We start from the raw sequence: 128,402 nt of genomic DNA, 5'->3' as shown, positions 1-128,402 counted from the left end.
GAGGGAGTCACAGGTGGGTGAATAATTGTTGACTGCTGATGGCGGCTTTTGTGCTGGAGCAGCTACTTACCTTACAATCTCCTTGCCTCTTCTGCTTCTGTGTAATTAGTATTATTGTATCAATTCAATAACAACTGCTGACAGTCAAATGGTTTCTGTGTGATGCCATACTATATATGTAGTTCCAAATTTATTTTTGTAGTCCTTTAAAATAGGTAATAATAATTTTGTTTCACACGTTTGACAAAAGGTTGTACCACTATAATATAAGCCCGCTGAGCACCGGCACCATGTTGTCATGTCTGCCACTACACCTCAGTGCCTCGCACAATGATAAATATTAATAAATTAAAAACTAATATGTTTTCAATAAAGGAACTCAAGTCTCTTTGACCCCATAGGCCATACTCTTAATGTACTATGCAGTATAATTGTTAATAAATGTTTTAATTTTTTTAATAAAAACACTTAAAAATACCACATGCAAGTCTGACTTTAAAGGACTTTCAATCACATAATGTTGTAGAAAGGGGTTGATATTGATCTAAAGAAGACAGCTCAATAGACTGCTCAACTTCTGGCAGGAAACTACTGAAGGATGGAAGAGCTAAAGGTTTAGAAACCTTGGATTTGAAACTTGTGCTCACCATTTGGCAGGAATGAAATTTCAAGCAAGTTTTTCATCCCTTTCAGCCTGTTTCTGCATCAGTAAAACAGAGATGTTGATACCACAGGCACAAGAATGTTGTGAGAAATAAATGAAGCAATATATATACTTAGTTCCTCTGAGTCTATTTATTATGAACATCTCCCCACACTGAATGTGCTTCTGATGTTTAAAAACAGGGATTTTTCATGAAATGTAGCCCCTAAATGCTAGCCAACTGCTCACAATTGCCTGTTTTAATGCTGGAGAATTAACTTTTGGCTTTACCATGAGACATGCCCACCTCTACTCGAGGTCCTTCTTATGGAGTGAAGGTCTTAGTTTTTCAATAGTAGTTTCGACTATATTATAATTTGACAGACATATTTCTGAAAACCCTTGCTTCCTGTAGAATTTTGTGCTAGAGATAACAGAAGTTTTGGGGAGAGATGGGATTAGGGACAGATCAATAAAAACCTGTATAACTTTGAAACCAGGCACTAACAAAACTGGTAATGACCTCAATTAGAATGTTAGTGCAAATTTTACAGCACTTTATGTTTCTAATACACCAAAATAAGAGGCCTTTACCTTAATGAACAAAAAAGGTGAAGGTAGATTGATGGACAGAGAAGGCAGTGATAAAGGATTGAGCATGCTGAGCTATGGAAAAAGAGCAAAATACAGAAGGATCAGGGAGAACTGTGCACTGAGCACTTCCAGACAAAGCTGGAGGCTCCTCTAAGCCAGAAAGAAGAACATGGGCTGATGGGCATTGAGTGTTTGTGATTTTGCATTTAGGTGCTGCTACTTAGTTACATAAACCAAAAAGACTTCTAGGTTATACAAACGACATTAACCCATTTACCAATTTTATTTAAGCTAATTGTTACAGAAACATGAGCTGTAGCAGAGCAGACTGAACTTGCTATTTATCTTGCTCATAACCATTAGAAACGAATTACCACCATACATAGAAGCCCTTTGTAAACCACCGTGTAAAAGTCAAAGGCCTGTAGAGGTCAGGCAAGCAATAGAAGTGAGTGAGCAGGAAGCCACACGGACTTCTCTGAAGAGGCTACCCCACCTACAGGGGAAAGGCGTGCTTTGTTTCAGCCAGCTGTTGCCACGTGGGGTGGAGGACTTGGGTACAGCCAGAGCACTGGATTTTTCCCCAGAGAATTCAGATATCTGGATTTTTTGGTAAAATCACCCAATTCTTAAAACCCTGACCAAAGAAGGTAGGATAGGAGGTTGGGATTCACTTTGGGCTCCCAGTTGTGACCTTCGGAAAATAACAGACTGTACAAACGTATAGATACCTGTTAAATCCCCAGGGAGCTTTAAAATATGAGCATTATGATGGTTGTAGGTGGCATGGCCTCAAGGGCTGGGATTGTATGGGAGGCTACTTAATGTGTATCTAGATATTGAAAATAGAGTTAAATTCAGTTGTCTGCCAAGTAGGTTACCCAACGTTTTTTGTTGCTTCCCTATATTTGGGCTGTTTCAGTTGTGCTTTCTCCCAAAGAGTCAAAAAAACTAGTTTCCTTTTGCGTTTGCAGAGTTGGTTTGTCCAGGATACATGCAAACACTTGGTGGAAAATTAGAACCTAATGCAATCGCTTCAAACTCTTCCTCTAATTTCCCCTTATCACTATGTTATTTAACATGAAAACAACATGTAGAAAAATGTTCAAATGTTTCTAATAAACATAGCTAATTGGATTCTCAAGTCTCTTCTGTGACATAAAAACTGAAATAGTTTTGAAGCTGAAGCACCAATTAATAGGACTAGTCATGGAAAGAACACTTACAGGAGCAAAACTTAATACCACATCTTTAGATTTGCGTAATGGTTTGTTGGCAAGCCAAGTCTTTTCCCCCTGTTTCTTTTGCTTATGTTAAATGCTCTAAAAGGGTGGAAGCAAGTATTCTTGTCAGCAGAGACTTGGCAACTAATGTCTCCTTCCTGGTCCCCTGTGCCTTGCTTCAGCCTCAAGACAGTGAGACAGCCAGCCACCCAGGCAATGTTTTATGAAACTGATGCTATGGAAAGGAGGGCAGTAAATTAGGGAAGCTGGAATTCGCCTCTCTGCTTCAGAACACCCCATTTGGGGTATATGAAATGTGTGCTGCCAGCAGGAGTTTCTGAGACAAGATGATGAAGTGGCAGTTTGTTATATGATTTTATTTTTTCAGCTGACTTGGCCCCAGTAGATATATAGGAGGTGAGAGGGGGAAAAAATGATTAAATTACCTAGTAGTAAAAACACACTTTCCCCCTGCTTTTAAGTAGGAAAGTAGGGAATGGTCGACGAATATTTCCATGAAGTAATAATTGATCCCTGAATAGGCTTCCATTAGTTAAAAAAAATCAGTTTATGCCATATGCAAGTGAATATGGATGAAATCATGGTAGAAAGGAGAGATACATTCAATATGAGATCAGAGAAATGAACTGGATTGTCTGTTTCCGTGGTTCCTGCAGGAATCTACTCTATCATATTGTATCTGCCATACTGTATGTGTATATTTATAGTCATCCCTCAGTATTTGTGGGATATGGGTTCCAGGATTCCCCATGGAACCAAAATCCACTGCCTCATTATTCCATGGCCTTCCAGAGGGCAGAGGAATTGTGTGAATTTTGGAGTATAGCTGTATTACCTGAGGTGGCCTTTAAAAACTCAGCTCCCATACTAGGGAAGTTCTCAGAGATACAAGGTAGAAAATGTCCTTTCTCCAAAAGAAAAGTGAAACGTCAAACGCATTTAAGAACCCTTATCTTAGAGACCAAAGGATGCCTGCTGAGATTTGCCTTCTGAGTTACAGAGAGACAGACAACTTCTGGCCTCCCAGCTTCTCCCCTTTCTCTTCTCTTATCATAAATCTGGGATTGGTTAAGTTAGGAAGAATGGATTTCTTTAGCTTTAGTGACTGAACACTGTTCACCCTGTCACTAGAGGGCACAAGCTGCGCATCAAATGTCTAATATGTAGGCGTCAGTGCCCACAAACATTCTTCAAATACAGCAAAATGTCAAATGGAAATGGTTTGTAATAAGGTGGTTCCGCTAGTGTCCCTGTTCTTATTTACCCCATTTCTGCTGCTGAAAGGAGCATTCTAAATTTGACTTTCTAGTGCTTTCAGAATTTTCATTCAATTCAGAGCTCTAATTAAAGTTGCAGATAGGTAGAATAAATCTTGTTTTTCACAAGATTACATGATGGCACTAACTTTGCTACCATTTATCTGGCTCTTGCCCTGTGCTGAGTAATATGTGAAACCTTATAGGAATTTTTTCACATGGTTTTATTTCAGATCCTGCAACAAATGAAAATGGTTATTATCAACAGGAAGTCTTCCCCCATAAGCTAAAATATCCCATTCAATGTAGAGTATAGGTATGTCTCTAGAAAACCTACAAGTTGAGTTTTTCTCTTGAAATTTTACAAAGAAAACCTGCCCGGGAATTTAGTTTATGTTACTCTTCTCTTCATGGGATTGCACAAAGTGTTATAAGGAAGCTGCCAACAGTCTGGTTTCTACTGATTGCCTCAGGGGACTGACCCACTGTGCCAGCCCTTGCTTGGGTTTACACCGGGAAGACCGGGCTCATTGTTTCTCATCTGTGATGCTTCCCCTCCACCCATAGTTATGTTTTGGCAAAGGAAAAAAAGGAGGAAGTGAACATTCACCCCAGACCATTTGATTCTGTTGATTGCTGACAGGTGCTATGTTCTGAATAGAATTAGAGACTCTGTCCACCTCAGACATACCCAATCAGGTCAGGTATAATTTGTCCCTGTTGAGAGGTCACAACGTTTTGGCCTTGGGAAAAAAGCACATTCCTGACTGTGTGGCGGCAGTTGCTGTGTGTTGTCCAGTAAGACCTTCAGTCATAGTGGGCTTTGCAATGTACACCCTAAAAATGGAAATGAACCCAACGTCTCCTTACAAACTATGTGAGTCCTGATGGATGAGCTTCCTGACCCCAGGCGAAAGGAATCGGCCCAAATAGAAGGTCAAAGGACGATTAAGAAGTATAAATTCCAATTGCTCTTGGAGTCTGTGCATCTTCTCCAGAACTGAGGCAAGTGAGTCGGAGGGGCACTCCCCGTGTGAGGTGGGGCTGGCTGGAGGAAAACAACTCAGCATCCCATATTGAAAAGCCCCTATATGTCTTGCCCCATCATCTCAACAATCTGATGTAGAACCCTTATTTCTGTCCTGTAGAGGAAGAAATGAAGGCTATTCTAGATTTTAAAATTTTCCCAAGGCTATACTGCTTATTATAAGAGGTAACAGGATAACAAATATCAGTCACTACTGATTATGCACATATCCTGTACCAAGAACCATCATTATCTCTGATGCAACACCACAAGGGAGGCATCACCATACCCAGTTTGTCCTGAGGCTGGCAGGGGTTAAATCAGCTACCCAAGTGCACCACCATCCTCCCTCCCCTCTCTCAGCATTGTCACCACCCTCTGGTGACAACCCTTCCCTGCCACACGGTGTCCCCAGATCTTCTGCTTCCTTCTAGAATAGGAAAAAAAAAGTCTGATAAACTAATTCACTTGCATACCCTGGAAAAATTGTGACTGCCAAGGCCGGCATCTCCCAGAGGATGTATGGGAGAACAATGACCCTCTGCTTCTATCCAAACAAAGGATCCCTTCATCAAACACATCTAGAAAATTTAGAGTGCATAGGAAAAGGCTCTGAGAAATTCTGGAATACAGAAGAGACTTTCTGAATCAAGGACAGCCCCTTTAATTTGCATTGTTGAGGCACAGAAAACAATACCACAAAATATGGTAAGTTTGCATGCTGACTGCTTTGAAGGAAAGAAAATGGAAAGGTCTCGGAAGTAGGCCTCAGAACCAAGGTCTCTCTTTGTCCTTCCCCCTCGCACCTGTTTCTCTTATCCTCTCTTTTCCCAAGCACTGTAAGGGACTCTGTCCCAAATTTCCTTATCTGGCTAAGGAAGCTTTTTTTCCAAAAGAAATGCAATTGTCTTAAGACTCTGTCCTTAGGAGTCCCATCAAATAACCAGGAAAGATTAACAACAAGAGAAGAGACTGGGAGTTGTCACCACACCCAGACAGACTTTTCATCTATTCTTCTGAAGGCAGCTACTAAGATTACCTGGGAGGCTTTATCTGCATAATAAGACAAGCTTTGTTCATAATGAAGGTCCACCTTCCTGCCACCTCCCCAGAGCCCAGAGTCCAGAGCCCAGAGGAACATGGGCTCAGACCATTTTTCTTTGGCCTCATTCACTTCCATGGAAAATCGGTTACTCCTTCATCACTATCTCCCCTTCCCCTTTGAAGAAGGGTATGAAAGCATCTGGGCCTCATTGAGTTATTGGGTAATCACTCTACTGTGATTTCCCCTGGACACTTTAAATACATTTTGTATGCCTTTTTCTTGTATTAATCTGCCTTTCATCCATTCATTTTTAGTAATCCCTCAGTGGGCAAAGAGGAAGATTTCTCTCCACCCAACAGCATGAAACACCTGTGTTATGAGTATTTGACTTTGAGCCCCATTTTCATCTGTAAAATGAGTTAATATATGTAAAAGCATTTAGAATAGTGTATGACAGTTTAATTCAGTATAAGCAGTAACTATGGGGCCCTAATAAATCAATAAGTTAAAAGGAACCGGGAAGGAGCCAGGCTGGTAGAACACGGACTGGACCTAACCCAGGACCTAACCCCACTTGCAACCCTTTTGTGTGAAAAACCACAGCCAATATCTTGCAACTCCAGAAACGGAAGGCATACAGGTTGCAAAATGGCTAAGAACATCACAGCATTTCCTTGGGCACCTGAAGAGGAAAGGGCTGACAGTTAAAAATTACCCCAACATAGTCTTAGCATATAGCATAGCACAAGCTTACTTGCACACAGCCCTCTCCAGCATGACCTTACAAAACTTCCCTCTAGCCCCTGCATCTTTGCAGATAGCCCCTTCTCTGCTGTGCTGCTTGTTGCATCCTTGCAACATATCTGCATACTTTCTCTAATAAATCTGCCTTTCTTTACCTATGACTGTTTTGTAAATTAGCCCAAAGAAAAATGGCCCGAGACCATGATCTTCTGGGCTCTAGGGGAGGTGGCGGGAAGGTGAACTTTCATTATGAACACCACCAGCCAGCCGTCACATCTCCGACAGCAACAACTATTATTACTATCATCACCACCTGTAAACAAGGCACTACGGAGCCCTTGTGGGGCTGAATTCAAGGATGGGGGACACGTGTGTGCAGATGTTTATTGACAGAGCAACCTTTCGGAGTCCGCTCGGCACATGTGAAAAGTGTGGCTTAAGGGAAAGATATGGATTTTTGATCAGATAGATATGGGCCATGCTCTAGCTCCACTGTTTACCATCAGTGCAACCTTAAAGAGTTATATAACCTCTCTATGCTTCCTTACCATAAAATGAGGATAAAATAGTACCTTCCCCTTATTTTTTGTGAAGATTAAGGGGCAAATAATTCAACAGTTGTGGATTGTTACTACCATTAAAAAGCCAGTGGAGAACACTTGTTGAGCAAGAGGGTGTGACGCCTCCCAGCCGAATGTTAATTTCCCCAACTGCATCTTAGAAGCTATTTTGGCAAAGAGTAAAACTGTCTTCACTTTAAAGTTTATTTGGCCGAAAGCGTATTTGAAGCTTAGTCTTCTCAATATGATAAAAAAGTGGAAGAAAGTATGATAAAGCAATAGAGAAAGAGATTGACAGGTATGAAAAAGCATATGGAGAAGAGTGAGTAAAATCTCTGGAAAAGAATGCAGACCTCTCCCTCTGCTTTGGATCAGTAAGTCTGTGTAGCCACATCAGATCTCACCCATTGGAAGACCATAAGCTGCCCATGGGCATGAGGCAATGAAGGGCAGGGGTGTCATCGTGGATGGGTATGACATAAGAGAAAGAGAAAGTGGAAGAAGAGGGGAAGGAGGAGGAGAGAGAGACACACACAGGACAACCAATAAAACCTTGCATACACATCACAGAACCAAAAGAAAGAGTAGGTTTTTTGTGTGTTTTTATATCAAAGACAAATTGTATGCTCTCTAGATCACACAGGTAGGGCAGCTGTCTATACATTGAGTATGTTAAGGACTTGGACATCTTAAAACAATACACTTAATCAACTGCCTTTGCTACTTTAAAAAGACAAATCTCAATTGAAAATGGATTGATTGGAAACATGACAGAATATTTCAGATTAATCCAATGGTTGCTGTACTGATGAATAAAATAATACTTGGAAACCACTTACCACCAAAGTGGGTGCTCAATAGATCTCTTTCGTCCCCCTTCTGTCATAAAAAAGGCAGGAAAAAAAAAAACAAAAACAAAAACAAAGGTATACAGGAGGGAGGAAAAAAATGAGGGAAAGGAAGAAAGTCGAAAGAAAAGAAGTTAAAAAAAAAGAAGGAAGAAAATTTCCTCCAAAAGACTCTATGCCAGCCAAGACATGAGAGAAGTTTGTCAATTTAAATGTTGATGATATTTGTGGACATTGCAAGAAGTTCTCCATGCAATGTCTTAGGAGTGAGTAAAATCCCGTAGTATAAGAGGCTTTTTTTGATTAGATGTAACAGTCAATTCACTAGATAATACAAATTATATATCTTAAAGAGATACCACCACCAATCAGATTTGACATTTTCTCTTATGCTTGTTTCGTATCTCTAAGGGTTGATTTTAAAGGAGAGAATAACTCTTTTGACAATAGTTATGCAATGTACCTTTAAAAACTAACCTGTGAAATCAGGCTGTGATCAACTAGTTGACCTTGGTTGGACCATATGGTTCTCTTGGAGTCCAAAGATGTGAATAGATCTCTTTGTGTGCTCATCCCTCATCCAAGCCAAGCCAGCCTGGGTTTTGTTTTGTCATGTCCACAAGAACACCACAGACAAGCAGGTTTTGATTTACAGATACATGTAAATAGATGTGATTTCCTTCTCAGGAAAAGGGCGCAATGAGCTAATGCAGTTTAATTTATACACATGAGGCTGTTTTAGAAGCTTGCATCGTAGTTAGGGCTTGGTTAAAGTCAGTCCTTCAGCAGGATGCACTGCTCCCAAATGTTTGCTGGTAGACAGTAAATCTGGGAAAATATCAAGGCCAGGAGGTGACAGGGGAAGACCAGGACAGGAGAATTTTCAGAGCTGAAACATCTCACTTTAAAGGTTTAATAAATTTCACATGCATCCCCTTATTTTTCCATATTTTGTTTTTATTTTTGTTTTAACTGTTTCCTGGGTTTCAGGCACTGGTGATCCTTTTACCTAGAAACACTAACTACTATATTTTTTCTGATGTGGTTTTCTGTTGGATAAGATTTCCGTAATAAATAAGGTTGATTTGGTTCAGTCAGCTTCATGTCAATTTTCTAGTTGTACAGGTGGTTCTCTTTAATCATAAACAAAAGCTATAACTTAGCCATTTCCAAAGCTCAACCACATTTATAGGAGCCCCGGAATAATAACTTTTTGGTTAAGGCAACTTTAGTAAGTTTAATAAGGACAAACAGGTAGTACCCTTTCAAGTGGTAAGGAGGTCAAGGCTGCTTCAGTTCCCACCAGCTGGCTTTGAACAGAGAAAACTCATTGCACGGCCACAGGTTGAACCCTTAGACATTTCCAAGTCTAAGGAAATGACTGTTGCTTAGAGGAGATATTAATAAAAAGCATCCTTTGCACTTTTTTAAGCCCTATTCTACACATTTGTCCTTTGTTCCTTCACAACCCAAAGAGACAAAGAATGCTTCTGTCCTTTGTTGAGATGGCCTCTCCTTTGCAGAGCTTTCTGTTCCCTTCCATTTCCTATAGTACATTAAGACCGTTCCTATGACCGGAAGGCAATAAAAGAAATACATTTCAAGTACTAAAAACAAGCATCCAGGAAGAAGCTTTCCATCAGGTTAAAACAAATGAAAAAGCCTGGCATCCTGTTTCTCAATCTAGATCGGGAACAGACAAGAGAGAATATTAGAAACACCTGACGCTGCAGGGGTGTGAGGACACATTTCCAGAGCAGCTGCCCTGTCCACTATTTGGACAGCTCTTGCTTCCCATTGTCTCACTTCAGTTTTTTTTTGTTTTTGTTTTTTTTTTTTGCTTTTCAAATTTTTTTAACTCACTTTCTCACTCTTTCTGTACTTTTCATTTTGTTTCCCTCTGCTCAAAACTTTTGACTCCCTCTGTCACCTCCCATCCACCCAGCAAATCCCCTCAGCTCCTGCTCTATAGTGAGTTCCTCTCTGTATGTCATGGCAGTCATAATAATAATAACCTCTAAGTTATTGAGGGCTTTTCATGAGCTTTTTATCTCTTTTAAGTGTTTTAGCAATCTTAGAGGTGGTACGTTAATCAGGACAGGCTAATTGTTATAATAAGTATCATCACTATTGCTATGAGACCATATATTTGTTTTTCTCATGCAGAATCTGATGTGCTTGCTCCTGGCTGGGTAGCTGTCTTGGGCAGATCATCTCCAAGCAGTTGGGCACTCCTTTTATGATGTGGCTAAATTATCCTGGAGTCTTTTGCAGAGAGGGGAGAGAGTATGTGAAGGATTACATGGATGTTTTAGGCGCCAAGTCTCTGAGTGACATCTCGCCGTCTCCCCCACATTCTATTGACCGTAAGTCTGATACATGGTCCTTCCTAGTTGCAAGGTAACCAGGAAACGTATTTTTCTCTTGTGTGCAGGATGAAAATGAAACTACATGGTGTATGCAGCATTGCCTCTACCATGGTGGGTGGGGTGGGAGTGGGATGGGCTTTCAACACCTCCAGGTGAGGGAATTGAGGCACAAAGATTTGAAGTCATTAGCTAATACGTGGCAGAACAAGATTTCAACCCTATGACTAGAATTATACTCTTGACATTGTGTCCTGCTTTCTGTCTTTAAATAAAAATAGCTCTTCCCTCTTGTACTCATGGCTTTCCTTTTTCACAAGTCTACTTCAGTGCTTATCACACTGTTGCACCTGTTACACCAGACTGTGATACACAAGGGAGAAGAAAAACCCCTTTATATCCATATGAGCAGCAAGTGCCTGGGACACAGTGGGGCTCAATAAAAGTTTGATGACTGAAGAACAGCTGTGATCTGTGTGGTGGTTCACGAAAAGGCAACTTGAGGCACTGCATCGTGATTATATCACTGAACAGCTTTCCTAGATTAAAGTCAAGGGTGTCTAAATTACTATAACCATCATCTCCATGTAGCTGTTTTCAACCCATCCACAAGATGGAGCCTTTACAAATATAAGAAATGATGTCAACAAGGTGGTAGAATAGAAACATTCCACCATCATTCCCCTACAGAAAAATCCATTCTGACAAATACCCACAGTTAAGAGTACCTTTGTTGGAGTCTAGGAGTGCAACTGAGAAGTTCCATTACACCACTGAAGCAAAAATCCAAGAATAAGTGCATTGAAGAATGTGAAGAACAGTTTCATGTTATCTGCCTCACTCCTTTCACAAGGTAGCACAGCTCAGTGCCAAGAGAGACCTTATCGGACCATGATTTCTCCCATGAGGAAAAATGAAACTCTGGTGAGGGGGTACCTGGCTCCCCTGGTCACATCGGATGCTGCCCAAGAGGACTGCTTCTTTCTTAACCCACCCAGAACACTGGGATGATTGGAATAAATAAGTGGTTGGAAGATGCTGGGAGCAGGGAAGACAGGCTGTCATGGACCTTACTAACTGCTCTGCCTACTCCATCAGGAAGCAGACCCATAAACCACTTGAAGCACCTCAGCTATGGACCCCATACCCACTGCCCCATGGGCACTCCAAATTTTCTATGTGCCTCACCTTCTCACCACCACAAGGCTGGCTCTCTGAGTGCATGCCTGCTGACAGCAATAGCAAGCACAAAAATCTCATGGGGACAGCTGGCTTGACTCTGCAGAATTGGAAGAAGGCATACAAATTCAAGCTATTCAAGGTGCCATCATAGTAAAAACAAACAGGAGGCTCTTAGCACCCAGTTTGGGTTCATGGGGTCATGATAAGCCATACAATCTTAAGAATTCTTCCCCCACCAAGAGGAAATAAGGCGGACAGAGTGGGCACATTGATAGAAAAGGTCTGAGAGAGCCTCAGAATCCCTAACTGGGCTGTTTGGTTAAAGTATTTTTCTCTTAAAGCCGGTTAGTAAAGAGGGGAGGAAATGATTACTTCTTCAAGTGAAAACACAATGACACAAAACTTTAAGGAACATGAAAAATCAAGAAAACATGACACCACCAAAGGAATAAAATATTCCACTAACCAACTCAAAAAATTTAGAGATCTATAGATTGCCTGAAAAAAAAATTGAAATTATGTATATATATAATAAAAAATATATATAAAATAAAAATACATACATATATAGATTTTATTTTTCAGAGACAGGATCTTGCTCTGTTACCCAGGTTGGAGTGCAGTGGCATGATCATAATGCACCACATCCTTGGACTCCTGGGCTCCAGAAATCCTCTTGCCTCAGCATCCTGAGTAGCTAGGACTATAGGCATGTCCCACCCTTCACAGATAATTTTAAAAAATTGTAGGGATAGCATCTCACTATATTGCCCAGGCTGGTCTTTAAATCCTGGCCTCAAGCAATCCCCCCATCTCAACCTCTCAAAATGCTAGAATTACAGACAAGAAGCACTGCATCCAGCCAAAAATGATTATTTTAAGGAAGCTCAGTGAGCTATAAGACAGCACAGACAGACAATTCAGTGAAATCAGAAAAACAATGCATGAACAAAATTAGAAGTTCAATAAAGACACAAAAATCATAAAGCTGTGTATGGTGGCACATTCCTGTAGTCCTAGCTACACAGGAGGTTGAGGTGAGACCACTTGAGCTCAGGAGTTCAAGACAAACCCGGGCAACATAGCAAGACCCTATCTCTTAAAAATTTATTTTAAAAGAGATACAAATCATAAAAAACTAAACATACATTATGAAGCTGAAGAATACAGTGAATGAAATGAAAAATGCAATAAAAACATCAGCAGCAGACTGAGTCAAGGAGAAGAGCCTATAAATACAAAGACAGGTCATCTGAAAATATCCAGTCAGAGAAAAAACATAAAATGAATGAAGAGGAATGATGAAAGTCTACAAAATTTATGTGGCACAGTTAAGAGTGCTAACAGTTGCATTATAGGAATTTAAGAAGGTGAAAAGAGAAAGAGGCAGGAAGATTGTTTTTTTAAAAACTGCTGAAAGCTCCCCAAATCTGGGGAAACATACAGACATCCAGGTATGTGGCATTTAAACGTCTCTGATAAGTTTTAACCTGAAAAAGAGATAACCAAGACACACTATAATCAACTGTCAAAAATCAAAATCAAGTAGTTTTAAAAGCAGCAGAAAGAGGCTTATCTCATACAAAGTAATCCACATAAGGCTATCAGATTGCTCATAAGGCTATCAGAGTATTTCTCAGCAGAAACCTTATAGGCTAGGAGAGAGTAGAAGGGTATATTCAAAGCACTGAGAAGAAAAGAAGAAAAAAAAGCCAAGGATATGTAAACCTGACAAAGTCACTTTCATAAATGAAAGAGAAAGAGTTTCCCAGACAAATAAAAGCTGAGGGAGTTCATCACCACGAGACTTGTCTTATAAGAAATGCTTAAGGGAGTTCTTCAAACTGAAATAAAAGCATGCTAATTAATAACATGAGAACATATGAAAGTGTAAAACTAATTGGTAAATCTAAGTACACAGTCATATTTAGAGTAAAATTATAGTAGTGATGTGTAAATCATTTATAACTCCGGTATAGAGGTTAAAAGATAAAATATTAAAAATAACTACAACTACAATAATTTGTTGCTGAACACACAATATTGTAAGATATAACTAGGATATCAAAAACAAATTATGGGGATGGGGTAAAAGTGTAGAGTTTTTGTATGAAATTGAAGGTAAGATGTTCTCCACTTAAAACAGACTGTTATAACTGTAAGACGTCTTATGGTAGCCACAAAGCAAAACCCTATGTAGATACACAGAAGATAATGAGGAAAAATCAAAACACACCACTGCAGAAAATAATCGAATCACAAAGAAAGACAGCAAGAGAAGAAAGGAACAAAGGATTTACAAAACAGCCAACAGACAATTAACAAGATGGCAATAGTAAGTCCTTACCTTGCAATAATTACTTTAATATAAATGGATTATATTCTCCAATCAGAAAACATAGAGTGAGTAAATGTGTAAAAACGCATGACCCAACTGTATGTCATGTACAAGAAACTCACTTTAGCTTTAAAGACACACATAGAAAGTGAAGGAATGGAAAAAGGTATCCATGCAAGTGGAAACTAAAAACAAGCAGGAGTAATTTTACTTATATCAGACGAAAGAGACTTTAAGTCAAAAACTGTAATAAAATACAAAGCAGATCATTATATAATGACAATTCATCAGGAGGATATACCAATTATAAATATATATGCACTAAACATTGGAAAAACTAAATATATAAAGCAAGTATTAACAGAACTGAATCGAGAAATAGATAGCAATCTAATAGTAGATTCAATACTCCACTTTTACAATGGATAGATAATCCAGACAGAAAATCAATAAGGAAACATCAGTGTTAAACTGGGCTTTAAGCCAAAAGGATCAAACAGACATATAGAGAATGTTCTATCCAACAGCAGCTGGCCATACATTTTTCTCAAGTATACACAGAACACTTTCCAAGATGGGTCATATGTTAGGCCACAAAGTAAGTCTTAAAAAATTTGACATGACTGAAATCATGTCACACAACTTTTCTAAACAAAATAGTATGAAACTAGAAATTAACAACAGAAGAAATACTGGAAAATTCACAAATATGTGGAAATTAAACAATATGTTCCTGAACAATGAATGAGTCAAAGAAGAAATCAAAAGAGAAGTTAAAAAATATCTTGAGACAAACAAAAATAGAAACACAACAGACCAAAACTTATGGGGTGCAGCAGAAGCTACTCCTAAGAGGAAAGTTTAGAGTAATGCATACCTACATGAAAAAGGAAGATCTCAAATAAACCAGCCAATCTTACACTTCAAATAACTAGAAAGGAAGAAAAACTAAACCTAAAGTTAGTAGGAGGAAGGAAATAATAAAAATCAGGAATAAAACAAATAGAATAGAGGCTAGAAAAACAAAGCAAAGAACTATGAAATGAAGAGCTGATTTTTTTTAAAAAGATAAGTAAAATTGACAAACTTTCAGCTAGAATAAGAAGAAAAGAGAGATGACTCAATTAAAAATGAAAGAAAATCAGAAATGAAAGAGACCTTACATCTAATACCACAGAAATACAAAGGACTATTAAATTGCTATGAAAAATTATAAGCCATCAAACAGGATGATCTAGAGGAAACATATATTTGTAGAAACATACAACCTATCAAGACTAACTCATGAAAAAATCTAAGCAGAATAATAACAGCTGAGGAGACTGAATCAGCAATCAAAAATCTCCCATCAAACAGCCCACGTCCTTATTGCTTCCCTGGTGAATTCTATCCAAACTTTACAGAAGAACTAATACCAATTCTCAATTCTTGAAAAAAATAGAAGAGGAGGGAACATTTCCAAATTCATTTTGTAAGGCCAGCTTTCCCCTGATACCAAACTCAAACAAGAACACTGTAAGAAGAGAAAACTATAGGAGAGTATCACTGATAAACGTAGATGCACAAATCCAAAATAAAATACTAGCAAACTGAATTAAGTGTTAAAAGGATAATACACCATGATCATGTGGGATTTATTCCTGGGATGCAAGGATAGTTCAATATATGTCAATCAGCAAATGTTACACATTACATTAACAGAGTGAAGGACAAAAAACATATGATAATCTCAATATATGCAGAAAAGGCATTCAACAAAATTAAACACCCTTTCATGATATGATAAAAAAAAATGTGGTATAGAAGGAATGTACCTCAACACAATAAAGGCCATATATGACAAGCTCCTAAGTAACATTATACTCAATGATGAAAAGTTGAAGGACTTTATGTAAGATCTGGAACAAGACAAGTTTGCTCACTCTCATCACTTCTCTTCAACATAATAATGAAAGTTCTAGAGTAATTAGGCAAGAAATAGAAATAAAAGGTATCCAGATGTGAAAGAAGAAGTAAAATTGCCTCTGTTTACAGATGATACGATCTTATACACAGAAAATCCTAAACACTCCACCAAAAACTGTTAGAACTAATGATGAATTGGGCAGGCACAGTGGCTCATGCCTATAATCCCAGCACTTTGGGAGGCCTCGAGATCAGCCTGGCCAATATGGGGAAACCCTTTCTCTACTAAAACACAAAAATTAGCTGGGGCATTGTTGTGCATACCTGTAGTTTCAGCTACTGTGGAGGATGAGGTGGGAGGATCACTTGAACCTGGGAAGCGAAGCAGAGTTTGCAGTGAGCCAAGATCACATCACCGCTCTCCAGCCTGGGTGACAGAGTGAGACTCTGTGAAAAAAAAAAAAAAAAAGAACAACCAACTAATGATGAATTCAGTAAAGTTGCAAGACACAGAATCAATGTACAAAAATTGCTTGTTTCTCTATAAACTAACAATAAACTATCTGAAAAAAGAAAGAAAACAATCGCATTTATAATGGCATCAAAAAGAATTGAATATTTAGGAATAAATGTAATAAGGCAGTGAAAGACATCTGCAATAAAAACTATAAAACATTGACAAAAGAAATGAAAGAAGACACAAAGAAACAGAAAGGTGTTCTGTATTCATGGACCAAAGAATCAATATTGTCAAATGTCTATGCCAAAGTGTTCTGCAGAGTCAATGCAATTCCTATCAAAATCCCACTGGCACTTTTCACAGAAAGAAAAAAACTATCCTGAAATTCATATCGAGCGACAAAAGACCCCGAATAGCCAAAGCCATCTTGAGTAACAACAAAGCTGGAAGCGTCATACTTCTTGATTTAAAATTATATACAAAGGTATAGTAATCAAAACCATATAGTGCTTGAGGCCAGGAGTTTGAGACCAGCCTGGGCAACATAGTGAGACTTTGTCTCTCCAAAAAGAAAAAAAAAAAAAAAACAAAAAAACAAACAAAAAAACCCCCAACACCTGAAAAGCTAAACTAGCCGTGATGGTGTATGCCTGTAGTCTCCAGCTACCTGGGAGGCCAAGGTGAGAAGGTTGCATGAGCCCGGGAGTTTGAAGTTGCAGTGAGTGAGCTAGGATTATACCACTACACTGGATGACAGAGTGAGACTCTGTCTCTTAAAAACACAACAACTATAAACTATGTGGTACTGGCATAAAAACAGGCACATACAGCAATGGAACAGATTAAAAAGTTCAAAAAGAAACCCACACATATAAGGTCAATTAATCATTGATAAAGCTGCCAATAATGTGCAATGGGGAAAGGATAGTCTCTTGAATAAATCATGTTGGTAAAACTGGATATCCACATGTGGAAGAATGAAAGTATATTTTATCTCATACCATATACAAAAATAAGTTCAAAGTGGATTAAAAACTTAAATGTCCATCGAAGAAAGCATAAAGGAAAAGCTCCATGACATTAATTTGGCAATGAGTTTTTGGATGTGACACCGAGAGCACAGGCAAACACAAATAAACAAGAGAGACTACATCAAACTAAAACCTTTCTGCAGAGCAGACTAAACAATCAACAAAATGACAAGGCAGCTTATGGAATGAAAGAAAATATTTCCATGATTGGTGAGGACATAAAGAAAAAGGAAGTCTTATACATTGCTGGTAGGACTGTAAGTTGGTATAGCTGTTATGAAAACAGTATGGAATTTCCCCAAAAAAACAAAAACAGAAGTACCATATGATTCAGCAATTCCATTTCCAGATATACAGTGCGAGAAAATTAAGTTACTATCTTGAAGAGATGTCCGCACTCTCATGTTCATTGCGGTATTCTTCACAATAGCCAAGATAAGGAATCAACCTAAGCGTATGTTAACAGATAAATGGATAAAGAAAATGTGACACGCACACACAGAGGAATATTATTCAACCTTAAACAACAAATAAATTCTGGCATTGGTGACAACATGAATAATGTACCTGGAGGACATTATGCTAGATGAACTAAGCCAGACACACAAAGACAAATATTGCATGATCTCATTTACAATTGGAATCTTTAAAAGATAAACTCATAGAAACAGAGAACAGAAAGATGGTTACCAGAGGTGAGAGGGTGGGGAAATGAGGAGGTGTTGGTGAAAGGGTACAAACTTTCAGTTATAAGGTGAATAAGTTCAGTATCGTGTATAGTATAGTGTCTGTAGTTAATATAATATATACGTGAAATTTGCTAAGAGAGTAGATCTTAAATCTTATCACAAAGAAGAAAGGTAACTGTGTGAGGTAATGTATAATGCTAATTAGCTTCATTGTGGTAATCATCTCACAGTGTATACATAAAACATCTTGTTGCACACCTTAAATATATGCACTTTTATTTGTCAATTATACCGCGGCAGGGGAAAAAGGAATGAAGTACTGATTCATACTATAATAATATAGATAAGCCTGGAAAACAATATGTTAAGTGAAAAAAGCCAATCAAGTTATGTACTATATAATTCAATTTATATAAAATGTCCAGAATTAAACAAGGCCACAAAAAAAGAGTACAGATCAGTAATTGCCAAGACATAAGGAAAGATAAATGAAGAATGATTGCTAATTTTTTTTAGGGTGATGAATATGTTCTGGAATTTACAAGAAAACCATTGGTCTGCACACTCTAAAAAAGTGAATTGCATAGTATGTGAATTTCATCTCAAAGAGCACAAAATCAAAAAAAGTCAAACAAAGTAAGTGGAAACAACTCAAATGTCCATTAACTGATAAATGTGGTACACATTTATTATGGGTGATGAAAACGTTCTAAATTGATTATGGTGATGTTTGCAAAACTCTGTGAATATACTAGAAACCACTGAATTCCACTTCAAATGAACAAATTTTATGGTATGCAAATATACCTCAATAAATCTGCAATGCATAAAAAAAAAAATCTCAAAAACCCAAGTTGGAGTGTTTCTCTCTTTTGCTCAAATCTTTTCAATGACCTGCACTCAGATCTCCTTCCCTTCCCTTCCCTTCCTTTCTCTTTTTTCTTTTCTTTTTTTTTTTTCTTTCTTTTTGGGACAGGGTCTCACTCTGTCACCCAGGCTGGAGTACAGTGGTGTGATCATAGATTACTGTACCCTCTACCTCTCCAGGCTCAATTGATCCTCTTACCTCAGCCTCCTGAGTAGGTGGGACTCCCAAGTAGCTGGGACTATGGGTGCACAGCACCATGCCCAGCTAATTTTTTTTTTTTTTTTTTTTTTTTTTTTTTTTTTTTGCTAGAGACATGATTTTGTCAAGTTGCCCTGGCTGGTCTTACACTCCTGGGCTCAAATGATCTGCCCATGTCAGCCTCCCAAAGTGCTAGGACTGCAGGTGTGAACCACCACACCAGGCCTCCAGATCTTGGTTCCCTGATACCACGTTCCAATAAAATGAACCAGGGCTCCTTGGAGAAATGGCTGAATCCAAGGTGAGGGCAGGGAACACAGAGGATGAGCCTGGGGCATCTTATAGTACCAGGAGATGGAGCATACATTAAAAACAAGATTTAACAAAATGTTCATCTCAAATGGATGCAGGAGCTAATCTGAAATAATCCCCAATATCCAAAACCAGAACAAATGGGGAAAAAAACAAGTAATGATAATATTAGAGTGTAACTCAAAAAATAATTATCTATGAGTCTATACTGATATAAATCAACAAATAAGGGGGAAGGTGTAAATCTTCCTTAGAAATATTAAACATAGAAGGAATGAAGGAAATAAAAAATCACCAGTATAACACCACTGGCTACAGTTGGGATCCTTTGATGGATACTAAAATTAGTGAGAACAATTTTAAGGGGAAGCAGGACATTTTCATAGCCTCAAGGTACCTCTTCTAAAAATACTCATTAATTACTGTGGTAATTTTAATCTATGTTCACAAATTATTTGATACTCTTCTCTCTAAAAGATAAAGTTTAATTATCTTCCTTTTGAGTGTGGGCTGGATTCCTAGAAGTGAGTCCTACTTCTATGTACAAAGCATGGAAAAGAAAAAATAGTAACTACCTGTGGAGAAACCTGGCAAGATGTCATCTTAACCTAGTGGTGAAAGCCAACATCACCAGTGGTAAGCCATGGTGATATCATGTACCCCACGACAAGATGTAATGAGAAGGGCACTTCCTCAGTGTAATTGTGAGAAAACATCAACCACATTGACATTAAGGGATATTCTACAAATACTTGCTCAGTCCTCTTCAAAAGTGTCAAGGTCATCAAAAGCAGAAGAACGAGGAACTGTCACAGATTGGAGGAGAGTAAAGAGACATGACAACTAAGTGCAGCGTGATCTCCTGGATTGGATCCTGAGACAGGGAAAGGACATCAGTGGAAAAACCAGTGGCATCTGAATAAAGTCTGTATCGTTTTATACCAGTGTTTATTTCTTACTTTTGATAAACGCGCCATGGTTACATAAGACGTCAGCATTAGAAGAAGCTGGGTAAAAGGGAATGGGAACTCTAGGTTATTGCAACTCTTCCAAAATCACTTTAAAGTAAAGTTTCTAAAAATACTGAGAAGAAAAACCCCTCAATCTCATGCTGAGTAAAATCCAAAGTCATTCTTCATTGCCTTCTAAGCCTGATGCGATGCTCACCATTCCCTCTCTGCCCTTGTCTTGTCTCATTCCTTCCCTCCTGCAGATGACTTTGGCTACCTGTCTCCTTCCTGTTCTTTCATTACTCCTGGCATGATTTTTTCTGGGCTCTTGGCAGTTACTGTTCCTTTTGCCTGGAAAACTCTGCATGAAGAAAGTTTCATGGCTAGTTCCCTTACCTTTTAGAGATCTTTACTCTGATGTCCCTTAATCATGAGGCTTTCTCTGACCGACCCGTATAAAACCACACATAGTATGTCCCGTCAAGCCTGGCTTGCTTTATTTCTTCATTGCTCTTTTCACCACCTGTCATTCATTGTATTTTGCTTATTTTTTCCTTATCTATTTCCCTTGTGGAAGGCAGCATAATGGCCCCCAAAGATATTCATGTCCTAATGCCTAGCATTGGTGACTATGTTATACACGGCAAAGGGGAATTAATGTGGTTAATCAGCTGACCTTGAGATGGAGAGATTATACTGGATTATGTGGTATGCCCAGTGAAATCATAGGGGACCTGAAACGTAGAGAGAAAGCAGAAAATACAGTGGAGTGATTCCATGTGAGAATGACTCAACTTCCCATTGCTGGCTTTGGAGATGGAAGGGAACCATGAGCCAAAGGCTATGGGCCACCTCTAGCAGCTGAAAAACATGAAACAGATTCTTCCCTAGAGCCTCCAAAAGAAACACAGCCCAACTGACACCTTAATTTTAGCGCAGCGAGACCTGTGTCAGACTTCTTTACATAAATGTAAGAAGATACATTTATGTTGTTTAAGCCAAACAACACAAGACAGCGTTCTTTTCCTGCTTTTCCTGTAATAAATTTGTGATAATTTGTTACAGCAGCAGTAGAAAACTCATTCATATCATGAACAAAATCCCATTGCTAATGTCCCTGTGGGATCTCAGGTCTGACGGGTATGGGAACTCATATGTAACACAAGGACTATTTTTTCATAAATTTCTCCAGTGGTGATGAACAAGTCTGTGAGAACAGTGAGTGTCTCAGGGTATGTGTGAGCACGTGTGAGTGAGGGATTGTGTCTGTTGTGTAAAGTGTTCCTGCCATATACATAGGCACTGTTCCTATCCTTGGGTTAAATGCTAAGAGGTAAGGCTGTTATCATTTCCACTGTTTTTTAAATTTTATTTTTTGTTTTTGTAGAGACAGGGTCCCTCTCTGTCACCCAGGCTGGAGTGCAGTGGTATAATCACAGCTAACTGCAGCCTCAAACTCCAGGGCTCAAGCAATCCTCCTGCTTTAGCCTCTCAAGTAGCTAGGACAACAGGTATAAGCCACCATGCTCGTCTCTCCCATTTCTAGTGTTTAAGATTGAGAATCTTTACATGGACTTGAAAGACATTTCTGAATACTTTGTCTAAGAACCCTGTACTACCCTGTCTGTTCTAGACGGGAGATAAAACAGTGGCCTCAGCATTCTGGAGTTTTATGTTTAAAGCTGACTCTCAGACATTAAATAAATCTTACTAGAAGAAATTGATTTATGAAGGCAGTGCAAATGCGTCTTTTGTTTTTATTTGGGAACTTCTCATCTAGATTCAGATGAGAATCTTTGAATCTTTGAATCTTTGAGGGGTTATAGATTGATGGGTGAATTTATTTGTGTTCATTATGTAAAGTAGCAGAAGAGCCAGAAGCAATATAACCAAAATACAAGAGAGCTTTATAAACAAAATAGAAGTAATAGATACTTGAAAGATAATGTCCACAAGCACTTTAGAATGTCTAAAGTATCTTAGAAATTTTTAGATGAATGGCTCTAAATTCATTTTGGAATGGGCTTTAGTTGTTAAATTTTCTTTTCTAAATAACCCAGAAAAGTTTTCACTAGATATAAAATACAAATTGAACACTGAGAGCTTTTGCCATAAAATGTTCATTGATGTATTTAATATAGCTGTAATCATGATGTGTTAGTAGAAGACTGTGGTTTGTACATGACAAAAAACCCCTGACACAATCTGGCTTAAACAAGAATGGGAATTTACTGGCTTACATAACCATAAAACCCCAAGAGAAGGTGGGTTTCTGCAAAATTGATTCAGATGTTTAGAATGCATCGACAAAGTTGATTCAAATGTTTACAATACAATTCAAATGTTTTCTGCAGTTCTCTCACTCCTACTCTCCGAAGTTTGTTGGCTTTTTCCTTGGACTGGCTTCTCTCACCTCTTCTGGCTCCCAGCGGGGTCAGCTTGCTCACATTTGACAAACAGGGCCACCTGGGCAATGCTATTCTAATCATCGCATGGCTAGGAAAGTCAGGGTTGATAATAATAGAGCAGCAGTCTGCAAACCAGGGCCTGCAGGTGAAATCCAGCAAGCTTCCTGTTTTTGTAAATAAAGTATTATTGAACCTCAGTCGTGTCCATTCATTTGCATATTGCTTATGGCTGCTTTTGCACTATAATGGCAAAGTTGAGCAGTCACAATATGAACCTTACATCATGCAAAGCCCAAAATATTTACTATCTGGCCCTTGACAGAAAAAGTTTGCTGAACTCTGTAGTAGATTAATAGAGAATAACTCTTTGAGGTAACACTCAGCCCAGAAGCCATTGTCTTCTCACCAAAAGCAGTTAGTTAATTCATACTATGGCTCTTTTTTCTTTTTTCCAGCAAAGCACAGAAAGATTTTTCTTAGGCAATTACAACAAGCAGTTTTTAAAAGTCAAGAGTCAGGCTTCCGATGTTTTAGGATTTACATGGGTCTTCTAAATGGCTAATAGTTATAGCTAAGGAAATAGAATGGAGGGCTGTACTGCAAATTCATACAAACAGCACACACTAGAGGCCAGATTCTGCGTAAACACTTTATATGTATTAATCTCTCACAAAATCATGTGAGAGGTGTTCCGTGATTATTCCTACTTTATAGATGAGGCACCAAGAGCTTAAGAAATTTCTTCAGTTTACACAGCTGGTAAGTGGAGCATCTGTAATTGAAAGCCAGATTGTGGGACTCCAGCATCCACGCTGTTAATCAGTAACAAGACGTTGCCTGAGCAAATGCAAAAAGAGGCTAAGAATTATCTGCAGTTTGTGATGTGGCTCAAAACTGAAGATGAAAAAATGTGAGACATGCAATGAAAGAGCAGAGGACTTTCACACAGCCAGGAGACAAGACATAGATCAAATTAGAAGCAGAAAATAAACATTTATCACTGGGGACTCCAAAAGAGTGTGGGAAGCGTTGAAAAATTGCCTTTTGAGTACAATGTTCACTATCTGGGTAGCGGGTACATTAGAAGCCCAAACCCCACCAGTATACAATATACCCATGTAACAAACAAGTATATATACCCCCTGTATCTAAAAAAAAAAATTAAGTAAATAAATAGAAAGAAAATAAACCTTCCCTCCAGCTGCCCCTTGCTAAGGAGCTGGAGCACGACCCTGATGAGGAGGGTGCTGGAAGATAACACCTTACCTATACCAGTGTCAGCCAGATTGAGCTCCTTAGAACATGAGTACTGGAAATTTCTGTGTAGAAAATTGGTCCTGTGGTCAGCTTAGTTGGAGAAACAGTGCACACACTAACCCACTCAGGAGTATTCCCAGTGCAAATGTCAGAGACTCTGAGAAACGCTAGACTGGAGAAACTGGTTTGTTTCTCTAGTATTTACTGAATTTATAAGACCACTGAACATTCTTTGTGAATGTGTATGACATCTATAAATGTCCCAAAGAACAAAATTTCCATGAATTTTATTGTATAATTTAAATGCATCATTTGAATGCCTAGTAGTATAATTTAGTTCATAGCCCGTAGTGTGAAACCATTGCTTCTTAAGTTATCTATCTTGGTTGTCTTTTTACTTTTTTTTATTGTTGTCTTTTTACAATCTTAATAAGAGCCCTTCCAAGGTAATTAAACTGGAATTCTGAAGCAGATGGATCTCTGGAAGCCAGATGGACTGGCCATTTGAACCAGGTAAGCTTCCTTGCCAAAGGGTGCTGGCAAGGCCCCCTCCTGGGAGGACCTGCCACCTAAGTTTACCCATTACAATGGCAGCATCAAAATAGTATTGTCATACTGATATACTAAAGGACTAAATTGTGTGGAACAACTATGAAGTGTATCAGAGCACAGATAAATAGCTGCAAATAGTGTAAGCAATAAATTCACAGGAATTAAAGATTGTAGTTATGGGCATGGTATGGACTATTGCCAACAGGAAAGGGTGCACGGGAGGAGGAGATGCCTGAGCTGGACCTTCTGAGGTCAAGTGGATGTGGGCAGTGGAGAGAAGTTTCAGGGGGTAGGGTGGAGGGTTTCAGACCAACAGGAACAGATAGGGCCTGAATGTGCACAGGGCTGAGAGCAGTCTCTGTGGTAGGGCAGGGGGTAACATTGGGCCTGGATTAGGCAGTGGTGTCAACTGTGGTTGGTGAGTTCTGAGAGGTGAAGTGGGCTAGTTTATGGACCATCTTGATAATGTGGCCGAGGAGTGTGGTTTTAATTCAGCTGATAACAAGGAAATATTGCAGGTTTGTGAGCATGGTCAAAGTGTGTGTTGTTTGACATAGATCTAGAGAATGGCAGTATGAAAATGGATCTGCAGGGAGAAAGCTAGAAGGGTAAATAGAATTCCTTTGTTACGGGGAATACAGAAGCACCAGGAAGAACAAGTGATTACAGAGTTGGAATTTTCATCCCCACTCACAGACCTCCAGGATGAGAAGGGAAGGAAGAGAAATGTATAGACTATTTAACAGTTTCATGCTACCAAGAAAGCTGACTTCCAAATTACCAAAGTCAAAGTCATGGATTTTTCTAAGAAACGTCCAGCGAGATTGATTGTATAAGCAACTGTAAGTGGTCAGACCCGTTGTTTACCACTATTATAATTAAGAAGATGATTTGCTTTCTTTCTTTTAAAGTAACACATGTGTATGTCAAGGGACTGTAACCATTGGGAAAATACACTCTGTTTTTCTACATCCTCGCACAACACTTCTGACACCAGATGTGCAAGGGTTTTCCATACCAAGCAATTCTTCAACTCTCCAAACACCAGTTGGGTATTCCACAACTTAATTAGATTCTGACACTATCTGGATCAGCTCAATCTCACAAGACTGCCTCCACTTGCCAATCACAAGTCCAGGTCTCTAATATTTCTGACTGACCAACTATAAATCTGAGGTACCCACAACCCCCTCCTCATGTTCAATAATTTGCCACAATGTCTCACAGAACTTAGGGAAACGTTTTACTTATGTTTACCGGTTTATTACAAAGAATACAACTTAGGAACAACCAAATCAACAGATGCATTGGGCAAGATATGGAGGTGAGACTCAGAGCTTCCAGCCCTTTCAGAGCACCCCTCCCACCCAGCACTTTCACGTGCTCAGCCACCCAGAAACTCATCAAATCTCTTTGTTCAAGAGTTATTATAGAGCTTAATCTCCAGCCACTCCCAATTCCCCAGCATCCTGCAGGTCTGTGAATGGGGATGAAAATTCCAACTCTGTAATCACTTGATATTTCTGGTGACCAGACCCATGGGAGACTATCTAGGGGCCCACCCAAAGTTATCTCACTAGCATAAACTCTGGGGTGATCCAAAGGGATGCACCATGAACAACAAAAGATACAGCTATGACTCAAGAAATTCCAAGGGTTTTAGGTGCTCTGTGCAAGGAACTGGGGATGAAAAACCAATTTTTAAAAATTGCACCAAAACCATATATGATTTGCTTAACACAGCATATTTGGAAAATATAGAAAAAAATTTAAGGAAGAAAACGAATCATGCACAATTTCAGAGACAGTCATACATATTTGGGGGTATTTCTTCCCGAGAGCAGTATAGTGGGGTCTGTGTGAGGTTGTGAAGCCTTGGAGAGGTGGATGGCAGACATGGCAGTGCTCTTTGGTCACTGCAGTGATGCCTGGCTGGAGCCTCAGCATCCACCTGAGGTGCTGAGGAGTGAGGAGCAGACTTGAGCAGCACTCAGGTGAAAGTCCATCAGCCATGCTTATAAGCACATGCGGGTTGGGGTTAAATGCACTTGCCAAGTTTTGTGCCATTTCAGTCACTTTTCATGCAAGAGAGCAGAGCCTTAAATGCCAGCACTGCTGTATGTGACCTTTCTGTCCACCACTCCAATAATTTGGGCTATCAGACTCCTGTTTTGTGAACCAGGCCAAGACAATAACACATAAGAAAAGAACACTTCTGCTTTGTTCCACAAGCCTTGAAACATAATCTGAGTCTTTACTGAAGTCGTTTGAAGGGGGTTACATCATATAACATAGAATGGAACAGCCTGGAAACCCCATTGCGATTCAGCTCTTTGAAGACCCGCACTGCCAGCACCGGCTCTGGCTCCTCCAGTTCCTCCCAAGACCCACTGGCTTTCTCTTAAATGCTCCAGGACCCCCTGGCTTTCTCTTAAAAGCTCCCGATTCTCTGGCTTGCTTTGTCCTCTCCTTGCTGTTGCTTTGGGAGTTTTCCTTTTTGGAGAACTCAAGCCTTTTCTTATGTAAATAAATACAGTATCTCCAAGTTTTTTTCGGCTTCTTTACTCTACCCACTACTTCATCCATAAGACAAGGGCTGAGGAATCTAGCAGTTCAGCTAGACTTCCAATCTTTCTTAGAAAGCTGGGGAGGGGAGAAGTTAGAGAATCACTCTGTTTTTCTAATATTGCACCTGTCACACAAACAAGTGGGGGTGAGCCTTATTAAGAGGCTGGAACTCCTTAATCCAGATTATCTACAGATTAACTCTAGGCAAAAATGATCTCTGGAAAGTAGAAAGCTGATTATTGCTAGTAAATAAATGGGCTCTAAACCATAGTAGGTGCCCACATAAAACTCTTACTTTAAATGAGCTTCTTTGTTGATGTTTCCTGCCACTTCAAAGCAAGTGTTTGTACATGCTGATTGAGAAGCTAAAAAGACTGTTGAGCAGAAACGCATTTCTTCACTTGGCTGCACTTTTATATAAGACATTTCAGAAACTTTTGGGTGTTATCTCAGAGTTAAAATGATGGCTTTCCAGCCTCATGTTTTCTTAGTTATTATTATCAATCCCAAAGTACTTACTATATCAGGGGCACGGTCTAGGTCCCTGCGCTAATGTCATGACAAAGATGGCTGGCTGTGAGTTTCACTATTAATAATGTCTATGGGTCTTGGAGTCTCCAGGCATTGGTAAGAATGTCTTTCTCTCCTACTGCTGCTTGGGTCTGTGGATCTGATCTCATTTATGCCCTTCCTTGTCTTTGTCCCTCCAGTAGTTGTATATAATCCTGGCTGAATGCACTGGTGTCGTCTACTGTTAGCTTTGCCTAACCTCATCTCTGTGGTTTCTTCAGGGATTCCTCGAGCACAGAATAGAGCGCTGCTTTTCTGCCAGAGAGAGATGGACCGTAAAGTCTGGCAATGTAACTCTGCAGAAGGGATTTAACAGCTTGTGATAAAATATTTAAGGAAAAATAACCAATTCATGGGAAGAGATTAATTGGATATTAAAATTATTTCCAGACAACAAGGAGACTAGGCTAAGAATATATATTGCAATTGGTGACCAATTACATAATGGGGACCATAACGGGAACCAATAACTACATGCTCCCTCAGTGGGGACCAATAACTATAATGGGGGCCAATTATAATCGGTCCATAGTGGAGATCAATAACTATATGCCCCATTCCTACTTTCATCAATAATTTTAATTTATTAAGGTAAATTGAAATATTAAATATATTTAATATCATAATATTGATTGTATTCATATTATTTATAAAATATAAAATATATACATACTTTAATACATTTAAGTATATTAAATCTATAAATGTAAATATATTAAATTTGTGACAAAGGCAAAATATACAAACATTAATATTTAATATTAGTGTAAGGATATGAATACTTTGAAGAGATTTTACAGTCAGAAGGGACTTTAACAATGACCTAGAAGTGCCTTGATTCTGTGGATGAAAACCCAAGGCCTAGGTGGGCAACTTATTCAAACTTCCTCTGGTTACTGGCCAGAACTTCATTTATGGAGTGCCTACTGTGTGCCAGACCTTAGTCTAGGTCGTGATATGCAGCCGCAAATGATAACAAGATCCCTGTTTTCTGGGAGTTTAAACATCTGTTGGGGAGGCAGACAATAAACAAGTGAACAAAGAAAAGATGAACAAGATCATTTCACACAGTGATAAATCCCTTGGTGGCTATGAAGAGGGGAATGTGATTGAGAGGTGCAGTGGGGGTTCTGAAGAGAAGACCTTGCCACTGAGGACTCGGTGGTGAGAAGTACCAGTCCTGCAAAGATAGTTTAAGCTTGAATGTGTGTGGCTGGCCATGGCACTCCAAACTGCCTCCAGAGACAACACCTGTGGCATCTTCATCAGTTCCGTGGAGGTTCTACCATCTTCCTAGCATGATTTCAGAAAGAGAAATGAACACATAGTAGTGATATTTTGCAAAGAAGCATCATGTATCAAAAACTGTAATATGCACATATTAGTGATATTTTACAAATGAGAATCATGTATCAAAAGCTGGAATATGCATCATGTATCAAAAACTAGAATAGCATGCTATTCTAGGGCCTGTTAAAAGGAAGTTTATGTAGTAGGCAGCCCTGCCCTGGATGAGCTTACAACTTTATGAACAGCTTCTTCCTCAGGAAGGCAACCTCCTCAACCTTCACAATTGCTCTGTGATCTATACCAGTAGAAGTAAGGGAGGCAGCAAATTTGACTTAAACAGGATTCTAATCAAGAGCCTGCTGTCTTCTAGAAAGAGCTCGTAGACATGTATATCCAGGTCTTTGGCTTTATAATTTATCTACCACAAATAATGGTGTTTATATTATATTACACAGTTAAAAAAAAGTCTATGTGTATATTCACAACATTGACTCTCAGGCTAATATTAATTCTTAATAGTAGGGATGAATGAGAAGAGTCACTGAAATTTCATCAAGCAGTTGGCAACACGCGAAGCATTTTTTTTTTTTTTAATAAAATTTAACTGGGCACTGTGGCTCACGCCTGTAATCCCTGCAGTTTGGGAGGCAGATACTGGTGGATCACCTGAGGTTGGGAGTTCGAGACCAGCCTGACAAACATGGAGAAACTCTGTCTCTACCAAAAATACAAAATTAGCCAGGCGTGGTGGTGCGTGCCTGTAATCCCAGCTACTCCAGAGGCTAAGGCAGGAGAATCACTTGAACTATGGAGGCGGAGGTTGTGGTGAGCTGAGATTGCGCCATTGCACTCCAGCCTGGGCAACAACAGTGAAACGCTGTCTCAAAAATAAATAAATAAATAAATAAATAAATAAATAAATAAATAAATAACAAAATAAAATAAAATTTAGCTAAATTTAGTTGAGACTGAATGACAAGAATTCAAGCTACAACTTGATCATTATTCTTTATCCTATCATCGTTTCAGGAACCACTGTAAGATGGATCAATATATATTTATTGTTGATAATGGAAAAACACATGTTGTTGAAAATATTATCTTCATATCTGTTCTCATAGAAAATTCATCCCAGATTATATGGGCTTCACATTGTCTTTTATTTTTTATTTTTTAAATTTTATTTTCGAGACGGAATCTCACTCTGTTGCCCAGGCTGGAGTGCAGTGGTGTGATCTCAGCTCACTGCAACCTCTGCCTCCCAGGCTCAGGTGATTCTCATGGCTCAGCCTCCTGAGCAGCTGGAACTACAGGCACTCACCACCACACCAGGCTAATTTTTGTATTTTTAGTAGAGACGTGGTTTCAGGCTAATTTTTGTATTTTTAGTAGAGACACAGTTTCACCATGTTGGCCAGGCTGGTCTCAAATTCCTGATCTCAAGTGATCCATCCACCTCAGCCTCCCAAAGTGCTGGGATTACAGATGTGAGCCACTGTGCCCAGCCCACATTATCTCTGAAGAGAGAAAAAGAAAAGTCTTAGATAGTTATAGTTACAGTTTGGAGAAGACGGCTGGACAAGGACAGAGGATTTTTTAAAAACAGGTTTAATGGAGATCCTGGGTTCTTCAAGACATTTTCAAAGGACTTTAAAACAATTATAGAATTGTTTCCAGTCCCACTGTATAATGTTCTGGAAATTGTTAAGGTGGAAGGGAGATGGGATAACTATTAAAAACCTTAAAAAGTTTCATAGCCTCAAAACTGAAAATCTGTGTGGCTTAGTCTTTGTCCAGGGAGCAGGGATTTGCACCCAGTCATGATACCTGAGAGCCAGAGTGGGGTGTGCTGTTTGCTACAAAAGAGCCAAACAACACGAGAAACTTTGATTCTCAGAAAGCACAGCATTTCTCAGAAGGTATGAATGGTGGAATAAAAAGGTGGCAGTATGAATGTGTATCCTCAATGGAGCATAACAGGAATTCAAAAGACTCTCTGCTGTCTCGCTTGAGCCCAAGCCCGAGAGTAAAAGACAAGGTGCCAAAGATGTTAGACCCCCATCTGCAGGGCAGGCTAAGGAGATGGCATAGTTCTGTGAAACTGATGAAGAGTTTTTAGACATTTTCTTTGGAGGCAGTTTGGAATGCTGTGGTGTTTCTCTTCTCCCTGTTTCCCTCACTCCATGTCTTGCTATGGGGTAGTGGAGACCGTTACCCCATGAGTCAAGTGAGAGGAGCTTCAAGGAACCACTCAGGCAGCATGACCTTGTGCCTGCACACCCCATCCTAGCCTAGAAACTGTGACTAAATCAGCGTTGTGTTGACAGAGCAAAAGGAGAGAGCATTTCCTTGGAAGGCAACAAGATAGCAGGGGAAAGACGCTTGTTTTGACTTCGAATGAATTTGAAGTTTTGTTTCTCTAGCAGAACAGACAAACTCTGTAACTTCTGGCCGAACTGAGCTCAATACTGTTTGAAGGTGACTACAGCTTTTGTTATTTATGCATGATTAGTAACCACAGAACTCCTAGGCTGGGCTTTGTGGCTCACACCTATAATCCTAGCACTTTAGGAGGCCAAGGCAGGCGGATCACCTGAAGTTGGGAGTTCCAGACCAGCCTGAACAACATGGAGTAAACTCCATCTCTACTAAAAATACAAAGTTAGCTGGGCATGTTGGTGAATGCCTGTAATCCCAGTTACTTGGGAGGCTGAGGCAGGAGGATCATTTGAACCTGGGAGGCGGAGTTTGCAGTGAGCCGAGATCATGCCATTGCACTCCAGCCTGGGCAAAAAGACCAAAACTCCATCTCAAAAGAAAAAAAAAAGAGAGAGAGAGAAACCAAAGAACTCCTTAGGATGAATTGAAAGCATTTAATAGAGAAAAATAATTTTTAAAAAACTGGTTTCTAGGTTAATTGATAAACTGGTTCTGTGACCTGAACACACATTTAGATTGTGTGGCTTTGGGTTCTAAGGAAGAGGTTGAATACCAGTGACCAATGATGGTTTCTGTTTAACTTGCATTCTATCTGAGACAATGTCTGTAAAGTGCTTTGCATAGAGTCTGGTATAGCAGAAGCCCTCGAGAAATAATAGTGTTATTATGTTAGTTATCTTTAATATTATTGCGAGGCATCTGATTTAAAACATATCCAGTTAGACCCTCAGCAGTTCTCATCCAGTCCCAGGCCTCTGTAGAGTGAACCCTGAGACCATCCCTCCCCAGTCTAAGAGGTGGTGGCCTCTCTATGAGCTGCAGCTTCCTTGGGAAAACTCAACGTAAGTGACAGGCGGGACTCCAGGGAGGTACCACGGCAGACCAGTGAGACCGTCCTGACTTTGAATGTTGTCTCCACAGTCAATGGAGATTTAAAAATCCAATTTAAAAATCCAAAAATAATATGTGCTTATTGTGGGGGTTTAATACCTACTTAATTGGCTTCTTGTGCTACATAATGGAAATTCAATTCATTTACTTTCTTCTTCACAGCTTACCTGGCAGTGTTTCTTTTCTTTTACTTCTTAAAACCCCCCTGTGGGAGCCTAGCATTCTTAAACTTCCCTGTTCTGTGACCTGTTTGCTTTACTTACTTGGGAAGGTAATCTACTAAACCAATTTCTAATAAGATATGAATAAATGATAATTGCTTAGACGGAAGATTCCCTTTTACCAGAGGATTTGGAAGCTGGAAAGCAGAGGAGAAATCTCAGACTCTGAACATCCCCATTGTGTTGACCTGGGAAAGGTCCAGGGCTGCAGAGCCACATTAAGCACCTGCACTAGGCTGGGTCTCCACAGAAGACAAAACTACCTTTTCTCCAATGTGGGCATCCAACTCTGACAGCCGGTGAGCAGACAGTGAGCTGACATCTGCCACCTTGACTGGCCACCTGCTCCGAGCTCCTCTGTGCCCAGCTCTAAACTGGGAGCTTTACAACAGAATCGCATTGTGTCTTTGTAACATCTTGAAAGGAAGGGTATTGTTAGCTGAGAGACCCAAACCAGGCAAACTTCAAAGCAGTTCATCATCCCAGACGCACCCCTATGAGAAGAGACCATTGAAGATGTTCAAGAAACACAAATGTGGGAGAAAAGTAAAAGATGAAAAAGTAAAAGATGAACACTTTGAAAAGAGAAGCAGTGAGAGGTAAAAGATGAAAGGAAAAGTCACCAACTTTAAAAGCTTGAGGTTGTCCTTGAACTCTATTTTCCTTCCTTGCTAGTTAATACCTGTTTCTGTTAGATCAGCACACAAAGCTACTTTTCACAAATCTGCCAGGTACTCAACTGGTAACAAGAGGTCAAACAGAAATGCGCATTCACACTCTGTAATCTGGAGTTGGCATTTGGCAGAGTTTGTGGAGACTTAACTTTAATTAATTGAGTCCTTAGGAATAGAGCTGACAGTTTCCCTTTCACGGATTTTAGAAAGTTGAAATATTTTCCTCCAAGAACTTGATTGTTCTCTAAATCCTCCTTGCCTGTGGAGGAGGCTATCATAAAACAGATGACTTGATTTCTTAGAGAGTCTTTCTCGTCATACAACAAACACGATGTTATTCGTCCTTGCAGGAAAATGTCGGTCCTAAAAGGTAAGCAAAGGGGTATTCAGTGGTAAAACTGGAGAAAAATAGAAATGTTATAATTGAGCTGTGATCCCTAAACACTCCTCCTCCTCTTCCTCAAAAAACTTCCTGGTGGCTTCCCATCTCACCCCACTGAAATTTAATCCATGATTTAGTCCTGCTGAAGAAATCTCAGCACACACTTGGACAGAACCCGCCTGACCTCAACCTCTCTCCAGAGGTCTGAGCCAACAGCCATCAGCCATCTCTTAATCCATAAAGTAAATGGGGCCTAATGCTGGCAGCAGAGGTCGCAGCAGGAGGCTGGGCTGCACTTGCCCAAGATACAGGCTTGTATAAGCATGCCTGGGGGACAAGTAGGTGAGCCTGCCAGGTGCAGTTTCCATGATGACCAGGGCATCTGCTAGGCAAGAAGATGCTCTAAAAGCAGAGTGAGTTATGCTGCATGGATTGCACAAAGTGAGTTCTGAGGAAGCACTGTGTGGATCCATAATTGCCCCCAGAGGTGTTGGGTTGTGTCCACGGGAGGGAGCTGAAGTGAGATGACGGATGAAGCTTAAGAGTTCCTGAAGATGAAATGCCAGCGATCCAGGCTTCTGGAGTTGATTTTGATGGATGGCCACTCCTTCAGTGTGGACAGTACTTGCCTTGATGTGACTTTGCTGAAAACTGCCAGCGGCCTTGTCATATGTTAGTGCCCTGGCCAGGTAGGCGCTGCAGGGGCAGCGTTCTGGTGTGTGCCCACAGTGCTGTGCCTCTAGTGAACATTGTCAATGATGGCTGACAATGGGTTACAATTGCCTTTGAAGATCACTGTGACAAGAGACAACTCTACAGTGAGCAGCATTAATAGCTGTAAACACAGAGAAGGACTTCACAAAACATGGGCACGACCTTTCTGAGAATTCCCATTATTAACAAGCTGCATTCCGAAGGGAGATGTGCTAGAGTTTCTCCTGACCCAATGGAGAATCAGAGAAATCCTATGTAATGACGTTATTTTATAACTTCTGCTACCCCTGGTTGCTACCCCTACACGCTATAGGAAATCAAACATATGTGTGTTTGGAGGGTGGGTCTCTGCTTTGATTGTTGATGGCAAGCTATGAGATGAGACAGGAAGAGTGCTCACTGAGAACCATTCTGGGTCAGGACATCAAGGGGCCCTGAGGCTGGAAGTTGAAGAGATCCAGTGTGGTTATTGACTTTCCCTCAAAGCCAAGTGAAAGTCAATAGCTACACGGTATCTCTTCAACTTCCTGCTGGGAAAGGAAGTTGGAGTGATTCAGTCAACAGAAAGAGGAAAGGTCAATAACCACTTTGGATCTCTTCTTACTGACAGCCAGGCCAGGCTGTCAGCAGCAGCACTATTCTCTAGATGTGGCCTATCCCCTTGACACTAGTGGAGTCATTTTCCAAGGAGAGTGCCCTAATTTAGCCATGGCAGTACGTGGTGTTTCGGCAGAGGGATGACATGCTAGGCAAAACATGTGTTGGATGCTTGGACACCTCTGACCTAGCCACTTTAGCATCACAAGTAGTCTGGGATGGTGACTGAGTTTGTGTGTAGGGTGGGGAGCTATGTCTCTAGAGAGCTGTATGGCCCACAGCAATCTTAGATGAACAAAATACCACTGCTGTTCACCCCTGAGCGGGGAGCAACTCCTGTCAGGTTAGCACTGGTGGACTGCTGTGGTCTGCTCAGCAGGGAGGGCTACCTTAACACAGTAGCGATAACAGCCACTACCACTGATGAGCATAAACTACTTAACTGATCAGGGAAGATGTCCCACTTTCTCTCCTGAATGGGCTGCTATCAAAACTGACCCCTTTGACAAAGTAAATACCTCTGGGTCTTAGAACTTCTTTTGGGAAGGAAGGCCCCAGGAATGGAAGAAACACTTTCTTCCATGGGTGGATTGATAGCTTCATTTAATTTGAATATTTTAAAAAATAGTGCCTTATTTTGCTTCCCAAGCTGGTAAGGAAGGACAGAACGATTCCATATGACACTGTGCAGATTACTGAGACGCCAGAAAGCATGTGTTCCTGTTCACTTTCCAATTATCTTTAGTGCTGTCTTTAGTGTCTTGATAGGACTTTGAAAATTTTGAGAAATCAGTAGTTCCTGGTGGTGGCTGTGGTCATGTGAAGATATGGAAGAGCGTGTAAGCACAGGATAAACAAGTGAGAGAAAAAAGTTTGAAACTTGTCTTTATGAATTAATTATAAAGTGCCTGAAGTAGAAGATAGGACTTGGTTTGAAAAATAAGAATGTCCTGTGGTTTAAATCACTGAGCTGTCTCCATACCATCAGCCTCTAGCAATGATCTCTGAACCCTGTCTTTCTTTTAAGTCCTTGTGAAATAATGAATCCTTCTGGAAGATGACTGGTAGATAAAATATGAAATAAAACATTCACTTCCAGGAAAAATGGAACTAGGCACTGTCAAGTCTCATGAGCTTTGTTTTAAAAGTTTTCTTCTTTAGATAATTACAACAGATATCTTCTTAAATTCTGCCACATATGCAAGACCAAGATTTAGAAATAAGTTGTAGTCTTGCTTTGAGTGTCTGATTGCTAATGCAGATCCATTTAAAAAATGGTTTTATTTTTAACGTACTCTCTTTTGAAACATTGCATAGTCAGGCCTTCCCAAGGTCAAAATAGGTTTTGGTCAGGCAAAGTAGATCATGTCCAGCAAGTGTAAGAATAAGCAAAAAAATGCTGTAAAGACTGTTAAGGAAACCGTCTTAGTCTACAGATGCTAATCAGTTGGTTGGAAGCTTTGTTCATAGCATCAATGTATCTTTCAATATTATTGCTGCTTACTGGAAAACCAGAGACTTAGAGAATCTCTTAGCCTGACTTTATGATTTTTTTCTATTGGCAGTTAACTTTGGTTTGTGGCCTGTCTTAGTTCCAGTTATCTGGAAACTGCCTTTGAAATGGAGATTTGTGTGCGGGAGGTTATTGAGGCCCACTCTCAAGAACAACACCTGTAAGGGAGCAAGTGAAGCAAGACTGAGTAGAGGAAGAAGTTGTGTGTGACACAGTTGCAGTTGAGGTTTGAGCTTATCCCTCCCACAAGGGGCTCTGGAGCTGTGATGACCTTTCTGTGTTGCCTGCATTAAGGCAAGGAGGCTGGGTCTTGGACTCCTCTATCAACCAGTCATTGGAAGAGGGCTCTCCTAAGGGAGGGTTGTACCTTGGCAAGGCAGCTCCTTTGGCTGAAGGCAACCCCTGGAAAGGGAGACAGCTGTGAGCCCTTAAGAGTCCACATTCCTCTCACCTGGTAGAATGAGTTCTGTAGTTCTGACTGGAATGAAGAGAAGTGGAGGGGGCATTACGGCAGTACACTAAAGATCTACAGCAAGTCCCCTTAGTAAAGGTACCTTAATTAATTAAGGTAGACAGTGAAAGTTTGTTACTGTTATCTAATATTGTGTAACATCTCACCTTAAAACATAGTGGCTTAAAACAACTAAAATAATTACTGACCCACTGGTTTCCCTGGGTCAGAAATTCATAAATGTCTTGGCGAGAAGGTTCTGTTTGTACTGCCTTGTGTGAGTGCAGTCAGGTGGTGGCTGAAGCAGCTGGGGACTGGCCAGGCAGCTCTCTCTGCTCATGCAGTCTTGGGGCCTCTCCATTTGGTCTCCTGTGTGGCCTAGTTTGGTCTTTCTCACAGTATGGCAGCCTGGCACTTCTTACATGGAGGCTTAGGGCTCCACTGGTGAGGGTCCCCAGAGAGACTGGAAGAAACTACACAGCATTTTCTAATCTAGCTTCAGAAGTCATATGGCATTACATCTTCCACATTCTACTTGTGTTGGGGCCACAAGGAGTTTCAAGGAGAAGGGACATAGATTCCACTTCTTGATGAGAAGTAGCAAGATCTATAAGAACATGGGCATTTTTGACAGTAGAAAGGCTGTAAAGCTTATATTTTCTGATAGTAACAAATCCCATGAAAAAGAACTAAAAAACAATGGTATAACTAAAATCATTGGCTTCTTTTTAGTGATACCATTGTATATATGTGTATCATATATAAGAATACCATGTATAATACATATGTGTACCATATACCCACACATACAAACATACACACACACTCAGTGTTTAAGTTCAGCTCAGACTATTTCATCAATTGTAAGAAACTAGACCTAGTTACCAAACTCAGCATTACTAGCTTCTAATAAGTATGCTATATGAGAGTTTAAGAGACACTAGGTAAACAAAAGTTATTCCTGTTAGAAAAGTCAGTTGAATGAATTCTACACTAGTGTTGGTTCATTCTCAGCCTATATTTTTCATATCATAATGCACAGAGCCAATAGTAAATCCTTTTTTTTTGCAGCAGTATTAGGAAAGGATGCTTTGAACTTCAATTTTAGGCCACAGAAATACTTTCCCTACTCTTACTTACCTGAAGAAATATGGTCACCACCATCGGAATTTTGTACCTTAAGTTCAGTTTCAAAACTGACAATAATTCGGTAGGCAAATTATGTTAGCTCTGGATTCATTTGGTCAGTGCTAATAGGTTTGTCTTTCTGAAGTTTATTTGATGACTCCCAGGAGGAAAACACAACTACCTCTGTGTAATGAAATGTGGGAAACATAAACCAGCCATGATGCCTCAGTGATTTGCTACACTTTTAGCATCCTTGTCATTCAGCCTAATCTCTCTCAATGCCATGCTAAGTGACCAACTTTATCAAACTGGTGGATGAAGCTATGAAGGCAAGCACACCATTAGTATTTGCTTGGGGGAACAAGAAGATTAGTTTTAGATTAGAAATCTATCAAATTATGCTTTCCAAAAAGTCTTCTGGATTGTTTTATTACAATATCTCTTGGTTTAAATAGGAAAGGCTGTTTAGTTTATGTATGTTGCTATGGAGTGTACAATATACAATTTAGATTATAAAAAATGGGACTCCAAATGCTTTTATGATACAGAACATTTTTTAGCAGTGCTTGGCAGTATAATCAATGTTGTTTTCACAATGTAAAGAAGAAAGCATTTGATGGAAAACTGTTGTTACAGAATGACATTTTAATGTGCTTTCATCAAAAGTGAACATCTTTAAAAATAACTTTTAAAAGAAGTGATTAAAACCTCAAAGATGTAAAGTTATCTTAAAGTAAATGATGAATATCTGCATATTTTAAGCTATGTGCCAAGTTTGGAGATATTAAAAGCATTTTCATTGTTGAACAAATACTGCATATTTTAATCTCTAAAGGGAAGCTTTTCAACTCTTTATCTCATTGAGGCTAGAGGAACTAGTCAGAAGATAGGTTTGCATATTTATTTGAGCACCTTCAGAACTATTCTCAGTTCAGCCTCCATATGACCGCAAGTTTGGAGCTCTCTGACTAGAGTTGCATTGTTTCTCACAATGCTTAAAACACTGTAACGGGTAAGTCTTGGGAACCTTTTAAATCACTGAATATTATCAGCAGTGCTAATACATGTTTTAGATACTCCCCCTAGTACCCGTAAAGCCAAGATTAGGAGGGAAAATGGAAAAGGAAAAATGAAGGAGGGAGAAAGAAAGAGGAGAGAAAGGGATCTCTACCAGTGATGCCCAGTGATACCCAGGTTCCATTATAAAGTCACACTCAACTGATCCCAGCATCCCTGGTTATCACCAAAGTGTAAGTCCCTCCAAGGACTGTTCTTCCTCCATCCATTACTTGGCTCATGGCTCTTCCGGGGATCTTATAAGAACACATGATATCTATGGAAAACTTCTAAACCTATATACCTAAATCTCTAGACCCAACCTTTTCCCTGAAGTTCAGAACCCCATAGCTGAAAGTTTGCTGGACATCTCCATGAGTGCCACACAGGCAACTCAAATTGAACACATCCAGAAATAAATTCTCCCTGCTGCCCACCTCTTCTTGTCCCTGACATGTTATCTCCAGGATTCCTTATCTCAACAAATTGACTTTGTCATTGTAACTAGAAATCTGGGAATCATCCTAAAGTATTCCATCTTACCCTACCCCCATCTAATCACCAAGTCCTAATGTTGCCATTTCTTGAACATATCTCAAGTCTGTCCTCACTGCATTGCTGCAGCCCACATCCGCGATATCTCATACGTGGACTCTGACAACAGCCTCTCCTTGAGCTTCCCGCATCCACTCTTGCTCTGCAATTACTACTGAATGAGTAGCCACCAGGGTGCTCATCTGGAGTAACACTTGAGCCTATCCCTGCTCCCCTAAACCTTCATGACTTTCACTCCTTAGACCTGTGCTGTCCCTAAAGAAACCATTAGCTCTATGTGGTCACTGGGCACTTGAAATGTGGCCAGCGGAATTGAGATGTAGTGTAAGTGTCCATAAAATATACACCACATTTTGACAATTACATGTTGAAATGATTTTTTTGATATATTGGGTTAAATAAGATGTATTCTTACTATTAATTTCACCTAGTGCTCAATGTAGCTGCTCAAAAATTTAAAATGAACTATACGTCTTGCATGATCTATCATCAGTGCTAAAGTAGAGTCTCAGATTCACAGGCTGTGGGCCCCCGGGCACCCCTGTGTCCCAGGGGTAAAGGTCCCCATGATCCCCAGGCTCAGGAAGAACTAAAAGTCTCTATATGTACGTTGTCAAATTGACACCAACTGGGAAGTAGCTTAAGAACTCTGTGTGTGCGTGTGTGTGTGCGTGTGTGTGTGTCTATATCCGTGCCTGTAATGTGTGAATTTAAGCTTGGTCACTATCATGCAGGAGATCATTATGAGACTGGTTGGCACGACACTTTTATGCATTTTTATTTTTAATCCTGAAGAAAAAAAAAACCCTCAAGGAGCTTGGGTGATGAAGTTAGGGCCATGGGCTGCCAGTTCAGACGACCCAGATCTCCATCCTCCCAGCTCCACCTTGTTTCTGGAGGCACCTTTCCCCAGTTAGCAACAATCTGAGGCCAACATTTCCCCTTTTATATCTGGGGGAGAATTCCTAAGGATTCCTGGGAAATGACCTTGAGTGGTCTCTCAAAAAAAGAAGGCAGGTGGCTCTAGTCTATGTTTTTCAACTCCCATCCTTTGTTCTCCTCTGACTCTCTGAAATTTGTCACTTCTGTCACTTTCCTTTTCAGACAGTGACAGTTCCCTAAAGATTTTTCACTCCACATCCTCTCTTGACCTTTCCCTGAGAGGTTGTTTCTCATTTCGCTGCCAGCTTGCTGTGTGGCCCTTTTTTATTTGCAAGTTTTTAGGGTGAGCACTTTCTTGTGTGAACTCTTTGTACCTCAGGCTGTATTTTACTCTGGGGCTCAGTCTCACTTGTAAAAGAGTAACTTACAGCCAAGATAAGATGAAGTAATAACATCCTAGGTTTTCCTGCAAGCTCTTGAATTCTAGGATTCAAATTTTCCCATTTCAAGTCTTATGCAAATTTGACTTTTCAGGAGCTCTCTTTATGTTTTGTAAGCACTTTCACTGAACCTGAAGAAATATACCTGCTTCCTAGATTATTGCAGAAAGTCAAACTGCAGAGAATATGACTTTTACTTTCCTTCTTAATAGTTTTTTATTGTTGTTGTTGTTATATGAAAGTACAATGTTAATAGAAGGTCAAAATGAAGGGACATTCGTATTTTACCCTTCCTACTTTGAAGGATTACTGACATGAGTGGATGCGAGTCTAACAAGGAGTCCTTTATTTACTGATAAGTTCTAAAATAAGAAAAAAAAAGAAAGTTTGGAGAATAAATTTTGTTTGACTACACAGATTTGTTCTTGAAGTTTTAATGATAGAGAAAATACCAAGTTTCAATTTAAAATAAAATAACTAAATTACCATATTGCTGAAATGAGATTGATTTGAACTTCAGTTAAGTCACCTGATCTAGTCCAAAGTAAATGGTAAAACATATATCCAATGTGAAAAATTACCTGGTAATAAAATAGTGGTAAAAATAGGAACAGAGATAAGCAAAATAAATGCCCCTCTCTCTTATTTTTTTCTGTTTTAGAAACTTCTGCACAAACCAAGGAAGTGAAAATGAGTATGAGGAGTTCTGGAAATTAAGATAGCATTCATAGAAGCCTGATTTATTTATAAAGCTTCCATATTTTACATATGTTTTAGTAAGCATACTATCTGTATTTATTTAGCTAGTTATATATTCTGATTCTTACCTCTTTAACAGTGTATTCTGAGGAGTTATGTCAAAGAATTTTTCCATCATATAATTTTTCATGTTATTTGGGAGAGTAAGGCAATTTGCTGACTTCCATTTTTCACCGTTGAATAAGTGGAATCAGATGAATATGATGAGGAGAAAGTGCTCAGGCGAAAGCCAGTTTTAGGTTGGATGAGGATGAGACCCTGAGGCTATTCTAAGAATCAAACACACTTGCCTCAAAGTAAAAGTGAGACAAAAGGCTTCATCCTTTTTCCTCTTTTAAAAAGAGTTTAATAAGTGTATTCATTTCCTACTGATGCTGTAATAAATTACGACAAACACAGGGGCTAAAACAACACAAATTTATTCTCGCGCTCTTCGAAAGATGGGAAATTGGAAATCAGTCTCACTGGGCTAGCCTCAGGGTGCTGGCTGTGTCATTTCCTACTGAAGCCTCTGAAGGGAGAATCGGTTTCCTGCCTTTCCCAGCCTCTGATGGCTGCCTGCATTCCTTACTCAATGGCTCATGTTCCCTTTCATCATCTTCAGAACCAGTAGTGTAACATTTTCCATCTTCTCTAACCCCGGCTTTGACTTCTACATCTTCTCTTTCTGACTTCAACTCCTGCAACCCTCCTGTAAGGACCATGGTGATTACTTGGGTCTGCCCAGGTAATTTAGCATAATTTCCGCATCTCAATGTCCTTAATGACATCTGCGAATTCTTTTTGATCTGTGAGGAAACGTATTCACAGGTTCTGGAGGTTAGTATGTGTGCATATCTTTGGGGAAGTATTGTTCTGTATACCATAGTAAGCAAATGCTCTGTAGTTCTTAAAACTTTTCCAGTTGGGCTTTCTTTTCAACAACATATCCACAGGATGCCCTAGAGTTGGCAGACTATTTTCATATATTAGGAAAGAGGCATGAGAAGATAGTGTAACAGTTTAAGCTGGAACTACTGGTACAATTCTAATATTTATACCACTTTGTCTTATAGGGGTCTCTGGTAAAAGTTTATTCATGGAGTTTGGACTTAGGAACTTAGCTTTTAAACTTATCCCACTGTTTGCAAGAGAAAACGAGGACAGAAAGATCTAGATGGTGTGATATAAATTTTAGAAGTGCTTTACTTTTTTGGATTTCTTCCCAGCAAAAACATTTTCCATTTATAGTCTGCGTCTTTTTAAAATGACTTGTGAAGGTTTCTAGAGGCTGGTCAATGAATTTCAAATATTCTTATGGATGGACTAGATTAATTTTTACAGCACATCTTTTTCAAAAGCATTAAATCAAGATGCAGATGCTTTTGTCAACTGTTCAGTTCTTACTCAGATGCCACATTCTGTGCTGATCCTCTCTATATATAAAAAAGCGGGGGGGCATTCAACAAAGGAGTTCTTGGGAGTGAGATAAGCACAAATGAATTCTTAAAACTCCAGCAGAGAACGTTGAATGGTACACTAATTCTCAGAGGGCTAAACAGACTGACTGGTTGCAGTCAGGCCGCTCACCATCGCAGAATGGCACAAGCGATGACCCTCCATATGCAAGTTTGTTTCAGAAGCCTGGAGTCATCTCAGTGGGTCTCAAGGAGCACTCTCGGCCATCACTGCCCCCAGAGTACCTATGGGCAAATCCGCATATGCAACTTCTTAGATTTTCCATTCAGTCCCCGAGCAGCCCCCATGCTAGAATCTTACTCTGCAGGTGTGGGCTTCCACAGAACTTCTGTGCTGCTCTCCCTCCACAGTCTGACTCTGCAGAATTTTCACACAGGCAGCCACTGAAGGTTCCGGAACAAGGGTTGAGACCAGGGCAGCCTCCATCAACCACCCGTCTTTGACATCACTCGTTAAGATGCCAGAGATGTCATTCCCCTCACCAGTGGCTCAGCAAGGTTGTTGTCGTAATGAAGTAAGCCCTGAAAAGGCCTCTTGTAAGATTTTAAAATCCTAATAAATATGTCTACATTTCATTTTAACAAAAATCTTTCAAATTAGTCATCCAAATGCCACCAAAGCACAGTCATCTTAAGTCCTAGTTTAAAAGTTCATTTAAGGTAACTAAGAGTTTTTGTGTATGTGTTTGCTTGGTTTTACTCCTCAGCTTATAAAGTGAGTTAGGGATTTGATTTCAAGAAGTCAGGAGAATTTTCTTTGTAGTCAAGTACATATTTTTCTTGATAAACATAAACGTTTTTGGACACATATCTTGAAATTAGTTCACATGTATAGTGATGTTTCTTTTTTTGTTAATCTAAGAATTGGATTTTATCTGTTACAATGGGTACCTGCTAATTGCTTGTGAAAGTACAAATATTAAATCAGTGATTTTCCTGCTTTTTTTTTACTGTTATCATATTAAGAAGTACATTTTATAGTGCATCCTAACACATATGCATATTATAGATACATATTTACATACTTTTGAAACCAAAGTTTTATGAAAAATACTTTCCATCCTATAGCTATACTCTAATATTTTCTATTGTATTCTATTTCATTAAGAAAATGCTTGTTATGACCCACTAAATTGATTTCATGACCAATAGTGTGAAAAATACTGTTATTAAGTGATACAAAAACCCATTTTATTTTGAGTAAGAAAAACACAAGTACAATCCAAGTTAATTGCCTGAACATCTTCAATTATAAAGGGATTAAAAGTTCAATCCTTGAATCACGAAGAATATGGTTCAAATTTTTGTGAAACTTATTATTGGTAGATGTATAACAACTTTTGGAATAATGATATTGGGTAATCCAGCTATCAATAAGAATAATACTTTTATAAGATGCTAAGGCCCTACACTGTCATAATTTCTCTGTAACCCATTGTGTTGCTTATAAACACCAGGGGTTAAATTTTAGCACATAGAGAATGACATCAAGGGTGTCAACATAAACTAAATGCAGGTATCCAAGGAAGTAAAATATTAATATTTTTCTGTCATTTGTGACTCAGAAGGAAAAGAAAGAAGTTACAAGGACTGAAGTTTTTACCTTGGAGTAATATCAAGATTACGTCCAGCTGGTGGTAGCTTCATGTGGTTCTAAAGGTAGTTCACTGGGTCACAGGAAAAGGCATTACTGAGAAAGGCGAAGTTTTGACCAAAGAAAGGTGAAGTGTACATTTGCAGGTGAGCGGAATGTGATCTAACAAAGGGCCAAATGAACACCTTTCGAAGTGTCAGTCCAGAAAAGATTAAGATGCTTCTTTATTCTGTGATGCAAATTTAAACCAAAACTAATCTGTAGAGTAAGCATAAAAATGAGCTCATCGAATTCCTTTTTTCCCATTGGCTCTCACTTTGAGGTAGTGTACCTATATACTTGTTTCAAGTTTTTTCCTCAGTCACTTTGGTGCTTCTGCTTTGGAAGCACTTTAGGCACATCCTTATCATCCTTCATCCGCCCCTTACCTGGCTCAGAAGCTTCTGGAATAAAGTGAGTTTGTAATCTTGCTTAGTGGTTTGTGGCTCATGGGTTTTCCTTAACTGTGTATATAAAGCATTCCTGCTGTGGAGACACATTTTTCTTACCTTACTCCTCCAACAGATTTTTACTGAATATAAATAACTTCAATTCATCTTCACTTTTATATCACCTTAGTTGCTGCTTCTAAATGCATTTTCTCATGGACTGAAGAGTTGGCTAAGTGGGTGACCTTCATATCCTTGTACAGGAGAAAATACAAAATGAGGCCTGGGATTACCATTTTAAATGGAAGAGCTTTGACTGGAAGAAAAATAGCTCCTCAAGGCCCTTGAAGCAGAGCTGATTAGTTACAGAGTGCTAGAGGCAAAGCAACCTCCCTTTGCACTATTTTGCTGAATTTCTTGACTGGTTTTCAGGTTCTAGGCCCTTTATGCAAAGATGAGTGGGTGAAGAATGGGAAGTAACACTTGCAGAGGGTCCGGGGCTTTGCATCTGCACTGACTCAACTGGCACAACCAATATCTTTTCTTCCTTCATCAAATGATGATTGAGTACTAAATATGTGACATGCTAACACACACACACATATGGTACACAGATGTATCTATACATTTTCTAGTCGGTTTTGGTGTAAACAACAATATAGCAGAGTAAGAGAAAAAAGGAGTTTGGTAGGCAGGCAAGATCTCTCAATTGTGGTGACCTCTGACCGGAATCCTAAAGACGTGAAGAGGAAGAGCCTTATCAGTCTGCGCAAAGCCCCCGAGGCGGGGACTGCTTGGCACCTCCGAGAAACAGGAAAGTTCATGTGGTGGGAGCTGAGTGACAAATACCAGATGAGGCCACAGAGGTAGGGAGGAGATGGGGTGTTGGGTGGCAACAAGTTGCAGGTGACACACTTATATTTAAAATTTTGTGTTACTTATTTAAAATTCAAATTTAACTAAGTGTGTTGTTTTTTGTCTTTTTCAAAAAAAATTCTTGCTCTATCTGCCAACCGTGTTCCTCCCTTCGTTCCTCTCTTCTTTTTTTTTCTGTGTGGCTGTGGTATTCACATGACATAGTCAGGTTCACTTGTTTGGTTTGCTTTGTTTTGCTTTTTGCCCCTTGTCTTTATTGATATAATTTTATTTTTGAATGTGTAGATATTATCATGCTTTTAAAAGTCAAAATTCTCTGAGTATATAATTTGCAATACTACTCTTGTATTGTAGCATCACTACCTTTTCTAGCCAATGTCACCATTTTCTAGGTTTACTGTTCTTGTGGGTTTTCTTTCGTTTGATTTTTTGTAATGATAGAAAACAGATGCTTATTTTCTTATTCTCTCTTATTATGCAAATTTTGCCATTCTAAATATCTCCTGAAAATTATTCCACATCAATTCATAGAGATCTTTCTCAATCTGTTTTTTTTTTTTTTTTTCCTTAGAGACAGGGTCTCACTCTGTCACCAAGGCTGGAGTGCAGTGGCATGATCATGGCTCACTGCAGCCTCAAATTCTGGGTCTCAAGCAATCTTTCCACCTCAGCCTCCCAAGTAACTGGGACTACAGGCGCATGCCAACCATGCTCAGCTAATTTTTAAATTTTATGTAGAGACAAGGACTTGCTATGTTTCCCGGGCTGGCTTCAAGCAATCCTCTGCCTCAGCCTCTCAATGTCGTGGGATTATAGGCCTGAGTCACTGTGCCCAGTCCTTTCTCAGTATTTTTGTTAGAGCTGTATATCATCCCATTTTGTGTAGAACAATAATTTATCCAACCAATCTCTTATGCTTGACCATTTAGGAAGTTTTCAATGTTTTATATTTACAAGTAATGCTACAAATAATAACTTTGTGCATACGTATTTTTGTAATGATTGATGGTATTTTCAGAATAAATTCCTAGCAGTGGGATAACTGGGACAATAGTAAATCGGCAAGTAATTTTGTAAATATTACTAACTTTGACTTCAAAGGAGCAATGTCACTTTACATTCCCAGCAGAAACATGGGAAAGTACCTGTTGTTCCTAAGCCTTACCAAGAGGCTGTATTATCAGGCTTTTGAATTTTTGCCAATCTGAGGAGTCAGAAATGGTACTTCCGTGTAGTTTTGATTTGCATTCCACTTATTATGAGATAGAACATTTTTTCATAAATTTAAAATAAATTTTAGATTCTTTTATTGTGAATCATCTGTTTGTGTCTTTTGTCTATTTTTCTATAGATTTCTTTTTCTCCAAATTAAAACAATTCATTGTATATGAAGGATTTACCTGAGAGATATGTTGCAAATATTGTCTCATAGTTTGTCATTTGTCTTTTGATTTTATTTACAATGTTTTTGTCATGCAAAATATTTATTTTCTTGTAGTTATATTTATTTGTAATTTCATTTATTGCTTGGAGTTTTTTAAAGTTTTGCATTAAGTTTCAGGGGTACAAGAGCAGGATTGTTACATGGGTAAGCTTGTGTCATGGGGGTTTGTGGTACAGATTATTTCATCACCCAGGTGTTAAGCCCAGTACCCATTAGATGTTTTTCCTGATCCTCTGCTTCCTCCCAACCTCCACCCTTCAGAAAACCCCAGTGTCTGTTGTTCCCCTCTAGGTGTCCACGTGTTCTCATCATTTCGCTCCCACTTATAAGTGAGAACATGCAGTATTTTGTTTTTGGTTCCTGCAGTAGTTTGCTAAGGATAATGACCTCCAGCTCCATCTATGTCCCTGCAAAGGACATGATCTCATTCTTTTTTATGGCTGCATAGTATTCAATGGTGCATATGTACCAAATTTTCTTTATCCAGCCTGCCATTGTTGGGTATTCAGGTTGATCCTATGTCTTTGCTATTGTGAATAGTGCTTATTGCTCAAAATTTCAAGTCCCACTCAGAAAGCCTTTACCTACATGGAGGTTAAAGAGGCAGTTACCCATGCTTTCATCTAGTATTCTATTACTTTATTTTTTACATTTAGACTTGGGTCCATTTGGAGTTTATGCTCATGTATGGTATGAGTAATGAATTTAATTTCATCTTTGCCAAATGGCTATCCAGATGTCCCAACACCATTTTTTTTTTAAAAAAGACTATCTTTGCCTCAGCGATTTGAGATAATATCTCATAGGTATTATGAGGTGTTATAACGGGAGGGCATAGCCACATTGTGTCACTCAACACACACACACACACACACACACACACACACACACACACACACACATAGATTTATATAGAAAACAGCCAAACCGTATCACCCAACACACACACACACATATACTAGATTTATACAGAAAATAGGTCAATTTCTGTGCTTTCTATTCAATTCCATTGATCTGTCTGTCAATTCATAAGCCTGAATATGTTTTGAAGGTAGAGTTAACAGGTGTTGGTGATGAATTTGATGTGAGGCATGAGGTAAAAAGAGGAGTCAGGTATGACTCTATGATTGTTGACCTAAGTAACTAGAATGTTGGAGTTGCCACTTACTAAGGAGAACTGAGTTTTTGTTGGGAAAGACCAGGAATTCTGGGTTGGCCATATTCAATCTGCAATGACCTTTAAATGTCCTAGTGGAGATGTGAAGGGGCATGTGGCTATAAGCATAGATTTAGGGGAAAGGCAGGAGAAAGACATTTAGAGTCAGTGATGTGGAGACAGAATTTAAAACCATGAGGCTATTAAGAGTTTTAAATGAAAGCATTATCTCCATTTGGGAGATATACATCCTACAGTTTTGAGGGTTTAAGTCACTTGTCCAAGTAAATTGCAGAGCTGGGCCATGAATCTAGTTCTTGTTCTCTGGATTCGTTTTTTATGTCTGATGAAACAAAGTACCCTAGACAGGCTGGCTTAAAGAGCAGAATTTATTTTCTCTCGATTCTGAAGGCCTGGATCAAGACGTCAGCAGGGCTGGTTTCTCCTGAGGCCTCTCTCCTTGGCTTGTAGGCAGCTGTCCTTTCCTCCCTGGTATTCACGTGGTCTTCCCTCTGCTACCTGTAAGTGTCTTAATTCCCTTTTCTTAAGGAACATCAGTCCTGTTGGATTCAGGTCTACCCTAATGACCTAATTGTAGCTTAATTAACCTGTAAAGACCTTATTTCCAAGTACAGTCACATGCTGAGTTACTAGGGGTTAGGCCTTCAACATATGAATTCCGGAAGGAAACAATTCGGCATGTAATATTCTGTTTTTGTGACACCAGCTTGCTATGTGTTTGAGACTGTAGTAGTCAGAGTTCTCCAGAGGGACAGAACCAATATATGAGTTGATTAGGGAGAACTGGCCCACACAATTACAAAGGTGAAGTCCCGCAGTAGGCCACCTGCAAGCTGGGGAAAGAGAGACGCTGGTAGTGACTCAGTCCAAGCCTCAAAACCAGGGAAGCTGACAGTGCAGAATGAGGACAAAGGCCCTAGAGCCCCAGGAGGTTGCTGGTACAAGTCTCAAAGTCCAAAGACTGAAGAACTTCAAGTCTGACATCCAAGGGCAGGAGGAGAAAAGTGGCTGCCCTGGAAAGGAGACAGAGGAAGCTCTGCAAAGTGAGTATCTCATTTGTCCCACCAGCTTTGTTCTAATGGCACCAGCAGCCAGTTGGATGGTGCCTGTGTCTACGTTGACAGCATTCCACTGACTCACATGTCAGTCTCCTCTGGTAACCCTCTCACAGACACACCCAGAAACAATACTTCATCAGTCATCTAGGCATGCCTCAAGCCAGTCAAGTTGACACTTACTATTTACCATCACACAGAGGAAATGACAATTTCGAACCTGAAAGATCGTATGTTTCATGAGAGAATTAAAATGATGATTACTTTGGGCTGGGTGCGGTGGTGACTCATGCTAGTAATCCCAGCATTTTGGGAGGCTGAGGCAGGTGGATCACTTGAGGCCAGGAGCTTGAGACCAGTCTCACCAACATGGTGAAAACCCGTCTCTACTAAAAGTACAAAAGTTAGCTTGGCATGTTGGCACACACCTGTAATCCCAGCTACTCAAGAGGCTAAGGTAGGAGAATTGCTTGAACCAGAGGGGCAGAGGTTGCATTGAGCCGAGATTGCACCACTGCACTCCAGCCTAGGTGATAGAGCAAGACTCTGTCTCAAAAAAAAAAAAAAAAAAAGAAAAAGAAAAAAATAAAGAACATGATGACATTTTGATGCCTATAGGTTAGCATTTCTCCTTTATTTGAAGGATAGTTATATGGATGGCATAAAAATAAATGTTATTTAATAGGAAACCACAATCCTCAGATCTGTATCCAGGAAAGAAAGACTTGTCTTCCCTTGGGAAACATGGCACAGAATTTGCAGCAGTGCATTTGAGGCTTGTCTGGGCTGGAGGGAAAAAGGGTGAACATTTTTTTAAAAACAAGTGTCAATGTTTATCTTGGAGAAGTCATTCTTTGACCACTAAGAAGTGTGGCAAGAAATACCTGTCAAGTAAAAAAAAAAAAAAAAAAAAAATCCCAAACTTTATCAATATGCTTTTGGTTAGAAGTAAGCAATTTCAAGAAAATTTCTCCTTTTCATATAGTCTTTAGTTATATATGAAAATCAAGTCAACTTATGGATTCTTGTAATTAATTCATTACTGATATATTTGTAAGTACATTAAAAATAATTAAACTCTCTGAGCTTCATTCATCACTCTAAGAATGATGCCATAACTTCTCTAAGTCACCTTTACTTGGAAAGATTCTAAAAGTTCTACTTGGCACTATTTTGTAATCTGTTTTCCAATATTTTTGCTACCTGGTTATTATTCACTAAACTACAGTGTATTGATGCAGGAAAACATCTCCATAAATTACTAACTGAAACTCATCGAGATTCTATGGGAAACAAATTACTTTGAGTTTGTCTTCCAATAATTTATGGCATTTCCTAGCAACTTTTGTCGCTGATTTCTGAGACAATTTTTCAGAATGAGAATATGTTATCTAACACTTCTGCTTCTCAGGACAAATGATCTGAACTAAATAAAATTTGCTCGAATAGGCTGGAATACAGGTTGAAGCAGTTTGGATTTCAGCTCTGATGTTTTCATAGATTTTTAAAAGTGTAAGATCGGCAGGGGGACTCTGATGGAACATTTTAGTTGCCTTGGTTGCTTAGCAAGGTGGCACCAGTGTATCTGAATAAGGGCAGCTTAGAAACTGATGTTGGTTGTAGATAATGGACTGAAAAAAGCATAGATAGTGCAAAATGAAACAAACAAAAATCATAAAAATGTCAATGTTTATTTCATCAGCACCCCATCAGTTAAGTAATGTTAATTTATCCTTGAAAACAAGAAAATCTCACTGGGTGTGGTGGCTCACACTAGTAATCCCAGAAATTTGGGAGGACGAGGTGGGTGGAATGCCTGAGGTCCGTGATTCGAAACCAGCCTGGTCAACACAGGGAGCCCTCATCTCTAAAAACAAACAAACACACAAACAAAAACAAAAACCAGCCAGGCAGTGTGGCATGAACCTATAGTTCCAGCTACTTGGGAGGCTGAAGTGGGAGGATTGCATGCATCTGGAGCTCGAGGCAGCAGTAAGCTATGATTGCACCTCTGCACTTCAGCCTGGGTGAGGGAGAGAGACCCTATCTCAAAAAATAAAAATAAAGAAAATCTATCCAAGTTACAGCAACATGTTGAAAAGAAATTACTCCTAAATAGAATTGCATTGCCTCCTGTGCTCTTAATTGGGGAGACCCTTATCCTTGAGAACCACTGGACTTTGATATGGTTTGGCTGTGTGTCCCCACCCAAATCTCATCTGGAATTGTAATCCCCACATGTAGAGGGAAGAACCTGGTGGGTGGTGATTGAATCATGGGTGTGGTTTCCCCCAAGCTGTTCTTGTGATAGTGAGGGAGTTCTCACAAGATCTGGTTGTTTGATAAGTGTCTGGCATTTCCCCTGTATGATCTCTCTCTCCTGCCACCATATGAGACATACCTTGCTTCCCTTTCAACTTCTGCCATGATTGTAACTTTCCTGAGGCCTCTCCAGCCATGCAGAATTGTGAGTCAATTAAATCTCTATCCTTCATCTATTACCTAGTCTCAAGTAGTATATTTATAGCAGTGTGAAAACGGACTACAGCCCTCTTCTCTGCTGTGGCCAAAAGCTTCCTTTCACTAACATTACCTCCAAATTGGCATATCCAGGCAGTTGCAGAGGTACATAGTCAGGACTGAACATTTAAAATGTTTACCTAACACTTCTTTTCTGTTTTGGCATTTCTTCCTTTTCAATAAACAAAAGTAGCCTGGGCCTCTGTAGCCTTCTGAGATTCTTTGTAGATACTGATTATTTTAAAATGCCACCAATAAAACCCAGCAGCCTGTGTTATGGGCTCATTGCTCCATTTATGCATGGCATTCCCCAAACAAAATGGTTCTGGGAGGCGCCTGGATTCCCCTGGCCTTAGTTGCTCTCTCCCGAGGCCCTGACTTGTAAGGCCTTGCTCTGCTCCTTGTCCTCATCACTGTGTTTTGAGGGAGAAACTTCTGTCTCCAGATGTTTTTAATTCACCTGATTATGGTTGCTCTTGGTCAGTGAGGATGGTGACTGTCACATTTTGAAAACACACAAAAACAAAAACAGAACAAAACCACAGGTTAAATACAACTCACCATGGCTCTGTTGTGATTGGCCCTTCCTCAGTTACCTTGTTTTTAAAACAGGTTAACCTTTCTAACAAGTTGTCTCTTCTTATCCCTATAACTTAGAGCAGGACAGGTAATTTAAGGAGTTTAGTAGCAGGTGGCATTTTTTCCTTCAGAGTCTTGGAGTCTCAGGCTCTTCCATCTATTTTTAAGAGAAATAAGGCAAGTCTACATTTAGTGGGTGACTGCCACTTGCCAAGTGTTTTAATTTACTTTATCTTCATGACTGACATGTAGTGTAAGTATGAAGACACCCATTTCCAGATGACAAAACTGCAATTTCAATGACATTTCATGCCTGCAGTTACTGAGCTAGGAGCAGCAGGGTCAGGGCTTTGCTGCAAGTCAGAGCTTCCAGTCTTTTAAAATTATTATCATGCTTTGTGTGAGACTGACCACATGCTAACAAATCATTCCTGGTACTATTTATTTGGCCATTTCTTTCTAACCATACTAAATGGTTAGAAAACAGACATTTTATCTCTCTGCCAAACATGTCATCCTCCAGAGCAATATGCTGTCCTAATTCTTCTTTAGGTAACTTCACGATCATTAGAACTAGGAAGAGGAAAATGAAGGATCCTCAAAACTCCTTAGCAGGGTTACCAGATTTAGCAAGTGACAATATAGGCCACTCAATAAAATATTTGGGACATACTTATGCTAAAAAAGTATTCATTGTGTATCTGAAATTCAAATTTAATAGAATATTCTGCTTTTTATCTGGCAAATTTATCCCTTAGCAACAATTTTGCTAATATGAAATTTAATTTTTCTTTCCCAAATAGCAGATTATTTTTCTTGTTGGATATTTAGTTTTATTTTCTTTCTTATATTCTCTGTGTAAGATACAAATAGGTGGAGGAATTGGCCAATAGGTGCTTATCAAAAGGGAGAATTTTGTTTGGGTAACTGAGCAATCAGTTCTTTGCACATAGGCAATTAACTGTAAATTTCATCCTGATTCTGGAAACCTCTGATGGCAAAACCTTTTAAGTGACTTTATCCAACAATAATTTTTTCTTTACCCTGGTAAACGGTCTTAGATGAAAATAGAGGAAGGCAGGAAGACAGCCTATACCATGTATAAAACTTGAAGCTATACTTTCTATTAAACTTAAAGCTGCTTTTCTTTTTTCAAATCTATTTCAGAAGACAACAATTTTATTTTATTTTTTAATTTAAAATTTTTTTTTCTTTTTCCGTTGCCCAGGCTGGAGTGGAGTGGCACAATCACAGCTCACTGCAGCTCAGGCGATCCGCCCCACTCAGCCTTCAAAGTAGCTGGGACAACAGGCACACACCAACACTTTTGTAGAGATGCTGTTTCCCCAGGTTGCCCAGGCTGGTCTTGAATTCCTGGGCTCAAGCGGTCTGCCCACCTCAGCCTCCCAAACTGCTAGGACTACAGGTGTGAGCCACTGTGCTGGGCCCAGGAGAGAATTTCTGTAACACGAATATATTATGCTCCAGAGTCATGTTGGTAATCTGAATTTGTAATGAATTGATCATTAATTAAAAGAGGCAAAATTGGCCGGGCGCGGTGGCTCAAGTCTGTAATCCCAGCACTTTGGGAGGCCGAGACAGGTGGATCATGAGGTCAGGAGATCAAGACCATCCTGGCTAACACGGTGAAACCCTGTCTCTACTAAAAAATACAAAAAACTAGCCGGGCGAGGTGGCAAGCGCCTGTAGTCCCAGCTACTCAGGAGGCTGAGGCAGGAGAATGGCCTGAACCCGGGAGGCGGAGCTTGCAGTGAGCTGAGATCTGGCCACTGCACTCCAGGCTGGGGGACAGAGCGAGACTCCGTCTCAAAAAAAAAAAAAAAAAAAAAAAGAGGCAAAATTAATCTAAAACACTTACCAAGAATCTATAGGCATTTGGAGGTAAATACACCAGGGAGTTTCAGACCAATTCATTGTCAAGACTACCATGATGGGGTCTCAGACATCACCTGTGGTTTTCAAACATAAGGAAACAATTGATCATGGTGATGCACAATCTCAGAAAGAGGACATTCTTATTTTTAAAGGACAAAAAACTTCATGAAAAATATGAAAATCATTTCTAAATGTGATGTAAAACATACACTATAAGGAAACATGAAACAAGACAGACAGTAATAGAATAAATAGAATAAAAGCCTCTGGTTCTAGTCAACATCTACATATGGGAACTTTAAAATGCATATGTCACCCCCAGAAAGACAAATTTTTATTATATTCATAACATGTTTCTGCATGCTATTTTAGGCATTTCTCTATCAATTATTACCTAGAAAAGTATAGGAATGTAAAGCCGACAGAAATTTCAAGGTGACCCAATTCAGCTCCTCTCAAAGTACAAAGTAAATTCAAATTATAGTTTTAATGAAGAGAGTTGATAAGCGGGGTGGGGTAATGCAAGAATGAACACTTGTTTGTATCTCTTTTTTTTTTTTCTAGCTAATTGCTAGAAATTTCCAATGAAAGAGATTCTACTGCCTTCAAAATCAGCCACTCAAGTATCCCATTGACCTGGCTTTTTTTTCCCTTAATACTTCATTAAAGTATCCTTGATTACACTGTGAAAACAATGAATATATCATTCTTTTAAAATAAGTTGTGAGATAGTTTCTCCAGAGAGAGACTCTGTCCAGTTTTAACAGGACAATGATAGAGTTGTATTCCCTAGATGTGATGGGGTCTTGGGTGGAATGTTCCTTTTCAGTCCATGCTCAGTTTGAACCATAATTCAGCATTTCTTGCATATCAAAAACAAATGCAATTCCACAGTACTTTACAACTATTGTAGGTGTTAGCAAAAACTTAGTAAGAATATACAGAAATGAATTGGCGTTGCCCACTGCATTAGTCCATTTTCATGCTGCTGATAATGACATACCCGAGACTGAATAATTTATAAAGAAAAAGAAGTTTAATGGATTCACAGTTCCATGTGGCTGGGGAGGGCTCACAATAATGGTGGAAGGCAAAAGGCACATCTTACTTGGTGGCAGGCAAGAGAGAATGAGAGCCAAGCAAAAGGGGAAACCCCTTCTAAAACCATCATATCTCATGAGACTGACTTACTACCATGAGAACAGTACAGGGGAAACCACCTCCATGATTCATTTATCTCCCACCAGGCCCCACCCACAGCATGTGGGAATTATGGGAGCTACAATTCAAGATGAGATTTGTGGTGGTGGCGGGAGGGCATAGCCAACCATATCACCCAACACACACACACACACACACACACACACACACGCACGCACACACACACACACTCTTATTGAAATAAAATTCCCCATTAAATATTTCAGAACTTTGCCAAAATGTTCTCCCTGTCTGCCTCATCTTTCTACTCTTTTTCTTCCCTCCTCCTTGTAGGGGCAAAGGGAAAACCTCCCCTTCACCTTCTGAAAGTTCTCTGAAAATCAATTGACTAACAGGAGAAAAGGCATACAATATTTATTAATGTGCGCATGTGTGCATGGGAGTCAGATAAAATAGGAAAGCTCAAAGAAAGGGCCAGATGGGTAAAGTTTTATACCATCCTGAGGTTAGAGAAAGAATGGGGGCTTGGATCCTGGAAAGACTGGTTGTGGGAGAAAGATAGAGGATAGTCCTGGCTTGCAAAGGTGCTCTTGTTTTGCAGGTGAAATCTCACAGGTGGCCGCTCTCAGAGATAAGAAGTTTCTGTGAGACCCCCAAAGGTGTCAGACTCTTAGTCTCCCTCTTCCATGAGCCAGTCCTTACTAGATCAGATCAAGGTGTGGGACCCCGAGAAAGCCTGGCTATTTATTTCACCAGTGCAGATTTTCCTACAGATGCAAATCTCCTCCACAAAAGGGTTTGCAAAGAGGTATTCCTATGTGCAGGCCTTCTGAATAGCCATTTCAAAATAGCCAAAGAAGTATATTTTGGAGAAAAATATTTTTGGCTTCCTTTGCCTTCATTCCTCTCTGTTTTCTGGAGTAATATTGCTCTCATGTTCAGCTAGCATATTCTACTCTGTGAAACCAAAGGCCTATAAACAGTAGACTCCCACTCCCTTGGAAAGCTGCTCTAGCACTGACTAGGATGATCCAGAAAACACCTTGGGGGCCTCACCTCCCACACACTGTGGTTTTCCAAGTATTCATCAAACAAAAAAGTTTTTTTTCTTTTTGTAGTCATCCTCAAGATTGACCCCCAGTGATTCTTGCCTGCTAGTATTCACTGTTTTGTGGAGTCTTTGCCTACAATGAGTCATAGCCAACTTCTGTGACCAAGAGAATATGATAGAAATGACAGCACATGACATCTGAAAATACGTCATGGAAGACATTGCAGCTTCCACCTTGGTCTCTTGGATTGCTCACTTTGTGGGGAAGCCATGCTTTGAGGATGCTCAAGCAGCTCTGTGGAGAGGCCCATTTAGAGAGAAACTGAGGCCTCTTGCCAACAGCTGCCACTGCCACCCACATTGCTACCATGTGGCTGAGCTATCTTGAAGCAGATCCTCCAGTTCCGGTTAAGCTTCAGACACTATAATCCTGACTGACATTGGAGAGCAACTCATTAGAGACCCAGAGCCATGACTATCCAGCCAAGCCATTTCTACCTGATTCACAGAAACTGTGAAGGAAAATGATTAGTATTACTTTAAGCGACCAAGTTTTGGGGTAAGTTGTTATGCAACAATGAATAGTTAATGAATTCTTAATTAAGCAGTGATTCTAATGCTTGCAACGTTTTGTGATGTGAATAATGCTTTGATATTTATAGCGTTGGATGACTTATTTCTTCGATTATCTTTTCTTAATAAAGCAACATTGAGAAATTCAGATAGCTATTATCTTGAGTTTCTAATGGATTCATATTTTAAAGTATATCAAGTTGAAATCATGAAATCTATAAATTTGAAAGAAAGAACTTTGTATCATATAAAGGGTTGCAACCTGCAGCCTGAGAGGCATATCCTCTTGCAGAAACCAAAAGCAGTCACTTTGAAGGAGAGAAAGTGTCACAGAAATGTTATGCTAGGCAGATCAGCTAGACATACATATTTAACAGGCTATAGGAGGGGCCAGGAGTATTCATGAGAGGATTGTTCCACATGTATGGTAAACAAACATGTATGTTACATATGTTCCGTGTTCACTTTGGGGTGGAGACAACACTAAAATGTAGTAGAATTAGGCTGTATACATCAAAAAGTGAAATAGAGGACACAGATGTACCTTGTGAGTGGCATCTATGGGTTGGCCAGAACCAGTCTGTGGTTGGCGGTCCCTTATCAGAAAGGAATGCTGGTCAGTGGCTGTGTCCAAATCATGAAAGGGGAAAGGAGTTCAGTAGTGGTGTCAGGTGGTTGGTTGAACTTAGAGGAGGAGCGAGTCTTCCATTCTTTGTTTTCTAGGGCTGCTTTCTGTTTAACTTTGAGAGAAAAAAAAGTCTAATGGTAGTTATCAAGGAAGGGGATGTGTAATGAGGCTTGACCAACCTCCCACCCCTTCATGCCTAGGAAACTTAGTTGTAAGTTTTTCTGGGGTTTCCTTGGCCAATGGGGTTTGTTCAGTTGCTTGGAAAGTTTAGGATTTTATTTTTATTTCACGAGTGTATTCTATCCAATACTGGGAATACTGAAGCATCATATTTAAGAGCATAGAAACTGGAGCCATGAAGCCTAGATTCTACAATCTCCCAGTTATGTGACCTTCGGCACATTATTAATCTGAGACCTGGTTTTCTCATTTGTAAAATATGCAGAGTAATCACAGGTACCTCACAGGGATTTGAAAGGATGAAGTATGATAATGCATGTTCTTTGTACACTGAATGGCTGGTAGTGAATATTCAATAAATGTCAGCTATTACTGAGCTGCTTTCAGCATTAGAAGTATGTCTGTTCTGATTAAATTTAAAATGGAAATTTGGCAGATAAAAGACAGAAGTTCAAACCCAAATCTTTCCAGCATGTTATTTTTTTGTTAATGATATTAACAGGATTAGAATGACTTTCTATTCATCCAGACAAGCTCACAGACAACCCACTGACACTGTGAACTTGGATGTTGTGGAATGCTAATCATCCCTAACAATGTCAGTGTCAGAGCAAAGCACCAGCTGGAGGAAATTTAATCAAGGACACATCTTCTGCATTTTTATGTTACATTTTATGTACATTTGATGTAATGATGTAACTGTTTTGCATGGAAAAATCTTGCAACCATAGAATATTCATGAAGGTGGCTTCTATATTTCTCATGCTTTATCTCCTGGTCTTGTTCATTCTTCTGTCACACATACACAGTATACTTTAAAAATCATTTATTGGTTGATTTACTGGTGATTGTAAAGCTCAGTTGGTGAGAAATATTACTGATCTTGAATTTACTGAGTAAACAGGAAAAAGAAACATGTGGAAAATGAGTTGGAGAAGTAGCAAATAAAGAAAAATAAAGAACACTAATAGAAAATGACAAGTAGAAGAGAAAAGGCATAGTAAATGAAAATATGGAAAATAAGGCAAGCCATATGGAAAATGAGCATTTGTTTGCTGTGAAAAATTAGTGCATAAGTGACTCAAAGATAAGAGCTTATGAGAATTTCTAATGACTATCACCAGTATGTATATTTCATCCTGTCTCCCTTAGCTAATTTCTTTAAGAAAAAGAGGGCTATTGTTAATTAACGACACTAAAAGGAAGTGAAAGTTTAGGTTGTAGTTACCTTAAACATTTGCCATGAATCTCAAATAGTTACTGTTTACAAGCACTGACTTAATTTCAGTTTGCTGACTCTGCTTCCTGGATACTGGAATCTGAAAAGGGCAACTCATTGAGCAATAAATTGATTATCAGGGTTCCCAGGTAAATAAGGGAGCTCACTGCTTAGAAGACTCTCTGCCATGGATGAGATTCAGCTTTTCCATCTGTACATAGCAGAAATAATATATGTTCTTCCATCATATCTGAGCAGTTAATAAGTCAATGATTGTATCTGGCCAATGAGATAGAAGTGAGCCATTCGTACTTAGTACTTTAAGGCAGCACTTTTCAAATGTATTCCACAACACAATGAGGAGGCCAGGGAAGGGACAGTTATGAGAGTTGAGACCACCAGACCCCAGACGAGAGATATTCTAACCATACTGACAACAACAGGCTTAGGCGAATTCTTGTGTATAAATTCCTGAGTCCTTAGATATTCCAATCAGACTACTTTGAAAAGTCTGAACAGCCTAAGAAAAAGACCTAAAGTCACTGACATCACAATTTTCCAGTAAACGGGCTACCCAGATTACATTACAGTGAAGCTTAAAGTCAACCAGCCTTATATACGTATTTAGAGTTTCTAATCGGGGAAGACCCCAAGATGGAAGATAAAAACCAGAACAGAGAGGAAAAAAACAACTTGGCAAGAAAATAAAAGCTACTGACGAAGAAGATATCTTCCAACACCTATTATGAATATCCCAAAGAGTTTCGGAAGACACTGCATCCCTGAACCGAGAACAAGACGAGAACAAGACAGAAAACAGGTCTAAGGAGAATAATAAACTTAGAAAACAGTATAGAAAATCTAATATATAATAATAGAAGTTCAAAAAGAGCAAGAACACAGAAAATTGAAGATAGGAAATCATCAAGAAGATAATTGAAGGCATTTTCCCAAGAGTAAAGGTCATGAGTTTCCAGATTGAAAGGGTCCACAGGAGGCCTCGACAATGAATGGAAATAGGCCTGTCTATGGCACATCATTGTGAAATTTCAAAACTGGGTACAAAGGGGAGATTCTCAAAGCTTCCAGATGGAAAATCAAGTCACATACAAAGCACTAAAAATCAAATGAACTCTGCAAGCTAGTGGAATTGAGAATTCCTTTAAAGTTCAGGAATAATATTATTTCCTATGTAGAATTCAATATAGAGGTAAAAGATCAACCAAATGGGAGGATAGAACACAGATACTGTTATCAAACATGTAAGGCATTCTTTTCCAGAGCACTGTTGGAAGATGTGATCCACTGAAAGTGAGAGAGCAAATCAAGAAGGAGAAAAACATGGAACACAGGAACCAGGAAGTCAAACACACAGAAGAGAGGAAAAAGAAAACCCCTAGGATGATAACAAGCAGGAATTTCAATAAGACTGCTCTGCTGCAACCATAAAGGGCAGACTGTGCACAGTGTTAGCTGGAAAATTTGCAGCCAAGGACAGCGCAGGGTCCTTTCTCTCTTGCCAGCCTTTGCTTCATAGTGAAGAGACAGGTATAGTAGAAGTCAAAGAAACCACTGCATTTATTGATGACATCCATATAACGGTGTATGACTGAGAATGAATGATGAGATATTTAAAGTATGGTTTCTACATTTCTATTTCTCTATCTTGTATTACTGAGGTTTGGGTATCCTTCTGGCAGTGAGTTGGTCACTACTTTTTTTAAGAGGTCACAATAATTATGCATCATGGAAATGGACACTCTCAGCAGGATATCTGGAAGGCTGGGGTCCCCCACCCCAGATGGAGTAGTGGGCAAGAGCAGGTCCTTGTTATGTAGAGACAAGGTCTGCTCAGCTTTCCTTAGTGGGCAAAATAGGCTTCTTATGATATAAGACAAGATCTGTTGCTCAGTTTTCCTTGAAGAAATCCCTTGCTCTTGTATAAGAGAAATGTGCTGAAGAACACAGGACTTTTGTTTTCACAATGCAGCAACTAAGCGATTTGTGTATGAATTTGTGATTCTCAGTTTGATCCCTGGAGATTGCCTGATGGAGCCATTCCTCACATGGGCTACTCTAAGAGCATGCCCCTACATATATAAATCTTCTTAAGACCTAGAATTTAGCAATTTTGTCATAGAAATATGCAGTTATTAGATTGTTTTAGAATTTTAAAAATATAAATTAATGCGACTTAGTTTAACTAAGGACAGTTGTTTAGAATATGTAAGTATCTGGAATGATATTAGTATTGATTAATATCTTTGAGAATATCATAGACAAGATATTGTTATTTCTTCCTGTGCTAGCATGTCAGGAGGACAAGTGGTTGCCCCATCAGGGGCACTGACTCTCAGTAAGTGGAACATGCCTCCATCCCATCCCAAGTGGGTGTCTTTTCTTCTCAGTCAATATTAATAATACATGCTCTCAAGACAATTTCAACCTTACTGCCAAATTTAATCCTTTCAATTTATTAAAGTATTCTGTTCTTAGTTTTGGTATTGGGATTAAATGAACAAAATAATGATAAGTAATGGAAATTTATGCAATGAAAATAATTTCCTTTGCTTATGTTTATAAAAGTTACTAATGAAGTTCAAAACAATTTTTGCTTTATTAGAAAATTGTTTCATATTTATTTTCAGAGGACTGAGAAAGATCAGAAATATTTCAGTTGCATTTTCTGAATTGATTGCTTTTGTAGAGAACTTGCATTTTCCCTATGACAGAGTAATTCCCGTTTTATTTTTATGTCTCAAATCCTAATACGAGATTTAAAAGACACATTTCTTAGCTGATATCTTTTGTGGTTTATCTTGAAGAAAACATTTGTCATGGATGATTCTGTATCATCTATTTGGTTTGTCTAGAAAACATATCCCCTAATCCTTTATTTACTTGAAAATAAACAATGTGGACAAGACTATTATGATGCTATCGGCTCTCAGAGAGGAGCTTTACAAGCATGTGAATTAAAATATATATCTCACTTTGGTTTTAAAGGCGTTAAGAGTTATTAATGCAGCCTGCTTTACATTCACTCAACAAAATTCCTCCTTTATGTGCAACTCAGTAATTTTAACATCATTTTGTATTCCCAGAGTTTCTGAATATTAGTTTTGAGTCTTACATTGTAAATGAAATTTTAAAAAGTCACATGGTTAGTTATGTCATGAGTAGTCATAAACCTGAGGTGTGCAAAGTAAGCACAACTTAAAACATTTTTCACTTCTGAACTTGGATAGAATGGCTTCTGTTTCCATTCTGCCTAATAGAAAATTACCTATTTACTTCTAAGTAATCTGTGTCACTTAGAGATTTATCCTCAGTCTGTTTTGGGTAAAATCTCAGTGAACCCTAGGGTTTTTCTTTGTCTCTTTCTTCTTCTTCTCCTCCAGGGTTAAGCAGTGTTCAGTGGTGGGACTGATCCGGAAAGGCGGGAGTGTTTTTCTGAGTGGGGTGTGTGTCTGTGTGAGTGGGGTGTGTGTGTGTTTGTGTGAGTGGGATGTGTGTCTGTGTGAGTGGCGTGTGTGTCTGTGTGAATGGGGTGTGTGTCTGTGTGACTGGGGTGTGTGTCTGTGTGAGTGAGGTATGTGTCTGTGTGAGTGGGCTGTGTGTCTGTGTGACTGGGGTGTGTGTCTGCGTGTCTGTGTGAGTGAGGTATGTGTCTGTGTGAGTGGGCTGTGTATCTGTGTGTCTGTGTGCGTGAGTGGGGTGTCTGTCTGTGTGAGTGGGCTGTGTGTCTGTGTGAGTGGGGTGTGTGTCTGTGTGCCTGTATGCGTGAGTGGGGTGTGTGCCTGTGTGTGAGTGGGGTGTGTGTCTGTGTGTCTGTGTGTGTGAGGTGTGCTTTTGTGTGTGTGTCTGAGTGTCTGCATGTCTGTCTTTGTGTGCACACCCAGGCAACAAAGCATCGCTGCTTACTGCATGACTCTGGTGTTAGCAGTGCCCCAGGCCTGGGACTGGATTTTAAAGAAAGAGTTGATGAAATGCTATATTTGGAATATAAATTGTAAATCTAACAAAAAAACTCAAGAAGTCAGGTGGTTGAGAAGATTTCAAGTTCCTGATTACTCTTTAGTCAGGAAATTTTGGGTGAGTTATGTAGAGAAGCTGAATGTCCTTATCAATTTCAAGATAAGATGGTTTGCATAATCAGGCCATATATATTTGCATATCAATACACATTATATCTCTATTATTTGAACTCATGTTGGTTTTCTTTGTATCTCTAAATATGTTAGAAATTTCGTAAGATTATATATGTGTGTGCATATATCACACACCCACAAAAGCCACTAATAATATCTATTCTAACATTTTAACTCCTATCAAAGACATTTAGGTGAACTATGTTTTTGGAATATAATTTGTCTAAAAAAAACTTTTGTGAGATTTCTGCAAATACTACTTTCACATCCTAATCACAGGCATGAAATCCATAACTGAAGTGTTATACTATTCCCACTTCTCATGCATGTCTGAACACCTGCACCCACTCCTGTCAGAGGTGGTTCTGATAGAAGCAGTAATGTACATGGCATTGCTTTGGGCCCTCGTCTGCCCCTGGTAGCCCACCTCTCCTCAGGCTTACCTCAGGTCATTGAGTATTCATGTATAGATACACGAGTACATCTCTGTGATTTTCTGTACTGTAGTGTGAGTGCCGATGAAGAAAGAGAAACGAAAGGACAAGAAAACCCTGAATAACTCCACCACATTGCCAGTGTGCAGTCAGCTGCAGTGGAAAATTCCCTGAGGAGCTGTCGCCTCATCTTCTAGTCTAAGCCCAGCGTTCCAGTGTCAAGAGGTGACACACTCTACCCTGTGGTCCAACACCTCAGGTTCTGAGGGTTCCTTCTCAGGTTTTACACAAGGGAGAAAGGGAACACTATTAACACTTTCCTGCCCTTATGGGCCTTTTAAAGATCAAAATCAGGGAGACAGCAGGCCTGCAAGGATGCCTTATGGTAACAGAGAATCTCCCCTTCCCATCCTGTTGGAATCTAAACACTTCAGAAATAACATAAGTCCTCTTCCAAATGACAATTTTGCCTTCCTAATGTGAAAATATAAGTCATTAGTGCTCTATGTAAAAGAGACTTTTTCTAGCCCCATCTTAAAAAACTAAAAGTTGATTTGTTACTAAAAGAATGTGTATTTTGGAGTTTAACGATCCTTTCAATCTTGTGAACCTAATCACTTCAATCTTGATAGCACATCGAGAGTAATAACACAAACTAGTTAACAGGGCTTCTGTAAGAAGTAACTGACAGAATTATATATAAGGAGGCCGGACCCCTTTACCCCAGGAAAATGTGAGCTAAGCCTGAACAAAGGATGCCCCATCCCACTGCCACTGCCCCCTCAGTCTGGTGACGGACCTAGGAATGAAAGTGGATATGTTAAAGCTTTCACTCTTTTTCTTTTCGATATCCACGAGCTTGTCTGTTGATCCACAAATGCATCCACTGACAGAGAACAAGCCTGAACGGATAAAAGTATCCTAAGAACGGTTGGGCGCGGTGGCTCACGCCCGCAATCCCAGCACTTTGGGAGGCCGAGGCCGGCAGATGACGAGGTCAGGAGATCAAGACCATCCTGGCTAACACGGTGAAACCCCGTCTCTACTAAAAATACAAAACATTAGCCGGGCATGGTGGCAGGCGCCTGTAGTCCCAGCTACTTGGGAGGCTGAGGCAGAAGAATTGCTTGAACCTGGGAGGCAGAGGTTGCAGTGAGCGGAGATCGCGCCACTGCACTCCAGCCCTGGAGACAGAGCGAGACTGCATCTCCGAAAAAAAAAAAAAGTACTCACTTCGGCAGCACATATACTAAAATAAATAAATAAATAAATAAATAAATAAATAAATAAATAAATAAAGTCTCCTAAGATTTAGGCACAAAGTGAAAATTTGTTTCTGGGCAGATTTCAGCATTGCATCATTGTGCAGAAAGGCTCAATCTTCTTCGTTGCTCTGCAGCCAATAAATTGTTTTGTATCCTTACTTAGAGAGAGACACAAAATGGTTTTGTATCCTTACTTAGAGAGAGAGAGAGAGACTTATAAGTCCTTCAGTTTTAGTACCTTCAGCTATAAAGTGATTACTAAAATAATTGCCTTCTAAATGAATCTGTAAAATAAATGAAGACATTGTAAACCGTAAGTAGTGAATTCCAGTAGAAACAGCTACTCTAATCAGAAAAGTCAGTGACTGTAATTAAAAACGTGAGGAACCATCCCTTTAAAATATTGTGGATATACATATGAAATATACTTATGGTAATGATATCACTTTTTCTGAAGACATTTCTAAATCTTTCCTTAAAGCTTAGATCTACATAAATACATGTTTATGCCACTGGCAAAAAATAAAGAGGAATTCTTATTACTTGCATCCAGGGAAAACTAAATACATTTATGAATTAGGATTCATTTAAATGTCTATTTTTACTGCTAATCATTTTTTTAATGAAAAATATTTTGCCTTCATTAAAATTTTGAATGCTCAGAGGAATTTAATACAATGATCAAAGTTCAGTTAGTACTCTGAAATATTTATACCTGTAATAAAGGCAAATGGCTTTGCTTACCCTGAAAATTGCTCTTTTAACCAGAGGAATATAGATTAAACACTGATTTTTGAATTTGCTAACTACTTTTGCTTAATATGGCCATTGCCCATTGTTTTGTCTTCAGCTGCAGCACATATTTAAGAAACATTTGCTTATGTGTTTATTAAAGACCACATGCAGAAACGTGTACTAAGACTAGTTGTAATATGAGCCAATTGAAATGCACTTTTGCAGCTAGTGACCTATTAATGGTAAACTGTTGATACAAGAAAAAATTTTAAATTTAAGTTTTGATATTGGAAGTATAAGTGGGTAAAAATTCACAAATTGACTAATTATGCTCACAAATCCATGTATATAGATCAAGCATATGTCCAACTTGAGGAAATTCAGAGATATAGTATTATTATGTAAATGTAGACCAGAGAGTTCTCATGTATAATTATTATGTGGAGGCCCTTGATAATCATAATCTTAAAATTTTGCTGCATATATTATTTGCCATAAACATTTTTCATTTACAATCTGTACAGATAGTCATTACTATCAAGACTATTATATACAGGTTGCATATCCCTTATCTAAAATGTGTGGGACCAGAATTTGGGATGCTTTTCAGATTTTGGAATATTTGCATATACATAATGAGATGTCTTGGGAATGGGAACAAAGTCTAAAGACGAAATTCGTTTATGTTTTATATACGTTTTATACGCAGTCTGAAGGTCATTTTATTTTTCCCTTGGGAACACTGAATAAGCTGTGTTTTGTGTACCTGTCTTTTGACTGTGACCTGTCACATGAGGACAGGTGTAAAAGTTTCATGGTGCCATGTCTGTGCTCAAAAACTTTTGAATTTTGGAGCCATTTAGATTCTGGATTTTCAGGTTAGCAATGCTTAACCTGTATTGAGTACTTCTCTGAGCTGGGCTATTTAGGTTTGGCAAGGAGAAGAATGCTTAGGTGGTTATATATGATAGCCTTGATGAAGCTCCAAAGTTGAAAAATTTCTCCCTCTTCGGCCTGAAATTTCAGCTCTGATGTAAATTCATTTCTCACATTCTGATTTTCTTTAATATAATCCTGATTAAAGTACAGAATTTCAGAGAAAGCGATATGTTCTCACTAATATCCTTTAACATCATCGTATTTATCACAACTCTTTCTTAGCAGTTGAGAGAAGAATCCCGGGGAATAGAATGTAAGTTGGTAAGTTCTGATGCAGGGAAATACAAAAGGCTCTTTCAGAAGTTAGCGTGTGAGCTGACAATACAAAGGCTCAGCCCTGAAGACAATGTCTAAGGACAACTCTGAGACACGAAATAAGTTAAATTCAGTCCCTGCTCTACACCGAATTTCAATTTAATACATAAAAGTTGTTGACATGCTATATATTTAACAGGTAAGTTGAATTAATAAGTATTCATGTTATATCATTAAAGGGGATACACTCTACTCCGGTAGATATCTGTAGTATACATCTGGTCTCTATAGCTAGAGAGAGAGAGAGAGAGACAGAGAGAGAGTACATGGTAGATACCTGTAGTAAGTACACTAACAATAATAAGAATATGTACTTAGAGCAGACAGATTTGAAGAGAAATCCCCACATTTTTTCAGGGCTAGTGAGTAACCCTTTAGGGTAGATGTGTTGTTGGAGGAGCTGTTTACAGAGAGAAAATAGAAGAGTTTAGCTTAGGGAAGGGGAAAGGAGAGCTCACTTTGTTGAGAGGGCAGGAATTGAGCCTATATTGTGCCAAGCAAAAAGCCACAGGTGCAAAACTGCTCTTGAATGACATCAACCATACTACATTTATATTTCACTCCAATTTGTAGACTAGAGGAGAATTCCAGGACCAAGCTTTTTCATTGATCGGCTTTTTATGGATCATCTCCATTTCTTGCCTTTCCTACAGCATATTTCCTCTATGCTTTCGTTAATTACCAGTGCAAAGGGAGGAAAAAACTCTACACATTTTTTACAAACTTCTCCGTCTGAAACGACCTAAGCATTGTTCTGATACATTTTGGGGAATGTGGGATGCTACTCAAAATTTATTCCAACCTGGTGATTCTAAGATTTTTTTCTACTGGGACATAAGTAGTGTAGAGTTTATATCTCTTTGGTGTTGCCCAGGTTTTGGAGACGTTGAGACTTGTAGCTAAGCACTCACTGTGTTAATAAATTCTAGTTCCTATGATGCGATTTTTTTTAAGTACGTAAATCTGAAGGTGAAATAATTTGGTTTTATACCTTGGAGCTCTACTAGGGATCTCACTATCCATTTAGAAACGATGTGTCCATGGTGATGAGGGTAGTAGCAAGTAGGAAACTTTCCGAACTGGCAGTGAGCCCATATCTCTCCTGGGCACCAGAGAAACTCAGTACAAGTTATCAGTAGAGTTCAGTGTGGTTAAAGTAGTCCAACTGGGGCCCAGCAGCACCCTGCAACTCTGAAGGAATCTCTTTTTCTTAAGGGTTTTCCTAGGTTCAGAAAGATGTAGCTTTATTTGAATTACTCTGAAAAAGTTTAACACTAGGGCTAGCATCAAAATCCACAAACAAGCATGAGATCTTTTCTTTCTGTTTGGATTTATTTTCTCTCTCTTTTCCATGCAGAATGATAATAGGAGAAGCAGTTAGTTCCATTAACAATCATGGCTTATATCCTGTCTTTTCAGCTCTGATGCTAATCACAGCAAAGCAGCAGCCTCTTGAAGCACTGCTGAGCAATCCATGTTCAACTGTGACCCGAATTTTAAAAGTAAAAAATAAAGGCAATGTTTCCAAATAGCTTATCAAGAAATGTTTTTACAAGCAGTATAGTACAACTCTTAAGGGTTGTATAGTGTACAACTCTTATATAGTATATGTACAGTATAGCAACTCTTAAGGTTATGACATTTCAATTATTTATTTCCCTATTCTTTCTCCTTCCTTGTATTGGTTTGCAAGTTCCTGTGACCCCTTAGCATTCTTATAAATTACTGATATTTGAAGCATCTGATTATCACTCATTTAGATGAGGAACATATGATTGATGTCCTCAAAGAATATAGAGTCATCATCTGTTTTTCTATGGCCTGTAAACTGTGGATGGTTTTACATTTTTAAATGTTGGAGGAAAAAAGCCAAAAGAAGAATAATATTTATGACACAGGAAAATTAAATGAAATACAAATTTCAGGGTCCAGAAATGAATTTTTATGGGAATGCAGTCATACTCACTTGTTCATGCCTAATCTATGGCTGTATTCATACTGCAACAGAGTTAAGTGGTAAGTACCAAGACCAACTGGCCTGCGAAGCCCTTTACAGGAAAATTTTGCTGGCTCTTGAATTAGAATATAAAAAGGTAAAAGTTTAAATGTCGATGTGAAGAGAGTGTTGCCCTAATTAACTGCAGTTACATTTTCCACAATCAATTGTTAGTGCTTAATATTTTGAAGACATCTCATACTTGTGGAGTTCTTTTCCATCAATAGTATTTAATTATAACAACTAATGCAAGCTAAGGTGACTCCACAATTACAGTGAGTCAGAAGGAAATGGCTTTTCCCACAGTGAATGAAGCTTAAGAAGAAAATGGAATTCATAGAAGAGGAAAAGATTGCTTTATACCTAAAATCTTCCACTTAGTTTCAATCAACATATATGCATTGCTAATAGAATTAGAGCATTTTCTACAGTCCCTGGTGGGGGCTTGGCAGATTTCTGGCTGAATAACAGTCTGCGTCTTGGCTTTCAAATATAAAATAATGATGGGGAGGGAGGAAATGCTTCCCAAGATTCCTCCACATAACAGACTCCCAAATTCTCAGTGTCTTCCCCTTTGCCTGCTTAGTCATTTTAGGTTCTTATCTTTGAGGCTGAGGAGACTTTCAATGCTTAATCCCAATGCATGCCATTTTTATTCATGAGATCCTATCATCATTTGGTGGGAGTACAGAATTTATTTTATTTTATTATTTATTTATTTATTTTGAGACAGAGTCTCACTCTGTTGCCCAAGCTAGGGGTCAGTGACTCACGGCAACATCTATCTCCCGGGTTCCAGTGATTCTTCTGCCTCAGCCTCTCAACTAGCTGGGACTACAGGTGCCCGCCATCATGCCTAGCTAATTTTTGTATTTTCAATAGAGACAGGGTTTCACCGTGTTGGCCAGGCTAGTCTCAAACTCCTGACCCCAAATGGTCCACCCACCTCAGCCTCCCAAAGAGCTGGAATTAGAGGCGTGAGCCACTGAGCCCGGCTCTGGAGTACAGAATTTTGGATGGATATTTTCCATGATCTACTTTCTCTGTAAAGTTTCTGAATGTCCTGTCTACTGGCTAATGTCTCAAAAAAGAAAATAAAGAGGGAAGAAAGCACTTGCTTTTAAGAATGATGATCCTGATTCTTCACTTTTCTAGCTAACTCAGTATAGACTTGCCCAAATGTAAGGTATAGGGAGAGGTACCAGCAGGGAAAACGAGTCCTCGATTAGAATAGAAAAATCATCTCATTCCAAATGAATTCTGTAGTGCTCACAATCCAATGGTATCACATAGGTCCAAATATTTATGCAAGGCCTGCTATATGCCCTAATCCTTTCTGGACTTCTGGGCGAGTATAAGTCTCCTCATTGATATTAAACTAGGAATCTAGCACATACGTGAAATGTTGCTCATTAAACAAAATTGTGCCTCTGTGAAGAATCTAAACTTGGGCAATTCTGCTGACATACAGTTGACAATAATTTAATAGTGACTTGTTTATTATTGCACAATGATATCTGTTAACTCAGGAATTGAAATGAGGAAATTTCTGTTCATAACAAGAAATAATAGAGGATAAACAAGTAGTCTCTAGAATCTAGCTGCCTCCATCTGAATCTTCTGTTGATAATTTTCTACCTGTGTGATGCTGGGAAAGTCATATAGTCAGTCTTTATCTAAGCTTCCTTAGCTGCAAAGTTATAAACATCAGTATCTAATACATTTATAAGGACTAAATAAATCATAGCATCTAAAGCACCTTAAGGATGTTTGGCATATAAATGAAAATCCAATAAAAAATAACAACAATATACATGCATGATCTAGAAGATAGCTCAGTATCTGCGCAGTGTTCCAGTTCCAATTTGAGCATAGGGAATAGTTTTTAACTATATTTGTGTTTAAATTTACTGGAGTTATGATGAAATGAAAAAACTATAATTTATCATGGGAAGATGTGTGCAATCCGCACAATCCAAAGAAAAAAGATAAAAGTAATATTTATCATTACATAATAGTCTATATGATAGCCTAGATTTCTGTGCACCAGAAACTGTTTCAGGCTCTTTTATATAAATTTAACGTACTTAATCTCTACAACTCTGGGGATAGGTAAGTACTGTTATTATCCTCATTTTACATATATAAGAGTACAGGTAAGATGAGAAGAACAATGCAGTGATTCAAATTGCTTTATGTCTTACGTTGCTGCTAACTATGAACTCTCGGGCTACCATTAGAATCTCATTAATCTCATTCTTTTATATGTCTATAATCTAGTTGTTTAATTTTTTAGCAAAATTTCTGCTATGAGTTATTTATATTAAGATTTTGCTGATTGTATATTCCAGGGAGGGTCATTTTGAGACAGGGCCACGCTGATTGAGGAATAGACCTCAGTGGATGAGTGGTTTCTGGAGGTCATTAAGAGATGTGTCAGCAAACTGGACAAGCCAGCACAAATGACAATTGCTAACAATAGAAGTACTTTTGAAATTACATTATGGTTGAATATGACCAAATCCAAAGTGGTAGAGACGCTTGAATACATAGGTACTTAATCAATCATTTAAAATGAAATCCTAGTAGCAAAAACTCACCTAGCAAAGCATCACAAGAAACTCCACTGGAAACACTGATGAAGGCTTCACAGTTTCTAATTACACCCTGAAATGACTCTTTATTTAGGTCCTCACAAAATATGCTTCTGTTTGCAATGCATCAGATTTGTTTTCATTATATAAATAGCAACCTTCGAAAGGAAAAGACCCAGTGCTATCACCAGCCACTATATTTGAATTGTACCAATTACTCAAATCATGGTGGATGTGAATTAGCTCTCTTTGTGTTTATGAAAACATGCTTGTAGAATTGAAGTTTTCTTTCACACTATTTATCAGTAAGAAGAAAGCTCAAGCATTTTAGAGTAACGGTATAATTCCCTATGATTGGCCAACAGACAACATTGAGCTATTTTGATACTCAAATGATTGTAGAAACTATTTCTGGATATTTGATATTTTCAATTTAAATGGTAGGATTGTGTATAAAAATTGATACTGTGCTTCATCCACGGCAGATGTGATTCTCTCTTCTACCTCCCACCCCGACCCCTACCCTCCAGAGGGTACTGAGCAAACATTAGAGCTGAGTAGAAGTTCCTGCAAAATGAAAATACGCCTCGCCCATTCACACCATGTTTCAGAGCCTTCACCCCTCAGGTTTCAACAACTGACTTCTAACTCTGCGGGTGCTACCCCCATTTCCTTCTGTCTTTGACAGAAGTAGACTGTAAGGCAATACTGCAAGATATTTTACTAAAAAGTGTCCATGGGAGCTCAAGAAATCAGTCGCATCTTCCAGATGAAAATTCCCTCCTGATATTCCTCTCGACACCCTGGTGGATCTATTCTTTGCTGACAAGGTGGGGTTCTTAAAAGGCTTGCACTTGCTCCCGTAATCCTGAAGGACAGGCTGAGTATTTTGGAAAGCTCAGCCACGCACGGGAAGAGAGTGATAATATTTTCCTGTGGACATTTTATAGATGGAATCATACAATTTTCGGTCTAGTTAGGGTGTTCTTATTTTAACAACTGGAGAAAGTGAGACCCATGAGCTGACTTGCTTAGGGTAACTTTGCCCCATGGCCAGTGTAAGAATGCAGATCTCTAGGATCCTTGCACCAACTTTGCATCCCATAGGTCACAACCAAAGGGCCCAGGAGTGTTCAAGCAACTCTCAATCCTCTTTTCTCAGTAGGAGATTGCAGCATCTTGAATGATTTACATCCAAAATTGTATGAATTTTTTTTTTTTTTTTTTTTGCATATTGCAGTGTGTTTGCATTCTAGTTGTAGTGCAGCTCGAGACTCAAAAATATTCTTCCTGAAATAAAGGAACTCAATATCCTTAAAGTAGCAAAGCACTGATTGCCTTATTTGTTGATGCCTCCTGCAGTGCAACATCACTGAGAGGGAGTGTGGAGCTGTCTTTTGGTTCCACACTAATTAGAGTACAGTTTTGAGATATGATTTTATAATGGAAAACATAAACATGGAAAATATTGACAAAAATTTCTTCTTTAAATCAAGTGGTAATGATTTTTAGACTTTTAAGTGAGACAGTTTATCCTAACCTCCAACCAGTCTCTGACCCAGTGCTATGCTGCGTTTGGAACCACCAGTAATGCAACATTTTAACTCAAGAGAAAATTCAACTGTGTAAGGGGTGGGAGTGGATAGCAAGGGCCTGAGGGGTCTCAACTGTCCACTTGTTGAGTTAGTGCTCTTGCCACACGGTGGCCAATTTGAGACTCATGTTAGTCTGAAAACTCTTTAAATCCATGCAAGAATGTGAACAGGCTAGTCTTTTTTGGAGAACACTGACCTTAGGTGTGGGGTTTTGGGTTGGTTTATTTGTCTATTGTTTTTTTGTGAGGAGCTTTCTCTGTCTGCTCTCAGGAAGGCACCAGGCTTGTGTTGTCCTCAGAGAAGAATGAAGAAGCAGAAACATTAAGCAATGTTTACACCTTGTGGGGTCCCCAGTAGTCTAACACTCACACCTCATTAGAAATGTTTCTGCTTTTTAAAAGTCTTTGTTCTACGTGCGTCCAACAAAGGGGTTAGTGGAGATCAGGGTGGCTAGAAGAAAGATTTCAGAAGCACTATCCAGTCAGAAGAAAGCAACAAAACAATAAAAGATGGCACATGAGAAACAGAAAAGACAAACAGAAACAGTCTCTGATTAGCAATCTATTTTTGAATATTGAAGTAGGTCAGAAGTACGAAAAAGAGCCACCTAAATATGTTTTCTCTAAGGATCTCAGACCCAAAGAATGGTTGCCTGATTATGGAGATCAAGCTCCCTCCCTACCACCTGCCTTTCATGCTCACCCAGGCCACACTTACTCTTCATCTGCTGGAACGCTTCTGCAGACCAGAGAGACAATTCTCAGACTCCAAATCTGATGCAGTCTCTTTCAAGATCCACATCCACCGTCTCCACTCACTGAGAAAAGAATGTCATTGCTCTTCCAGAGGTCCCTATCAAACTTTGAGTTACGTTGAGACCTACCATGGTTCTTTCATTTTATATTTGTTTTCCATGATGCAGTCTCCAGAGGTCCGGAGGACATACACCCTTCGTTCTTTCTTTTAGACACTGTAGAAGAGTGAGAAGTGGGCAAAAATGTTTTCAATGTGATGTTTGTGTTCCTGAGTAAATAATTTAACCTCCTCACATCTTGTCTATGTGGCTATAAAATTACCATGATAATATTTGTGTCCTGGGATGGTATGGTTCCTGTGAGGTACTGGCTGTAATAACTGATCCATTAGGGATGGAGCCAGGACACGGGAGTACATCTGGAAGTGTCAGACTGTGCCCTTGCCCATTAGGAAAGATCTAGAGTTCTGGAGTGGCATGAGAAGAGCAACATGCCAAACAGACAACTGTGTTGTGGTGAGCTAGAAAGGAGACAAAACGTAATCCGAAACAGGACCCAGTAGACCAGAGGCTAATGAAACCAGGTAAACTAAGGCACCACAAGGCAACATGAGGCTAGAAGCAACGAGAAGGCAAGGAGGCTGAAGCAGGAGGTTCAAGCAAGTGCAGGTGGAAATGGAGCAAAGACTGGAAGATAGTGTTGGTGTAGGATGCAGCTCATGTATGCTGAGATGGGGGATAGTTATGCTAAAGAAAGGTTATCTTGGGGACATAATCTATGAAGAGTCATTCTGTAAATGGTAACACTCTAGTTAAATATAGTTGTAGACTATGTCATTGCTTGACAGTATTCCATGTTCCTTCCTAGGGAAAGATTATACTTCTTAGCCTTTTAAATCCAGATGTGGTCATGAGATTTGCTTTGTCCAGTGAAATTTGAGCCACTGGTAGAGTCCTTAAGAGCCAGCACATGCTTTACCGTGCCATCTTTTCTCTCTACCTCCTTATCTGGTAGAATCCAGCCTCTCTGTCTGGGTCTTGGAATAAAGATGATGGTGACATAGGAGAGGAGTCCCTGAATGACCTTTCATGAACATGTAACAGGAAATAAACTTATGTGGCTAGGTGTGGTGGCTCATGCCTGTAATCCCAGCACTTTGGGAAGCCAAGGCAGGCAGATCACCTGAGGTTGGGAGTTTGAGACAAGACTGGCCAACATGGTAAAATCCTGTCTCTACCAAAAACACAAAAATTAGCCGAATGTGGTGGCACCCACCTGTAATCCCAGCTACTGGGGAGCCTTAGGCACAAGAATTGCTTGAACCCTGGAGGTGGAGGTTGCAGTGAGCCAAGATTGCACTCCAGCCTGGGTGACAGAGCGAGACTCTGTCTCAAAAAATAAACTTTTGTTATTTTTTGCCACCGAAAAATATTTTTAAAAATCATAGCATTATCTAGCCTATCTTGTCTGACACAAATGAAGATTGCTCATTGGAAACTAGTAATTAATGATTAAGCCAGTTTAGACTTATTTTACTATGACAGGCAAAGTATAGCAATGGTGTTGCAAGAGAAAACAACTGGAAAAAAATCCAATTGCTTTGATTGTTTACAGTGATTTGTAACAGAGAGTGAGGTCTGTGGATAGATGTGTTACCTCTCCTAAAATCACAATCAGTCAAGTGAAAAATAAATTAATAGAAAACTCAGCTTTCTTTATGCCCATGTATCTTACAGCCTAACTGGGAGTCAAAAGAATTACACACACACACACACACACACACACACACACACACACATTTCACTGGATAAAAACCTGTAAAAGGTCAAATTCTTTTCTAAATTCATTTTTTATTGAGGTAAAATATATAAAACTTACCACTCTTACTATTTTTAGGTATATTGTTTAGTGGCAAAAATTCATTCATATTCTTTTTTCTTCCTTCTTCTCTCCACTCTCTCCTTCTTGGCCTCTGGTAACCACCAATCTACTTTCTATCTTGATGAGATACATGTTTTTAGCTCCCACATGTGAGTGAGAACATAAGATATATGTCCTTTTGTGCTTGGTTTATTTCACTTAGGATAATGGTTTCTAGTTCCATTCAAGTTGCTGCAAATGATAGAATTTCCATCTTTTTTTATGGTTGAATAATATCCCATAGTGTATACATACAGTATTTTCTTTATCAGTTCATCTGTTGATGGGCACTTAGGTTGACACCATATTTTGGCTATTTTGAATAGTGCTGCAGTAAACATCAGAATGCAAATATCTCTTTGATATATTGGTTTCCTTTCTTTTAAATATATACCCAGCAGGAGAATTGCTGAATTGTACAATAGTTCTATTTTTAGTTTGTTGAGGAACCTCCATATAGTTCTCCAACGTGGCTGTACTAATTTACAGTCCCATGAACAGTGTATGAGGGTTCCCCTTTCTCCACATCCTAGCCAGCATCTGTTATTGCCAGACTCAAACAAGACAAGGATGCCCACTTTTGCTGCTATTATTCAATGTAAGAATGAAAGTCTTAGCCAGAACAATTAAGCAGGAGAGAAATACACGACCTCCAAACCGGTAAGGGAGAAGTAAAATTAACGTTGTTTACAGAAAACATGATCTTATACTTAGAAAAACCTAAAGACTCCACCAAAAGAACTGTTAGAATTGATAAACAAATCCAATAAAGTTGCAGGATACAAAATCAACACACAAAACTCGGTAGCATTTATACATGCCAATAGCATATCATTTGAAAAGGAAATCAAGAAAACAACCCCATTTACAATAGCTACAAAAATTATAAAATACCTAGGAATCAACCTAACCAAAGAAGTAAAAGATCTATAATGGGAAAACTATAAACCTCTGAAGAAAGAAATAGAAGAGAGGACACCCGAAAAAAATGGAAAGATATTGCATTCTCATGGATTGGACAAATTAATATTGCCAAAATGACAATACTACCTGAATCAACTTATAGATTAAATTCCATCCCTATCAAAATAACAACGACATTCTTTGCAGAAATAGTAAAAATAATTCTAAAACTTATATGGAACCAGAAAAGACCCAAATAACCAAAATAATCCTGAGCAAAAAGAACAAGGTATCACATTACCTGACTTAAAAATTTACTACAAAGCTATAGTAACTAAAAGAGCACGGTACTGGCATAAAAAGAGATGCATAGACCAATGAAACAGAATTGAGAACCCAGATATAAATTCATACATTTACAACCAACTCATCTTCTACAAAGGTGCCAAGAACATACAATGGAGAAAGGATAGTCTTTTTAATATATGGTGCCTTTAAGACTGGATAATTGTATGCATAAGAATGAAACTCGACCTCTATCTCTCACCACACACAAAAATCAAATCAAAGTGGATTAAAGACATGAAAAAAAATTGAGGAAATTCTTAAGACATTTTTTTGCATAAGGCCCCAAAAGCACAGGCAATCAAAGGAAAAATAGACAACTGGGATTACACCAAGCTAAAAAGCTTCTGCACAGCAAAGGATACAATCAACGAAATGAAGAGACAATCCACAGAAAAAGAGAAAATATTTGCAAACTACCCATCAAACAAGGGATTAATAACCAGAATATTTAAGAAGCTCAAACAACTCATTTACAGAAAAAAACCAGTCTGATTTAAAAATAGGCAAAAATTTAAACAGATATTTCTTTTTCCCTTTTTTTTTTTTTTTTTTTTTTTTTTTTTTTTTTTGAGATGGAGTCTCGCTCTGTCTCCCAGGCTGGAGTGCAGTGGCGCGATTTCGGCTCACTGCAAGCTCCGCCTCCCGGGTTCACGCCATTCTCCTGGCTGAGCCTCCCGAGTAGCTGGGATTACAGGCGCCCGCCACCGCGCCCAGCTAATTTTTTGTATTTTTAGTAGAGACAGGGTTTCACCGTGGTCTCGATCTGCTGACCTTGTGATCAGCCCGCCTCGGCCTCCCAAAGTGCTGGGATTACAGGCGTAAGCCACCACGACCGGCTTAAACAGGTATTTCTTAAAAGAAGATACACAAATCACTAATAGGTATATGAAAAAATGCGCCGCATCACTTATCAGAGGGTCCACTTCTTGCCATTGTAAGAGTTCAGTGTCTAAGAATACCAAAGGTACAAAGTTGATGAGTTTTGTTATTGTGATTGTGGTATTAATATTAATATTAATATTATTTTACTGTTGCTTTTCCAGTGTTAGACATCAGAAAGACATAAAAACATAAGTTGACTGAAATTGCAAAAATACGTTCTACTCTTTGTTGTATTTACTTTCCTGAGCCACATAGTCTTTGAATGGACAATACTTGAAGGGAAACATCTTGGAGAAATTTATTGTTTTGGGAGTGATAGGACTACAGAATAAGGAAGGTTAAAAAAGAGATGCAAGAAACTATACCAGACAGAGAAACAAGTTGTAGATTCCATCCCTGGAGGGAAACCAAAACAGAGCCCTAGAAGCCAGAGAGAGAGCTCATCTCAGGGCATAGAGGCCAATTCTCGAAGGCAGGGCCAGGGAAAAGGTGACTATTTAATGATGAATGGCCCAGTCTGCATCCTGCCTTGGCGTAGGAGAGTAGGCATGTACAGGCAACCATGGAGAGATTTTTCTTCATCCTCTTCCCATTTGCAAGCAGCTTTTCTTGGATTACACATTAGTAATCAATAGTTCACTGAATATTATATTGGCATTTGATCCAATCCCCTAACCATATTTATAATATGCAGCATGAATCTCAGAGCTATTGGCAATACCTAATGTTCATTTTTCTCAACTGACCCAATATCCACTTTTGAATTAAGAAAAATGAGGAGAACAAAAGCAAGGACCCTTCCTAAAAGCAGTGCTGAAGGACATTCCCATGAGGATGGAAAAAAAAAAAAAAAAAAAAAAAAATGGAAGCAAGACTTGGCTAATACCTACTCTGTCTCATGTTTTTTAAAAGTGTTATTCTTGAGCATTTCAAATGAAGATTGAAGACGTTTTTTTCACAAGCTCTTTGAAAATTGTTTCTGAATTGTATCCAGTTTGTATTAATTTAACATCCAGCTTTTTCACCTTTGTGTTAGTAAAAAACACTGAACATATTGAAGTATGTGCTATTGCATTTGTCTATGTACAATTACTGCAAAAATAAATTAATAAGGGACACAGTTTTTTTAGATTAAATATGGATAGTGTTTCAGCCAAACAATTATTCTAAAGGGATTTTATGCTTCAAAATTTGAAAACAAGTACGTCCAGCCTTTTATTAGATTATCAATGAAAAAATTGCATGACTTTTTACATAAATACATAATTACAGAATATCACATAATAAACATGATATTCTGCTACAGCTAATGACATATAATCTACTACATAGCTTTCTTCAAACATTTCTGAAATGTAATGGGGTATAAATATATACACACATAAATAAATGAAAAAATAAATAATTAAATAGAAGTTAGCTATATAACTGAATAAATAGCTAACACATATAAAAACAGATCATGTCTGCCTGCTATGGAAAAACAAGGGCAGTAGTTTAGATTTTATTGCACTGCATGTGATTACAATAAATTACATTTTAAGTGTACATAGTATGTTTGAGGAGAACCAAGAAAGATTAGCTTTACTTATATGCAAAGCAGACAATAACCCTAGAGGGAAGACTCTGAATGTTCTAGAAGCCCCCTGTCCTCAAAGAATCATCCATTCATTTGGTGTTGGTACCTAAGATGCTATTATTATATGAGATTTGTTGCCTTGGTTAAAGGTGAGGTTTTATTTTTTAACGGTTTGCCCACACTATATTGACAATTTTTGCAAAGTGAAATTGCATATAGTTAGTCAATATGTGCATGGTTAAACAATCAAATTGCATAAAAGGGTTTATAATGAAAAGCAGCAAACCTGTGCACTGCCCTCATCTTGAAGGTCTAAACCCAGGGTGAAGGAATTTTAACAGTTGCTCTTTCTAATTCTCTTGTTTGTTGTTTTCTTAATAATAGATGTTGACATCATTCCTGCTTTTTTATCAGCGCTGACATTCTCTGTGATGTTCTTACTGTCATAACTGGTAATTGAGCTCAATCTTGCCACCACCTGTCCCAGCAGCTATATCAGGATTCCTGACCCACTGGCTGCCTCCACAGCCTTGGAATGTGATGCGTCGCTCATTTGTCCATGGGGCTTCCACCTCTCCCTAATTTAGCTTCATTTCTCCTTCCTGACCATAGTCTTTCCAGCTGGGCAGTCACTCTCCTTTTCAGCTGGAGCTGCCTCGGCATGTTTTCTAAGCTCTGTCTCCATTCAACATTCCTCCATTCGCTTTCCCTCTCCCAGAAATAGACCAAGCTTCTCTCTGCCTCTTGTTCTATTCTGTTTTCTTCCTCCTATGGGCTTTATTCCAGTCATTCTTTACGACCACTTTAATGGAAGGAAACAAGGAGAGGGAGAAAGGAAGGGAAGAAGAGATGTATGTATTTTTGACTGGGAATTCCAGGCAGAGGTTCTTAATGCAGGGCATACACATTTTTCTAACGGCGGGTTCATGGATGTAATCAGTTTTTCACAGAAGTCTGTGATGTTCGAAAGGCTCTCTCCCCACACAGTTAAACTGCTTATTATGGCCAAATAATCAAAAAGGGGAGACAATCATTTAACTTTATAATTTTTCAAAGTGTGGACTTCATATGCCCTACATCATTAATCATGTAGGTTTCTTATTCCAAATACAGGTTCTTGGCCTTACTGAATTAAATTACCCAGGCCTACCTGCCCTCCCCTCCCCATCTCCTGGCTAAATATGCATGTTTAACAAGCTCATAAGGTAATTTAATATTATGTATAACAGAAATACAGGTGATTTATAATATTTACATACTTATTATACATAAATATGAAATATATATTATTCACAGGCAAAATTATAGATGATAGGCCTCCTATCAAAGTTTGGAAGAGATAGATAAAACCTTAATATCTGCCTACTTTAATCATATATTACATAACTGAAACTCTTGATGGTTCCCACTGAAATTTTGAAATATCTATAAAGTTAAATATTTTTGCAAGCAGCATTTAAGTACATCATCTATACGATGTAGCATCGAGGGGGCTGAAATTTGCCTTCAATGCCCATCTATCACAACTTCCGTTTATTACCACTTCCTCAAACTCCTGTCCACCATTCTACAAGTATAAATATCAGAAATGGAAATTGAGTTTTCATGATCTTTTTTAAACAAGCAGTTTTTAACTGCTTCTTATGATTTTTTTCTCCTCTGGGTGTTTTCAAAATTGATTTATCAGTGGAAAGATTTTCAGTTCCAGAATTTTGCTAGGTATTAAGGTCGGGCTAACAGGTCAGTTATTTCCACGTACCTTCTATTTCATTTTCTCGATTATCCTAATGTTCTAAGCTGCTCAGTCTTCAAATTGTCCATGCAATAGTTTCCTTTCTAAAATGTAGCTGTTGAACAGAGAAAGAACAGTTCCAAAATGACAGCATAAAAATATAGAGGAATGATTTGTATAAAACTCTAATTGGCACTTTGTATGACATTTTAAAGGCATTAAGTATTTCAGACCCGTTAAGAAAATTGTTATTATTGTACAAGTCACTTTAAAAGAATAAATTTACCCACCAGGCTGTTAAAGCCAAAGCATTTCTTTTGAACAGTGAATAATCCGTAGTGACGTCCTTATACTTTTATACTGTAATTAGAATTAATAACTTAAATGTTGCAAATATTGCTTCTAAATTGAACTACTGCTGTGTATTTTGTGAAGTTGCTCCTTCTTAGGGTTGGAGATCAGCTTTTTTGGCAGCATGATTCATTTCCTGGCTATATGCTTTATCGTTCTGACTTACACAGGAAAGGATGAACACAATTTTGTAGGGCAATCTATAATCCTCACAAGTATTAAATTCTGTCAGTGTTTTATTTCTTGCGCATACATTTCCACTCCGTTGCGGCATTCTCATCTTCATTTTGAGGCTTCTCTATTCTAGATGTATCAGCTACTAATTGAGCATTTAGCGTAACACAGATATGATGTATACAGAAATGCATTCAAGAAAAGATCAAACCAGGAGGCTGCCTGTCTGCATTTGGACTTTAAACCGCTTGGTTTTAATAACTCTTAAATATAGATCCCAATGTATAGGCTTGGTGTGAATATCATTAAACCTTTCCCACTGTTCCCTTAAGCTTTGAATGTTCACTGATCCGTGAAGATAGCAAATGGATAAATAAACTTAGACCTGGCAAATCAGAGAGATTTTAGAAATAGAGCTGATCTTGACTTTTTTTTAACGCAAAGATTTATGTTGCCTGGTATATTTATTTTTTTAAAAGAAAAAGACAGAAATTAAAATAACACACATAAACTGACTAGCACTATTTTTTAATGAATTAAAAAGTGGTGGGGTTATTAACGTGTATCCTAGCCTGCTTGTCTTTCCACCTTCATTTCCCATTTGCTGGTCGTTGCATGAATTTTATTTGGCCTGAACCCCAGAGTACAAAAGAGAGGTAATGAAGAGGGAAGGCACCAAGGGAGAGGGACCCTAAGGGCTGAGAAAATTGTTTCCGCCACTCACTTTAATCCACGTATTGTTTTTCTGAACCTTCCTTTTGGTGAGTGTTCAGCTATGTTCAGTGTTGCCAAAAAGCACGGAAGATGAACCCTAAAAGGACTCTTTGGCTTGAGGCAACCAGGAGCCACTGGTGACCTTGTGAAATCGGGTCCTGTAGAAAGGTAAGGATACAGTTCAGATGTCTGCTTGGTGAGTCGTGAAGGGAGAGGCCGGGAAGGTTAGGAATTGGAATTCAGTGGAAGTGGGCCAGTCTGTTAAGAAGCTCAGCAACCATCACTAGAAGTGGAGCTCCTCAGGGCCCTGTTTACCAAGGAACCTCCTAGAGTTGTTCAGTGCACAACCTGAACAAACAGAAGCCAGGACCTAGTATTCGTATTGTTTATTCTTTGCAACACATAACACAGAACGTATCTGACATTGAGAGCTAATGAATGGTCCCTGGATAAGTGAAAGAAAGAACATACACAAAGGAGGGAAGAAAAGAGTTTTACAAAGAGTCTATTGATAAGAACCATGTTTATATTTTGAAGGTTATGTAGAGTTTTTGTTCAATTTTATTTTGAGAATTAGGCAGAGTTAGAAAGAAACACAGTAATAATAATAATACAACCTTGTACTAGCCTTGTCATCATGAAGACTGATGGCTTATAGAGTCTTTTTTTCCATATTCATTATCTATTTCTTCATGGAAAAGTGCATCATAGGACAATTAGGAAATAATTGTAAATTCAAGAACATTGAAGGTGAGGCTTGAAATAAAAATGTAGAAGAAGTTCTTAAAGTAGATTTCTAACTAATGTTAACTCATGATGTTGTGTAACTAAAGAGAAAGACTAAATTACACCCAGGAGTGGCCCTGGATCAGAATGGGTAAGCAGAAGTACAGCATATATAGCCATTTATACATCATAAAATCATCCTGTTTCACCACAATTCCGTGTGTATCTGAGCTGTGTACAGCTCGGTGTAGTATTCTAGGATTCCTATCTAAAGTTGCATCAGAGAGCAGAAATTTTAAGAATTCCGAGAAGAGATATATAGATTATTAAAGATGAAAGAAATAGGATCTACTATAAAATGTTCAAATGGAACTTTGGTAAGCCCTTATTCATTGGTTTAGAATTCATGATGATTCACATAATATAGCTGCATAAGGGGAAGGGCTGATTTTAATAATTTCAATTGTAATTATCTTTAAGAAGAGAGATTTAAATTTGGCTCCAAGCATAACACCAGATCTTCATCAAATACTCTTTGGTCTATCTAGTTCAGCCTCCCTGAAGGGAAAGGGCATTCTAACAAAATTTTGGAGTGGTTAGTGCCTGACTTTTTGCAGCAAGGACAGAATGAAAAGAAATGCACCAACCCATTCAGACTAAGTAAGCAGTGGAGGAGTTCGTTTAAATAGGGGTTGTCAGAGGAAGTTATGGAATCTACTTCCCTGGAGAGTTTTTAAAATAGGCAAAGCACTCATCTTTCTGGGATGATTTCAGCCTGCAGAGTAGCTAAAGGACAGCCACAGGCCCTCTCAGGTTCCCTTCTACCTCTACAAGTCTGTAGGCTAAAACAATATCCGAGAAGGCCTCTTTGGCAGGGCAAGCTACAGTCACCCAGGCTCATGTCTATCTATGATATTTTCTCACCGCATGGAATGATAAGTATAGGAAGGAGGGTGGGGTCGGAAAGATTCCTCAACCACACTCTGTTGGCATTGCCAAGACAGGCATTCCCTCTGCCAGCATTGACTGAATGCAAGAGGGATGCCAGTTAGTACAGGATCATCATGCTCGGTTGGATTTCATGTGTCCCATTGTCTTACGGTGTGTGGTATGTGTGTGTCTGAAAATAGGATAAGTAAAATGAACTGGAAAGAAAATTCAGTTAAAAATTAGGAAAACAAATGGGGAAAGAACCTGCATATTCTCTTGAGGTTAGACTGTAACATCAAGCATTCGATCCTAACATTCAGCATTTGATTTGAAAGGTTCCTTTTGGGTCCGAGGCCTGTCCTATCCAGGATTGTGGTCTGTCGTGAGCAGGTGGGGTTTCCCTCTTAGAAAATGAGCTTGGTTCCAGTTTCCTAGAGCCTTTGGGTAATGGCTGGTTGCTCACAAGAGCTGAGGAGACAGCGTAGCTGACAGGCACAGTCAGAGGCAGCTTTAAATATCACGCACCCTATCATTTGGTGGGTGGGAGTGTTGTCGCTCACTGTGCTTCCACTTCAACAAAGAAAGTGGTGAGTTGCCAGAAAACAAGGATGCTCCGTCTTAAGCATTATGCTGAATTCTTTTTAGAGAAGTGGTTTTTTAATGAATATTTTTAGCCAAAAATATTTTCCAAATTTATTTAGAAAATTTATTTATCCAAGGAAAGTAATTTAAGCATTGTAGCAGGTAACTAGAATCTGTAGAATGAGAACAACTTTCTCTAACAAAAATCAATCTTCTTTATTCATCAAGTGGTCTCAGGTGCCCTGTGTGGGGTGGGGGCTTTGCCAATGCCACAGTTATGCAGGCTGCTCAGAGAGACACTGGACCTGGCAACCTACTGCCCAGCTAATTTACAACCAGGTGACAGGTGGCGAAACTAGGATTTTGTTCTTTTTAAATGGTTCTTTCCTTCCCATAAGTGCTGCTTTTTGGAAACGTCACTTTCGTTTTCTTTAGGAAAATGAGCCTTTTCTTTCTCTTCCAAATGCTAAGTTGATGCCCTTCCCCAGAAGTCTTCCTATTAATTGAGTTGGCCTGAAGGTCATCAACTATAATCAATATGAAGGGTTGCTGCGAGGTGCTAATTGACACTCCCAAAGAGGAATAGTGTCAACAATCAATAAAGAGGACAGAGCACTGGTAGATTTATGGCTTTGATTTTGAAAAGGTATGGGAATGCCCAGTGATGTTTTCCTCCCCCCTGGTACTCCTTTTGAATGTTAATGCTTTCTTGAAGATGATTTCAGACACACTGCTAGGATACTGCCTCTACTCACTGAAGCAGAATCCTCTGAAGAGTTGCTGAGGCAGAACTGAAATCATGGCTCACCTCAAAGAAGCAGCAGTATTGGCCGTTAACGATGCCTCATACAGAAAGACGGTGCTCCTTTAACTCGGGGTTTTAATGGGAAGTTTCTAAGCCTGAAACAACAGCTTTAGACCTGGGGTGTGCCATCAACTGCCTTGCAGCTACCACTGTCTACTGCTTTCACACAGCGTGGTCGGGAAGAATGGAAACTAAAGAGGCTTGTAACTACCTGTAACTGTTCCACCAGGACATGGATCAAGTGTTTGTTCAGCCAGAGCCAGGTACTTGACCCAACCTGTATCTTTGATGGGCTAATTAAATGCTTTTCTCTAACTTTACAATTGATGCACGAGCAATCATCGCATACATGCCTTTCGGATCATAGTTCTGAATTTAGATCTAGGTGTTAGATAAGTCTAATTAAACAGTTGCTGGATAAAGTTGAGAAGAGAGGGGGTAAAATGTAATGATGTCTTTATTTTTAAAGCATGGTTAAGTTTATAATGTTATTGATACTGAATGAAGAAGTAGTAAAACAGGCTTTTTTTTCTTTCCTAAGCTGCAGTAATTTATTTCTGAAAGCTGTTTGCCCATTATCATATTTTTTTTTCAGTCACCTAAAACGTCCAACCTTCCAAAATGTAACAAGGATGCTCTGATTTGTTTACAAAGGATCACAACTCAACCACTCTTATTGATAGCGTTGACTGTCCTTGGCTGATAAGCTGTGTGCAGCACTAGCCTTTTGAGGTATGAGCAAGTAGCTGTTTTCACTATGAAACACACAAAGAAAGACAAAGAAAACCAGGTGAAACAATAGGGCTTATTATTTGAAGCTAAAAGTTCCAGTTTGCTAAGGGTGCCTTCTGATACCACTGGTTCCTGACTGAGCACCCTCATGGTATTTTCTGATGTTCTCAGCTAGGCAGCAGCCTTGCCCTGCAGTCCCTTAAAAATTCCTCAAGCAGATATTAGGAGGAAGATGAAGATGGAGAAGAAGTAAAGCTGAGATTGGGGCTGAGGCTGAAGAGAAAGGTCTCCTGTTGACCCAGAGCTTACAAGCAGCAGCGAGTTGAGACTAACAGGGTCCATTCCCAGCCCAAGCAGACGTGTCTGCAGGCTGACTTTGCAGGAACAAGCAGAGAACAGACTTCCCAGTGCAGCAGTGGGGGCTGGCAACAGTTCTGAAACTGCCTGTTGACATTTGTAGCTGAAGACATCCTCATGTTTATAAAATCATTGTTCGTAGGCTTTCCCCTAGTAGACTTGAGTCTATGTTTTGAGAGTATAAAATAATATTTACCCTTAGTTCTCCTGTGAATTTTGAAGCATCAGGGCTATTGAATTGGAACAGGAAGACTGTTCTTGGAAAAAAAAAACATATAGACATTGTCGTGTGTTTTTATGAGCCAAAAACAAGGGGAGTGGGAGGATTTAAAATCTATGAAACACTTAGAAAGAGCCAGGAAATCTTTACCTGAAGTTCTTTGCTGGTAAACAAGAGGGCCATGAATTATTTGAATTTATATGAAATATTTTGTATCTTTGTGTGTATATCCTGAATTTACTGTTCACTAGAATAACACACAGAATTTCTAAAAGATTTGTAGGGGAATAATATTTGCTTATGTGGTGATTCCATTGCTTAGATAATGAGGTGGCTTATGCAGATGGCTCACAATTGTGGTGGGGATGGATAATAGGATCATCTGAGAGATTTACACATCTAGGGTGGGTGAGTGGGTTGGAGAATGAAATGTACTTTGAGAGACTACAGTTATACAAACAGGAATGCAGCCCAGGCTTCCTTTAGTGCTAAAAGTAGAGAGGGATTCTATTTAGGCTCAGTATCAGGATGCGTATTACTTGAATCATTCAAAGCCATGTTAACATTTCCACAGTTAACTTCAGAACTATTGCAGAATAATGCAGCATTTTGAGTAAGTTTGTCTCTGCCAGTCACTGCAAATTCAGTCCTGCCTAGCTAGGCAATTCCATTCCTGTTAAAGTCTACAGATTGGTCTCGCTAGTCTGCCAGATAAATATAAATAAGGTTCATAGTATATCTTTGCAGGATAAAGTGTCCTGTCCGTCACATGTGAATGGAAACTGGACAAGCCCATGAGTGTCCTTGCTCAATGGATGGGCTGTTTTGACACCTACTTTTGAAACCACGTCAAGTCATGTAACTAGGTTTCTGACCCAGAAGTTTTAAAAATTAAGTACCTCAATTATATGGTTTAGGAGTACTTAAAATACAGGCAGCATTGCTTCATTGTGCCCTACAGGCCATTAACACCTGAGGGACAACACCTTCAGTTCATTCCAACATGCCAGTGAAAAACTTGGGATCTAACATCCTTTGGCGGTGGGGTGGTGGCAGAGGGGGGGCGCTACCTTTTTGGTAACTGATTTTTATAATTCTTGGCAGTTTATTTATAATTTTCATACTTCAGTGTGCTTGATCACATAATAGAAATGAAAAATATTTATCATTTTGCACAAAAATGGTGTAAAGAGAAAACACTCATTCATCCCCACCTATTTATCAAACCCCCACTATGTGCCAGGCAGGACTACACAGGTACTGTAACTATTAATAAGATCATTGCACCCTACTGCAAAAGGGTGGGCTCTTGAGTTGATGACATGTAGAATCAAGTCCCTATGTGTGGCTCCACAGAACAAGGTGTCCAATGCACTTAAGTAATTCTGTTTCTGTCACTAAAAAAAAAAAGAAAGAAGAGACATGTCATTGCTTTAAGATAATTTTCTTAAGAGAAAGTATTTTTTCCTTACTGTGAAATTGTATAATGAGATGCAAATGAAATAAAATGTCCAAGGGATCCAAGTCTGAGAAGGGTACATGTTGACATTAATAGTTTTCGTGTAAGACATTTGGATTCAGGATATTTTAAATGGCTGCCCTTCCCCACCAAAAAGTAGATTAGGTTAGAAAAAATTGACTTCTTAAATAAAAGGGTAACTGTCTATCTCTGGCTGATTTTTATATTTTCAGATCCACCCATCAACACGGAGGTCAAGGAAAATTTAAAGAGCCAAATAACTATGGCTCTTCAAATTACAAGATCTGTGGTTTTAATGTGTCATTGTGACTTGAACTAGCTGTGATTCTTTAAAACAAGACTTACTTCAAATGTGATGGTCCAGCACCTCAGTCTGGCTGGATGACTTGTGCTTTTGTTTTTCCTCTCTGCATCAGTTAGCTGGCGCCTTGGATTTTGAATTCAGTTCCCTGGACTCTAAGGGGTTGAAGATTTGATTTAACCTGTATTTTAAAAGGCAATGATCCCAGAACAGCAAATAATTCCTCAAGGAGCTTATTGTACAATAAGATGGAGATAAACACTGTCGAGACTTGCACTGTAATCAGTGCTGCCACAGAGTACTGGTGATGTCTCTGGAGATGGAATAGAAAACACCCCATCCTTAGTGAAGGCAGACAAAGAAGACCCCACTGAGAAGTGGGTATTTGGTGTGAACCCTAAGGGAGGGAGAGATGGAAAGAAGGAGAGGAAAGATGCTTCCCTCATTATGCTTGCCTCCTCTCTTTCTCTCCACAGATGGAAAGAAGGAGAGGAGGCAAGTATTATGAGGTAGGAAACCTGGAGGCATTCAGGGCACAGCAGGTATTGGATCAAGTTGAAAAATAGACAAAATGAGGACATTCTCCACAGGTGTCCAACACTCAGTTACATGGAAGTTTATTCTGATCAACATATTGGCCATTTTACTGAGAACTAAATGTGATTTGGTGTTGGCTCCTTCCTAAACTTATAAAAATAAAACTCCGATCTTAAAGATCTTAAAAATTCCATTGTCAGCGTAGGTCCTAATGCGTGGTCCAGAAAACATCTGGGCATCAGGCCTACAAGGGGATTACTGGGCTGATCAGTCCTGGGTGCCAGGGTTTTCTGAGGGAAGAAGTGGTGAGATCTGGGCTTAGAAAGATGAATCAAGATGCAGTGTGTAGGAAGTATGGGCAAGGGAAGAGGAAAGCCACTTTGAAAATTACTCAAACTAAAGTGAGCGGCTGAGAGTGCGAATGACCGTGGCTGCAGTGACTGTGCCCGTTGGACTTCATTAGTAATTACGGTTGTCTTCTGTTTTTGTCAATATCACAAGGGAGCTTGACTCGAGCAAAGGAATGTATTATATGACTTTTGAAAAGGGTATCTTTTAATTAAGGTTTCCTTTAATTTTTCAGTATTAAAATTAGACTTTATTTCCTGAGCACCCACAAATGGACCTGACAAAGGGAAGACACAGATGTACTGTGTGATGGGGAACGTCTGTCAGGATTAAAATACGTCCGTGAGTAACTGTGGTCCTTCTTTATACTTAAAATAGCTGCCATGTGTTATTATGAAGATTTCTGAAGGTAGTGTCAAAATCCTTTGAAATAATAGACTTATGCAGATTTCCCTGGTCATCTAAAAGACAGATGTCATTATTCAGTTAAAAGCAACTTTGCACACTTTCTAAGAATCATTTTTACCAAAAAGGGACATTTTACTGCAAGACAGTCATTTAAAAATTTTACATGTCTTGAGATATTTTTGTATTGTGGTAGCAAAATGATTACATTTATTTCTTTTTCTCCGCCTTATAATAGCTGATGTGTCCTTCAACTTATACATGCTGTTGGAGCTTTCTATATGGGTAAATTATTGACTAACTGATTGCAGGTTTAAAATCAAGCAGACTCTTCCGGGGGTTTCAATCAGTCCTGGGAAAAATTGTGAAATAGTCAGCACTGGTTTCTGGATCTCTTTATCCCTTTAGCAACCATCTCCTGATTGTCTCTACCCACCATCCCTCATCCCTCCCCCAAGGCTCTCCATGGGCCCCCTGCTCACACCACCATGCCTGGCTTCCTGTCCTGTCCAGGAGTCCCTCATACCCAACAAAGTCTTCCTTCAATCGCCTTTCTACTTACCACATTTCCCCCTCCTTCAGGCGGGAACAGTCCTCACACATTCCTGCTAGCACATTAATGTGCCACTTTCCTAGGTAAAATATTGCAATTTAATAGGAGACGTTGACACTTTGACCAAAAACAGTTATTTTTATAGGAACTTAGGCACCACAGTGTGCTGGGGGATGAGAGGTTTACAACTCTCAATGTGCTACAGAGTTTAAAAAATTCTTTGACCTCTATTTGCTCATAATTTGGTATATTAGGAAAGGTTTGGTGATGGAGACATTGGAGAATACACATAGTTATAGTTTAGGAGGCTTCTCAATGCAAAGAGGGCTAACCCTTCCTTTGTACCTTGCCTTTTAATCAGTAGAGGATGGTAAAACTTCAAAATAAAACTGATTTTAAAAATCATTCTAATACTTGGTATCCTCATGCAGAATCTGAGTCCCAGAGTCATTCCCAGGGTGGTTGAAGAGGCAGATCTGGCAGATAATCTGAATCAGGATGAATAAGTTATTTGCTGGAGTTTCTGGAATGGTTGCCTATCACTGCAGCCCCCAAATGAATGGTTTCCTCGCTCTAAATCCTGAGTTGTGGGTGAAGCCTACAAAGTATGAGAGTTGATCCAGGAGAGAAGGATCTGGCATTTGCCCTGTATGGAAGAGAAGGCTGGGGAAGACTGCTCCTGGGCTCACAAAGTTGCTCATCAAGTGGAGACCCCCGTGGGAAGGGAGGGACTGAGCAAAGTATCCCCGTACTAGTCAGCCTGCTTGTGCTGAGGAGGTCATTCCCAAGGACTCAAAATGTTCTCTATCTAGTTGTGACCTGATTTTTTGGATTTCACAGATCCAGAAATCCTTATGTCAATTTATACCATTAATGGTCTTTTTTCTTCTTATATTTCCTTTTTGGATTATGTGGTGTTTTCCTAAAGAACTTTCTGAAAATGGCCGGGCGTAGTGGCTCATGCCTGTAATCCCAGCACTTTGGGAGGCTGAGGCAGGCAGATCACCTGAGGTTGGGAGTTCAAGACCAGCTTGACCAGCATGGAAAAATCCCGGCCTACTAAAAATACAAAATTAGCCAAGCATGGTGGCACATGCCTGTAATCCCAGCTACTCAGGAGGCTGAGGCAGGAGAATCACTTGAACCTGGGAGGCGGAGGTTGCGGTGAGCTAAGTTCGCACCATTGCACTCCAGCTTGGGCAACAAGAGCAAAACTCCATCTCAAAAAAAAAAAAAAAAAAAGAACTTCCTGTCTCAGCTCTGTTGAGAATGGACAAGGAACAGGACTCTGGCCTCGTTTGGGCTGGAGGGAAAAAGGACATGGAATGAGATTTTGATAATCCAGCAAGAGAGCAGGGATCACAGTGAGAGGATCCTCAGTAGGATATGAAAAAGCAGAAGGAACACATCAGGGATGGCCTCAGCATCTGCTCCTCTGTCATCAGTGGGCTTTTCTTTGGCCCAGTCCTTGGAGAATTTTATGTTTCATATGATTAAGTATAGTTTGAATCTTTTTGGTGGACACAGGAGGCCCTGTCTGATGTGCTGAGGAGGCCTGCATTGGAGGCTCTGGCCTCCCTTTCTGCCCCTCCTTTCCTGGCCCACAAGGAATTAATACCCAAGGCTGGGAGGGTGCTTAGAAACAAGCAAACCAAAACAAAAGCCAGTGCATTAGCATACTGGAAATTCCTAAAGAGCTTATTTATTAAAAATGCAGTCAAATTTTTATCCCAATCTTACTTCAAAACAAACATGAATTATAAATGAGTTTTGCAACTGTTCTAGCCTTTAAAAAAATTCAAAGTGATAGAGCTGCAAAAATGATGCATTACCCAACTGGTAACTCCTTCCTCCCAGATCCTGGCTGAGATCCCCGTTTTTTAAACTGTGATTTTATAAACTTTGAAGTGTCAATATAATGCAGACTGTTATACTATGATTACTAATGCTGTACTTGAAGGCAATGATTATAAGTTAACTGAAGAAACATTGTATTGATACTTTAGGTCACGTATTCTATTTTTATTTGGTTGTTTATTTTCATTGAACAAAATTTATTTTGTGTTCGTGTTAATTTCTGTAACTAGTTACTATGCTGTGTAATTTTTATTATGAATGAATTCATAATAAATGTTATTTAATTTTCTATACAGTAGGGTCTAATGTATATACTTTTGTTTACAATGTGATTTAAGTAGATTTACTTCAGTATCTGAAGCTTTTAATGACCTCTGTGTATACTTGTCATGTATATACTTGTATATTTCTATGGTAATATTTACTTGTTTATTTATACAGTAATATCTATATATCTAAGTTTTTCCACCAGTTAAATTAAAATAGTGTTAGCTTGTCCTTTTCCTTCTCTTCCTCTGTACCAAATAGTCTTAAATGGTAGGAAACCACTGTAAGGAAAACTATCCTTTTGAAAATATGCATCAGTCAATTCGTTTCTCTTGGCTTCATTCTCTAGGTGCTTCCAAGGGTCAAGTATTGAACCTGGTCTTTGTTTTCTGAGGAAAAAAGAAAAAGCAACAGTAACTTGATGGTTTGGGAGTCTGAGATACCTCCGTTCTCCCTCGGCTCAGGCAGTAGAAAGGAAAGGAGAAGCAGCATAGCTCCCTTAGTTGTAACTTAGGTGAAGCAACACTTAGCTTTGTTTGTTTTTCTTTTTTTGTATACTTTTCAAAGGGTTTTCACAGCTCTTCATCCTGATTACAGCACCATGAGAGATGCAGGCATTTCTACTTGCATTTTTACAGCTTAGTGACCTCTCCAAGGTCCCACACTTATTTTGCAGTAGAGTGGAGCCCAGAGCCCAGAACCTGACGCTCCTGGAGAAGGTTTCTATTTTAAGCACCTTTTCTAACCTCAGTTTCCTTGCACTGGGGCTGCAGAGATCCCTGCTTTCATGAAGCTCGCAGTAAAGTGGCTAACGTATGTCAGTTTAGCCACAGTGCTGGCTGAGGCTCGCTCAATGGTGCTATCATAAGAATAATGTGAGAGTAATATTAGTGGAGCAGAGCTGAAGGAGACTTGGCAGGGGAGGCTGGGTTCGGATGTCAAGTTGACAGCACACCCTGAGGTCAATATTACTGTGCACATTCCTTATCTTCTATATTATAGTTGTATTCCCTGCCCATCCCTCCTGGCCCCAGGTGGCTCTTCTGAGAACAATCTGGTAATTTCATGCAAGAGTAAAATATCTTTCCCCATAATTATACAGAATTGAGTATCTCTGGTGAAAAAGAAAGCTGGTTTACAGATTTCTTTTTCTCTCTGAAAAATAGGACTGTGAACCTAAAAAATAAGGCTGCTATTTTATAGGTATTCCCTTCCCTTCCTTTTTCCCTGCAGATAACTCAGCCTCTCCAGAGTGCAGCCACCATGACCACTGCAGATTGATGATGGAAGAAAAGGAAACCAGGATATCCTGTGCTCTGGCTTCCCTGGACCATGGATGGAGGACAGCCCATCCCTTCATCCCTAGTGCCCCTTGGGAACATATCAGCAGATTCTAGCATGTCCCTGGAACAGAAAACGACATTTGTTTTTGTGATTTTGTTGTTTATCTTCTTGGGCATTCTCATTGTCCGGTGCTTCCGGATTCTTTTGGATCCATATCGAAGCATGCCAACCTCTACCTGGGCTGATGGACTTGAAGGCCTGGAGAAAGGACAGTTCGACCATGCCCTTGCTTAGAAGGGATGGCATGGGATCTCCTCCTGAGGAGATGAAGTGCTCTGTGTCTTGGCGAAGATTCCCTTTATGTAGTGTTCTCAACAAATCAAATTTAAACAATATTTGGTCCCAGGACCACAGTCCATTATTCCATAAATATGCAGTTGGATTAAAGGCATTTGAGGATGTTGGAAATGGACATTTATATAACTAACCCAACATAAGAAGGTTTAAATTTTTATGTTTGCTCAATGAATGAATACTCTTAAACTTGTGTGATTGTGAAACCAAGAGCATCAATACTGACATAGATTTGTTATCAAACAAACACCACCTGATCTGACTAAAGTATAAAAGACTAGAAAGGATCTCATATGAATCTGGCGACAAGATCAGGAAGAGATTTCCTTGCTCTAATTATGTCTATATTTGTTTTATTTCATGCAATTCTATCTGGGTCCTGAGCAGAATGAGGAAGATTGCGCTGAATGGACCCAAAGTAGTTCCTTGTTTTCTCCTAAAGCAGGGAGCATTGGGAAGCAATGGCAAAGCTTAAGAGATGGTTCTGTCCTTGGTAAATGTGAGTGAGAATTGCGTTTTGTTTTTCAAGGAAAGTTTATTCAAAGGCTACAGAGTTTTAAAAATATTTACCAAGCCAACTACATTATATGTATTCATATTAATAACATGTGTAGAGGTAGCTATACATTACTTGAATTTACTCTTTACACAAATGATTTAAATAATAGGCTGCAAGTGCAGCTTCAAGTTTCTTTTTTTTAATGAAAAGTTAATTGTTTAGAGGAGAAGACTTTTATAGTCTTCAGAGGAATGTGTATTTATGATTGTATATAGTCACCAAATAAAACTTTTCAAGAAACAGAAATGCTTCCTCTCTTATTTCACCAGAACTAGTGCACTGAGGGTGCTACCTGGTACTGAGTGCCAAGGCTTAACATTTTTCCAAGAGAGGAGAAAAGCGCTAACAGCATGAAAGGTCATCTAATTCATCCCTCTCCCATTTCAAGAAGAGTGCCTATAAATTGTCCTGCACAGATAAAACTGATAGTTTTTAAGACCACCAAAAAGGGAGATGTGAATACCTCTTATTTCAACTTTTATTGGAAGGAAAAGCTTGTATCTAAACCAACCCTGCAGATAACTCAGCCTAAACCAACCCTGTTAGGCTGTATTTATAATCTCTGTCTTCCAATTTTCTCCTCAGCTAGTCATTACCTTTTTTAATTAAAAAAAAGCACACTTCTTTAACCTATTAATTGTAAGATTTTCTTTTTTTTTTTTCCAAATGTACTGCGTCGTGTGTGTCTTCATTAATTTTTTTCGTATTTTTGTTAGAGTCTGTTCAAACCCACTCATGTATTTATGGAACTCCTGCTTTGAGCTTGGAATTGCTAGCACCAGAGAGAGAGAAAACAGACAGGGCCAGTTCTTAATGTTGAATACTTTTCTGCCTTGTTGGATGGGGAATACATTTAAAAAGGCTTATGACTGAATCATTGTTCAAATGACTAACATGGACCTGATGGTTCCCAAATCATCAGAATCAACTGGGGAGCTTAATATGTGTGCTAATTTGTATTATTTTTGTACATTCTATTTTTATTTTTTTTAAGAGATGTATTTTTTTTAACATTCTATTTTTATTTTTATTTTTTTAAGAGATGGGATCTTGCTCTTTCACCCACTGGAGTACAGTGGCACAATAGCTAATTTTCATTATAAAAGTTATACATCATCTTGGCAAAAAATTTATTATATAATATGGAAAAACATAAACAGCACTAGTCAAAATTCTACCAGCTTGGGTCACCCTAACTCCTAACTCCAATTTTTCCTGGGGAGTTTATTGACAGTGGACATTATTGCAGCATTTCATCCCTAGGGGTTGATTCTGTAGAGTTGGGTTAGTGAACAAATGCTCCAAGAGATAAAACATGAGGAAATATGAATGTAGCCAAAATAATTAAAGAAATGTCCAGGAGACAATGGCTCAGGTATAATTGTGCATGTTTAAGTGCTTGGCATAAAGTTTATTGCAATGTAAGTTATTATTATGAAATAAAATAGATCTTGACCTATGATGGAGGTAGTTGATGGAGGTAGTTTAGACATGTGCAAAGGAAAGGAAGAGGGAAAACCATAGAATAAGAAAACAGAGGTATGGGTGTGGGGCTCAAGGCAGGAGTGCAGCCTGACTGGAGTAGAGAGTTGGAGAGGTAGCTGGAGCTCCTACGGGAAGGACAAAGGCAGAGCTAGACCTCAGAGGGTCCTAAACAGAAAAATCAAGGGTGGGAGTCACCGTAGATTCACGAGGTAAAAATGACCTAAGGAGTGGTGTGTCAGTTCCAGCTTCCGTGCCCTTCCTCAGGGCAACACTAGGATCCATTTCTATAATGGGAACACACTGAAATAGCCACCTGCCCCCTAAGAGGCCTTTGAGCACAGGCATTGCCCACAAGTGCCACAGGACCTCCCAAAGCCTGCCCTTCTTTCACTCCTCCCTTTATTTCCCACTCTATTTTTGTTTTCCCTTCTTAGATTACTGCTCCTTGTTCAACCTCCCCTCACTGGCTCTCCTGCCTCCTCCCTTGTCCAGAGCAAGAGTACCATCACAAGTGAAAAAAAGCTTTGGGCTATTCACAGTAAATTGATCCCCCCCGAAAGAAGCGCTAACTCTCTGTTTTAATTACTCCGGGCTTCTTGGAGTGAACAACTTATTCTCAAAAGGTCACATAAGCCCTCTCTTTCCTGGCTTTCTGGCTAAAGGAGTTACAGTGCAGCACTTTGCCTATCTCACAAGATATTTATAATGAGTGCAGCTGGCCTTTATGAAGTATATCTGTATCCCAGGATGGGGGAAAGAAACCCTGGACTTTCCCAAGGTCACTCTCTAGAATAGACCTGCCTTTTGATTCAGAAAAATGCGCAACCTCATTCTTAGCCTGAGCTCGAAATCACAACCCTGTGTTTTATTCCCCCAGGGATCTCAAGTTCTAGATCAACATTTCTCCCTCCAAGAGACCTTTTAAAATATTTTAAACACTGCGTAAAGCAAGTTTAACTTGGGTGCGAAGGAGCCTAACTTGACTGTGCTGTTAAATTAATAAACATTAATAAACATTTCAAGACAGGCAATTCTTTTGCTATTTTTAAGGGTTAAGGCTGAGGCAAAATAAACAATTTTAGGAGGCAAAATTTAGAGAGAGCAGATGTTTATGTATGCAAAAAATATATATTCAAGTTCCTTTTATACTGGATTCATTGCACAGTGTTTTACTGAAACACTGAAGCTTTTTTTAATGTGAACATATTGATAAATTTGGTACAATGAGAAATTTCACTTGTTCACCATAAATTACTTTTTTAAAAAAACCTTATCGTTTCAAGATGTCAACGTTCAGAATTGACATGTAAAATATATTGAAACACGGTTATTTTCAATAAATAGTCTAAGCCCAAAAACATTGAATAAAACCTAAGATATGATTTGTGAGATGTTTGTCGACCAAGAAAAATTATGTAAGGTGGGTGTCTCAGTTATTGATTAATCAAAAAGTTGTAGAGTTGAGCCATGATCTCCAGAAAGTACCCAAATGCCTATATGTGTGTATGCGATCCAGGATCCAATTGGCCTACTCCAGAAGAGATATTTTTTGTTTTGTTTTGAGATGGAAAAGGAGAACCCTCTAAACTTTGTACTTCCCATTTCTAACAAGAATTAATGAATTATTTTCAGAGAGGGGTGTGCTCTGAGGACATGAGGCCTCCCCATATGGCATCTTGCTCTGGTCAGGTGAACCAAGCCCAATACTTTAGCCAGTCTTTAGTCCTTTCCAAGGTCATGTTTTTGTAATAAAGTTCCCAGCTGCATTTAATACAGTGGAAATTTTGCCTTCAGTTTCCTGCTATAAACTATACTCATGTCTTTTTCTAAAGCACCTCAAGATCATCTTAGATATCTCCATCCCACAGCCTTTCTCAATATCCTGATTGATGTTTCTCTACTCTCTGTGCTTCAGAGTAAGAGAAATTCCCTTTAAACTATCTTTTCAAAGAGATTTCCACCCTTATTCTCTTCTAGGCCCTTTGACCAGTCCTAGAGCACCAAACTTCTGTCAGCTTTTAAGAAAGAGGCTCTTCCTGGGTTCTTTGGAGTTTGAAAAGCTGGAAAGAGACATTGCTGTCATCTATTTCAACCTCCTCGTTTTACATACAAAGAAACAGAGAAGCAGAGAGGTCATATGGTATGACCATGGCCACTTCTCTACCCACTGGTTGTAGCTGTAGCAACTTACATATGTGGTGTGCAAATGGGTTCAAACAGAAGGGCCAGTTGATAAAACCATAAATAAAAATATCCATTTGTTAATTGACATGAAAGTTATAATAATCTTAAATAGTCTCTTTTGGCAGGGATGAGGGAAGACATATTTTGTTTCTGAAAAAAGTCGTATGAATGTTGTATTTTCTTTTGCAATATTCTGAAGCTTCAGTTTAAGTGTCCAGGCAACGAGAAGTATTTCCAGTTAGATTGTAGAGAATGCCTTAACAAAGATTCTGTTTCTCAAAACACAGGACAATCAATCTAGGAAAAAGAATCAAAGTTAGTTTCTTTTTTTGTTTTTCTTTTTTTAAAATTTCCAAGTAGATTATTGAGCTGTTTTTCTTAGCTGAAGAAGCTTGACAAGGGATATTACAACATAAGTTTATAAAGGCTCTGGATACTGCTCTGTCTATGGCTTATCAAAGAGTTATCTGGATCCTCTTGGGACATAGATGTGACTTCAGAAAATATACAATTAAGTATTTCAAGTTTGAAAGTACACTTTATCCTTTTCTGTTCTGCCTTTTTTCCTAGTTACTTCACTTCTTTTTCTCCCTCTACTTTCTGATAACTGGAGTGCTGGAAGAAGTTTGATATAACCACTACATTCAGTGATTCTCTGGTATATTAATATTTTCCTCAATAGTCAACAACAAGTGGCTGCCTGGTTTCTTCCTGAACATGTCTAAGGTCTTAAAGTGACCATCCCGTTTTTAGCTTGTTCTGTTGTTTATAAAATATCTCTTTATCAATCCCAAATTTGTCTTTCTGTAATTTTTGCCAGTTGAATCTTGTTTTGTCTTCTGGAGTGACAGAGATTTCTAATACTCGTTAACATGCCAACTCTCAAAATATAGTTACTGTTGAAAGTCACACTCCACGGATCATTGCTGTTTCTGCATGTCTTTCCAGCAGAGGCACTGACAACCTTTTGTTCTTTTCAAAGAGATTTGTTTAGAGATAGTATCTCCCTTTTCCTAAAATTGGCTGGGCAGGTTTGCTTGCAGTCCATTATGAAAGACTGGGTTTTCCTAAGCTCAGAGTTCCCCTGCTGTAATGCAGCCCATTGTGTGTGCAAGCACCATCTGGCTTTTTTTGTGTTGCCCTGTGGGGACTGGAGCTTAAGGAATTGGCACAGGAAAATGCTCATGCTCAGTGTTGTGATTGCTGTAAATGATAAACTGTCCGTTGTCTCTGACCCAGAAGTCTTGTGTCTTCTGCCAGCATTCATGAAACTGTGGCAAACTAGTTATCCAGCAAGTAGGGTAAAATCTCAGATCCTTCATTGTTCTTGACGGTTATCATATTCCCTCAGGATAAACAATTCCAGCTCATTCAACCACCCTATATAATTTTCACATGCTTTGAATTATCTCTTATTCTTATCAAAAATTCTGGATGCTCTTCAGTTTGACCATCTCCTTGGTACCTAGAAAGGAAAATAATAGTTCATAGGTAGTCCGACTAAAATGAGGGGAACCAAATTATCACTTTGTTTTGAAAACCGCATGACTTTTTATACCTGACTCCCTCATTATCATATTCCTTGCAGTCTCCATCTTTGTATCACCTGTAAATTGGCCCAGCAACCCTTCTATTTATTTATTTACATTAATGATAAAATTTTGAACATATCTGAGCCAGGAGAGAGAGAGTCCTGGGCCTTGCCACAGAGATCTCAGGGCACATAAGAAGTCAGTTGGCAGCAATAATTGTAAGCAACTGCTCCCGTGGAAAGCTCCATGGAGGTGTTCCATGGAGATGTTCAAGAAGGGCGAACCTATGATGCATGACAACTTATACCAGTCATGCAGCAAAGCTTCAAAAGGAAACCACCAAAGTGATATTTGTGTAGCTTCCAGAGCTCAGCTAAAATGTCGTGGATTCAAATGGGCAAGAGGAAGTCAACACTGAGTGGCAACAAGGGACTCTGAACATGTTGTCTAGGTCTTAAAATTCACTAGCACCGAAAAGACTTTTGACTACACCTCCACGTCTCTGCTCAGCACTGTAACTGGTTATATATAATCATGCCTTATTTGCCTGAGGAAAACTTTTCCTGGAAAGGATTATCTGTTATTTATTCACCAGCTAGAGATAGCACAGGGTAGTGAAAGAGTGCATGCCTGGGACTCTGGCAACCTGTGTTCATTACTGTTTCCATAAGGAGTTAGCTTAGAGGTTTTTGAAAATCACTTCATTTTGGCCAGGTGTGGTGGCTCATGCCTGTAATCCCAGCACTTTGGGAAGCTGAGGCGGGCAGATACCCGAGGTCAGAAGTTCGAGACCAGTCTAGCCAAAATGGTGAGACCTGTCTCCACTGAAAACACAAAAATTAGCTGGGCATGGTGGTGGATCCCTGTAATCCCAGATACTCAGGAGGCTGAGGTAGGAGAAATGCTTGAACACGGGAGGCAGAGGTTGCAGTGAGCCAAGATAGCACCACTGTCCCTCAGCCTGGAGTCTGAGGTGGACAGACCCCATCTCGAACAAACAAACAAACAAACAAACAAACAAACAAAACATTTAATTTCTCTGGGCCTCATGTTTTTTTTCATTTGTAAATTAATTTTGGGCTAATCTCTAAATTCTGTTTTACTTCCTAATAAACATTTATAGCTAGAATTTTGGGGACAATTTGCTGAATACCAATATGAAAGAGACTTGAAGAACTTGGATAGTAAGCCCCGGGTCACATGGTCCATGTGAAGCAAAGTAGGAATTTGAATTCAGTTTGCCATGAATGCCTTCCTATCTACAAAATAGAACCAGTCTTCAAGAAAATAGAAAAAACTACAGGAATAAGGAAAATTCTAGAAATAGAAATAAGGTTTTCCAGGAAACACTAAATTACATTAACATTCTGCTGAAGTTGTTCTTGTTATTATTGGCATTTTAATGAAACCTCCAGGAAAAGAGAATTTATTAGCTAAAAAGTAGCTTTTGACAGGGCTGTGCAGTTGTTCAGTATACAGTTTTGTTTTGTTTTGGATAGATATTCATCCTGCTTGCATTCAGCCTCCAACCCTCACAATTTCTGTGACCTTGGGAAAATTAATATATATATTTTTTATTATACTTTAAGTTATAGGGTACATATGCATAACGTGCAGGTTTGTTACATATGTATACCTGTGCCATGTTGGTGTGCTGCTCCCATCGACTCGTCAGCACCCATCAATTCATCATTTATATCAGGTATAACTCCCCAATGCAATCCCTCCCCCCTCCTGCCTCCCCATGATAGGCCCCAGTGTGTGATGTTCCCCTTCCCGAGTCCAAGTGAACTCATTGTTCAGTTCCCACCTATGAGTGAGAACATGCGGTGTTTGGTTTTCTCTTCTTGTGATAGTTTGCTAAGAATGATGGTTTCCAGCTGCATCCATGTCCCTACAAAGGACGCAAACTCATCGTTTTTTATGGCTGCATAGTATTCCATGGTGTATATGTGCCACATTTTCTTAATCCAGTCTGTCACTGATGGACATTTGGGTTGATTCCAAGTCTTTGCTATTGTGAATAGTGCCGCAATAAACATACGTGTGCATGTGTCTTTGTAGTAGCATAATTTATAATCCTTTGGGTATATACCCAGTAGTGGGATGGCTGGGTCATATGGTACATCTAGTTCTAGATCCTTGAGGAATTGCCATACTGTTTTCCATAATGGTTGAACTAGTTTACAATCCCACCAACAGTGTAAAAGTGTTCCTATTTCTCCACATCCTCTCCAACACCTGTTGTTTCCTGATTTTTTAATGATTGCCATTCTAACTGGTGTGAGATGGTATCTCATTGTGGTTTTGATTTGCATTTCTCTGATGGCGAGTGATGATGAGCATTTTTTCATGTGTCTGTTGGCTGTATGAATGTCATCTTTTGAGAAATGTCTGTTCATATCCTTTCCCCACTTTTTGATGGGGTTGTTTGTTTTTTTCTTGTATATTTGTTTGAGTTCTTTGTAGATTCTGGAAATTAGCCCTTTGTCAGATGAGTAGATTGCAAGAAAATTAATATTTTTATACCTCATTTCCTCTTCTGTAAAATGGGCATGGTATGAATAGCATCAGCTCCATATAATTTTTTACAAGAACTAAATGGGAAGGTGAGAATAGTATCTAATAAGTTTGCAATAAATGTTGGCTCAATAAATATTACATTACACGAGATTTTTTTTACATGGGTAGCTTGCTGAAATCCTAAATTATTTAAATATGTGCCAGAGCACAAAACTCTGGAATTAAGTATTAGACTAATAAGGGCAAACTTTATACAATTTTTCTTTATGATTGTTTCATTTATTTTTCCAAATTCAGAATATAACAAAGAAAATGTTTGGTTAGAGTGAAGATTAATTTGAGCTCTGTGCTTAAAATAAAAGCTTTATCTTTGGAACTAGCACAGACCTCTAGGCATTGAGAGACCAAGTTTCTCTTTTTCATTCCCAGAAGTGCTTTTTCATCATACGTTTTTTTTTTTCTTTATATGAGCCAACTTTCAAAATATTTGGAAGAAGAAAGGATTCATTCTCAGGTTTCTCATCATTGCTTTGCTGGTGACCTTGGGGAAGTCAATTAAATTATTTCATGTTTTTCATAGCATGGGAATAAGTGAGACTCTTCAGCACATAAATCAATGATTTGGGAGTGCTTAAAATCCTGCAAAAATATTAAATACCAAAATATGACTATTTGAAAATAATGAATTTATGTTTGTGTTTCAAAAAGAAAATAATCACATATTTTATTGATAAAGGAAGGTACATTGCACATATGACAAATGCTATTTCCTAGTCCCCAGTTAACATATTCAACGCTGAAACATGGAGGATTTATTGTGGATGTTCTGTAGCAGTGTAATCCCTGCCCCTTGCCAGCCTGCCTCCCCCTCTAAGATAAGTAGAGGCTTTCACAGCTATTTTTAGTTCGAAATTAGATTTAAATAGGGAAAACATTAATCTTGTGATTACCCTCCTCACAGAATTCCAAGCCTGAGCTTTCAGAGAGGTCACACTGTTCTTTAGAGTGATATGTAACTGAAGTTTCAAAGAATACCCAGCTAGTGAGTCCAGGAATGAAACTATGTGTTTATTTAAATATCTCACCACGGAGGGCAAAATATGAGAATGATATGTCCTCTAACATTTACAAAGAAATCTTTGGCAATAAATTCCAATGACTCTTTGGAATTGGATAGCTCTGCTCAGTATGTTGGACAGATTTACAGGATATCAGGTTATGGGGCACAGCTTTTGGTGATGATATTTCTATGGAAACAAGACCTCTGGGGAGATGTCTGCAATTTGTGCACCCTACAGGACATCTCTGGGAGGTCAAGTGGAGTAGGCCCTGTGGTCAGCTGCCGTCTTGCCCTAGCTCCTCTTCTCAGGGTAACTTTCCTCTTTGGCCCTGGAAAAGACCTGCCTGGTTTCTTGGATTGTTCTATACTAACAAATCATTCTTTTGTTCTATATTACCGAATCATTCTTTGCTTACCTTTGTGGATAATTAGAATTTAAGAGATGAAGTTTTCTGAATACTGCCAGGCCTTATGTTTTATTTATTAATTAATTCATTCTGAACATGCAGTACTGAGTGCCCATTGTATCAGGCACTGTGTAAGATCCTCATTAGCTTTACAAAGATAAAAAACAGAGTACCTACTCTTAAGGAATGTACATTCTAGTTGGGGAGCAGAAAAGGTTCTGCTTCTATGAATATCTATTGACTATGTAGTAACTTTTGAAGAAGCTAACATTTTGATAAAATTTTGTCCAAGATGCCATTTAAGTTTGGTTTGCATTTTACCTTCTAGAAACAAAATTACCATTAGTTTTTCAGTGAATATAATTTTAAAGCATTTCATAGAGTTTAGTAAAATACGATATATGAGTAAATGTTGAAATATGTTAATGTTTTGAGTGAGGTCTTCAGATTCCAGAACTACTCAAAGCTTCATTTCTGAAAATGTCTTTAAGGCAGATTTAGAGAAAATGCTTAGATTTAAGTCAAATGAAGAATCTTAAGTTATAGGAAGACAAATTAAATATGTTAAGTGATGACTAGAAACAGTTGTCTGGGTAGCTGAGACCCCTTCTTTCCCAGGAACCAGTGCTAAAGTCTGTATGTGGGGACGGGGTTGATATTCAGATCATTTGATCTATGAACAGTATCCATACTGCCCAAAACTTCTGAGGATAGAAATTATTTGTAATCATCCTTAATTACCTTATATTTCCTAGCCAACACACTGCCTTGCATATAATAAACGTTCAATAATGATTTGCTGCACAGGGTTGAAGTGAATTGAATTAAGTCAAGTGTCTAAATATCTGCTTATTCCCATGGTTGCTAACCACTGGCTGTGATAAACTTCATTGGTTTGATTCTTAAGTTTGAAAACATAGAGGGCCTGTTCCTGCCTTTTTCTTTCTACCTTCTGTGTCTCATCTAAAAAATCACTAGTAGGCCCTCTGTGAGTGAGTTTTGTTTGTGTGTGTGTATTTTCCTTAGGACTAATTTCATTTGGGGCTGAGCTTTTCCTTCTAACCCTCCCTTGAGTCCTACGTAAACAACATATTTAAAAATAGAAATGTATTGCTTTTTAAAAAGATGATCCCATACATGAGATATATAAAATTCCTACTTTTAAAAATTCATTCCCACTCCCTCATCCAGTTTGAAATAGCATTTAGTATAATAAATATTTACTTAATAAACATACTGGAACAGAAGAATTGAGGTGATAGATTATTTTATGTTTAAACATCCACGGGCAAACACTAACCAACTCTTTTTCAATTTAACTAGACTGGGTCTTTTTGGCTGGAAGCCTCTCTTCACTTAGCTGAAATGGCACTCTGCGTGTTTTAAGGAGACACATGGATTTCCAGACTTAATCTTTAAATCCCTAATACTCAGTCTCTGCTATAACTCACTAATTCTCTTCTTCTTAAAAGACAGGCTTAAAGAGGAGGAGTGAAATTATTTTTTAAAAATCAATAGCAAACTTTGAAATGTATGTGGAAGCTTTTTTGTTCAAGGGAATCAGAATGGATTGCATCATTGCATGTTTGTTTTTACATTTTCATGCATCCATTTTCTAATATTATAGATTTGGTTGCCAAGGTTCTAAGTTGATACATCTTGTTCCTTTGTTTAATTATTTATTTGACAAAAAGGCATAGAGAGTTTCCTATGTGGAAGGCATCTCCTTGGTGGACACACATTGTCTCAGATAGCATCATCACCCTTATTTAACTGATTTAAGATCCAAGACAGGAGCTAAGGATCACAAACATCTAGCAGGTTACAGACTGAGTGTGAGCAAACAGGCTGACTGGTAGGTCACTGCTGGTTGGACACTGTGGAGGAAGTGCCTTTTATCTTAGATCTTGAAGAACAGGGGGAATTCTAACATGCAAAATCAGAAGAAAAGAAGAAAAATAAATTATGTGGTGAAAAAAGTACAGGACTGGAAAGTAGCAGATCTGGGTTCTGGCCTCTATCAGAAATTGACTTCATGAACTCCAGTACCTCAAGCTTCTCATTTATAAAATGAAGAATTGGGCTAGATGATCTCCAACTTCTTTTCGAGTTCTACCATTCTATATGGCACTTCATGTGAGGGGAATAACCTGAGCAAAGGTATAGATTTAGTATGCATGGTAATGGATGAACAGTAATCAGGATGAGCTCGTATGTAGGGTTCATGATGAAGAAAATAATAGTAGGATTTGGTTTTGAATATCAGATTGAGATTACCTGGAAAAATATTAATGATCATGACAAAATCTAATGTTAAAACAGTATTTTGATTGTAGTTTGGAAAAGCAAAACCTTTTGAGTCTGCTTTACCCATCTTCTGACACTCAGAAGATAGTACTGAATGGTCAGATATTTGCGTGAAGTTTTGTTACTCTCCTTGTGTATTTCCAGTTGCTCCAATTAATTGCTTCAGGAAAGTTTGGTGATTTCTTGCTCTTCTCAGAGAGAAACCAGTCCCAATGGTGGGTAAAATTTAGATATTTGGATGTTTAAGAAACAATGATATCAATCTTGGCATCTCAGAGGAGGAGCCAAGGCCTTTTGGGAGCATCAGAAACCTTTCTTTCTAGCCTGTTTGTTATATAGGTTCCTGCTTTTGGTCAACAGGTTGGTGGTTTTGGGAATACATGAAAGAAGATGTACTATTCCAGGTTATAAAATCCCTGTGAAGGATATCTTTTTCTGAGCTAGGCTTAGTCAAGTCAAAGTCGCTGGGAGGTGCCATGTGACTCCCTCACCACATACACACACACCCCCCCACCCCACCCCCACACACACGAAAAGTAAAGTTCTTCCAGCTAAACAGAGCTTCATCTTGCTGTGCATTTCTTTGCCATCCTAAAGCATCATAGCTCCTATGTGAAGAGCAAGGAGAAGGGGCTGTAACAGTTTGGACTTTCTTTGAAGAACAGGGAGGAGTAATTGTTTTTGTTTTTTATTTTTGAGTAGAGAGTGGTTCTATTTTAATCTTTCATTGGGAAGGTTGATTTGGAGACAGAATACAGTTTGGATGAGACAAATTGGAGTAGGGAGATTGTACAGGCAGAGAAATCTGCTAGAATGCATTATAAGAAGCTTGAAATAGATAATAATAGTAAGACTAGAATGAAAGAAATTTTTTAAATGTTGAGAAGGAAGACTAGAATGATGTAGAATGATGCTGTCCAGTAGAAATAGAAAGCAATCTACACATGTGATCTAAACTTTCTGATGGCCACATTGAAGCAAGATAAAAAGACATAGAAGAAATTAATTCTAATAACATATTTTATTCAACTCAGTCATTTCAACATGTAACCAATTTTTTAAAAATATTAGTGAGATATTTTATATTCTTGATGATTGTACTAAGTTTTCAAAACTTGGTGTGTGCTTTGCACTTACGGGTCTCAATTTAGACTAGCCACATTGCAAGTGCTCAGTAGACACATATGGTTAGTTGCTACCGTATTGTTCAGCACAGCTCTAGAATGATGACAAATTGTATGAATTGGACTGGAAGAAAAGGAGGGAGAATCTGAGGGATTGAGTCTAAAAGAAGAACAGTGACTCCTTTATTAAAACTGGAAATATCAGAAGATGCGTACGATTGAGGAAGAGAGTAGGGAGAGAGGATGAGCAAGTAATGATTCCATTATTTTGACTTAAAGGGGCCTGTAAAACACCTGTTGGGGATATGTGGCAGGCAGCTGTAAAGGTAGGGTTCTTCAGCGTGGAAGACAGAACTCAAAATGGAGATACAGCCTTGGGAACTGATTCTAAGAACATGAACATCAGAAATGGTGATATTCAATGTGGTTACAAGTGCAGAGATACAGAGAGAGGAGAAAGCCTTGAGCAACCCTGAAAGTGGAGGGCTCAAGGAAGAAGACAATTTGGTAAAGGAGAAAGGGTCACAGTCAAAGGCTGGGAGGAGAGCCAGTTCTGACAGTGCCTGAGTGAGGGATTGTTGAGTTGGAGTCTACCCAGGATTCGGAAGGCACATAAGGCAGGAGAAAAATGGAAGCATGGGAAGAAACTTATGGTAACAAAGGGGTGTTTGAAGTTTGAATTTCATTATTTCAATAGCTAACTAAATAACTGTAGAGAAATGACTCCATCTTTCTAAATCTTTGTTTTCTAATTGTAATAACAAAATGATAGACGCTAATACATACTACGTGCTTATTCTCCTATATGTCAGACACTTTGTTAAGTGCTTTCAGACCATTATTTCATTTCATTTTTATAAAAAATATTGTAAAATGTATTTTAGGAGTTACACTGAGATAGGATATTATTAGATGATAATACAATCAAGGGACCTGTTTTTAACTTATCTTAGACACCTTGCTTCCTAATGAAGCTCTTATGAAGTAGACAGATGCATAAGTGACATGAAAAATAGTAAGTGTGGTACCCTTTACATTTTCTGGGTTCTGCTTTGAACCCCAACTTAAGCCTAATAAAAAGGCTGAAATACATGAGCCTTTTCATTCCTCTTGGGGAGACCATGACTCAGCTCACCATCCAGCAGTTTAAAGGAGACACGCCAGAGACAGACACACTCAGGTGCACATGTTTCTTTCTTTTTATGAGACAGAGTCTCCTTCTGTCACTTAGGCTGGAGTGCAGTCACATGATCACAGCTTACTATAACCTCAACCTCCCAGGCTGGGCTCATGGGACCTTCCCGCCTTAGTCTCTGGAGTAGCTGGGGGCACCGCTGCCTTCCCCCCCCCTTTTTTTTTTTTTTTTTTTTTTTTTTTTTTTGGAGAGACGAGGTCCTACTGTGTTCCTCAGATGGGTCTTGAACTCCTGGATGAAAGCAATCCTCCCACCTCGGCCTCCCAAAGTACTGAGCTTACAGACATGAACTATGGCACCCAACCCATGCATCCATCTTTCTTGTGCACAGTGACCTACCACTAGTAAAAATGGCTCAATAAATTACCTGGTCTCTAACCAACCAGGTTGGTTGAGGGTGTAAAGAGGAGTGATGGCAGAGGGATGGATAAATTAAATACTCTTTAACTTTTCTTTGAGGTCTCCAAGAAGTTTTCCTGTCCCTATTTTATAATGAGGAAACTGAGGCCCAAAGAACTTCATGGAGACTTGACTTTTGGAGTGGCAGAACTCAGATTCAAAAGCAGGCCTGCCTGATTCCTAAGGCTCTTAATAATTGAACAAACTACACACTTCTGCAAGTATTTTATTAGAAAGTAGGATTCTCGCCAATGTATTTTGACTTCTAAACTCATGTTATTTTTATTACACTTCACTGTCTTTTTTGTTATTGCTCACTTCACTTTTACAAGGCAAATTAGTTTAGTTATATTGCACTGACATGCAAGAAAACATAGGCAGAGGGTGTCAAGGAAAATAACAGTCTAAGCTGCACAGTTATTTGGAACTAATGTTATTACCTAGCTGCCTTCTTGGCCTGGTTTTGATTTTAGTCATTTTATCTCACATTTCAAATACATACACACACACACACACACACAAACATACACATACATATATATGTATATGAAATGTGAGATAGATGTAAAATATATTTGTATATATATTTTACACCTCATATATTCAGGAAATTTTGCATTTATTTTATATATATGAAATTTTCTGTACATACTGTATATACATATTACACACATACACACACACACACACAGATGTAGTTTATATGTATTTCTCCCAAGATCAACATCATTTCTGTCAGCTTAGCCACATATGTTCTTAGGCTATGAAGGCATATGAACCCCAGAGCACCAGGTTATTATATTAGGTTTGCTCCTAATATCAACTTTCTCTTTTCAATTTGATCTAAACTGTTAGGTGAGGATCTAAAAAATGATTAAGATTGGGGAAGAATAACATTTCAGGCTTTTGGTATAGGCTGACCTTGATTATTCTTGCCTTGTGTTTGAAATAAACCTCCTGTCATTTAATTCAGACCCCACCATCCATATCTTCTTAAACAGATTATTTGTTTATCATCTAGAAACTGAGCTTAAAATACCTTTGGTTTCTTCAAGCCAATACCAGCCAACATTTTGTGTAAGTGGCCAATTTAGAAATCTAAGCTATAATTTTCATTCGACCATAGCAAAATAGTCATTATTTGTACAGTGCTTTCTGAATACAAGGTCTTGTATATACTGTTCATGAATTAATTTATTTAATTTTCATAGTATTCTGTGAGCTAGATACTATAATTATTCTTATTTTATTGAAAGTAAATCTAAGCAGAGGACATTTAGGTTACTTGCTCAAGATCATATAACTAGTAAATTGGAGAGCTAGGATTCAAGACAATGTGGCTTTAACTACTAAGCTATGTTATATTTCAAATAGAGGATGTGAATGCTGGAATGGACAGCAACATTCTAAAAATTTTAGGCCCCAATTGTAATTTTTTAATCAAAATGACAAGCTAATTGGAAACTTAGTTATTTCAATCTATTAATGTTTATTTATTTAACATCCATGACACAGCAAAGCAAGAGAGGATATGGTAATGCATAATAATAACACAAAGTCCTTGCTGGTAATGCATAATAATAACACAAAGTCCTTGCCCTTGAGTCCTCTAGCTGGGGAGACAAAACTGCCACATGGAACATTCAGAGAGCAATAAAAGTGTGTAGTTAAATGCTGAGTCATGTGGTGTATTAAGACGTGTACTAGAAGAGCATGGAGAAGAAGGAGAATGCAAAAGAACAGTGTGGTCAGGAAAAGACTTGTAGAGGATCTTTAGTGTTAGGGAGAAAAAGGGTGAGGAGAGAGGCTATAAGGAGACCCTGGCAAGATGAGCAAGATGAAGGTGATTGGAATATCAGAGAGGGGAATGAACATGATATGGTTTCTGTATTCTTCATTCCCTTGGTCTCTTTTCTCTCTCTGTATCCACATACATGCATGCATGCATATTTGTGCTGTCTATGAGAATATATATAGCTACACATCACAGATATATAATGTTTCTTTTGCACCAGTATTAAAACGTCTCCAATAAACTCAGAAACATGATGGGTGTGATGGTTCATACTGAGTGTCAACTCGATGGGATTAAAGAATGCAAAGTATTAATCCTGGGAGTGTCTGTGTGGGTTTTGCCAAAAGAGATGAACATTTGAGTCAGTAGGCTAGGGAAGGCAGATCCACCCTTAATCTGGTGGGTGCAATCTAATCAGCTTCCAGAGAATATAAAGCAGGCAGAAAAAAATGTAAAAAAGAGAGATGGGCTTAGCCTGCCAGTCTACATCTTTCTTTGTGCTGGATGCTTCCTGCCCTCGAACATCGGACTCCAAGTTCTTCAGTTTGGGGACTTGGATTGGTTCTCCTTGCTCTTCAGCTTGCGGATAGCCTATCGTGGGACCTTGTGATTGCACGTATATATGTGTGTACGTGTGTGTGTGTGTATATGATATATATCTCATATATATATCTCATGGATACTATATATATATATATATATATATATATATATATATATATGTAAATCTCCTATTAGTTTTGTCTCTAAGAGAACCCTGACTAATACAATGGATTACTGGGCGATGGCAATTTATAACTTCTAAATCTGCAATGGCTCATCTGTGAGAGAGAAATGAGATAATAGTTATCCTTCAACCATATCCTGCAATATTACCCTCCTTTCAGAAATCAAGGACAAGTCAACACTTATACCAGAAATATATTTTTATTTTTTTAAAAAAACCCTCTGTATATGGTAAAATTGATTGTGTTTTGATTGACACCACATTTTACTCTTGTACACATTTTTGGTTTTATCATTGCTATAGGCAATAGAGAGGAAATTACTTCATAATATCCCTCTGTGTTTGACAATAAAATCCAAGAAAAAGTCTTCTTCCAGTATAGTGAGTTAGGTGATTGAGATGAAAATTCCCAGTTTTATGGGTGGGTAGAATTGTGAATCATGAGTGCTGTTACCAAAAAAAGGCTACGTTTTTAAGACCAGGATAGGAAATTCTTACATAAAATTATCTCTGTCTCACGCAGCCTTGATTACATGAAGCAAAGAAACCAAAATTCCTGTTTTTTTAAAAAAGTTTTGAGACATAGTAAATTGGATTTCATTTGCCACAAGATTTTTTTTACAACTGATAAAAAAAATTCTTCAATATAATTCTTATTTACCCTAAAACTGTAATCCGCCGACTTGACTTAAAAGCTCTCTTATTTTGGTCCGAGTGCAGTGGCTCATGCCTGTAATCTCAGCACTTTGGGAGACTGAGTCGGGTGGATTATGAGGTGAGGAGATCGAGACCATCCTGGCTAACACGGTGAAACCCCGTCTCTACTAAAAATACAAAAAAAGAAAAAAAAGAAAAATTAGCCAGGTGTGGTGGCAGGCACCTGCAGTCCCAGCTACCCAGCTACTCGGGAGGCTGAGGCAGGAGAATGGCTGAACCCGGGAGGTAGAGCTTGCAGTGAACGGAGATCACACCACTGCACTCCAGCCTGGGTGACAGAGTGAGACTCCATCTAGGAGAAAAAAAAAACAAAACTATTTTCTTTTCATGTCAGTTGAGTATAATATTCTTGTTCTATTTTTGTATCCTAAATAACCTACTTTGAGCAATTAGTGGAGGAAAAACCATATCTGTGTTCTGCAGATGTACTCAATGGGGCCATCCATGTATATCCGGACATCATCGTATCTGGTAGTTCACTGATAGTAGAACTAGGTGGTGAAGTTGATTCTCTTCTTTTTTCTTTTACAAAATGCATCACAATCTTATAGATATTATAATAGGCTTCAGTAGTGGTGGTGTTCTTGATTTCATCAACAGGAGGTACATTTGTATGTGAGTCTGTGTGTCTGTGTGTGCAATCAAAATGGCCGCCTCTTGGAGTAATTACATATTCTCCAGATTCCTAGAGTCACTTTTCCTTTAGTATTGAAGCAAAAAGTTTATTGAACTATCTTCTTACATATTATCGGAAAACTAGCATATTTTCCCATAGTTACATTGATTCCTGTTGGGTTTGATCAGTGGGGGGATGTCACTTGCATTTTTTCTGATCGCTTCTGACTTCTATTGAATTATAAAGTTCTTCTCAACCTTTCAATTCCTGTCTGTAAGGCCATATTTCACTTTGCTTTACACTGTCCAAACTGTTTACTACTAAAGTCCTCTGAGTCTAGAATATGTGCATAGCAGACTTTTCTGAAGGACTTGGGGGACTAAAGGAGAATTATATAAAATAGGCAACATATTTGAGGTAATCTAACCTTCAGTGTTAGACAGCCTTGGTCTTAAAAGTCACCTAATCATTCTCATTGCAGTTTATCATCATTGGTTATATATTTGACTTTGGCTTCATCCTATTGACATGCTGTTGGATTTCCCTTTCTTCCTTCAACTGTTTTCCTTCTCTCTTCAGCTTGCTAATCTCTAACCCAAAATTCCTGTTCATTTCCTCTATAGAATAGTTTATTCATATCCTTGAGTAGAAGAATATTAACAAGAATGGCTATACTTGCTCTGAAGGTCTTATCTCTGTTGCCAGAATACCCTTTGATATAATTTATATGGTCAACTCATAACCTAAAAATGTTTTTCTAAAGAAAGATACCTACTAAAAATATTATAGAATAAATGATATGTCTGGGGTTTGCTTGAAAATAATCTGAGGCAGAGGAATGGGTAAACATAGAGATGAAATGATATTGACTATGGGTTGTTGTGTCACTATTGTTTTGTTAAATCAATATTGACCATAAGTGCTGAAGCTGGGTGATAGGTGCATGGGAGTCCATTATATTTGTTTACTTTACTTTTGTATATATTTAAAATACTCTGTAATAACAAGCTAAATTTTTTTCTACTATTTATTGTAATACGTAGTATATGTTCTATAAATAAAATTATAATAGATACTTAAGTAGATAATTACTCTAAGCCAATGTAAGAGATTAATAGACTAAAACTCAGGGTAAAAGCGAATATTGGAAGGGAGGCAAACTTAAGAGTACATTGAAAAAATTGTAAGGAGAGACACAATGATAACAAATATATTTGTTACCTTCCAGGGCACAAAAGATTACCAGAACTTAGTGGCTGCAAACATCAGACATTCATTATCCCAAAGTTGTGGGTCAGGAATTGGGGCAAAGTTTAAGTGGATTTCTCAGGATCAAGATGCTTTGCAAGGGTGCCATGAAGTTGTTGGCTGGAGCTCCAATCATACGAGGCTGGGCTAGATGAATATCTACTTCCACAAACACATTTATATAATTCTTGGCAGGTCTCAGATCCTCGCTGGCTGTTGTCCAAAGACATCATTTTCTTGTCCACATGGTTCTCTCCGTAGGGAAACTCTACAACATGGAAGAGATTTCCCTTAAAGAGTGATTGAGGTAGGAACTCCAGGTAGAAGCCACAGTCTTTTTGTAATCCAATCTCAGATGACAGACCGTTGCTTTTCTATATTCTGTTTTTTAGAAGTATGTCTACTTTTTAGAGTAAGTTAGGAGGAGGGTATCATTTGGGACCATGTTAGAGGGTGCCTACCATAGTCTGGACTTTGGGCTCCAATAATTTACATTTCTCTCACATTCCAAATACATTAATTCCCTCCCAAGGTCCCCAAAGTCTCATATCATTATAGCATCAGCTCAAAGTCCAGGATCTCATCAACTAAGTCAGGTCCAGGTATGGATGAGATTTCTCAGGGTTAGTTCCAAAGTTCAGCTCCTTTTATGGAGTTTCTCTTACAACAGAGACCTGTGAAAATAAAAATCCAGATTCTCTGCTTCTCACACATCAATATACAATGGTGAAACAGGTATAGGATAAACACTAAATATTCCTTCAAAAACAGGGAAAATGCCAGGGGCGGGCGCAAAGGAGTCTCTGATCCATAACAATTCTGAAGTCTAACTGGGCAAATGTTGGAAATTCCTTAATTAGGTCTTAAGGCCTAGCAGTAAGTCTCTATGGCTGTTGGCTCTGCCCTCTGGAATTATACTAGTCAACCCAGGCTACTATCAAAATACCACCAGCCGGATGTCTTAAACAACAGAAATTTATTTTCCCACATTTCTGAAGGCCAGAAGTCCAAGATCAAGGTATCAGCAAGATGGTCTTTCTTCCCGGCTTGCAGATGGCTGCCTCCTTATTGTGTCTTCACATGGTCTTTCCTTTGTGTATGTGCAGAGAAAGAGGGGGAGAGAGAGCGAGACAGGGCATGTGCGTGAGAGAGAGATAATACCAGTACAGCATGAGTATAGAGATTAGAGGAACAATTTTATACATTATTCATGCCAATCATCATAATAATTTCCCAGGATGCCTTTATTGTAGGTGAAGGTAAAACCACTAAAAATTCCACCAGATAAATCAAAATCATGTTATCTAGCACTTAAAGAATTATATAATTGTACTATTATTTGATTATACTTTTTATCTAACACAACCTTGATTTTGTTAATATTTCATCTACTCATTTATTCAACAAATTATTGCTAACCACTTACTAATTGCTAGGTATTGAGGTTACAATGGTTTCCACCTTAAAAGAGCTAGCAAATTTTTGTTCCTAATTCTATAGGGTGATGTAATTTTCTATGTAAGAAAGTACCTTAACTGAAATAATTTTTTCAGGCATTTCATAGACTTCACAAATTGTTCCATTTTTGTAAATAGTTTGAAAAAATAATTTTTTCATGAACATGTTTAAAAGCTAGAAGAACAATTGAAATTTTCTAAATATATGAATATTTTTAAATTTAATTTATATTTTAAATATGTATGGGCTTTTTCATATCTGGCAGAGATGATACTTGTGGTTTACAGTAAAACAGGTAGCTCAATGGTTTATACTCTTTAAAAGTGACTGTCCCTATGGAAGACTCAATAAGAGAAGGAACGATGCTCAGAAATCCCCTGGCTCGCTGTCGCCTGAATCAAGAGCTACATTTTAAGATTAGTGCTTGGAAGATAAACACTGCAGCCTCCAAGGGAGATGATCCTCACTGGGTATCAAATGACTCCAAGTGGGAGAACAGAGAAACGACTCAGCTGTTGACCAGCAGAGCTAAGTAAATATTTACGCCAGAAATGTACACATTTGCTATAATAACATCACCCCTACTCAGCCACCCCAGTAGATAAATACATATTTTAGCTTCCTCCCAGGAATATGGCATTCATAGGATATTAAGTTATGTAGCTTTTGGTGGGATGTTAAAGAGGATTTCTGTACAGATAAATATACTAGATACTTGATAATTCTTTGGATAATTTAACAGAGCCCCAGCCAATGTTCTTTGTGGTCAGAGGCCATCACTTGACTAGGCTAAAATATCACCTGCAAGTCTCCTCTAGTCAGCATGCTCTGCTCTGCTAATGCCTGGCACAGAGAGGTGCTCTGCCCCACTGGGAGAATATTACTCAATATTAGGAATGACCTGATATCCGACATTCATTTTGACAAATGAAATATAGTCCTAGAGTCTTTTTGCAGTTCCATCTTCCAGGCCATTACTGAAGGCACGGTGTACAGAAACACAATTACCTTTTTTTTTCTCCCTTTGCTAGAAATGGCACACACACTGCCAATTTTCCTTCCAAAATTCAGAAGTGATACAACAATTAAAATGGATTTCTTTGTAGAAAGTGGTGAGCCTAGCAGCTCAGCGTTTTTTCACTTAAAAGCTGAAAATTGTATTTTCAAACGGTCTTCTAATTAGAGGAGACTTTTGTAAGCTTGCTTTGATTCTTTGCCTTTGATTCTTTGAATACTGAGTTGTCTTGGTTGGGATGTTTTAGTTTGTTTAGTAAAGCCCACCTTATCATTTTCTCAGTGTGGGGAAAAGTCCTAGTTAATTAAGTCACATCCATGAATTGCATCCATTTCAATTATTTTTGAGATGTGATGCAATAGTAAATGTTCTTTAGAAAAATTACATTATATGAGTCATAATCGAATTCTAAACCCCCTGAAACATAACTAAGTGAATGAGGAAAATATGCCACTGAAAAGAAGCTGCAAAGTAGAGAAATTTTTCTTGAGTTTATAATTGCTATAGATTCTTTGGTGTGACGTATTGAACAAGTTACAAGAGCCTCAGTATGGCTAAGAATCTTTGTTTCACTGCAGCCTCACAAGAACAAAGGAGAGATTCCTAATTCATGTGTGGTGTTGTTCTTCATTTTTCATGCTGTTTTTTTTTTGTTTTTTTTTTTTTTTTTAGAATTTTCAACCAGGTTAAAAAAACAAAACAAACAGGTTCACTTTTGCCAGATATCTTAGAATGAAGAAAACCACAGTGCAAGTCAGGCAAAAGGAGAAATCTTGAATAATAATTTTTCATTGTGTAAGTTGCTGTGAGATTCTCTGGTTTTTGTAATAAACAGTACATACAATGAATGGAAGAGAAAATACCAAGTGTCTCAGAAGTCCATCTCAGAAACTGTAAAATGAGAAAAAAACCTTCTAAAAACTCTGCGAATATATCTCTCAGGACTGAAAGAACTATAACTATTTTAGGCCTGCCCTTCTGACCCCACTTTCTTTCTAGCAAGTCAACAGAATTCAATAATCAAATGCTTCAAATGATGCCAAAAGGTCTGACATAATGCCTGAATACAGTTATTGGAGGTACAGCTGGGAAGAGGCAGAAACCATAGGTGGGCCTTTGTTGAGTCTGGGTCTGATTCAAAACGAAGAGAAAAACCATAAAAGCATCAAGCTAAGAAGACAATTGTATGTTTGGCCTTCCTGTACAGACAATGGTAGGACTATTAGACTTCCACATCGTTTTAAAGTGAGTTCCTGGATTTCCTGTATCATAAATTCCCTTTCTGAGACTTTCAGAGCCACACATATTCAAGGACAAGGCACCATGTAAAAACAAGATTTAATTAGGGACCCAGGAGGTGGTGAAGATTTAGTATTATGCGATCAAATTAAATATCCTTCTGTAACTTTTAATTTTCTTACAACTTAGTAAAGTTTCTCAGAATACAAATAAATCTAATGGAGAATAAGCCCAAGTGATTAACTCAATAGTGGCAAATGCTATGACCTTCTCAGAGGGCACTCGGTTTTCCACTTTTGTCTGAATCCATTTCAAGAAGAATTAAATTCAAAAATAATGTGGAAAATTGTCTGACCCAGTGTGCAAAAATTCAGGGTTCTGTCAGAAAGAATAAAATTGTGCCATATGTCTAAGAATTTACAGAATACCATTTAAAATTCTAAGTGTCCACTGTGGAATAGCTAGGAAAACACTGGGGTCTAGTTCTGGTTTCATTCATTTACTCATTCACTATCTCACCCATTTAGTCTTTCCATAAATATTTGTTGAGAACTACTATATGCTAGGTCCTGAGCTAGGCACTAGTGATACAATGTTGATCAAAATCACATTTTGTTCTCCAAAGTTTGTTAGTCTAGAGAGAGGAGGTATATGTTTCCAAATAATTGCTATATTATAGATTCAAAAAGAACATGATGCTATGGGTGTAGACCTCAACCAATCTAGGCATATAGGAAGCGTTCCTTGAAGAAGCAGGATTTAAGTTTTGATCTAAAGGAGGAGTAGGAAGAGTTCATTATGTGAAGAAGGAAGGACATTCACCTAGAGGGAAGAGCATATACAAAAATCATGGGGAAGCAGAGAGCCCAGTGTTTTGGAGACGTTAAAGCAAGTGTTCCTAGGGACAACAAAATCCTAAAAGCAATGAGTAAGCTAAGTGTCTAGATCTTGGTTCCTAAATATCACTTTTTACTAAAAAGAGACAGTACTCCTCAGAGAAAAGGCCAAATTTTCCAGGATATCTTGATGTATCAGAAAGTAAGAAAGTGCTGAAAGAATAAAGGGACTTGGAACTTGTCAAAATAACACTGAAGCAACTCCAGGAGGTTCCTTTTGGCCAAATTTCTGATGATTTGAGTACCAAAATTAATGATGATAGCAATGGATTATAAAACATGGCATAAAATAATAAACCATGAGTCCATGTTGATCAAATTACTAGGCAAGAATAAATTAAAAATTTGATAACAAATAGGATATTCACATAGTCTCAAATTATGTTCTCACAAATACTTGTTAATTACACAGAAAAACATAATACTTCACAATGGAGGACCTTGGCAACACCACTGTAACAAAGTTAACATCAATAGTATTGGTACAAAATGAAATTGTGTGCCACTTTATAGTAATCAGTGGGAAGAGTACAGATCATTTCTTTAACATTCCTACACAAGTACAAAACTATCATGAAGGAAAATCAGAACAATCTAAATTGAAGGAAATTCTCCAGAATAATTGGCTTGTAATCGTCAAGTTTCAAGGTCCTGAAAGTCAAGGGATTGTATGAAAAACTGGTCCCAGTTGAAGGAGACTAACGAAATACGACACATGACTCCAAAATGGAGCTTCGGCTCTAAGGGAAATTATTTGGGTACTTTGTGAAAGTTGACTGAGTTCCAAGAGACGAAGTGACCTTAAGTTCCTGATTTTGATGGTTGAATTTTAATTATGTAGGGGAATGCCCTTGTTTAGGAAAAAAATGCATTGGAGTATTTAGAGGTGATGATACATCATGTCATCAGTGTGTGCACCCAAATGGTTCCTGAAAAAAATTAGGTGTACTATACTTCGAAGCTTCCTAGAAGTTTGAGATTGTTTCAAAATAAAAAATAAATCAATTAATTAAAAAAGACAAAAAAAGGTCAATGTTGCTAGAAACCTTGGACTTCAATTTCCACATTGGGACAATAAAGAAGGTAACTGAAATCCATGGATCTCAGCTCCAGTTGTACTGTAGTGTGCTAACTAGTCCCCACGAATGACATACAAGGTGGAAAAAATGTGCATTACCTTTTTATTGCTATGTAACAGAACACCCCGAATTTGGTAGACCAGAAGTTTGGGATGGCCTGAGTTTTCTGGTGAAGGCAGAAATCAAGTTGTTGGCTTGAAGCCCCCACCTTCTTGCTGGCTGTCATCTGGGGACTGCTCTCAGCTCCTAGGGAATGTCCTCAGGTCCTTCCTTCATAGCCTCCTCTATCCCAGCAAGAGAGAGCCTCCCTTACATCAAATCTCTCTCTCATTTTGAATTTTCTCTTTCTCGTCTGTTACTATCTGCGGTAAACTCTCTGCTTTTAAGGGCCTTGTATGATTAGGTTAGGCCAGCTAGATAATTTTTCCATCTTAATGGATTAGTAACCTTGATTATGTCTCCCTTTTGCCATATTATATAACAGAATCATAGGAGTAACAACAGTGGGAAAGATTGTGGGGACCCTCATAGAATTCTGCCTATGACAAAATAGTCGAGAAAAATGAATTTGGGTCTGTTATCAATCAATACAGGTAAAGAAAAAAAGAGTATAAAACTCTGTTTCCCTGATTCATGAATTGGGGATTGGGGAATTCTAGACTGTGGTCTCTGAGACATCATCAGCAGTGAAGTTATTTGATTTGTCTTTATGAGGCTGTAAGAGCAGGCACGGACTGTTTCTGATTTACTATTTCATTGCTAGCACTTAGCTCAATGCCTCAAACCTAGTGGATGCTCCAAAGTGAGGGTATAAAGAATAAATAATAAGTGAATAATTATATATGGCAACCAAAAATTTATTTTCTTATTTGACAAATCCAAATCTTCAATGCTAGTCCCTCTGTGAATTATTCTTGCAGAATAGCCAGGTTAAGAAGACATCTGACACTTAATTTCCAGTTCCATTTTGATAGATAACATTTCTGTGTATATAGAATTCTGTAGGGATTTTTTTAAGTAAATGTAATTTGCCAAGACTTGGAACATACCCATTTATCAATAGAAGAGTAAAATACATTTAGTGTGAAAGGATCTTATGATGCTATACTGTTCCAATTAACAGATATAATAATGAAAGCTTGAAACATTCCTATATAAGGGTATAGGAGGAAACACTTTTAAAGATTATTTTGGAAATAGCTTTATTGCTTTTTAATATTATGAAATGCAAATATGCTCAAGATAAAAAATTGGAAAATGAAGAAGGTATAAAGAAAATAAAGATAATTTGTTATTCACAAGTCAAAGATAATTGCTCTCAATATTTTGATAGATATCCTTTTCACACATTTTCCTCTGTACCTGTGGGTGTCAACACACCAGCATATACACATGCAGTTCTATATAGATAATGCAGTTCTATATAGAGAGCTTGCTCTTTTCATTTAGAAATATATCGAGATCTATTTCCTTGACAATACATATGAATGATCATTTTTAATAGCAACAAGATATTTTATTTTATAGTTGTCATAACATATTTTATTTAGCCAATCCTTCCTGACATACTACTAAATAACTTCCAATTTTTCTAGGAGTATACATATCATTTCAATGAACATTCTTGTACATCAATCTTTGAACTCTGGCTTAATTATTTCTGTAAAATAAATATCTAAAAGTACTATTGATAAGTCAAAGGGTATGCAAATCTTGATATTTTCAGATTGCCCTTAGAGATGTTTAACCACATAAGTAGATTGAAGTACCTGTTTGCCCTTGCCAACAATAGATATTAACAACTAAATTTTTTTTCTTTGTTTTTTGAGACGGTGTCTCGCACTGTTGCCCAGGCTGGAGTGCAGTGATGTGATCTCGGCTCACTGCAACCTCTGCCTCCCAGGTTCACACCATTCTCCTTCCTCAGCCTCCCGAGTAGCTGGGATTACAGGTGCCTGCCACCATGCCTGGCTAATTTTTTGTATTTTTAGTAGAGACAGGGTTTCACCTTGTTAGCCAGGATGGTCTCGATCTCCTGACCTAGTGATCCACCCGCCTCAGCCTCCCAAAGTGCTGGGATTACAGGCATGAGCCACCGCACCCTGCTAAATGTTCAATATTTTCCAGTTTGACATATGAAAATGATACAATGCTTTAATTTGTATTTCTTTTTATATAGTATTTTAAATCTTTATTTCTCTTTTGAGTTTGAAAAATATTTTAAGGTGAGGTTTTATAAATAGCTCTTAGACATTATTTTTTTTCTTATTACTTTGCCAGAAACTACAGTTTTACCATTTTAAAATATTTGTCATTTTCTACATCATTTTCAAGTGCATCAGTGTGGTGGGCAACCTCTAAAACGGTGCCCAAGGATCTTAAGCACCTGATATTCACAACCTTCTGTAGTCTCCTCCCCTTGAGTATCAGCCAGCCCTGTGATTTGCTTCTTTGTACAGCCAGCATAACATGGAAAAGGGAATGGAATATTGCTTCTGTGATCAGTCTCATGATTTCTATCTTGTTAGCAGATTCTCTCTGTTGCCTTCTTAGTTTGCATGCTCTGATGAAATACCCTGCCATGTTGGAGAGACCCTCCTGGCAAGGAATTGAAGATAGCCTCTGGCCAAGAGCCAGCAAGCAATGGTCAACAACCCATGATGAAATGATTTCTACCAACAGTCATGTGGTCATATAAGTGGATCCTTCCCCATTTGTGTCTTCAGATGAGACCCTAGGTCTGGCTAACACCTTGATTATGACCATTGCCATACTCATTCTTGCCACACCCATTCCATTCTTGCCATATCCATTCTATTATTCCAGTATCTCCAATGTTTATGATGTAAAGTTTCTGATGTACAGAAATGTGACTCTAGCTTTTATTTTATAGTATATGGATTAAATATTTATGTTGAAATTTCATATCATGAGTTATTATATATTGTATGGCAATTGGGTGATTTCAGTGTAACCAAATGGAAATTTTGGTCTTACATTTGTTTATTTTTGACAAAGAAAGATGATAAAAGCTCTTGTAGATGAACTGTAAGTTTCTTAGTCTGAAAGATGGTGTTGGAAGAAGAATAAATAATTACATTTACTTAACATCTTCTGTAATGAGATTTTGTTTGCCTTATTAATTACTTGATGTATTTGTGTCTTGTTTTTGTTAAAGAACTTATTGGATATATACTCAACATTTTACTCTTCAACTAACACTGAGGTTTTTAAGGACACTCCTGTTTTGATTTCATGATAAACATGGGAAATTTTATAGCAATTTATTTGCATGTACTTGTATTTATATATACATATTTGAGAATATGCTTACTTTGTGTCCTGACTCATCTAGATTCTGTTAAAAATAAAAGATAAATTATCTTACTTTTAAATTCTGGCATGCATAATTCCCCTGAGAAATGTTCCCGGGGAGGGTTGGGAATTATATAAAGGCACCCCCATTTTGTCTTGAAAGGATTTGAAATCACCTCAGTTTCCTGGCCTAGAATAATAACAGCTGTCTCTCAGCAGTTCTGTATTAATGTGGGTGAAAGTAGTTAAAGATTTAAGACATTTTATGAACATAAGGGAATTATCCGTGAATGTCTCATTTGGCCCTCTGCTTACAAGGCATTGTCAGGGACCTAGAAATTGTAATTTAGGGAAAAAAGAGAAAGCCTCTCTTGCTTCCCACATTACCTTCACCTCCTGTACTCCTTGACTCCTGCTTTCACATTAAATATCACCTCAAGAGATTCCTTTGAGAAAGGGAAAGTAACATTATTTTCTTTTCATTTAAATGTCCATTATTCCAAGAGATAGAGCTAAAATTTAATAACACCTTATTGGGATTTTATTCATACATTCACTAAGTGTAAGTTTCCACATTTTCACAAAATATTGAATTCAGTAGTGAACAAAACAGATTCATGGTTTTATCTACCAAATACTTAGCAATTTCTATTTTATTCTCATATAAAAGAGGTTGACAACACAGGAATTTGAAAGGTGAAAGTTAGCGGTAGACTAAAGTGGGTCAGGGGGAGAACCCAGAATAAATAGATGGATGGAGAAGAGGAAATAGATCACCTCATTCGCAATTGTACCCTAATCAAGCCACTTTTGAGTAACCACACATTCTGTTCTAAACGAAAGTGATTATTTACTTCCCTTCTGGTCCAAAGTCAGATTCTTCTTCCTAGTATGAACTTTCAGCACTTTATTTTGATTAGTTAAGAGAAGTCCAAAAATCCATGCTAAATATCAAGAGAATTATTAGCTTTGGCAATTCAAAAAAATTAAAATTTATGATGTTTCCTATGTAGGAGTTAAGAAATTAATCTACTTTCCCTGAGTACAGAGAAAAAGCACTATTTTCAATGCAAACTTCAACAGAATCTACATCTCAGAAAGAAGATGGGGACTGACCCACTTAGAGCATCTCCAGTCCTCATTACAGAACACTGAAGTAGTAAGATGATAATTTAACATAAGAAAACTGCCTTCCTGGATTTTCCTTGAGAAGTGATTAATATGTAAGAATGGACAACGCAGGGTTTCACTTCTACCTTCTCCAGTTGATGACTTTCAGAATGACCAGATATGCCATGCATGGTGATGGAGAACAAGAACGATGGTTTGAAATCAGAACAATGGGATTCCACCCAGCACTGGTACCTATTAAATCTATTTGAATCTCAGTTTTCTCATTAGTAACAATCTCAGAAGGATCGTTTTAAAATTCATTGATAAAAAGTGTGAAAAGTGTTGCTGTACACATTACCCTTGTGATTTTTATTGCTTTGTGTGAGTAAATTCCAGAACATTCTATGAGCAGCAGCATGATTTAGTTATTCAAACACAGATGCTGTGACAGAAATTTAACTCTGCCATTCATAAGCAGCATGAAGAATTTAAATCTTCATTCCATTCCTTCAGGGTACATCCAAAGATACGCCTGCATAAGGGATCCCTGGAAAGCTTTTGTCAATTGACATAAAATTTTAAAATAGACTTTGAAGTTCATCATGTAAATTTTAAATATTAAAAGAATTCAACTAAAATATTTTTTCTAAAAATATATTTTCTTTCATCTACCACACAGAAAAACACCAGCCAGTCTTGTTATATAAATGACACCATTTTAATTAATATGAGTTTTAAGAGAAACCAACCCTTGAATTAGTTATTGTTGAATTAAGTTGCCATGTCCCTTGCAATCAACAGAAAGTGACTGCAGAGAAAGGTGAAGTTTGAGGTAATATTACTATCTGTTCCTGAAAAGATGTGAGGCAGTGGGATGAAAGGAAGAGGGGATCATAGCCATTTCTCTAGTTCCCAGAAGGATATATTGTGATCATTAGGCTTCTCTGACATATTCAGTGGATGAATTTGAGTGCCCTCCTTCATTATCTACGATAGCCAACATGAATTTGGAATGATGGGAGTGTGTAGGTAATGGATTATAGCATAGAGATGAAGAGTATGAATTTTAGCTCCAAAAAGACCTGTATTTGAATCTCAGTCATTCTAGTTCCTGGCCGTGGGATCTTAAGAAAATTATTAAATTTCTGTAAGTATCATCTTCTGCACATGAAATGGAACAATAATCATAACAATTGTTACCAGAGTTGTAGGAATTAAATGGAATAATATAAGTAGAACACTAAATCTTGTACTTTATGAGAGCTCAATAAATAGGAACTCTACATATATTGCTATTTTCCATGTGCTCTTAAATTATGTATAAAAATGGAGACGTAGTCATATATTTTAATGATATTCCTAAGTTTCTGAGCCCATTCAACCTCATATTCAATACACATATATTTCTCGTTTTATAGCATCATTTTTCTTACACTTTCTTTTGTAATATAGACGTAGTCCTGATAAACTAAATCAATATTTTGTAAACCAAATTATATTTGGTAATGAGGGGTAAGTATTACACTAGAGAAACATATTCTTTTAAAGGAGTAATTTTCAAAATGTATTAAAATACACATTCTTTTGAAAATCTGATAATAGCTACGTATCTGTTTTCTGCCGAAATGCACAAATCCTTACATGCACCAAACTGTATGTATAATTAAAGGGATATATGGACCTTCCCTACAACTTTTTTAGAAATTTTTAATGAAGTGGCTAAGCATTTGAGCCAATAGCTCAACCATTATTTGCCTGTTGTATAAAGTCAAATGTATGTATGGTAACTTCTAATGAAGTACCTTACATTAAATTTAATGTTTAATTCCATCTGAAAGAAGTCATATGTCAAAATGTTTGCTAATAAAATTATTTTAAGCCTAGGCGTATTAACTATGCTGCACCTAGCGGTTTCATATCCAGTAAATAAACTATCACTGGAGTACCATTAATGTTAGTGTCAGGTGGAAACATCAAATTACACAATCTGATTAATTACTTTTCTTTTATGTTTCTTCTGTACCAAAGAGCCAGAAAACATCTTTTTTTTTTTTTCTAGAGCAATTTTTTAAAAACTCTGTATTTTCAGTAAACATCTTTTAGAAATTTCTCTAAAGTACTTATTCTCCCAGCATATCAAGATCTAACAGGCATTTGAATCTTAAAATGAGTCAGCAAGGTGGTAAGTTTACAACTAAACACTCAGTTTCACTCCAACACTCGATATTGTATTAAAGTTAATGCAACATGGTGTTTTAGTATATAAAACATCAAATTATTAACAGACTCCAAAGACTTCCCTGCCCCAAAATTTGGTATTTCTTTTAATAAGAATAAATCCCAGTGACACCTTCTGAATCTGCATTTAAAGATCGGTTTCAGAAGATATGAGATCTTAAGGAAATGTAGTTTAGCTATTATATAATCTTTAAAATTTCATTTCTGAAGTTGAACATTAACCGAGGATAACCTAGGTTACCATCTCATTTGCAATTTGATCTTTATGTCTCCACAATTCAACTAAGGGAGCCCAATTGTTGGCTTCACCTTTTTTTTTTTAACTATGGAATTCTGATAATCTGTTTTATTACAAGATTTACATTCGTTTGTTTGCCTTAATGGCATTAGGTAAATCAAGAGGCACGTAAAAGCAATTCCCATCGTGGTACTGAGAAACAACCTACGTTGGCAGTTGGTTGGGTTGTTGATCTGGTGCATCTGACATGTGTAAAATGACAGCAGGATCACTCAGGAAATTCAATATACCCACACACAGCAGCCAAATATGTCAGCTTATTTTGGGAACCACTCTATCATGAAGGTGCATTTGTTCTTGGAGCAGCCTCAGAAAGCCTCCTCTTTATCCAACTGTCTCTTGATTAAAGAAGCAACTGATGTATGCTACGTAAAGAATGGTCTTTCTCTGGAAAAGTTGTCTTTTATTGCTAAATATTTGTCAATTGTCTGTTTTGGTAGCACAGAATGAAAGATGGTTCCTGGAAGGCTGAGCACAGTCATCTGATAAATCACAAATAGTAAATCCTTGTCATAACGTATATGACATTTTTATCATATAAACAATATGCTTCTGAAGCAGGATGTATGGCAATGTATCTGCTGTTTGTTTAAAATGTTAGATTTTTATTCTTTATGCTCATAGTATAGTTCACCAAAAATTATTTAGCAACTAAAATTTAAAAATTAATTCAAATGCTATTTTGTGTTTTTATTAGAACGTTTAGATAAAAGCAAATAATACTATATTAATTGCGACTAAAAATTAAGAATGACATTTGTTAGGGCACTAAATCATGCTTTTCCTCTTTCATTCCCTTGAATTGTTTTCTTTATTTTACCTATAATTTCTACCCTATCTTGGGATTTGCTGTTCATGTAACTTCTCTTACTAATTCTATCCAGGATAGCCAAAATGATACTTTATAAACAATAAGTGACAAAAATGATATATTGAAAGTAGGCAAGTACCTCTGTCTTATTAGTTTCTGGGACTTGACACTACTGAATTGCTTTTAGATTCAGCAAGCATTTCACAAAACTCACAGAAAAATGAAATAATCATCAATATCTTGCAAAGACAAGCAATGCTTCACTGGTTGAGATGTGTCAGGTAGGTTTGGAGCATTTTTTCTCTGTGTGATATAGATTAAACGTTTCTAATTAAAACCAAGAACTGTGACAAAACTGTTTGCCTTTTTGAGCTTGTCTACTAAAAAAATATATTTTTTTCTTGTTTCTAACCTGCCACATATTAAACCTCTCCAAGATCAAATTGTTCTTTGTTTACGTTGCAGTTAACAATTCATTTTCTCCCCAAAATTAAAAC

General features: G+C 38.4%; 1 protein-coding gene across 3 annotated transcripts; it reads left to right on the top strand.

Moving 5' to 3' along the window:
- The first annotated feature begins 45,890 nt into the window (after positions 1-45,890).
- CTXN3 (cortexin 3) lies at positions 45,891-95,366 on the top strand. Of its 3 annotated transcripts, XM_023194016.1 has the most exons (6): positions 48,352-49,626; positions 56,913-57,404; positions 82,887-82,995; positions 85,781-86,133; positions 90,081-90,187; positions 94,161-95,366. In XM_023194016.1, the coding sequence occupies exon 6, from the start codon at positions 94,260-94,262 to the stop codon at positions 94,503-94,505; it is 246 nt and encodes an 81-aa protein (XP_023049784.1). In that variant the 5' UTR covers positions 48,352-49,626; positions 56,913-57,404; positions 82,887-82,995; positions 85,781-86,133; positions 90,081-90,187; positions 94,161-94,259; the 3' UTR covers positions 94,506-95,366. The 3 variants fall into 3 exon arrangements, with proteins under 3 accessions (XP_023049791.1, XP_023049798.1, XP_023049784.1); XM_023194023.1 differs by lacking the exons at positions 48,352-49,626; positions 82,887-82,995; positions 85,781-86,133 and adding an exon at positions 45,891-45,952; XM_023194030.1 differs by lacking the exons at positions 48,352-49,626; positions 56,913-57,404; positions 82,887-82,995; positions 85,781-86,133 and adding an exon at positions 45,900-45,952.
- The last annotated feature ends 33,036 nt before the right edge of the window (positions 95,367-128,402 follow it).

This window comes from Piliocolobus tephrosceles, chromosome 4 (genome assembly GCF_002776525.5).
Source record: "Piliocolobus tephrosceles isolate RC106 chromosome 4, ASM277652v3, whole genome shotgun sequence".
NCBI lineage: Eukaryota > Metazoa > Chordata > Mammalia > Primates > Cercopithecidae > Piliocolobus > Piliocolobus tephrosceles.
Note: the sequence above shows the minus strand (reverse complement) of the source record. Positions and strands in the feature narration are given on the sequence as shown.

Excerpts from the sequence above, each read along its gene's own strand:
- CTXN3 (XM_023194023.1), top strand. The coding sequence starts at position 94,260 with ATGGATGGAGGACAGCCCATCCCTTCATCCCTAGTGCCCCTTGGGAAC.